Source organism: Sminthopsis crassicaudata, chromosome 1 (assembly GCF_048593235.1).
Source record: "Sminthopsis crassicaudata isolate SCR6 chromosome 1, ASM4859323v1, whole genome shotgun sequence".
Lineage (NCBI taxonomy): Eukaryota > Metazoa > Chordata > Mammalia > Dasyuromorphia > Dasyuridae > Sminthopsis > Sminthopsis crassicaudata.
This window is the reverse complement of record NC_133617.1, coordinates 349,418,340-349,562,518: the sequence shown is the minus strand read 5'-3', so window position 1 is coordinate 349,562,518 and position 144,179 is coordinate 349,418,340. Positions and strand designations below refer to the sequence as shown.

The 144,179-nt window shown below is 36.3% G+C and overlaps 1 protein-coding gene across 2 annotated transcripts; it reads left to right on the top strand.

The window, feature by feature from the left end:
• The first annotated feature begins 46,249 nt into the window (after positions 1 to 46,249).
• On the top strand, positions 46,250 to 140,807 carry NKD2 (NKD inhibitor of WNT signaling pathway 2). Of its 2 annotated transcripts, none has more exons than XM_074279173.1 (10): positions 46,250 to 47,108; positions 47,354 to 47,383; positions 48,177 to 48,274; positions 126,785 to 126,845; positions 128,583 to 128,710; positions 130,527 to 130,622; positions 131,814 to 131,952; positions 132,039 to 132,123; positions 134,806 to 134,933; positions 137,445 to 140,807. In XM_074279173.1, exons 1-10 carry the CDS (start codon positions 47,084 to 47,086, stop codon positions 138,008 to 138,010), a joined length of 1,356 nt encoding a protein of 451 aa, XP_074135274.1. In that variant the 5' UTR covers positions 46,250 to 47,083; the 3' UTR covers positions 138,011 to 140,807. The 2 variants fall into 2 exon arrangements, with proteins under 2 accessions (XP_074135274.1, XP_074135275.1); XM_074279174.1 differs by having other exon boundaries at positions 46,251 to 47,108; positions 47,357 to 47,383.
• The last annotated feature ends 3,372 nt before the right edge of the window (positions 140,808 to 144,179 follow it).

The following is a 144,179-nucleotide window of genomic DNA, read 5'->3' as shown; positions in this document are numbered from 1 at the left end:
TGTGTGTGTGTGTGTGTGTACTTTAAGTATGAATAGAGATTTGGAGTCAGAGAGATATCTTTCTGAATTCAAATCCAACCTCAGAAAATTAATTTGCCGTGTAATTTATTTAACTCTGGTTGTTTTAGTTGTCTCATTTGTGAATGATCTGGATAAGGAAAAAGCAAGCCATTTTGCAGAAAAAGAAGAAGGAGGAGGAGGAAGAAGAAGAGGAAGAAGAGGAGAAGAAGGAGAAGGAGGAGAAAGAAGAGGAGGAGGAAAAGGATGATGAAGAAAGAATGAAACAAGACTGGGAAGAAAGAATGAAAAGACTGAGAGAGGACCATAGATAAAGAGGGTGAAGATGTTGTTTAGAATTGGGAATAGACCTTTGAGACTCCAGCTTTTGGGTTTCAAAAAATTTTAATTTTTAATGCTATCTTTTATTTTTACATTGCTTTATTTTCTGAATCTTTTCTTTCTTTATCTTTCTCTTATGCAGTGAATCATCCTTTGAAATAAAGAAATTAAAAAACAAGTTCAGCAAAACCAGTCAATTTTTCAACTTAGTCTAATAATACATTTAATGTTCTACAACCATAGTGCCTCACTTCTGTAAAAAAAAAAAAAAAAAAAAAAAAAGGGAAGAAGGTACATATTCTCAAATTTCTATAGATCTGAACTTGATTGTTATATTATAATTATGCAGCATCTTAGTATTAAGGATTTTGTTCTTTCTATTTATATTGTTGTCATTAGACATGTTGTTTTCCAATTCTCCTTGAGTCACTCTGCATCAGTTCACATAAGTTTCTACTCTTCTCAGAATTCTTCATTCATTGTTTAGTGCAATACAGTAGAATATTCTATTGCAATCATGTACCACAATTTGTTTAGTCCTTTTCCAATCATGCCAACTCCTTCATCTGAAAGAAGAAGAGACTAAAGCCCAGAGAGGGGCAATTATTTTTACGTAGTAAACTAATGTTTAAAATGGGGCTTGAACCCAGTCCTATACACTTTCTACTACATTAAGCTCACTTGAAAAATTAAAAGCTGAAAATGGTGTGTCGATTAATAAGATAAATATTCTGTAGGCTTCTGCTAGTAAATAAAATGTCATAGAATTTATCATAGAATACTAAGTATTTGTTGTAGATTTAGAGTTTAAAATAATCACATTCCTGTTATCAAATTTCAAATCTAGTAATACTTATAGCAGTAGTCTCAGAATCTAAGTCTGTATTCTTGGAATTTATCAATATTTGGACTGAATTTTGAGGAATAACATTAAACATAAAAAGATCATAATTCCTCAAATCCCAGTTCTTTTGTCCTCATCAGTTACCTTAGACTGAAGATGAGTGATTGTAATATTTTCCTAGGAAAAATGGGTCAAGAGGACCTGAGTTCAAATCCAGCCTCAGATATTTAACACTTTAAGCTGTATGATCCCAAACAAGTCACTTAATCTCAATTGCTCCCATAGATAAATAAATAAATAAAGAGAATGGGTCAGCAAAAAGTCACCTCTGCATCCAAAGTCAACTGAAGTTCCTTAAACATATTGTGTGTGTGTGTGTGTGTGTGTGTCTATGTGTCTGCATCAGTGTGGGGTGTGGGGGGGTGGTAAGAGGAGAAAAGGAGAAGTAGAGGGAGTAGAAGGAGAGAAATATGACATGAAATAGTAAGTAATTCTTTTAGTTTATCTTTTATCTTTCATTAGTCAGGTACCTTGGTTATAATGCTTCATAAATAATGGGGAAAAGTTAAGTAATGAACAATTATATAAGTTAAAGTAATGAACATTTTATGTAGATGCTTTCCTCACAAAGATAGGCAGAACAAGTATGAACCCATTTCACAGAGAGAAAAAGTGAGGCCCAAAGGCATCATACACTTACTAAGTACTAGAGTCAGAATTGGAAACATGAAAGACTTATACATCATAAAAGAAATGACATCTATTATATAATATATACTTAGAGCCAACCTTACTCTAGTCAAAGCAATCTAGTTATTAAAAGGTATAATTTGAAAGATCAGAAAAGTCCTTTAGGCTTCAAACCTCCCTTCTATACTGTCTAAAATTTCATCTTCAGGGATTCATAAACTGTCAGAGTTATGTGAGACCTTAGATAAAATATTTAGTTTTATCCATTCCTCTTCTGGGCAAATTGAGTATACACTTTCCACTAAATTACATTGCCTCAATAAATGTCTTCTTTTTGAAATGTATTTAACCTCTGGGAGAGCTACTATATTCAGCTAGTCATCCTTACTTTAGTGTAAGTTAGTGTGTCAAATCACTTTCCTCTAAGACTTCTAGGAGAAAATGGAGCATTTTAATAATGGGAGTTTGGGTGGAAGTCTAATAGTGGTTAATAGTGGGGGTTATTTGGTTGAAGAGAAATACTAAATATCCCCCTCTTTCTGGCCCCATCCTTAAACAAACAGAACAACTCTTTCTAATTCCTTTAAAGTTTGATTTTCCCTAGTTTCCATCCTAGTAAAAAAGTATGAACTTCTTAGACTCTTAATGTCTCAAAGGGACTTTCTCCTGCTGTTTACCAAGCCTCTGCTCACCAAAACACTGATCGCTCATTTGTGTCTAAAGAATCCAGAATAATCTGGATTTAATTAATCTTTTGCCTGCTTTGGGGGAACTAATGATCATATGTATCAATAAAATCTCTTTAGTTTTCTTACGAAGCCCCTAGATGGTAACACCCGTGATTAAGAATTCTCTCCACATCCTTAAATAACCATAGCTCCACTCAGCCTCTCTTAATCCCCTGAAAGTGAATAATAAATATCTTAGAAATTTTCTGCTGAAAGTGCACTAGATATAATACAGAATATAAAGAAAGAAGAAATACAAATAAAGAAAAGAAGAAATACAAACCCACCAGATTCATCTCATTTTTGAAAGAAAGGGAGGAAAAGAAGGGAAACATGGGATCAGAAGAGAAATAATTAGCTATGTTCTCAGCAGCACAATAGTGCAGGTCTCTAATTCAATTATGTCCAACTTTCTTTAACACTGGATTTGAACTCAGGTCCTCTTGACCCATTTTTCCTTGGAAAATATTACAATCACTCATCTTCAGTCTAAGGTAACTGATGAGGACAAAAGAACTGGGATTTGAGGAACTATGACCTTTTTATGTTTAATGTTATTACTCAAAATTCAGTCCAAATATTGACCAATTTTGCTCTTATCAGCATAGTCTTCCTCTGTCACAGTCTTATAGCTCTTGGGTACTCGAGTAATGGAATACCAGAAGAGTATATACTGTGACTTGTTACAAATAAATAGAGAAGAGATACTTTTGTAAGATGGGATGGAACTTGGTGACATTGGATCTGCACTGAGGTATCTCTGGGAGCAGCATGATAGATAGCATGGAACAAATGCAAAGAGAATAAGGGAGAATGCACTAAATACAGACTTCATATGCTTCAAAATTTTGTTAAGGATTGGCCCTGGCTTCCAGAAAGCTTAATTGTTTTCTTCCAGCATGTAAATTGAGTCAGAATTAAGGTTGCTAGGGAAAATATCAACAATTTAAGACAATGCCAGACAATACCACTCTGGTAGCAGAAGGTGAAGAGAAATTAAGAAGCTTTTTATAAGGGTAAAAGAAGAAAGTGTAAAAGTTGGCTTGAAGTTTAACATCAAAAACAAAAACAAACCCTAAGATCTTGGCAACTGGTCCTGTCACTTCCTGGCAAATAAAAGAAAAGAAATAGAAGCTGTGTCAGATTCTATACTATTGGACTCAAAGATCACAGCAGGCAATGACTGCAGCCATGAAATTAAAACAACAACAACAACAACAACAACAACAACACTTGTTCTTTGGAAGGAAAGCTATAGCAAATCTAGGCAATGTAATAAAAAGCAGAGACATCATCTTGCCAGCAAAGGTCCATATAGTCAAAGTTATAGTTTTACTATAACACTATAAGCTAATGTATAGCTGTGAGAACTGAACTATAAGGAAAGCTGAACACCAGAGAATCGACATTGTTAAATTGTGGGGCTAGAGAAAACTTTTGAAAGTACCTTAGACAGCTGAGAAATCAAATCAGTCAATGATTTAAAAAAAAAAAAATTCAGATTCTTCATTGGAAGGTCAAATACTGACATTGAAGCTTAAATACTTTGGCCACATAATGAGAAGAGAGGATTCATTGGAAAAGATCCTGATGTTAAGAAATATTGAATGCAAAGGAAAAAGGGATAGCAGAAGAGGAGATAGATAGATAGTGTATTGGAAATAATAAAGATTTCTGGAGTTAGTGAGGGATAGAAGGGCCTGATTTATTATGATCCATGGAGTCACAAAAAATCAGACATAAATGAATGACTGAACAATGACAAATCCAGCTTGTGAAGATTTGGAAAGAGAGGGTTACTTCTTCTTGTTTTTTGAAATAATTATTTTCTTATTTTTTTGTTGTTGATTTTTGGTTGTGTTGCTTTTGCTTTTTAATGTTCAATTATTCAGTCATGTGCATGGGGTTTTCTTGGCAAAGATACTGGAATACTTTTCCACTTTCTTCTCTAACATGTCCCCATTTTACAGATGAGGACCCAAGGGAAATAAAGATTAAATGACTTGTTCAGAATCATACAACTAATAAGTGTGTGAGACCAAATTTGAAACTCAGATCTTCTTGACTCCAGGTACAATGCTCTATTTATTACACTACCCAGCAAACCTCATCATGTCTACAGGAAACCAAACATAATTGAACTTAAAATAAAACAGGAAAGATTGAAGTTGTACATAAGAAAGCCTTTCTTGATCATGAGGGTAAGAAAACAAAAATCATTTATTAAACACTTACTACATGCCAAGCACTGTGCTAAGTTCTGGGGGTACAAAAAAGGGCAAAAAATAGTCTATGTCCTCAAGATGCAGACGATGTAATGAAGGAGACAACATTTAAACAATTATGTACAAGATAAGTAGGAAATAATCAACAGAAAGAAAGTACTAGAACTGAGATGGATTGGGAAAGGCTTTCTGTAGAGGATGGGATTTTAGTTGGGACTTGAAGGAAGTTAGAGCAGCTAGAACATGAAGAGGGATAAGCTCCAAGAATGACTCTGAAAACTATATCCATAAACATAATTATCTTTCCTGAACAATTATTGTGACATTGAATAAAATTTATGTCACCTATCACTGACTCGATGGAGTATTGATGTTTCATGTAGATCAAGACAAAACGCATGATCCCTTTATCTACCACCTCTTGCCATAAATGAGAGTTGCCAACATCATCTGCTAGCATCAATTTGTGTGCCCAAATTTCATATCCTCTGAAGTAATAATTAAAAATTAATATGTGGCCTGGTACATGAAGAGCCAGCTTTGGAGTTAGGAAGTCTTCGATTCAAAACTTGTTCTTGCTGCTTACTAGCTGCCTGACCCTGGGTGAATTACATAACCCTCCAGCCTTTTTATGTCTTACTCCCTTCACATAGTCTTTTATCAGTGACAGCCTCCTGGATATTCTTACACTTCATCTCTTGATTTCAGGAATTTTCACTGGCTGTTTCTCATATTTGGAATTCTCTTGACTTATTTCTGCCTGCTAAATTCTTTGATTAAGTCTCATCTTCTAAAAGAAAACTTTCCTGTTGTTCCTTAATCTTACTTCCTGCCATGAGACAATTCCCTCAATTTATCCTTCATATACAAAAACTTTTTTGTACAGAGTTGCTCGAATGTTATCTTCCCTTTGGGTTCCAAGATCCTTGAAAGCAGCAACTGTTTCTCGCCTTTCTTCATTTTCCAAGTACTTATCACAGTACCTAGCAAAATAATAGGCACTTAATAAATGCTTATTGAGCTGATTTGATTGAGTTGACTTTAAGCAGTGAATCAAACACTGATCTGTTTTGGGAAAAAGAAGTTTCTCCTAAAAAGTTTCCAGTACTAATGAAATGTCAGATCCAGTTTGAAAGAACAAAACCAAGACTTATCAATGTGTCTTGTCAGTGGTCCAATACTTATAAATTTACCTGCCCAAATTTAGTGAATTGTTTCAAATTATTTCCTATGGTCCTGTCCTGCACAAAAATTCTATAATTTCATAGACCAGTTTAGCCTTCTCTTCTCAAAACTAACCCAGACTAAATACTTGGAAGCTCTATCTAGTAGCCTTATATCTTTATTTTCCATTTCTAATTTAGTTTTTTTCCAATTTTTTTTTCTGAGGCAATAGGGGTTAAGTGACTTGCCAGGGCCAGGTTAGAAAGTGTTAAGTGTCTGAGGTCAGATTTGAACTCAGGTCCTCCTGACTTCAGGGCTGGTGCTCTATCTACTGTACCATCTACCTGCCCCAATTTTTATTATTTTCAAAGAATGAAAATCTATTTTTCTCCCTCCTACTTCCCTTAGTCATTAAAAAAGAAAGAAAGAAAGAAAGTAAAAATTCTGATAACAAAAATGCATAGTGGAGTAAACAACTTCTCACATTGTCAATATCAAAAAATGTATGTTTCATTCTGGATCTTGAAAACGTATTCTATTTTTATTAGGAAGTGAGTAGCCTGAGTTTTCCTGATTTTGATGACTTCCTTCTGTATCACTTCATATAAATCTTCTCAGGTTTCTCTAAAACTGTCTCTTTCATCATTTCTTACAATACAATAATATTCTATTTCATTAATTTTTTTAGACTTTCTCCACTTGATCTCCACTTTTCTCCACTCCCTTTTAGTTTCCAGGTTTTTGCCACTATTGAAAGAACTACTAAACTAATCAATTATTCATAAAAAGTATCCACACCTGATCCAAGAGGTAACTAGAGCTTAAATAGACCTCTGACAAACCAGAATGTGGCTAGGAAAATAAACAACTGTTCTCCTGATTACAGTTTCAGCCACTGTGGCTTATTGCTTTTTCATTATTGTTCCTCAGCCTCTTTTTTACCCAAACACTTCATTAAGTTATTTGAGTTCCCCTTTGAGATCACCTTTATCAACTAAAATATAGTAAAATCCTATTATAATGGTGCTGTTTTGCAGTTGTCTTACAAGTTATATTCTTATAAGAGGCAGCCTAAAAAGAGCCCTACCCTGTCAGAGAAACTGGCTTCTAGTCAGATTTGGCCAGTAATTAGCTGTGATACCTTCATTGTCATTCAATATTTCTAGACTTTTGCTTTCTCATCTATAAATTGAAGTTGTTGGACTAAATATTCTCCATTCTGCTTCTAAAACTCAGATTCTGGGATGCTCTTGTCTCTTATTTACATAAAGCCCACCTCTCACTAAAACATGGATAACTTATCAAGTAGGTGGTTCTTCTTTGTTCCCCAATACTAGTTTTAGAATGAAATATTACTATGTTTCAGAAAACCAATGTTAGAGCTGGGATAGGGAGATAAAATCTGGATCTGAGTCCTCTGCCAACCCAAGAATATTTACATACGGTGATGCCATCAAATTTCTCCCTTTCCCTTGCCATGCTTCTTCCCCCCACCCACCCTTCCAACCTCCTATTTAGATTGTTTTCTGTAAAGCAAACTTTAAGGGACCACCAATAACCCAAAAATAAAGTGGTCTTTCAAATAAATGGCATGTAAATCCATGGAATTTACTGCTTCAGCAATCCCAGCTGTGCCTGGAGAATCCACAAAAGGAGAAAGCCACCTTTCTCTCCTTCATGCTACATGGTAAAGTAAAGGCATTCCTTGAAGGGTAGTGTGTTATGAGAAGAAAGAGAAGCAGGAATGTGGAATAGCCTCTAAGTCCTGTATCCTAGAATCCAAACTTACCACTTATTTTATGGCATGAGAGGCCATGTGTTACAATGGAAACATCCCTGAGAATCCAATTAACTTGGTCGGTCCTATTTCAGTTACTAAGTTAGCTATATGACCTCAGACAAGCCACTAGACTCTTTGGCGAGTCATTTAATTTCTCTGTTTCTTAACATGTAAAATAAAAGGGTTAGATGAGATGATATGGAAGGTCTCTTCCAAGTGCAAAGATCTCTGGCCTTCTGTCTCTCTGAGGCTCTATTTTTACATCTCCATAATGAAGATAATGATACCTCTCAGATTTACCTCCTGGGGTGGTTGTGAGAAGCTAATGAAAGAGTATATGTGAAAGTGTTTTGAACTGTTAAAAGTACTGTAAAAATATAGGGTTTTACATTTTATCTATCTTAAAATTTAGAACAAATATAAATTAATATTTGAATGCATGATATCAGCAAAATCTCCTCTTTCAATTCTCATAGCAAGAGTGGAAATCGTCTCCACCCTCGAGTTAGGAAGGAGTCAGGGAGCTCTATGGAAATCTAGTCATTAAAGAGTTATCTTAGTGGCTGCTTTGGTGCTTTTCGTGTATTAGGATTAGGTCACTGAAATCCTTTAGGCTAGATCATCACCCCAGTGGACTTTGAGTTCTTGTAAATCTAATGAATTTCCTAGTTGTCATCTCCAGCCATTATCTGAAGATGAAAATGAAATTAAATTCAACTATTATAAGTATTTATCATAGTCAGGCACTGTATTAGGTGTTAAGGATACACAGACAAAAAAATTATGAATCCTTGCCTTCAAAGAGCTTACATTCTACTTTGAAGAACTTAACATTATATTGGATGGGAGAAATCAATATTGTCTACAGTTTTAAGTCCAAATTACAGAATCACATACTTTCAATTCTGGAGGAGACCTCAAAGATTATTTAACCTAGCCTATCTCCTCTATAGTGTCTCTAAAAAGTGAAAATCCTGTCTTGGCTTGAATACCTATAGTTAGGGAGAACTCAATACTTCTCAAAAAAAAATCCATTGGATTTTTTTGAAACTTCTAATTATTATTAAGAATGTTTCCTTTGTATTGAATTGAAATTTGCTTCTCATTTTCAATCTAGGCTTCCAATCTCTGTTAAAGAGAAAAACTATCATGTGGTACTTGGGGACCCAGAGGGGAACCTGGAGACTCCACAAGATGTCTGCTACTGTGGTTTCCCACTTGCCCAAGAGATAACGGAGCATAAGTAATATTGAGATGCTCCCAATTCTGGCTAACAAGGAGAAAAAAAAGTATGTCTGAGCAGGTGTAAAGGACCAAGCAACACCTGTTGAGCTCTCTAAGGAACCTTGTACCTGCCTGTTGAAAAACACCTGAGCAATACAATTTCTTCCACCTTTATGAGCCCTATTAATATGCTGCCCATATAGGTAAATGGAAGCAAGGTGCGGCAATGGGAGGGGGTGGAGAGGTAAGAAGCCATATATCAAAAAAATCTCCTGTAATGAGAAAATGTCTGTTAGGAATTATATTGTGGAGGGTACAAAGAGAGAAAGGACTGTTTGTCAGAAACTTCTGAGAAAGCCAAACACCGATTATCTTAACAGTCAGTTACATCACAGTACCAATATCATAAATCTCACTACAAATAAAAACATTATGTCTACTAAACCAGTTAGACAACAAAGGGATCATGTCATCTCTTGAAGTGAGTAAATGTCTGTGACAAAGCAAACAAAAATCCTTTTGAATTAAAATTGAGCACAGGTTATAGTGGAGATTACATTAGGCTTGTATGCTTACATTCTCATGCAAATGTTCCTACAATGTGCTTCAAGACCTGGATATGGGTAGAGTAATGTCCACGATTTCTGCAGCTTTCTGGGGACAACTTTCATGGCTATACCACTATTTTATTGGGCATTGAAGTCTCTTTCTGCTCAGTTATTCAAGAGGTATTTATTACCTCTTGATGTGCCTACTAGATGTGCTTAATATATATGTAGGTGCAATGAAAACAAATATAAAAGTGACACAATCCTCATCCTCAAAGAGCATATGTCTTAAATTCTGCCACCTAATAAGAAAGGAAAGATTGGGAGAAATACAATGGAATAATATCTATTGAGTCATCCTAACCAAGGCTGGAGCTGGAGCTCTTTTAATATATTCAATTGAATCTGTGATTTTACCAATTTGGGAGTTCTCCCTAACAATGTAGATTGCAATCCTTCCCTACCTGGCCTTTTGGTGTGACTTCTTTTTGTCAATGTCATCCCAAAATTTTATCACACATGGGTTCCCCAATAGACCAAAACTCTTCCTTACTTTTTCTAGCCATCACAACTGTACCTGGAAATCATTCATATGAATCATATGAATAGCCCACCTTCCCCTCTTGTTATATAATTAATGATGATCCTCAAGGCTTTTTTTCATCAGAGTCACTAACAGGTTACTTAATACAGCCTGATTGTGCCCATTCTAAACTTATCCATTGTCCTCTCATTTCTAGATTTTGTGAAACAGTGGTGTTTTGGATCTTTCTGATATATAGCAACACCTGTAAAAATGTTTGTTTTGACAACTCTGAGGTACCACCTCACACCTATCATTTTGGCTAAGGTGACAGGAAAAGATCATGATGAATGTTGGAAAGGATGTGGGAAAACTGGGACCCTAATGCATTGTTCATGGAATTGTGAACTGATCCAGTCATTCAGGAGAGCAATTTGGAACTATGTCCAAAAACCTATAAAAGTGTGTATACCCTTTGATCTAGCAGTGTACTACTAGGTCTATCTCTCTCATATAAAAGGGAAAAGGACCTATATATACAAAAATGTTTGTAGCAGCTCTTTTTATGATAGCAAAGAATTGGAAAATGAGTGGATGCCCATCAATTGGGGAATGGCTGAATAAATTATATTTTGTGAATGTGATAAAGCATTATTATTCTATAAGAAATAATGAGCACTCTAATTTCAAAAAGACTACCTTTGCACTGATGCTAAATGAAGTAAGCAGAACCAAGAGAACATTGTGCACATATCAGCAAAGTGATGATCCAAACAATTCCAATAGACTTGGGATGGAAAGTGCTATCTGAGCCCAGAGAGAGAACTATGGAGATTGAATGTAGATTGAAACATACTATTTTCACCATTTTTTGTTGTTTGCTTTTTTTCTTTTGGTTTTTCCTTTTTTTGTTCTGATTTTTCTTTTATAACATGACTCATATGGAAATGTGTTTAAAATAATTATGTGTATGTAACCTATATCAGATTGCTTGCTCTCTTGGGAAGGGGAAAGTAAGGGAGAGTGGGAGAAAAAAATTAGAATTCAAAATCTTACAAAAATGAATGTTGAAAATTATCTTTACATGTATTTGGAAAAATGAAATACTATTGAAACAAAAAAAAAGTTTCTTTTGAAAAGATAGACCTTGCTCTTATTGGAAGCTTGGAGTTATTAAAAGAGATTTGCAATTTTCCAAAGGCATTCCAACCTGCTTTCTTTCTCCTCCTTTTCAATGCTAGGTTGTTGTCCATCTATTTTTTTTGTTGTTGTTGTTCTAGATATATGCAGGATGTTCCAAAAATCTTAGTGCAGTATTAAGCTTTAGTAAAAATTGCACAAAGTTTTACGTTCCATACATATGCACAAATACATATTTGTGTATATATTGTGTTTGTATATATGAATTCATAGAGTATGTACATGCATATATAGTATTCCACATATATATGTACATATATTCATAATATATACACAAGCATATATTTGAATATGTTAATACATATGCTCATTAGATGCTCACTTAGAAGCATATTAAAATATGATTAATAGACATTATTATGCACTCAAAACTGGACATTGAATTGAGTATTGAATATTGAATTAATTTTTAACATCATGAAAATAATTGCAACTTCAATAGGAATATTAATTGCCCAAGATAAAGAAGTGGAAGTAGAGAAATTCTACAAGGAATCTTGATAAGATCCTCTATATAAAATCAACATATGATTAGAAGAGGAGGAAGAAGAGTAGAAGGAAGAAAGGCAGACAGAGGAATTAGAGAAGGAGGAAGAGGGGGAGAAGGAGGAAGAGAAGGAAAAGAAGGAGGAGGAGAAACTATTGTTTGGGGTGGGGGGGTTTGATCTAGACTTGTGAATTCATCAAGGTAGGAACTTTTTCTACCAATGTAGATTAGATCAGCAATGATAATACAGTTTATATTCTTAAAGAATAGCCTTAAGGACTGAGATGTTAAATGGTTGCCAGATTCATGTAGCCAGTATATATCAGAATTGGGAATTGATCCCAGTTCTTCTTGGCTCTGGTCATGTTTCCTCTTGACTGACATTTTTATATTATTTTAAGATTTACAAAGGTTTTTGTTTTGTTTTGTTTTTACATACTCTTCATTTTCTATCAGCTGCTCTGCTTAGTTTGGACTCCAGGAAAATCATGCCTCCTCTGGGATATGTTCATCCCCTGAAATCTCATCATCATGGAAACTAAGACAGTTTCCATACTTAACACCTTCTTAATTGCCTAAATTGCCTTTCTCTTCTGATTGGAGGACTGGAGGTTGGATCAATAAATTCTTCTGAAGCCTTCCTTTACAGACATTCAAAGCTTTCCAGCTAACTTCTACCAGCAGCTCTGCTTTGTTTCAACTCTTACACCATGACCATCATACCCTCAACAAAGCCTTTTCTCCTACCCACTTTTTACCTTCCTTTTGTATGTTGTCTTCCCTCATTAGATTATAAACTCCTTGAGGAATGATATTTTATTTTTCTTACTTTTATCCTTATCCTTAGCACAATGCCTGGCACATAGTAAGCATTTAGTAAATGTTTAATAGCTATAACTATGACCTACATTATGTCGTTTGAACCTCTCAGCCATATACAGCAGAAATTACAGGAAATGTTATTCCTATTCTCTAGGTAAGGAAATAAATGTACAAAAGTTATATCACTTTCCTGGGGTTATAAGTTACAAAGTTTCAAAGATGAGATTTGAACCCTTTTCTGACTCTAGGTGAGGCACTCTGTTTTCAACTCCATTCTGCCTCTCAATGTCTTTGTACAAATATTATTAGGAATACTACCTGAAAAGAAACCAGAGGATAAAGTGGTTTCCATCTCAGTTATCTCCCAAGCTTGGCTCCTAAATGGCAGCCTCTCAGTGAGGACTCTGAGATAGTCTTCCCTAAATTGCCTTTTATTTCAAGGGCCCTGCCAGCCCTACCCTCCTGACCTTTCTTGCTTCTCTCCCTATCCCCCAATTCATTCTGTTCCTTTAGAGCTGTAATGAAATGACTGCTTTCTGGTCCAGAAAACTGGACAAAAGAGAAGAGATTTATATGCTGGCAGAGAGCTTCCATATCCCATTGGAATACAGGGGAAAACTCATAGCAAATGTATTGAAACTGCCTTTATCCCTAAATCAAACTATTCTTGATTTTTTTAATATAGCCAGGTCTTCAGTGTCTCTATTGAGAACACCACTCCTTAAGTGTCAAATAATTGCTTCTCTTCACCACTCACCTCTGGTTTTGATTTCTAGATGATAGCTTATCAGCAGAAACCACATCTTACCGTGTCCTGAAGCAGATATTTGTTGCAACTTCTTAGACAAAGCTAGAGAGTAATCATTGCTTTATGCTTAAAATTCTGACCACTGAGGAGACAGGTAGAGGTAGTATAAAGAGAAAATCACCAGTAGGCCTTTTGATTTTTTAATGTATTATTTTAATTCAAACTTGACAACAATCTTAAAAATGGCTATTTCCATATACATAATAGAATAGGAAAAAAAAGATTCCACATGAACTTACACATATCTATCATGTGTAGCTTGCTTTGCTTTTAAAATATGCAACAAATTTGACACAACTTTCATTGCTATCCTACTTGACTGATTTTTTCTGGCTTTCCTTCTGTTTTCTTTTGTGCATTTAAAAAAAAAAAAAGTTTCAGTGCCTGACTTTTCCTTCTTTTTTTTTCTCTTTTTGCTTACTCCATTCCTATACCCCCCCCATCCCTCCTACCCAACCCTTAAGTTGAAAAAAAATTAAGAAAAATAAAAACAAAACTCTTGTAATAAATGATGCATAGACAAGCAAAACAAATTATCTCAGTAGCTATGTCTGAAAATGTATGTCTTATTCTACAAAGATCTTCTGATATTACTGTTAGTGTATTTGAAAAACAATGCTATCTTTTTCTTAAGAAATTTCAAAACCTCATTTCACAAATACACTTTTCTTCACTGAGAACTCCTCTTGTAATAGTCTTTGATATTTTCTAAATTCAGTATTTGCTTAATGATGTCCCATTTAAAAGAAAAAAACAACAAAAACTTTCTGTCTCATAATTCTTTTTAAGTACAGATCATATAGCACATATAACACAGCAGAATCTCTTAATGACAGAAACATTGAGAACAAAACTAATACTTACATATTAGACCAATCTTGCCCAATCAGGGTTTTACTGTTGGAATTATTGTGTTTTGAGATAGGGGTGGGAGTGATTTCATCAGTGGAATATGTTAGATCTGAAAGGGGTCTTAGAGTCCATTCAACATTCATTAAACATTATCATAAGTTTATAAAGATGAAAAGCAACACACAGTACTTGTTCTCTGGAGGCTTATGATAAGGAGTGGGAGGTAGAGGGCAGATAACAATGAAAATAATTAACACAAAAGTTAGAATGGGATAAGTGCTCATCTAGTCCAAACTTTTCCTTTAAAAAAATGTTAAAGGGATAATATAGCAATCTATTTGTGTCCTCTTCTTCATTTCTTCTCCTACTCCTTGCCCTCCTCCTCCTCCTCTTCTTCCTCTCACCATCATCTTTCTCCTTTTCTTCCTCTTCTTTCTCCTTTCTTTTTCTCCTTCTCCTTTTTCTTCCTTCCCCAATTCATCTATTTTTCATTTTCCTTTTCTTCCTTCTCCTTTAATGTTTATGATAATTTTTTTCTGAATTTATCAAAGAAAAGAACATTTCCATTCACAGTCACACCAAAAACACAAAAAAGAAGATTCTATATGAAACCATGAATTTCCATTTCATGCAAAAAGTATGCAAGTTCTAGATGTTCTTTTCAAAATTGTCCTGTTTTGTCTCTGTTTCCTTCTGAACTTCCTTCCATTCTTTTTTAGAATGTTAAAAATGACCTTTCTTTTCTGGCATCATTATTGCTAAGCCTATGCTATCCTTCCTCCTCCTTTCTCTTGTCCCAGTTAAAAACCTAGATGTACAAAAAAGGGGGAAAAGAAACCAAGAAAAACCTTACAAAAGAACCACACACAATGGCCAGATTCAGCAATGTATGTCTCTAAACCTTGTGTCCATCACCTTTTTGTCAAGAGTGGTAATATATTTAATCATAGGTCTTCTGGAGATATGGCTAGTCATTGCTTTTATCAAAGTCAAAGTTGTTCAGTTTAAAATATTGTTCCCTTTATATAAATTGCTCTCAATTCTGCACACTTCACTGTGTTACATTATGCTTTCCAGGACTCCTTGAAATAATTTCTTGTGACATAATAATGTCACCACATTTGGGTAATGAAATAGTCTTCCTTCCCTCCCCCCCCTTTTTTTTTTTTTGCTGTAGCAATTGGGATTAAGTAACTTGCCCAGGGTCACACATCTAGGAAGTGATAAATGTCTGAAGTCAAATTTGAATTCAGGCCCTCCTGACTTCAGAGCTTGTGCTCTATCCACGGGGCCACCTAGCTACCCATTTAAGGCTCTTTGAGTTCTAAGGTACTCCCAGGTATAGTGGGATAGTTTCTATTGCCATTGAATTGAGCTTCCACTTGCTCTGTTATTTCTCTTCATGAAGGAAGAGGAATCAGTGACGAGTATCATAGTTTCACTTAATCACTTAACAATCAATCAATAAATATTAATTAAGCACCTCTTCTGTGCCAGTAATTAGTGCTGCGGATATAAAAAGAGACCAAAAATTCATAGTGCCAAGGATTTTATAATCTAGTGGGAAACATAATATGAAAATAAATATATGCAACAGAAGCTATGTAAAAAATAAATAAGAAATAACTAACAGAGAGAAGGTACTAGAATCAAGAGCCATTAGGAAAAGCTTTCAGCAAAAGATGCAATTTCAATTGGAACTTAAAGGAAATCAGGGGAGTAGTCAGACTAGAGGAGGGAGAGCATTTCAGATATGAGGGGGATAGTAAAAGAAAATACTTAGAGATGAGAGATGCAATATCCTGTTTGTGGAACAACCAGGAGGACAATATGACTATATTGAAGAGTATGTGTTAGGAAGTAAGGTATAAGATTTTAAAAGTAGCAGGAGACTAGGCTTTAAAGGGCTTTGAATGCCACTGTTTTGTAATTCCTCATGGGGGCAATAGGAAGCCAGGAGTTTATTTAGAAAAGGTATGATATATTCAGACCTGCATGTTGAAATGTCTTTACTCTCTTACCAAGGCTAACCCCTCTATTATTTCAAGTAATCCCATTTCACCCCATCTCCTTCAAGAAAATATCCCTGTGCCATTCCCATACTTTCAATTGCTTTCAATTTCTCCCTCTCTGCTGGTACATCTTTCCATCTCTGCTAAGTTTCAGTAAGAACTTCAGTAGACTTGAAGGAATTAGAGAAGAAAAGTTTCAAGATGAAGAAAAATATGTAACTATAGGGTGGAAGTGTCGAGGGGGATGAAGAATCAAGTGGTAGGAGGTGAAGAATAGGTTTTGAAGGACGATCTACAAGCTTGAGAATCTCCATCACTGAGTGGAAGGCACCCCTTCTCTACTCCATCGAGGTTGGAGATCATGCTGGGGGCAAGTGTACTATGAGATGGGAAGCACATGGTCAAATGGGAGGCCCCACTACATAACTCTTCTTACCTTCAAAAGCTGGAGATTAGGTAGAAAAGGGGTGTAGCTAGAGATAGAAGTCTATCCTACATGCAAGAAAAAGAAATCCCATTCCCCATCAACTTTCCACATTCTTTTCTCTCAAAGGACAGGCAGAGTAGAATATAAGAGGCCTGAAGTCAAAGGGAGGCTTGTTCTTCTTTCTACCAGTGGTTCTCCATATGCTAGCTAGGACTTTGGGCTGGCAGCAGGAAGTGGTAGCTGCCTGGTACTGGCACATATGGAAGTCGTTACTTTCAGGTAGATGGAAGATGTCTGGATGGGCCTTCTTGCAGCCTTCCCTGAGAAGACAAGCTGAATCCAGTAAGATATGGCAGACACAAGGCACTAGTATTCAACTGAGGTCTTCTCACCAGAGGAGGCTGACTATGAGGCAGCAGCAGAAAATATAAGATTTTGTGCACATGAAAGATGCCCAGAGTCTGACAATTAGGTAGCAACACAAAGAGACTTTTACAACAAAATATTGATTTCAAAGAAATAGCAAGAACAAAACCCCAAAATTTCCCCCCAACATTTCAGGGGCATACTTTTTTCTATATTACCTCTGTCTCTAGTGGAGGCAAGTTCAAAACTTATCCTAGTTTCTACATAGCATTGTTCACATTCAAACAATATCTCTTCCAGAATAGTCCCTGTCTCAGCTACCACTAGTCTGGAGTCCTCATAGTCATTCCCAACATCACTCCTGGTAGCACCAATGTTTTGGAAATCTAAAACACTAGAGAACTGATACACTGGTTCTAGAAGTGGATCCTAGAATCTTGGAATACTGAAGTACTCTCCTGACCTTTTGAACTCTCAAAGTCTTGAAGGCTTTAATGAATAAGAACAAAAAGAAGAGAGAGAAGAAGGAAAAAGAAGGAGGAGGAAAAATAAGAGGAAAAGAAGAGGGGAAAAGAAGAAGGAAAAAGAAGAAGAAGAAGAAGAAGAAGAAGAAGAAGAAGAAGAAGAAGAAGAAGAAGAAGAAGAAGAAGAAGAAGAAGAAGAAGAAGAAGAAGAAGAAGAAGAAGAAGAAGAAGAAGAAGAAGAAAAGAAGAAGAAGAAGAAGAAGAAGAAGAAGAAGAAGAAGAAGAAGAAGAAGAAGAAGAAGAAGAAGAAGAAGAAGAAGAAGAAGAAGAAGAAAGAAGAGCCAAAGAGCCAAAGAACTAAGTACCAAAGCTTTTCTTCACAAATCCTAATAGCCTCCAAAGGGAGAAAGAACATATAGTATCATCTCATAATATCATTTTACACTGGATATTGTGAGTTTAAAAAGTCACCAAATGAGATCAAGAAGAAACAGCTACAGTTAACAGGCATTTTTGAATGCTTCTATATCTAATAAATGAGCATCTTCATCAATATACAGTTAGCTGACTAGTTACAGAATTTCCACATATGTTACACTGTTTCTCCAAGCTCACATCATCACAATTTTCCCACAAGTTACCCTTCCATGTGGAGAGCCCTCCTCATCAGGACCTTCAGGTGGTGTTCATTATACTGGACCTGAAGTCTTTGCTTCTTTTGCATTTGTTCTATCTCACTTTTAGGTGAAGTAGTATTAGAGATAGCTATGACTTGTGACCTTTGAAAAGAGAATGTCAAGCTCCTAAAAGTCCAGAGTCTACTCTGAGGTTTACTAGAAACCAGAAGATAAGGAGCTTGACTCAATCCAGTAGTAGCAAAAACACAGATTTATCCACTAACTATGTCACTTTGGTTCATGAACTTTGTGGGAAATGCATTAGGTTTATGGTAACTTTTACTACAAGAGACTAAGAAATTATGGAGGAAAGCATCCTTCCAAGTATTGAGAGGAAGTATTTGTAACTTCTGTTCTTGCTATATTGTTTCAATGGATATATCTTTGTAAAAGCTATTTGATACTAATTGATTGAAATAAACTGGGGAACAAATCAATGGCACTTAGCACTGGGGAAAACATACCAGAATGGAGGCTTGAGCTGATAACATTAAAGATCAATACTTCCAGGCCCTCATGGAGTGTCCCTAAAATTCTGAGAGGAGATATAGCAAGTCTCCCTCTATAGCAGTCTTCCAAGAGAAAAGAAAAATAATTAAACTAAATAACTCTATGTGCCAAATCTGACAATAGTATATTCAGTATATTGCCCTAATAGTCCCCTTGCTTCACTGTCATGAAGTAGAAGAAGTAGGTTTCATGGGGCCATTGTTGATTTTTCCAGTTATTTCTTTTTTATTACCTTTTCACTTACATTATTGGAATAATTGTATATATCATTATTTTATTTCATTTATTTCATTTTACTTCTATCCATATACATTTTCCCATCTCTCTAAATTCCTCCTATTCATCATTTCTTATTTCACACAAAAATATTCCATTACATTCTAATTTTTGAAGTATCTTGGGTAGACTCTGAAGATCTAGAAAGATAAGGTATCAGAGACTGAGATCCTTTCTCAAGTTGAACTGCCACACTTTCAAATTCTATTGTAGAGAGTGCAACTCTGCTGGGCTGGCCCCATTGTTCAAATGCCAAATGTACATTTGCCTAAAAGACTATTTTATGTAGAACTCACACAAGGCAAGTGCTCACATGGAAACTAAAAGAAGTGATGCAAGGACACTCTCAAAGTTTCTCTGAAAACTTTAGAATCTATTTGAGATATGGGAGACACTGGCACAGGACTATAGCATGCCCACATCAAAGAAGGCACAGTGTTCTATGAGCAGTAACTCAAAAGAAATGTGAGATGTGCACATTTAGAGCAATCTCCACTCCAAATGTTTACATAAACTATTTTCACCTGACCTGTGGCAGAACCTTTCAAGTTGACATTGATCTGATCTGCCACAATTGGATGTGCTTTACCTACACCCCCCAACTTAGTGATGTCATTTTGGTCCTCTATGAGAACAAAGGACAACAACCTGAAGTTTTTTTTAGCCCTATCAGCTGGCACTTAATATATTTACATAGTACTTTGCTACTAGAAAGAATACCCTTCTATGCACTTGCTATTGTATATACTATAGAGAGATTGAAGTTTTTCTTCCACAAAACAGTACCAAAAACATCAAGACAAAAAATAAGTTGGAGAACTCTGACCTCCTTAGCTCACCTTTTGTTTTGACTCAGGTACTTTTGCACAGAAGCCAGAGAGAGGACCTTGGGAATCTGCTAGTTTCTAACCTTAAATTAGATAGTTATCTATAATACAAAGCTTTGATCTCCACCCAGTTGTGGGAGTGGAAAAGGAAAGATCCAAGCGTAGCCTGGAGACACTAAGCCCAACTTTAGTTACCTGGGTGTGGTGGCTGTTACCAAAGAGCTATGAGTCCTCTTAGAGAGTGCTTCTAGCCATCATATGATAGCCCGAAGATTCTTTGACTGGGATTGGTGAATTTACTATTTTTAAATAATTTATAATTCTATATGATTGGCTTACTTTGTAATCTATGAATTTTACTTTATTCATTAAAAAAAAACCTTTATTCTTGTTTTCACCAGCCTGGAGTCTCAGACTGAAGCTGACACAGCCTATATGGCCTTAAAGAGATAATTGATGGAAAGAGCCATCTGCATCCAAAGAGAGAACTATGGAGACTGAATGTGGATTTTGATCATAGCATAATATTTTCATCTTTTTTTGTTGTCATTTATTTGGTTTTTTTTCTTTCTCATATTTTTCCCTCTTCTTGATTTGATTTAGCTTGTACAGTATGACAGATATGGTAATATGTTTAGGAAAATTGCACATGTTTAACCTACTTTGTATTGCTTGCTGTCTATGGGGAGGGAAAGAAGGAGAGAGGCAGTGAGAAAAATTGGGAACATAAGGGTTTGCAAAGATAAAAACTGAAAACTATCTTTGCATGTATTTGGAAAAAAAAAAAGATGTTATAAAGAGACAGAGAGACAGAGAGACAGACAGAGAGACAGAGATAGAGACAGAGACAGAGACAGAGAGAATCCTAGAAGATGACAATTATCCAAGATTTATCCAGGAAAGCAACATTGAGACCAGGGTAACAGGAGGCATCAACATAGACTCTCTACATATCGAAAAGGATTGAAGAAGGGAAACAGGCCTAGAAGTAGATGGCATCACTATAAAACATGAGTGGTTCTGCAGCTTAGAAGGGCCTTCATCCACAGTTCCCATGTATGTGATTCCTATACATGCTCATGATGAAACAGAAGTGTCTGTTTCTGGATGAGTATGCAATAGGGAATGTTCTCTTGCATATCTTTTATCTCATCAAATACTTGTCTTATAAATTAATTATGTTCTATCCCTAACATTAGAATGTAAACCCTTTGAGAGAAGGCAATGTCTTTTGCTTTCCTTTTTATCTTCAGGGCTTAACAGTAAATAATAGTAATATTATTACTACTATAAGTAATAGTAAATAAATACTAGGTGCTTGACTAATATGATGCAGTTGTTTATAGGACCAAAGACAAAACAGGGTGATTTAAGTGAGGGAGAGTTGCACAAGGTTGTCAGTCTCTCTCATCCAGAGTTACTGAAGTTTAGTGCCAGGACAGAAGTCAAGCTGACTGATGATGCAATAGATGACCTTGGCATCTTCAGCTGTCTGACCAAGTTCTAATAACTCCACAGCACCAGCTTCAACCACCTTCAAGTCCTCTGGAACAAATTGTTCTCATTGCATATCCACAGTGGGAAGTCTTCACATGCTTGGGATACTTACTCACCAAAGGGCTTGTTGCCTGTCAATTACTCTCAATCTCATTTAGCCCATCTGCTTAGATGGTTCTACCAGGACGTGGCTGTTAGGCATGCTACAGCTTCTTGGAACCACAAATTAGATTTGGGTAAAGATGGATTAGCAGCTCTGAAAAAAAGACTATCATCAAGCCCTCACATTAGAACTGGTAGTTCTCTTTGAACACTGGTAAGAAAAAATAAACACATCGGTGTATATGTGTGAGTTCTCCTTTGAATACACATGGATCCATGGAAAACTTGAACCTATGCTGAGGGCCACATATGTGAGAGGAGAGTACCTCAATTGTCACCTACCTAGTAAAACTTCATTCTAAAATCTTTTAATTTCTTTTGAATCTGTGTTCAATTACATGTTACAATTTGATCCAGGTCTAGGAACCTGGATAGTGGAAAAACATGATAGAGTTTACATTTCAAGCCTGACACAGCCCAGTCCTCTTGGTCATCACAATGTTGAAGATAATATTGTATGAATGAGGATCTTCTTTAATCAATTTGACACTCCCTACATGTGAGTTTAGGGAACTAGGTAAAGCAGTGCATAGAAGAGCAGGAGGATGAGAGTTCAAATGTGACCTCATACACTTAATAACTATGACTGAGTAATTCACTAAACTGATTGCCCCCGTTTTTTCATATGTAAAATGAGCTGAAGAAGGAAATGGAAAACTACTCTAGTATCTTTGCCAAGAAAATCCTAAATGGGGCCACAGATACAACTCAACAATACCACATGCATCTATTTATTTAGTCTAGATCTTTGATTTTATTGCTATATGGAATTCCCGGTATGTAAACTCACCACTGATGCAAATTGGTAACTTATCTGGTAAGGATAGTCTTAAGGAGCTGGTATGTCAGAGGTAAAACTGGAACCCAGATTTTCTTTCCTCCAAGGACAGACTTTCATCCACCATGCCACAATGACTCTTTTAGGCTACATTATTTACACTAACCTACTTCTCCTATTGACTCCAATTAGAAGCAAGAGAGTATATGTACTAGGGAGGGGTGAGGGTCAGGGAAGAAAATGTGCAGAATCAAGTTAACTGTATTATTTGTGTGGGCTTTTGAAATCATTATTTTTATTCACATTTTCTTCATATTCCACATCTTAAAGCCCTATAAAAATGCATTGCAGGTCTGGAAAATCTGATTGAAAAAAGAGAAATAATGAGGGCAGCAGCTATACCAGACTGGCTTTTTTTCTCTCTTCTGTTGCCAAAAGGTAACTTACCCAGCTGACAGAGGATGTAAAGAAAAGGGCAACTTTTGTTCTTTCTTTTCTGAATTATTTATCCATTGCTTTGGTTCAGGGAAGAAACATCAGAGCCAAGGATGTGGATCTTCAGAGATAGTATTCCAATCAGCTCAGGATAATTCTAATCAGGTTGTTTTTTCAACAACAACAAAAAACAACAAATCCAGGGATGCACAATGAACACAATGCTTCAACCAAACCCCCCATCACTGGTGCTGAGATCTCAGATACACACTAAAAGCTATGTGGGGCCCTTTGGAAATCAATGCAAGTTTAGTTTGGGTCTCGGGAGCACAAGATTGGCTCATTTATGAAGCTTTTCTTTTGAAAAGCAACTAATACAGATTGACTGAAACCTTATTTCCCTTTCTAAGGAGGAAAAAGGAAAAGCTGTTTCTGATTTAGAAGGAAAGATAACTTCTGCATTTACCTCAAAAGCTCAAGTATAGCTTAGAAAGAGGATAAATGGTAGGGACCTACACTTGTAAGGGTCCCCTATCTAGACTTTGATGAGAATCTATGGTCTCTTTGTCCAGATATTTTCTCTGTTACTTCAATGATATTAATGCTTGATTGATAGTCTACAAAGTCAATCTATCTCCTAGTCCAATTTCTTCACCTCTAGCCATACATTTCCACCTATCACCTCACTCTCACCTGTAGCTTCAAGAAGTATAGCATGCATAGTGATCTCATGTTGGTAAAACCATATCAGCAGATGGCATAAACCAAGCTGAGAATAATTGACAGACCTCAAACCTATCAGTGATAGGGGATGTCTACCCCAAGCATGGAATGAATAGATGACAACAATTAGTTCCAATGTCCATGAAAAAGCTGAAACTGGTACTGTTGGGAAGTCTTAGAATTTGAAAATCCCAAGGTCATACACTCACCACTCATCTTGACTTTTGGCCTGGCGCTGGATTTTGATGACTCTGAAAGAGAGAGTGAGGCTGACAACTTTGTGCAGCTCTTTCTCACTTAAATCCATTTCAAGTGCAAGTGAAAACATCACCTCTTGATGACAAGAAGCAAACTAAAAGAAGAGCAGTAGCTGTTTCTTAAGAGAATTAGAGAAAATTCTTTCCTTTTGGAAACTCTCCACCTCTTTTCCCCTATCTATTATCAAAGGGATCTCAGATGCAAAATTAGTTAGGGTTCTTTGAAAGATACAAGATAATCCCACTGTTTCAGGGCTATCTGTGAAAGTCCAATTTTGCTTAGTAGAAAATTGAGTATTAAGAAAACATGATATGGGGTTTTAACAAAATAATAAATTGAGTCCTTTATGTTCAAATTCCACCTCTTTCCTCCTGGTATCAAAAAATAATAATAATAATAATCTCTGAATATCACCTCACATAGAGAAACTGTAGGTACACATTATAAAGCATCTGAAACCCCAACTCCTGCATTTTATAGGTGATAAGACTGAAGGCTAGAAGCTGTGACTAGCCCAAAATCATGGATCCTCTGACTCCATATCCAGTCCTATTTCCTCTACAAATAAATCAAAAGAATTTAATCAACTACAATGTGCTAGACAGCATGCTTGGAAATATAAAGAAAAAAAAATGAAAGCTTCTGTCTTCAAGGAGCTGGGGAAATGACAGATATAATATTTATAAAATAAGCAATATGGATAGCAAAAAATAATATTTATAAAATTATTTATAATATTTACATATTTTATAAATATTTACAATGTTTTACAAAATATTTACAATAGTTAAAAAATTTACAAGGTAATGGGGGGAGAAGGAGGGACAGCAAAAGAGAGGACTCAGAAAGTCTTTACTAAGGTAGCGCTTGGATTGAGTCTTGTTTGCTTGTTTTTAGTTTTTAATGCAGAAATATTTACTTCAGAAGATATAATCATAAATAAACAAATTTCCTCACTCAATCTGTGAGAAGAACAATCCTCTTTCCCCTGACTCCCTGTGTCACCTCAATCTTTCAGGATCAGAAGGGGATTAAGTTCATTTCTCAGCTTGATTCCTATAGAACACAGTGCTAGTTTCAAGTCCAAACTCCACCTTGGGTTCAAGTCCCAGGCACCTTGGCTTCTCAGGACTTCCATGTCAGGCTGGCTGCACTACCCACAATTTTGTTTCCACAGTCACCATGGCTCGATTCCTGATCCCCTGAGGATCACCTTCAGCACCAGAAACTGAGAAGATCAAACAACAGAGAACAGAAACAGATACCCACAGGCCCATTTCTCTAAGCTAGTATTAAAAAGAGGAAATTCTTCTCCTCCAACTAGTTCAATTCATGATGTCCTCAATGTGAGTAAACTAAAATCTTTACCCTCTGGATGCAGCTAATAAAATAGCAGCAGAAAGTCTTGTTCAGTTTAACCATGCAAGCAGCCAAAGGAAGCTACCCACCCATAAGGTCTGGAAAACCAGACATAATTCAAAGGTCCCTTGAGGATGTTTCCAAATTAGGGTGAACTAGGCACCAGGCTATACATTTCCCAAAATTTGAAATTTGCCTTCAATAGAATAGTTCTTTTCCAAAATTTGGAACGATTCTCTTCTTGTTTCCCCTTTACTGAAGAATCAAGTCTTAAATAGTATATGCAATCCCACATGGACAGATGAAAGTTACAATTATCTCTAAATACAAAATTTTAGAGATTCACAGAATAAGGAACATTTCAAAAACAAAAAAGAAGGAAGAGAAGGAGAAGAGAGAGGAGGAGGAGAAAAAAAGGAGGAGAAGAAGAAGAAGAAGAAGAAGAAGAAGAAGAAGAAGAAGAAGAAGAAGAAGAAGAAGAAGAAGAAGAAGAAGAAGAAGAAGAAGAAGAAGAAGAAGAAGAGGAGGAGGAGGAGGAGGATGGGGACACAAATTACAAGAAGTAGAACAAGAAGAACAAGAAGAAAAATTTTTAATAAAACCTATCAAATATTTCTTCTTGCTTAGCCTTAGCTTTAGCCTTATAGGTATTTTTTAACCCACAAGCAAAAGAGCAAAAACAAAAAAAAACTGGTTTTGATCCTAAACAGATACATGGTCTACACTGAGCTTTCCAAGCTACATGGAGTTTTTCCCCTCACAGGGATTTAGAACTTAGGGTCAATTGGCATTGCTCCCTTCTAGAATGAAAAAAACTATTCTGGATAGAAACTTTCCCAATAATTTCCTCAGTTCATAAGGCCATCCAACTGAGATTTGCATACATACATACATACACACACAAACACACACATACACACAAAATCTCCTTCTCTGTACAGGATATAGTAAAATTCTTTGGAGTCTCTCTGGGATAGGTAGGTGATCCCTAAAGAAATTTAAGCAATTTCCTCTGGGAAACTTATTCCAAAGAGCACCTGAAATTCCTACACTGAAAGGGTTAGCCAAATGAAGTCCATTTGAAACTCCCCCATCAGGATAAGAAGAAAAGTAGTCTACTTGTGGATTTACAACAAGCGTTAAAGGAGGGTGTGCATTCCAGCTATGGAAGACAAGCAGGGCAAAATGCACTAATAATAGAAATTGGAAGGTCTTATGTAATGAACAAGAAATCTGATTGAATTGAAGAGTACAGGAAAAGGAGTAATATCTACAAGAAAACTATAAAGATAATTTAAGATCAGGCTGTGAAGGCCTTTCAATAGAGAAGTTTAAATTTGATCCTAAAAGTAACAGGGAGCCATTGAATTTTATAGAGTAGCAAAGAAGTAGGCAGGTGGTCCAATGGATAGAATGTTGAATCTAGAATCAGGAAGATCTGAGTTCAAGTTGAGCAAGTCACTTAACATCTCTTTGCCTCAGTTTGTTCATCAGTAAAATGAACTAGAGAAGGAAATAGGAAATGCCAAACTACTCTAGTATCTTTGCCAAGAAAAGCCCATTTGGGATCAAAAAGAATCAAACATGATTGAACAATAAGAAAGGGTAGCATAATCATAACTGAATTTCAGGAAAATCATTTAAGCAAATATGTAGAAGAAATGTTGGATAAGGGAAAGATTTGAGGTAGGGATACCATGTTGAAGTCTATTGCAATCCTACATTAGACCAAATGCCTCTGAAAACACAGTGCTGTCTCTTTACATAAATCATATGCAAATATACAATATGAAATACGAGAAAAACAGTGTAAAAACATAATAATAATAAAAAGAAAAACAGTGAGGTGAAATGAACAGAAACAGGATCATCTGGGTCTAAGTCCCATCTCTAAGATGCTGGCTGAAACACCTTGGACAAGTCTTGACCTCTTAGTGTTCTTTCAAGACCAGTAGTCTTATACCAAGTATATATCACTGCTTCCCCACCATTAATGATTACAGAGAACTACATTCTCTCCCAAACCCTGTAAACACAATATAGCAACATAATTTGTTGGTCAGATGGCTGGCTAGTCTTGACATTTCTGTGGTGACCCATTGTCACTTTAGATCCTCTAGGTTTTGAATCCCTCAAGATAAATCAGTATCATTAGGCCCATTGATCTGTAGACCTAATTCAGAACCTCCAGAAGGCACAATTATGACTCATACTACTTATCCAAAGAGTTAAGCTTTCTACAGGAAATCATAATTCCCTTTGCTACTTTTACATTTGGAATATTTGGCAGGAAAGAAATCTTCCCTTCAGGTAAGGCAATCTTCCAAAGACCTCCTACAAATACCACCATACATAGTCAATTGTACCAGGGTATATGTTGCTATTTTTTCTTTGGAACCACAGCTGAGAGATAGATGAAAGGTGGACAACAAAGGTGGATAAGCAGCCCTGAAAAGCCCACCAGAGGTTCTAGTCTTTGCTGTCTTGGCAGATGAGCTAAACCAGATTGAGGTTAACCAACAGTCAGTGACTTAGTAGGGTGTCTACATAAAGCACATGAAGATGCCTCCCTGCAGAATGGATGGTTGACAACAATTTGTTCCAAAGGGCATGAAGACAGTTGAAACAGGCTCTGTAGCATTTAGAGTTTGGTCAGACATTGCAGATGGCAAGTTCATCCATCAGTAGTCTTGATTTTTTTCTTATTACTGAACTTCTCTAGAAGAGAGAGTGAGACTGATGACTTTGAGCAAATCTGCCTCACTTAAATCTAATTCATATGGAAGTGAAGTCATCACCTTATGATGTCATTGGTCCTTTACAAAAAGGAAGTACAAACAACAGAAACAACCACCACCATTCAGTTTCCTTTTTAAAAAAAAAATTCACAACTTAGGACAATTTTATTGTCTTCCTTGAATTTCCATCATTCCTATCCTCACAGTTGCCAAGGGAAACAGGTGATTATGAAGCATCATCTTCACAGGAGTTCAGCAATTCTCTAGGGATATTTTTAGATAAATGGCTTATTTGATATAGGGTTGCTTTTCAACATGATGATATCATGTATTTTCCCTGGATAATAAATTTTTTCACAGTATTCTATACTCTATCCCTTCACTAGAATTCTAGATGGTGAACATGAACATCATACTACTTGCTACCTATTTTTCTTTGAATTTTTCTGATGTGATGCTATAAGTGGGTAATCATTCTCTTTCAACTAACCTCTCAATCAAACAATATTCTGGTTATAAGTCTCCATACTTTTTCTATTCATAGATCAATAAGCAGTCATGTCTCCTATCCAAGCATCAACACATACTGTGCATCATTCTTGGTGGCATTACATACTTATCCATGAAAGGTCCCATGTTAATTATAGAAATGATTGCTTCTCTCTTATATTAATAACCAATTACTAAATTAGGGCTAAGGTTTTTCCTTTCCAGTTTTTTGTTCAGAAATCAGTCCCTATAGATTATTCAGCTAGCCTCTGAAGGACATTATTGATAGATGAGATTGCTCAAATCTTTGAGGTACATGTTTTTTTATCTTGGATGGGACTCAATCCACCTAGGAGATTTTATAAACAGAATTCATTCTCAGCAAGATCTTGCCCATAGGAAATAAGTCCTGTTTGTTCTTGGAAATTTCTATTACAATTTAAGGTGATCAGGCTTGTAAAGGAGAAAATCAACTAGTGAGATCTTAGTGGAGATGGATTTTTTTTTTTGTCCAGATTATTGGAGATGGCTGAGTTTCATGATTAGGTCACATTCTCTGTAAAAGGAACTGAAAATTTTTAATCCACTTCCTCATTGATGTGTATAATCCCTCATTTATTGTTAACCAATCATACATGATTTCCACCCTTGGGAATGCTTCTAAGCATTTGATATTCTCCATGGGGTATCTTTGTTTTATGAAAGAAAGCTAAATGATCATTTTATTTTAAGTATTCACTAGCCATAATTAATAAAAATCATTGTTAATTTCTCACAAATTTTCTCTTTTGAACTTTTCATCATCATACTAACCTTACTGGGCTTTCTGCTCAAAAGCCCATCACAATATCACTAACCTCTTTCTTCCTCTATGCAAGTTATACTCCAAACAAAAATTAAAAATAAAAACACAACCTTTCTTTAAAAATAAAATAAGATAGTCGAACAAAACAAGCCCATGTATTTGGGCAAAAAAAAAAAAAAAAAAAAAAAAGTACTTTTCATTGTGTACACTGGGTCCATCACCTCTCTGTCAGGAAATAGGAATAGCATATGCATCCCTTGAGCTATAGTTAGTTGCTGCATTGACCAGAATTCTTAAATGTTTCCATTTAAAAAATATATTATAAGAGAATAATGACTGCTGGTGATTCTTCTCCATCGTTCTTATCTTAATCTGATTCTTAATCTGAATATATTGGGACAGGGAAAAGCCACACAAGTATAGGATACCATTTCTCCCAAAAGACTTTGCCTATTATAAATCTATCTAGGCCATCTTGGGCCAGTAAAATTTGGTCCACACCAACTCCAGAGTTTTATCTTGGTCTAAGTATCCAGAAGCAACACCAAGAGCCTTAGTAGTCATGCATTAAGAGCCTTTGAGTAGCATCATTTGCCTTTTTATACATCTTCTAGGATCTATATCAGACTGATTTCAGCTCTGGTGAATCTCTCCACACAGTCTGAAGAACTAAGGTTAAGCCTCTTTTTCTTGGCTTTTTATCCTTTCTCATAGACATTATCATAGAGCTTCTGGTGTCTTCTTAGCTTTCCTTCCATCTACTTTAAATATATTTTATATGTAGCTAGTTATCTACATGCTATAGATTAGAATATGAGCTTCTTGAAAACAAGGACCATGCTTTTTAATTATTTATTTATTTATTTATTTATTTTAAAGATATATTCCCTAGTATTTATTACAATACCTGGAACACAGTAAGCACGCAATAAATGCTTGTTGACTAAATAGCTGATTGGCTTTCTTCTAATTATTGAAGGAGAAGAGAGAAGGTATAGGAAAGGAATAGATAGATAGATATAGATAGCACCTACTATGTGTAAGGACTGTGCTAAGCATTAAAGTCAACTGGGGCAAAGGAGATTGATTTAATACTAACCCATTCCCAACTAAAACACATTTTTCAAGAAAGTCCAAGATTCTAAAATATGCTTTATTTTGTGAGCCCTTCTTCCCCTAAGTCACAAATCATCTTCATCTTTTCCATGGAGATCCCCAAGGTCTTTAATAAACAGACCCTATGTGATATAGTATCTGCATTTTTGTTGTTGTTCCCTGCTAATAATGAATGCTGAACTTATAGCTGGCCACCCAACTCTTTCTAAGAATATCTGATTCAGACTTGTCAGAATATAAATTAGGAGATTATTGGGGATTTGGGAATACCCTACAGTTTCAGGAAGCTCAAAGCACATAGCAAACGTGCCAATTTCCTCCTTGCATGTTTTGCTCCATACTTTACAGCCCCCAAGGAGTGCATGGCTTTGAGTAAAATCCTTTCAATGTTCTCATCATTCCAGTCTGTCCTGTTGGTCTCCCTTCAAATCAGCAGTCATTGATGAAGGACTGGTCCTACTACAGAGCACCACTTCTCCAATACTTTAATAGTTAACATGCCTATTTCTTCTACAAGCATGTAAGGCCACTTATCACAATTATACAAGAATCAAATCTGCCTGGATTATTGGCAAAGTTTGTCTTGCAAAGAACACAATTAAAACTGGCAAACTTGACCTGCAAAATACTTCCCACAAAATAAACAAACTGCCTTGACCTACTAAATACATATATACAGACATACATGAATGCATATATAGACATAAACATATCATTATAGCCCACTAGCTCAAGGCTACTGAGTTATAAACAATGTAACTTCTAACTCACAATAAAAGCAGGAGAAGCCCATGCAATGTTACCTTTGGACCATCTAGTTCTCATTCTCTCATGAACTCAGCTTCTTTGTCCTGAGGAATTGTAGTGAGTGAACTTCACATTACTCAAACCCTTATCTGGGTATCAAAGTGGGGCTTTCTAAATTCAATTTGGGTCTAGATTATCAGTTATTATTTTTCTAATAAAAAAAACCACCGATAATAGAAGTAAAGTTATTATAAAGCTTTGACATAGGATTGAAAATGATATAAGAAAAATAGAGTAACCATTTCCCAAATGAGCATACTCCCATTCTTTTGTTTCTCACTACAATCCAGAGAAGAATCTCCCCTTCATCCATTTTACCTGTAAACTCAGGAAAACTTGACATTGTTGATTGGCACTTTGACCTTCCATATCAGCACTCACCACCAGAAGATCCTACATGTCTTTTTAACTTTGCTGCCTCACCTCTTAGCAGCCAGAAACCTACCACTCTTTTCTGATTCTCCCTCTTCCTTTTTGGCTTCTCCTCTGTCTATTTGCTGGCTCGCCCTCCATCTCCTGCTGGTTTTCTCTCTCTGGAAGCAGATAATATTTTTCATCATGAGTGCTTTGGAATTACCTTAGATTATTGTCTTGATCAATGTAGCCGAGTCTTTCACAGCTGATCATAATTACAACATTGTTGTTACTATGTACTACATTCTCCTGATTCTGCTCACTTCACTCTGCATCAATTTGAGTAAGTCTTGGTAGGTTTTTCTGAAATCATCCTGCTGATCATTTTTTATAGAACAATAACATTCCTTAACATTTATTTGCCAAATGAATTTGAATATGAATTCAGTCATTCTCCAATTGATGGGCATCCACTTCATAATATAGTATTAGGTCTGGTACAGTATGGCCACTTTCATTTGCATTTTGTTTCATTAATTCCCTTGAAATTCTTGACCTTTTGTTCTTCCGGATGAACTTTGTTATTATTTTTTCTAGATCTGTAAAATAATTTCTTGGGAGTTTGATTGGTACAGCACTGAATAAGTAGGTTAATTTAGGTAGTATTGTCATTTTTATCATATTAGCTCCGCCTACCCATGAGCACTTGCTATTTTTCCAGTTGACTACATCTGATTTTATTTGTGTGGAAAGTGTTTTTTAATCGTGTTCAGATTGGTTCTGACTTTGCCTTGGTAGATAGACTCCCAAATATCTTATATGTTCTACAGTTATTTTAAATGAAATTTCTCTTTGTATCTCTTTCTGCTGGACTTTGTGACTCCATGGATTTGTAGGTTCCCTCCAATTATGAATATTTATCTACCAATCATAGCCCATCTGTAATTGTTCATCCTCCATAATTTTTGTCCGTAGTCTTTCATAAGTATACCACATAAGGCATCTCTTCACAATACATGTCTTACCATAGGATTTAAAAAAAGTCTATCCCATTAGATCCCTCTCCTGGGGAAACTAGTCATTAAAAATAACATAATATCCTAGAGATGAAAGAAACATTAGAGGTTTTCTAGTAGTATAATTAAAACAAAATTTCTCTTTTTAAAATGCCTTACATATCTATTTATCTCATTTGACCATTAGAACAATTCTTCCAAGTAAATAGTTTAGGTATTATACCTATTTTACAGATGAGGAAAGGCAGCAAGCCCAGTGACTATAGGAACTTAAGTTAGGTGAACCTGACTGGTTCTCATCCACCTGAAGAGCCTTGGCAGTCATTTAAACCTCCTTGTCATCAGAAACCTTTTTTGTAGGACTAGGGAGTTTATGTGGCTGATCTGTAAGGATCCCTTTGATTCTATTATACTCCAAGGATTTCTTAATTTGCCCAAAGTAATACCACTGATAGGAATATAATTCAAAACTACATTTTATCAAAAGTATTTCTTTTTCTAATTTAGTTTATTTTATTCTGAACTTAAGAAATAAAACAACCATTTCCATCATAGTAGAATATTTAAAATTGATTATGCATAAAACTACAAATCTTTCATGTACAACTTGCTATTTCCCTTTAAATATATAATAAAGTTATCATGTAACTTCCCTCTCTCCCAACCCTGCCTGTCCTAAAGATGGCTACCATTAGGCACATATGTGTGTATGTATATGTATGCATATATAAATATATATGTATCTATATATAAATGTGTATAGATATTAAAGCCATTCCATATTTATCACTTTTTTTTCCTTTGGATGCAGATAGTATCTTACTTAATGTCCTTTGGGTATTTATAATAGCCAAAATTATATTCATTCAAAGTTGTTCTTAAAACATTATTACTATTACTATATACAACATTTTCTTAGTCCTGCTCATTTAGCTCTTAATTATTTTATGCAAGTCCATCCATATTTTTCTAAGATCATTGAGCTCATTATTTCTCATACCACAGTAATGTTCCATCACAATCATATACCACAATTCATTCGGTAATCAAACAGGATTACTTAACCTGGGGTCCATGGATAGATTTATGAATGTATGGGGGACAAAAACTAAGTCTTTATTTTAATATAATTTTCTTTATAAATCTATATGTTTTATTTTATGTATTTAAAACATTATTCTGAGAAGGAACATTCATCAGATTACCAAAGGAAACTCCTGTTTCTACATGATGATGGCAATTATTTCCAAGTTGACAGGGTCTATTAGAGAAAGGCAGCATAGCAAAGCAGAGGAGCTTCATCCCCCAGAAGGTCCCTATGGCAATGAAATTATTGGTCTATATCTCTATTATATTAGCTGATTTGAGAGAAATAGAATCTGCTCATGAGAAAATTAGTACTTCTGCCTATTCTTGCCTTTAAAAATCATTAGAGTAAGGTCCTAAAAGCCAGGAAGATCTGACAAATATCTTTTTAATGGATTCATGGTTTTGTTTATTTAGCTCACCCTGGCTGAAATAACTTAATCTTTTGTGCTACTGATATTCTTGGTTGAATAGACCTGCTGACACTTTAGGTAGTTTTCAGTGGCCACAAATGAAATGGTCCTATTTGGATGAACTAGATCAATAGCAGCCAGACAATTTTTAAAAGTAGATGCTTGGAATTTTGAAAGTGACATTTATTTCTGTTTTTGTCACTCATTACCAAAATTATTTCTAAGAAAAAAAAGTTTGGAAATAATATTTCCTTTATTTTTTTCGTGACATGAAAATTCTATTGTCAGTAGGCTTACACCTCCAAAGATATCAAAAAGAAAAAGCATCCAGCATTGATTTTTGCAGTAGCAGAAAAAACTGAAAACAAATGGAATAGAATGCAGGGGGTTCCCACTACTGGAAACAACTAAACATATATGGTTTATGAATTAATGGAATATTATTATATCATAAGAAATGAAGAATTGGATAGTTTCAGAGGAAATTGGTAATACCTCTATGAGCTGTAAAATAGGCAGAACTAGGAGAACAATGTATACAATGATAACAATATTACAAGGGCAGCTAGGTGGTGAGATGGTCCTGGAGTCAGAAGGACCTGAATTCAAATAAAAGAACATGAGAGAAGAACATGAAAGGAAGAGGAAAAATATATGTTAATTGGAACAAAGTAGTAAAATAAAATTCTTAGTAATTTCTTTTTAGAAATGCTACTGAATAGTTTTTAATCTCACCTAAAAGACCTCAGGGGACCCATGGGTAATGTTCAAGGATGCCAAAAGGGGGAAATGAGGACAGATTATAGGAAGGATGATGAGGAGATGGTCAGGAAATGGAATAAAATTAAGGTTCTGGACAAAATAAGGTGAGATATTACCTATTGGAGTCAGACAAATGGAAAGGGCTGATGAACTGGTTTGAGACCAGAGATGAATGTAGTACAACTCCTGAAGTCTTTTTAAAAAGCAGGAGATTAGCCTAAAGGCTGGAAGATGACTTCAAGAAGGATCCAGACGGACCTATGGATACATGGAACAAGCCTCAAAAGCAGAATCATCACTAAGAGATGGAGACAATGGGAGGACCTATTATTTCTGACCAAACATGTCAGATGATATAGGAAGAGCACCATTACTGGAAAATGTACTTCCAGAGAGTTCCAGCTTTCTATCAGTGTTAGAAGGTAGAAAGACTTTTTTTTGTCTTTCTTTGTATCTTAAGCACTTAGCACAGTACCTGGCACATGTATTCAGTCACTTTTTAGTCATGTCTAATTCTTTGTGACCCCATTCGGGATTTTCTTGGCAAAGACACTAAAATGATTTGCCAGCTCATTTTAAAGATGAAAAAACCGAGGCAAACAAGGTTCAATTATTTGCTCAGGATCATCTATCTATTAGGGATCCAAAGGCAGATTTGATTCAGGAAGATGAGTCTGACCCCAGAATCAGGCATTCTAGCCATTGTGCCACCTACTTGCATCACATGGAGCACCACAATTAATAAATGCTTGTTGGCTCACTGAGAATGAGAGAGGAAGAAGAATAGGATGAAGGATAGTCTGCCCGCCTAGGAACTGAGTCATAGAGGGCATAGTGGAAAGGGGCACAGAAGGACAGGTTCTGGCAAGAAGGTACAGCAGAACTAGATGTAGATAACAAAAGTTACAGAGAAAGGGGGTTTTCAAATCAGTAACTAATGATTGAATCTCATGTAAGAGCTATGTCTTACTAGTTCAATAGGCACATTCTAAAAAGTTTCATTTTGTAACATCTGCCAACCATTTGTTGACACTGGGGCACAGTTTCAGCACTCATTTGTTGTGAGATTAACCATCTAGGCTGGCAAAGCTCTCTTTCTATTACACAAAAGCAAGAAACATGAAGGCTAAGATACCAAGAGATAAGAAGGAAATGGAAATGGAGAGCAAAGGGAATAGTGATCACAGTATTAGAGAGAAGCACCTTTTCTACTCTATCCTATAGTACTGGGGTATTGGAGGCATTCTTATGTTCTTGTTCCAAAGAATGTTAGGTGTGAGGACTGATGGGATAGCACCATGGTACAATAGTTAGACTTTTTTCATTCCTGTCAATGCAGCCATGTAATACTTGAGACCTTATCTTTTATCTGGGAAGAAGGGGTCATAAAAAGCCTTCTGGAATGAGAGACAACAATATCTCAGACATCAAAAAGTAGCATCAGTAGTAGTCTTCTGCATCAGGGTGTTAAAGGAAAAATATTTCCCCAAACCTGGCCACATAAACTAGAGTGAGTTTTTTCTAAAGTCCCAACTCATGCATATTAGATGAACTTTTTCTTAAAAGAAAATGAACTCTTTCAAAGGGCTATAAAACTGCATAACCTTTGATCCAGAAATGTCTCTAGTGGGTCTGTACCCCCCAAAAACAGAGTTTTTTGTAGTGGCAAGGAACTGGAAACTGAGTGGATGCCCATCAGTTGAGAAATGGCTGGATAAATTATGGTATATGAATGTTATGGAATATTATTGTTCTGTAAGAAATGATCAGCAGGATGATTTTAGAGAGGCCTGGACTGACTTACATGAACTGATGTTAAGTGAAATGGGTAGAACCAGGTAATATTGTATACAACAGCAACAAGATAATATGATAATCAATTCTAATAGACTTGGCTTTTTTTTAGCAATGAGGTGATTCGGGTCAATTCCAATAGATTTGTAATAGAACTTGTTGTTGTTCTTTCTCATTTTTTTTATTTTTAATCTGGTTTTTCTTGTGCAGCATGATAAATGTGGAAATATGAATAGAAGAATTGCACAAGTTTAACATATATTGGATTACTTGCTGTCTAGGGGAGGAGGAAGGGAAGGAGAAAAATTTGAAACACAATGTTTTGCAAGGGTGCATGTTAAAAACTATCTTTGCATGTATTTTGAAAATAAGAAACTATTGTTAAAGAAAAAAGAAAGAAATTGAGCTTAATTGTTCCAGGGAACTAATATTTTGGCCATCAATGTAGCTTCCTAGTCTCTTGAATACAAAATGGACCAAGAAGCATGAGGAATTCTAGTTAATCTTTCAGATTTCTGACTTTGGACCACAGAGCCAAGGAAGCTTAATTTAACTGAACTAAGACCATATATTTGTATGTTTCCATGTTATGATGGTTAAGCAGAGCTCCTTTTGTTAACTGCTAAATGTTCCATAATTGTCTCATTTTATTATGCTCTTGAACATGACCCATCTGGCTGGCTCAAAGCAGACCTGGACAATTACATTGATGATAGTGGGCAGGATTAGAGTGGAAAACATTCCCTGAAGGAGAGGACAGCGATATGCAGAAGGTGAAAACAGGGTGGCATTGGCTGCTGATGAGAATTCTCCTCACAGTCTCTAGGAGATTAAAATAAATTCTCTGTGGACTTTTAGCAACTAGAGACAAATGCTCTCTGTTTCTTAAGAACTATGTCCTGAAGATGATAACTGCAGTAACAGTTGTTTGTGGAACAGGCATTATCTTTATATTTGGGAATGATAGTGATCTCCAGATCCACCAACTGCAAAGTCTGGGTGCCAGGCCAACCCCAGCCAGAGACTAGAATTCATTGATTGTCTTAAAACTTTGCTGAAGTAGCTGCTTTTGACTTTTTATATGGCATTTGGGAAGCCATTAGGAGCTGCATGACACGGACTTTATTGTTACTTTTGGTGAAGGGCATTGGTGAGGCACTGGAAAGGACCGTGCTTGATCCTCCTCAGGAGTCCAGAGGTCTTTCCAGAATGAAAAATATACAAATACATTCCTGGTAGGGAGGAGAGAGAGGAAGTGAAGCTTGTATGGTTTAAAATGTTTAAAAAGAGGGACAGCTTCCACTCTTACTCTGAAACAGTGAATTGTAATATTTTTTTATCTCTCTCTGTCTCTCCATCTCTGTCTTTGTCTATCCTGGCAGAAATGGTGACTGCTTGTACATGGCAAATAAAGCATGTTTATTGACCTAAAGGAACTCTTTTGCTTTGTGTCCCTTTCTGTGAGCAGGGATGATTAATCCTGAATAGATACCTTAGTCTTAGCAGCAGTTTGGTAAATTCAAGGTATCAAGAGTTTCTTGGTCCCTCAATTGGGGATGACTGACAACAGGAGGAATTTCCTGTGTTGGAAAAGATGACCACTGACAGGTGGAGAAATCCAAGCTCTGGACTAGCTAAACAGATATGGAATTTCATGGAATTTCTTTGGAATTTCCTGACTGATATTCCTGATTTCATCAATGTGACTGACCAGCCAGGATCCATGACCCTTTGGCTTGAGGTATTGGCAGACACAGGCATGGGGTGGGCCTTACATCTAATCTGGCACATATGGCATTGGCCCAGGATCTGGGCACGTGGCAGCAGGTGATGACACACTCCTTAGCAGCAGCAAGCAGTATCTTGAAACCCAGTGGCAGCCACAAGATTTAAGGTCCTGGTGATAGAAAGGTGGGCAGAAACACAGGCCCCAATGGAGTGGACACTGATATGAGCAGTAAGGAAGGCAAGTCAAATGTAAAACTTTATTCACTGTAACCTAGAAATAATCATGCCCTCCATGTTGCTACCACAAACTCACAGGTAATTACATGACTCTTCTCCAAGAAGAACTTGGAGGAACAAGAGGTTGTGTTGATGAGAGGCAGCATTACAGGAAAAGTAAAGTAGTTTCTCCCTTTTCCCCTCAAAAAAAAAAAAAAAAGAGGCAGAAGCAAAAATTTAATACTCGGAATTAAGTAACTTGCCCAGAGTTTCACAGCCAGTATGCATCAAAGCTGGAGACAAACTCTGTTCTTCCAGGCTTTTAAAGCCAGATCTTTAACCATTGAGACTATGCTGCCTTTTTGTTTTATGTTTTCTTTCTTTTCTTCTGTCCATGCTATCTATGACAGGCTTTTAATATTCTCATTGTTAAGGTTGTCTATAAAAATCATTTAGGTAGCAAAAGGCCTATAGAAGACATTTAGCACCTAGGCACAAGGTAGTAGATTGTAAGAGGAACAATAAATCTTTCCCAAGTCCTTGCCATAATGGGCTGAACAAGCTTTTCCTAAGGCCTCATTCCTTGAAGGTTAGACTAATTTTTTTCTTAAAAGTTATACAAGCTGTGATCAAGGGACAAAAGCTCAAACATTACCATGGCTTCCTGATCTCTGACTACAAAAATTACTAAGAGCAGGGGGCAGCTAGGTGGCGCAGTGGATAGAGCACCAGCCTTGAATTCAGGAGGACCTGAGTTCAAATTTGATCTCAGACACTTAACACTTCCTAGCTGTGTAACCCTGGGCAAGTCATTTAAACCCCAACTGCCTCAGTAAAAAAAAAAAAAAATGACCAGCAGGATGAATGCAGAGAGGCTTGGAGAGACTTACATGAACTGATGCTGAGTGAAATGAGCAGGACCAGGAGATCATTATATACTTCAATAACAATACTGTATGAGGATGTATTGTGATGCAAGTGGATATCTTTGACAAAAAGAAGATCTAATTCAGTTCCAATTAATCAATGATGGACAGAATCAACTACATTCAGAGATGGAACACTGGGAAATGAATGTGGACTACTTGCATTCTTGTTTTTCTTCCTGGGTTATTTTTACCTTCTGAATCCAATTCTTCTTGTGCAACAAGACAGCTGTACAGATATGCACACATATATTATATCTAGGATATACCTTAACATATTTAACATGTATAAGACTGCCTGCTATCTAGGGGAGGGGGTGGAGGGAGGGCAGGGAAAAGTCAAAACAAAAGTGAGTGCAAGGGACAAAAAATTACCCATGCAAATGTTCTGTCAATAAAAAACTATAATTAAACGAAGAAGAAGAAGAAGAAGAAGAAGAAGAAGAAGAAGAAGAAGAAGAAGAAGAAGAAGAAGAAGAAGAAGAAGAAGAAGAAGAAGAAGAAGAAGAAGAAGAAGAAGAAGAAGAAGAAGAAGAAGAAGAAGAAGAAGAAGAATGCAGGCCCTAGAATAAGAAAGAGTCACCTTCCTTAGTTTAAATTCTTACCAAAAGTATGATCCTGGTCAAGTCACTTCATCCTGTTTGCCTCAATTTCCTCATCTATAAAATAAACTGGAGAAAAAAAATGACAAATCATTCCAGGATCTCTGCCAAGAAAACTTCAAAGGGGGTAATGGAAAGTCAGACATAACTGAAAAAATGATTGAATGACAACTTATTTACTCTCCCACTCCACACAATAACTGTTACAAGCCATCTCTTTGCTCCTTCAGATTCACATGCCTTCTCAGCCACTCAATTTTGGACTTTTCCTCTTGCTTTACTAAGAAAATGAGACAGTTGGTTTTAAGTTACCTCTTTTTCCTTTCTCTGCATCTTAAAATCCTTGGCATCCCCCATTCTCACTCTCTGTTCATTTTCTATAGCTTCTAATAATGAGGTGGCCCTTCTCGCCTCAAGACCAACCCTTCTCCATGTACCCTTGATCCCATCCTCTCCCATCTTCTCCAATAAATTGCCCCTTTAATCAAACCTTTTCTCTAATATTCAGTGTTTCTGAAGTTACTCACACAAGTCATACAGTCTTGCACCTCTGAACTTTTGTACTGGTTGTCTCTTATTCTTGGAATAGTTTCCCTCAATCCCTCCATGTCAGAATCTTTTACTTACTTCCTCCTGGATGCAACTAAAGTACCACTTTCTGCATAAAGACTTTCCTTAAACTACTACTTCCCTCCCTAATTCTTTGGATTAATTTTATATTGGTTCTTTATATATTGATTCTTCTAATAGAATGTCAGCTCCCTGAAAACTCAAGATTTTTTTTTTTTGTGAGTTTGTATTTTATACTCATATCACAGTGCCTAGCACATAGAAAATCACCAATGTGATTTTCCTAAAGCACATATCCAACAACGTCACCCACTTTTTCAACAAGCTCCAGTGAGTGACTCCCCTGTTGCCTCCAGGATAAAATATAAAACCCTCTGCTTGGCATTCAAAGATCCATCCCACTTTTCCAGTCCTCTTACACCTAGAGGCAGGTAATCTTGCCCAGTCCTCCCTCACTTAAATCCAATTCACTTTACATGCCATGGCATCCCCTCCCCAATGTCATGGTATTCTTTGAAAATGAAGAAGGAACAACTCTTTAGTCCAGTGACACTGACCTCCCAACTGTTATATCCCTTGACACCAGACATGTCTCCCATGGTTGGAATGTTCTTCCTCCTGCTTCCTGACTTTTGGTTTCCTTTAAATCCCAATTAAAATCCCAATTTCTACAGGAAATCTTTCCTAACCCTTCTAAATTCTATTATCCTCCTTCTCTTAATCATTTCCTATTTATCCTATATGTAAGCTTAATTGTATCTTTTTTTTTTTCTTATTGTCTCCCCCTTTAGAATATAAGCTCTTTGAAGACAGACACTATCTTTTACCTCATAAGATCCCCAAGACTTAACACAATGTCTGGCATATAGTAAGCATTATTAAATGTTTACTGACTAATACTGTAGGCAATTAATAGATGCTTAATGATAGTTAGCATTTATACGGGACTTATTATGCCCCATAGTACAAAGCATTAAGCATTTTGGAGATAAAAAAGGCACCCTCCCAAACTTCTTAAACTTTCTCAGGATTGGGGGAGTGGGATGTGCTTGGGAAGACTTTAAAGGATTGAACCTCTCCCTCAACTCACCTAATTAACTGCTTATTCTGAACTCTTAGACCAGAAACTACTGCTACAGTAAGGCTATTGCTACTCTCAACCCACCTCCAACTCCCAGTCAAATTTCACAACTTAGCCAAACAGTCTCTGGCCTAAAAATTAAAAGAACTGAGTTCTAGTATCCACTCGGACACTAACCAGGGGCTCTGTTTCCTCTTCTATGAATTGAGGGGTTTTGTACAAGTAGGTTTCTTGAAGTTCTTTCCAGCTCTGACAGTCTGAGTTTTTGAGCCTTGGGCTCCACTAATTCAGCATAGATTCAGCTTCAAGAATAACTAAAGGAGCCTTCCTTAGTGACATTGGGCAAGACACTTCCCCTCTGGGGTTTTAATTTCCTCCTCTTGTAAAATGAACAAATTGTGTTAGATGATCTCTAAGATCTTTTCCAGAACATGATACTTTGAAAGTGTAAAGTTGGGGGCTGGGAAGAATTGGCTTCCAGTCCTTCTTTAGCCTTGCCCCTAAAAACCAGGATTTTGCAAGGTTACTACTACTCTATCCTTAAATCAAGCCTCTCTGATGCCCCAAGTGAAGAAACTACTCACCTGAGATGATCTCTAAGAGCTTTTCAAGAACATGATACTTTGAAAGCTTAGCGCTGAGGGCTGGGAGGTTGGTTTGGAGTCTTTCTTTAAAAGAATTGTCTCTAAAAGCAAGGGTTTTACAAGAGTTACCACTCAATCCTTCAAGTCCAATTATCAAGCTTCTCTGATACCCAAAATGAAGAAACTGCTGACCTTATTACCTAGATATTGAGAAGAATCATTAGGTTAAATAGGAAGCTACTTAGCAAATGGCCCAATTTCTTGGGGGGAAGCGTAGCCTCTTTATATGCAGCTGCCTTGTGGTTTCCTAAGGTCCCCTTTTCCCCAAAAGGAAGGGAATTCACCACTACCACCCCACCAAATGAGGGATTCTTTCATCTACTTCCCTTAGATGCTCATTCTACTTTGACATTCCTAATTATTATGACTTTTCACTCATCAAAACTAAATTTACTTATTTTCAACTTTTACCAGTTGTTCATAATTCTGACCTTCCAAGGCCAAAAAAAAGTCTAATTTTCATTCATCAGGCACCTTCAGCTCCTTGGTGTTGTCCCCTTGTCCCTCTCCTCCAGTCTTCTCTTCTCTAGGCTAATTGTCCTTGCTTTCAGTCAGTTCTCATTGGGCTTGGTCTCCCATTCCCTAAATATCCTGGTTATCTTCCTGTGGACATACTCTAGTTTAGCAAATGTGTTTCCTAAAATGTGGTAACCAGAACTGAACACAATACTTTCTATATAAGCTGACCTGGCATGAACACACACACACACACACACACACACACACACACACACACACACACACTTCCTTCTGCATGACCTAAGCCTAAAACATTAGCTTTGGGGGGTAGGGAAGGGAGCCTGTCATGTCACATTGTTGATTCACATTGGGCTTGCAGCCCACCAAATTCCCAGCTCCTTTTTCACATAAATTCCTCTGTAGTATATTTCAAAGTCCGATTCTTTTTGTACAGCAAAATAATTATTTGGACATGTATACATATATTGTATTTAACATATACTTTAACATATGTAACATGTATTGGTCAACCTGCCATCTGGGAGAGGGGGTGGAGGGAAGGAGGGGAAAAGTTGGAACAAAAGGTTTTACAACTGTCAATGCTGAAAAATTACCCATGCATATATCTTGTAAATAAAAAGCTATAATAAAAATTTTTTTAATTCCTCTGTAGCCATACTTCCCTGACTGTGCTTGTATATTCTCTTTTCCAAAACAAAGTGTTTGTCTTTTGCCTTTGTTTCTATTTCTTTTTATCTTATAAGATTCCTCCCAGTCTCTTTCAGTACCTCCTCTCCCAGTCCTGACTATCTCATACTCTAAGTCTCTGTCATTTACAAGATGATGAACTGGTATGCAAGGGTGCAGTCTTATTGCCATGGAAGACAGAAAAGTTAATTGACATATACAGGGATTGAACTCCTGACCTTGGCCTCATTAGCACTGTGCACTGATTAGCCATGGAGATGAACTTGCATTCTCTTGGCCCCTGAGGTTCTGTTTCAGAGTATGAAACATAATTGTAACACTGTTCCCTCAGAGTTCCCAGGGGCTGAAGTCAGTACCCTTCACTGGGTAGCTTTTTTCTTCAGTGTTTATCTCATAACATAATAGGCACTTAGCAAATTCTTCTCAATTGACTAATAGAACATATAAAATATCTTCTTTTTTATTACTTTCATCTGTTTGCATCTTTTGTCCTCCACTTAAGACTGTAAGCTCTTTGTGGACAGGGACTATTTCTATTACTTTTTTTCCCTTCCTACAATGTTTAAAAAGAGTTTTTAGCTAAAAAAAATTTCAATTTCAATGTGTTAAGCTTGGATGAGTTAGAAAATAATGTTGCTGATGAAAGGGAGTTGACATGGGGAATGAGGGATTTAGATACCGGGAATAAAAGAGCAGGTTTATAGCGAAAAAAACAACACATTTGTTTGGACCTAATGAATTTCAGATTGTAGCATGAAATATCCATTTAAATATTCTATAGACCGTTGGAATTACAAAACCGGAGCTTAATTAGGAAGCAATGAATGGAGGCACAGATTTAGGAATCAGCAAGAGAAACATGATTTGAGGTATGAGCAAGGATGATTTCTTAATGGATTGTACAAGGATCGAGGACTCAGCTTAATGGTGGGAGGGGGTGAAAGTTGTATCAGACTCTGGGGGGAAAAAGAATCTAGAGAGGCAAATAGGCATGGAAAGATCATAGAAGTTGGAAAATTAGGGTAATTTAACATTTAGAAGCCCAGAGAGAGTTTAAGGAGAGAGCGATCATCAGGACTGCTGAGAGATCAAGGAAAACTCAGGGACTGAAAAAAGTTAGAACCGTTTGCCCAGAAGGTTTACCAAAAAGAAAAGAATTTCAAACTAATGGTAGATACAAAAGATTGATTTAAGGGGTAAAAGAGAGGGGGTGACAAAATCAAGGTCACTTGGAGGAAGGCAAGGATAGGCAGCTTGAAGAGGGAGGAATAGTGAGCTCAATAGATTTTTTTTTCATATAAGATAGCACTGTATATGCTTTGAAAATAGAGAAGGAACTAGTACAGAGAAAAACAAGAGGTGATGGAGAAAAGAGAGAGATGGGAAAGGATCAGAGCTCTCCAAATGATTTACTCTAGCTGGTAGTTGGTCTTTAATCTTCACTTCAATGGTCATCAATGTAAATATTCTCCCAGGGAAAGCATACTGAGCTGTGCAGCAGAAAATCCCTTTATGGAGCTATTCTGAAAGGCTACAGAGGATCTCTTCCAAATCTTGCCTGTTTACTTAATGAGGTATGTGATGACCTCTACTGGTTCATGTGTGTGCATACAGAAAATGTCATTCATAGAATGTGGCTGTTTCTGACATCGAGATCCAGGTTACAGGGCTTAATTCCAGGAAAGCAAACGAAGGATTTGGAAGCATAATATTGTAACCAAATCCTAGGCAATTTCTCTGGTCTCCCCCTTTTATGTGGGAACATGAAGAGGATGAAGAAACAACCATAAAAGTGTGATGATCCCTTGAATCGGGTTACAGAGGAGTTGAATCGGAGGTTGCTTGGGTTAACTAGATTGTCAAGGGAATTTATCTCTTACCTACAAACTATTTACATCTTTTTTTTTCTTAGAGTAAAATTTTCAAGAGCTTATTACATACTTTCCTTCTTTCTCTTCTACAGGGGAGGCAAAATGGAAAGAGTAAGGAAATCTGGTTTTATTTAGCCACTAGCTGTTAGCTAATTGTAGGACTTCAGTTGTGGATTCTCTCTTCACTTTAGGGTCTTCACCTATAGGATGAAGCTATTGGACTCACTAAATGATTTCTAAGCTCTAATGTTCTGATTGCTTAAGACCTGAAATTGATTTGAACTACATTAAATATACTAACAGAAAGAATAATAATAATAGAATTCCTTTATGTAGGCAAAACGCTTTTACATTATCTCATTTGACAAAATCATAGGAGCATAAATTTAGGGACAGATGGTTCCTATTCCCTCTCTTCCGACTCCATTTTGCAGATAAGGGAAACTGAGTTACCGGAAGATCTTGATAAAAGCTGGTGAGATTAAAACATATGCATATGGTGATAAATGTGAGTAAATGTAAATAAATGCATATCTATATACAAAGTATATCTTATTTAAAGTATTTTTTAAAGCACAAAACAGAGAGCACCTCGTTAATTAAGTTAATTGGATCTGTGTGCACTGCAGATTGAATGATTTGCGTCATAAAGCCCATTTTTTGACTAAGATTTTTCGATTGGCCTGTTTAATGAATTCAGCAATCAATGTCAAATGTTAACCTGTTGTCTGCAGACTGCTTTAGCGCCTGTGGATTTCTCAGGACTCCGCAATACCATTTGGGGACAAAAATGAAAATGGTCTTGGAAGGACAGGATTGTCGTTCTGGTTGCCCCACAGACTGTGCATCTTTTCTAGTCCACTGGAGCTGAGAGAGAGAATTAGCTCCCTGGGTCTTCTGAGACCCCCTAGAGTGAACAGCCAGCCTCCTGGGCAGCCACCATGTTCGGCAAGCAGCTTTTTAAACGTCTGGAGAGACCGAGTCGGTCTCCGAACGCAGTACAGTCTGTGGCCACAAGGGGCGCTGGGAAGAGCTGCGATTAAACCCCCAAGCGCCCGGCGCGCGCTCTCAGAGTGCAGCTGGGGGCCCGCACACGCTGCCGCTGTTGCAGCTGGAGCTTCTTCCTCCTTTCCTCCTGCTCCTCTTATTCCTCCTCCTTTTCTTGCTCCTTCACCTTTTCTTGCATCTTTTCATTTTTTTCATTTTTTTTCTTTCCTGTGCCTCTCTGAGCTTCCCCACCCCCCAATCTTGTGGGGAGGCTCCGGTCGCTCCTGCCTTCCCCTGCTGCTCTCACATTTCTGCAATCGCTGCTGCTGCTGCTGCTGCTGCTGCTGCTGCTGCTGTTGCTGCTGCTGCTGCTGCTGCTGGCGCTGGCGTTGGAGCATCTGCATCCGCGCCACCCTAGCCGTGCTTGGCTGGAGGGGGGCTGCTTTCCGATCCCGCCTTGCCATCTCTGGGTGTATTCCGCATCCTTAATTGTGTATTGTCTCTAGGTGAAAGACCTTTACTCCTCCCCTCTTTCATTCGCTCCCACCTTCCCAAAGACCCAAGACCAGGGGCTGAGCGGAGCGTGGGGGGAACGAGAGAGCTAGAGAAAGACTGGCCACGGAAGAAGCTGCAGCGCACGGTCGCTTTCCTTGCACGGATTCCATGTGGATCTTTCGGGCTTCACCTCTGGTTTTTGGATTACAAATCAGCACCTGAATGATCGCCTTGTCCCGAGCCGGGAATCTGCGTCCGGGCCAGCGGTAGCGCCTGCAGACCCCAGAAGAAGAGCTGGGGGTGGGTGGGTGGGAAGGGTGGGAACGAACGCTGGGGGAAGAAGAGGCTCCCGCAAGAGTAGGACGGATTGAACGGGCTGCATTGACAAGAGAAGAGAGTGTGGAGAGCGGAATGGGGAAATTTCAGTCCAAACACGGTAAGAGCTGGAGTTCTTGCTGCTGTTGGGAAGTGGGAAGGGGAGACGGTTTCTGGGGTTGGGTTAAAGAGGGAGAGAGCAGGTTGTGGTGGACACTTTGCATCAGGATGTTGCATCCTTTTGCGTGTTGAAAAACAAATATCTCAACTGTATTTTCCCCCCTTTTCCCTTCTCTTCTTCTCCTCGGCTTCCCACCTCCCGTCTCTCTTCCTCTTTTCTATTCTGCCTTTGCCAACTGGCGACAGCAGCATGCAAGAGAAGAGAAAACCCAGAAGGTGAGAGGAAAGGGGGAACCCGGGGTTGGGGGTGAGTGGAGGGATAGCGATCCGATAGGGGTGCTTGCTGCGAAGTGCCTAAAGTGGGACTGCTGGGTGCTAGCCGGATCTGGGCTTCGTCCCGTCCCTTTACTTCCATCTGGGTGTGCGGGAGGAGGGATGAGGATGCTGCCTTCTTTCCTGGGGAGAAGATGCTGCTCTCCCTGCAGCCTGGTGGTTGGTGTCTGCTCAATTCACTGACCCGGGAGGGATTGGAGGAAGTTAATTAGTAACCCCGGGTATCTCCTTCTAAGCCCTCGGGGTAAGTCGTCTCAACTGATTGCAAAATTTACCTTTTCCTACCCCCCCTTTCCCCCCTGTAGGGACAAGCTTTGATCGCCCTTTGATATGGGAATCTAAAAGACTAGTGATTTTCCTCTCTTGGGAGAGATTAAATTCTGTCTCAGGGGGGGTTAAAGAGAAGTTTGGGAAATAGTTAAACTGGCGGGGAAAGACCGCTGGGACCTCACTTTAGACTAGGTGAGCCCCTCCTGGCTGCGTATCTCCCGCGGGCTCTCTTCTGTAAAAGGAATTCTCCGCCCATACGACCCCCCTCCGCACATGCCCCAATCCCGTGCAAGCCTGTAGTGTGAGAATCGGAGGTCGGGTTGCCTCCTGCCTCTGGCTTGTCCCTGGAAGCGCATCTTGTAACCACTAGGAAGTGTGTGGTTTTGCCTTCATTAATAGTTTGCTTTTTCCCCTTTCCTTTGGTTTGTCTTTTCCTCGTGTGTCCCGTGCTGACCGGGTGTTGCAGGGGACAGCTTTGTAGTGAACTCCTACGTGGGCAACCGTAAAGGCTTGGAAGAAGGAGAGAGGTTTGGAGTCGGGGAGCACAGGTCAAGAGACAAACAGGTGAGAGACGCTATCATGTATCCCGCCTAGTTTGAGCAGCTGCCTAATCCGACAGAGGAAAGACGTTTCATTCTATCCTTTCGGTGCATTTCTAGTGATAAATTCGTGCTGATGCTGTGGCTTCTTCCAGAGAAGAAGGATTATTCTTCTTTCATCCTTACTTGGAACCCCAGTATTTATTCAGAAATAATAGGAAGTGAGCTGGTTCCTAGTGTGAAATTATGCATCAGAAGTATATAGTACCTATATCCCATTTGTTTGGGTAAGAAGATATGTGGAAATATGGGGAGGTACAGCCTCTAGAGCAGACTGATTTTTATCTGTAAAGTGGAAATGGAAAGCCCTTTTTGTATTTAAACCAAAGTTAGAATACCATTATCTACCATTTACCAACCATGCTAAACGAGCAAATGCCATCAGTTGTTGCCCACTTTACCTCTTCTTTCTGACCAAAAGAAGTATGTTTCTTAGAAGAAAAAGGAAGAATCATGGGTCTAGGTTAATGGAGACTGAGAGGAGATTAAACTCTGATTGATGTGGCTAGACTTTGGAAAGAACCTTTGATTAAGCTCTAACAGGTATTGGAAATGCATTCACACTCATGGATCATTCTTTAGGAGTTTCCTTATTATACAAAGTGTAATTGAACTTCTTCTCATTGTTTCCCCACATTCCCTTTGAACTATACAATTTCAAGAGTTCCTAAGCTGTGACTGTGAACATACCTTTAAAAAATTTCTGGATGACTATATTTCAACATAATTTTAATTGACTTTGTAATCTTGTGGATTTTGCTTTATGTATTTGAAACATTATTCCAAGGAGTCCACAGACTTCACCAGGCTGAAAAAAAAGAACTCATGCCATAAAAAAGGTTTAGAAACCCTGATTTTGATGTAATGAAGCATATTGGTCTCTAGACAATGAGAGGTATTTTGAATATAGAACAGCATTTTCTAAAGTAGAGGGAATCTTGCCTTTAGGACTGGCATTATGGTCTTATAATAGAGTGTAAGCTACTTGAGGACAAGGATTGTTTCATTTTTGCCTCTGTGTCCCCTACCCATAACACTGACTCAAATATTTTAGACATTTAATAAATGCTGTTGATTGAGTCATAGAATATTCAAAAATTCAAATACTAAGTTCAAATTCTGCTGCTTCCAAACTGTGTGACCATGGACAAGATACTTACTTTCTGAGCCTCTATAAAATTATGATAATAAAGCCTTATACTTCATAGGATTGCTGTAAGGGTTAAATAAGATTACATACATACATATATATATATATATATATGTATGTATGTATATATATATATATATATATATGGAAAAATACTGGAAGTAGATAGGAAAATTCATTTATAGAAAATTGAAAGGAAGATGGTTCTTGGACATTTTCAGATGCCAGAGCCAGCTATCCAGCAGTACTTATTAAGCATAAAGATGTCTCATACAACTGTGACCAGATCAAACTCTACCAAAAAAAATAGTTGGCTTGGATTCATTCATGAGCTTGGATTATATGGCCAAAGTGGATGGTAGGCACATGGAGTCAGCAGATTTGTTCATGTGTGGAGATAACATCTGGTAAACAGGACCCACCAAATTTTTGTCCCCAGGCAGAATGAAATGACTGCTTGGCAGCCCTCCCATCAGTGTGATCAATGTAGACTGCCAAACCAAGTAACTCAGCCCACCCCCCCATACCACTCCCACCCCCACTATCACCATACCTCCCAAAACTTTCCAGTGGATTTTATGGCATGATACTGAATGGAATTGCAAGACTGTTCTAATGAAACTGCTCTCCAAAGCATTTAGTTCTGCTCTTTTCCCATATTAGTCTTACCCTCTTCACATAAATGAGTCTGAACTTAAATCTTTTAAGATAAGTTCTAGTCTATGTATATGTTTATATGTGGGGAAAATACTACTGTACTTCCCTGAAGCTGGGATTAGAATGTGATATATTGGGGGGGGGGTGTATGGTTAGACTAGGTAATGTATGCATATATGTGCATATGTGTGTATATGTGTGTATGTATACATGCACTCCTAATTTATCAAATCACATATCAAAAGTGGTAGAAAGTATTAAGCACAAATCTTAATCACATACATAGAATAAGAATTGTGTTTAATATTTTCTATCACTTTTAAATAGGAAACACAAACTCTTGACAAACTAAATATTTGCAAAGATGATAACATTTTAAAATATGCCAACTATGCAAATTTTTAGGAGGCATACCTATATATATATGATTTCTCAGCATTTTTTTTCCATCTACAAACTTAAGATGTTTACCCATTCTTCTTTCTGGCAGAATTAAAATATTGTCTATTTCTTTTTCTATGAATTCCATATTGTCCCAGGTGGATAGGGAGATTTGTGTATGTATGTGCGTGTGTGCGCACATGCGTGTATGAGTGCACACATGCATGAATGCGCACATGTGTTTATCTCTATCTGTCTTTATCTCTATGTCTCTGTTTCTCTTTCTAGTTCTCTCTGTCTCTATGTCTGTCTCTCTGTCTGTCTGTCCGCCCCCCATCCAATTGGCTCTTACACATCTTATCTAGCTCTCATTAATTTCCTTATAATTTTTTAAGATGAGGGAAGGAATAGTTGTAGATTACCCAGTTGTGGTAAAGACTTCCTAAACTTGCTTTTAAGTCTAGTTCTTTTATTACTTTAGGTGTTTTTCATTTTCCATACCTTCTCCCTTATCTGAAAACAAAGCACTTATTAACAGCTCCATAGGGTTTGATCAAATCAATAATAAACATTTCTAAAACCCTTTGAATTAGTCTAATTTGCATGCTTTGGAAACTGATCTATTAGATAATGGTAAGTTTGCCTACTTGTTCTGAATGGGGTGTGGAGGAAAAATAAAAGCATGTTTAAACAAGTAAGATTCAAGTATTTTCCTCAAGTGATCTGATATTATAAACCTCTACAAAATTTGAATTGATTATCCTTTGTGTGTTATTGTGCTGCATCTTATTGAATTAGGATTGCTTTTAAAAGGGTGAATGTTTTTTGAAGAAAAGTCTCCTCCACTATGGCAAATATGAAAAGCTTTTGTTCATATTCTTCTTGAACCCATAACTTCTTGGAATTGAAAAAGACCTTTGAATACAACCTTTTAGCTTGCTCAGGAATTCCCTTCCAACATCCCTGACAGCCTCATTGGTACTTCTCCAATTATAAGGAATTGTCTCCAAAAGCAATTCCATTTCTGACTAGCTTTAATTATAACAAGGTTCTTTCTTTTGTTCAGCTAAAAAATGCCTCCTCTAACTTTCATCAGTCAGGCACGGAGGCTACGGAAACAAAAATGAAAATAATTCCTCTTCCCAATGACCTTTTTATTGACTAACTTCCTGGTTTAGCCTACTTCTTTCTGCATAGAGTCCCTCTTCCATTTCACTGCCCTTCACAAGTATCATACTCTGCTTCTCTTTTTGAGGGTAGAAAAACCTCTTCAGTTGTTTTAATTGTTCCTCATACACCATGGTTTCCAAGTTTTTCAATATCCTTATGACGTATTCTAGTTCATCAGTATTTATCTTTAAAATGCTAGCACCCAGAACACATAAATTCCACCCTGTGTGTACTAACTAGTTTCAGAGTACAAAGATTGTCTCCTTTGAAAATATGAGTGTTTTACTTTTTTTTTTTTTTTTTTTTTGCAGTATGTTAGCAGTGGATCACAATGAGCTTGCTTTCAGTGAAGTTAAACCAGTTAGCCAGATTATTAGGACAAATCTTTATTCTGTACTTAGATCCATGACTTTTTGAACCTATGTTCAAGACTTTATATTTATCCTTGTTAAATTTCATCTTATTTTTTTCAGCTCATTGTTCCCAACTTGCTGATAGGCCTTAAGCTTCTCCTCACTCCAATCCATATACCTCTTTTTGGTGTTCAAAGCCCCTTCCTTCATAAACTAATCCACCCCTTCTCCATATTTTTCCAATCTTCCCACATCTTACTTCCTACCACATACTCTTCTGATCCACTGACAAAGGTCTCCTGGCTGTTCCAAGAACAACACTCCATCTCTCATCTCTGGGCACTTTCTCTGCTTGTTCCCCACACCTGGAATGCTCTTCCTCCTAATCTCCACCTCCTGGCATCTCTCACTTTCTTCAAGTTCCAACTAAAATCCAATCTTTAAAAGAAAAAGTTTTTCCCAATCCCCTCTTAATTTTAGTACCTTCCCTTTTTAAAGTATTCCTTTTTTATTTGCTTATTGTCTTCCCTATTAGGTTGTGAGCGCCTCGAGGGCAGGAACCATCTTTTGTCTCTTTTTGTATTCTCATATAGTACTGTGAATGGCATATAGCAGGCACTTAATAAGTTTCTATTGACTGGCCAAGAATTTTGATAAACTCTGCTTGATAAAAGCAGAGGAAAATGGTGCAATACAATTTCCTTTCCAGAAAATGACTCAGTTGAAAATTGTTTGGTTATTAGAATGGGGAGCTGTGAAGCCATTTTTAGTTACATCTGCTTTAATATAAAAGTCCTGGAAGAATCCTTAATAGAGTGACAGAATCACCAAATAGTAGAAGCAGAATGAGCCTCATTTAGACCAATCTATTTATTTCTTCAGGTTACAAGTGAGCTGTTCTAAGGTTAGATGGCATCCTGGCAACTTAAGAGTTCTTTGAAGACCTGAGATTTCATTCTCAATTTATTTCTTATGATTGAATTCCATAAGGTCATAGCATATTAAACCTGCAAGGGGAGAATGCTAGTGATATATCATCTAATCCAGTTTTTGTTACATTCCATTCCAAGAGAAGAAGAAACCCCTCTAAGTGTTATCTGGCTCAGCAAGGTCCCCCAAGACACCTTCTTCTAAGCTGATGATAGCTCTTCCAGAGAAATTTCCATTTTAAAAGATGAGGATGCTTTGAACATTTAGAAAATGTGGACTGAATCCTCCCTGATGGTCTACTGGGCACATGACAATATTTTGTTTTGTTTTGTTTTTGCTTTCCTTTTCTGTTTTTCTTTTTTTTTTCTATTTTGTTTTTTCTCATTTTGCAATTAGTTCAAATAAAAAGTAGAAAAAAAAAAAGAAAACATGGATTGTTGTATATAACAAGTAGCCTATGGAGAAAAGTAATGTTTGTATATTTATCACTGTCATTCAGACATAGTCACATTTATGTTTGACATACAGTTCTCTTAAAAAAAAAAAAAATGAACCTACCATTAAAAAGTGTGTTAGCTAGTGAAGAAATCTATATTCAGAGTGAATTTAGCTAGTTCTTGGTTAGGAAAGTTTATAGTCTTAGTTTGGGACTTTAAAGAAGTTTTTTTTTGTGTGTGTTTGTTTGTTTGTTTTGTTTTTTAATAAATGAGGGATAATTTAAGCATGAAATAGCAGTGGCATTCTATTTCACCATAGCATCATTGCTGAAACAAAGAAGTTATCCTAAATAACTTAAAAATGGTTTTTCAATTTCCCATGGAAATCAGATATGAAAAAACAAAGAGCTCTCTTCTGAAACAGATTGGACAAAAGAGCTGAAGTACAATGACAAGAACAAAGAATCTGTATTCAGAATAGTTGACTTCTCTGACTCTGCTGTGTGACCCTTCAAATCATCTAATCTTTCTTATCCCTAAAATTAGTGAGTTGAATCTAAAAAGTTTCTTTCAAAGTAAATTTTATGAACTATTTCCTGCTTTTGGAGGTTGCCTTTGTCTGTTTTACAAACTGATCAATTCTACTGTCCAGAAAGGAGAGAGAATTTAAAAACATGTCCTATGTTGCATATGAGTCAATGGGCTGAAATTCCAATTTTTGAAAGCAAATATTTCTTGAGCTGTAATATCAGCTCCCCTCCAGTTAGTCTGCATGATTTGCCATGGTTTTATTAGCTGATTTTTGGAAGTTTGTAAGAAAAAGAAATTCATAGGCAGGAAAAAAGGCCAATATACACAAAAATTTTGTGCCAACTGAGTAACAGTTTGTTTTCTTTCTCCATCACTTTTATATTTGTGGCATATTTACCTACAGAATTTTAGTTTTATTAGTTAAGAACTTACATATTGCTTTTCCTTAAAAGAACATAAGGCCTATTATAACTATCAGAAATTCAGGTCTTAAAAGAAAATCATTCCCTTCCATAAACTCATGAATAGATGTCTATATGTTGCCATCCATCTAAACAGAAACCTAATTTTCAAGAAAATATTACAAATGCAAATAGCAAATTATTACACTTAAGAGATTTGGATTCACTTAGTAAAATTGTTTAGTACGTGGTAGTAATGAAACTATGGTCAAAGGTTCAACAATCCCCATGTTTTCAGGCCACAGACTTCCACTCAGATGTGTCCAACATTCTTTGCAAAGTTTTCCTTGGGTCCTAGTAAGAACAACTGGGTGGGAGTGTGAATGGATTGGCATAAATTCATCTTTGCTACTGGAAAAATTATTCCAAGACCATGGTAGGCCATTTTGATCCAGAACAGAATAGTATGGTAAAATATGGGATTATAGTTTAACTAGAAGGTGGTAAACTTTAAGACACAATCAACTTTCAAACAACTTGACAGATTTTCCATAAAAGACTATATACTTTTTAGGGGGGAAAAAATCATCAAAGTTGAAAAATTAACATCTCATGAAAGGTTTAAATATAGATTTCAATAGACAAAATTTTGGCAATCATCAAGATTTGTAGTTCATATGAAAAGACAGTGTGGAATATTGGAAGGAAGAATGTGATTAGCATCAGGAGAGATCTCAGTTTAAATCCCATCCCTGATCCTTACAGGCTATGTGATCATAAGAAAATCAACTAGGTTTTTGAGTCCAGATTTCCTCAGCTATGGGATAGCTATGATTCCCATCACATGTTTTTTTTTGGAGAATTTATATAAAATCCTTTTAAAAGTCCATAAGGGTTAGAGCTATGATGAAAGTAAGCTATTAAGACATCTCTGTTCCCTTTTAGTGATTTATTCTTTATCAATGGAAATAGTGATTTTGTTGTTTATTATTTGTACCGTAATCTTTTGATAATGTGCTTTTGGGGATCAATCAAAAAAAAAAAAGCAACTATAGAATCCTGGACCAAGAGAAAGAGTCAGAAAGATGTGAATTCAAATTTGACCTCAAATACTTACTAATTCTGTGATTTGGGGCAAGTCACTTAATTTGCCTGCCTCAATTTCCTCACACACACAATAAGGATAATAGTTACCCATCATCCAAGGTTATTATGAGGATTAAATGAAATAATATTTATAAAACTTTTTTGTAAATCTAAAGCTCCATATAAATATCATTATCAATTAATATCTATTTAGGATAAGCCTGTTTATGACTGTTGTTAATAAGATTTAGTTTTAGTTCTAATTTGGAACAGCTATGCTAAATAATATAGTGAATATTATTGTAGAGATCTTGACTATCATCTCTTTAAAGTTATTTCTGGTGACTGAAAACATCTGGGCTCTCAAATAAACTTGGTGCAATATTAATATTTGAGAGAATTACTATTGTTTCTTTAGAAACTAGCCAACTCTAGCTTAAATCCTCATACATTTAGAAAAGTAGAAAAATGTGGGCATGGTAAATGACAGAATTTTAGCCTGTATGTCTCAATTATTCACATTTATCTGTATATGGGATACAGCAATAATGTAATGGAATCTGATAGAAGAGTATCTAGTAAGTGTTCAAGACAGTATTTTAACTTGGTATTCTATCCACTGTGCCATCTAGCTTCTCCTGATCAAACCCTTCTTTACTAAGTTAGTCTGATTATGATTTCTGTTGGTGGAAGAAATCTAGTGGTAGAATCTGATAACAGGAGTATTTCCCACCACTTAGCACATATAGAAACTTTATAAAAGTTTGTTAAATTTCTTAATTCTAAAATTCTCCAATGTTTGTGTGTAATAGATCCTTTTGGTAAAGCCTGGGGACCTTCTTAGAATGTTTTTAAATGTATAAAATACATAGGATTGCAAATATAAATCATTTCATCAAAATACGGTTATCAATTTTTTTAGTACATAGCCAGATTCAGAACTCTCAATTTAATCAAACTGATTTAAAGAATTTAACAGCCTTCCCTCTTCTGTAGGAAAGAAAAGAAAAGAAAGGCAGTGGAAAGATTCACGGAGGCTCCTTGGCATGGAAAAGTCTCCTTTTGGCTACAGTCTCTGTATCTCTTCCTTGCTCATTTGATTTAGTTTCATGTCCCTCAGTTACTATATTTGTTCTTGCTAGACATGCTGTAATGCTGTTTCTCCATTGATGAAAGGAAGCCATTTCTGTCTTTTTGGCTAGCTTCAGTGAGTTAGTGACTTCTTGTTGTTGTTGCCTTTTTAAATGGAAAAAAGTTTCTGAATCAGAGTCCGACACAGTTTATCTCTTGACATTTGGAGCTTTCCGAAATAACCTGGAAGTGTACAGAGAGTCATTCCAACAGGAACCAGGAGTTGATGAAAGCAAACCAGGTTGAGTCAGTGCTTACGTTTCAAAGGAAAATGACCCAAACTGGACAGAGCCGAATTACATCCTGCAGGTGTCTTACAAAAACCTCTCCCAGTTTGGGTTTGACTAAGGCTTGTGAGGAAACCATAAACTGACTTCAGAAAAATAACTAGGTTTAGAAGGAAAAGCCTTATATAATCTTATGAAGTTATTAAAGAAATATTATCCAGAACTCTATGGAAGTCCAGAATGAAATGCGGTCACGGCACCCTGCCAGTGTTAGTGTGTGGTTTGTTACCAAGTTGAACGAGACCTGACAGTTGTTTCTAAGAGAGGAAAGGTATTGCTGAGCACTCTCCTTGCTGGAGATCCTATGGGCATTGTGGTGAGGCAGGCAACTCAAAGGATTTATTCATAGAGCAGCCCCAACTTGAATCTCTTTCTACTTCTGAGGAACTTTTTAGAAAACATCATTGATGGCTGGAAGACGTCATGCTCCTCGCCTCACATGTTAATTTTAGATCAGACATGAATACAAGTAATCTAAGAACCCCTGTCTTCCTAGGGGAAGCCAGTGAAAAATGTGCTCAGTAAGTAGTACAGATCCAAATGGAGGAGTGACTTCAAATTCAAAACTGGATCTCCTGAGTCCTAAATGTCACCATCTCCTCCAACCATCTTAATTTATAGAAGGAGAAATGGGAGCCCACATGGATGAAGCGACGTGTGTAGGGTCACCCAGGGAATAAGCTACAAAGGTGGGATTTGCAGTCTTTGTTGAACCTTCCTCTTCATACAGCCCCTGATCATTTCTGATAACCTCTAGGATAACTATCCTGCCCGCCTTAGTCTTGTTTAGTTTCCCACAAGTTCCTTTCAATTTTGACTTCTCTTCCAGGCAGCCAGGTGCTCTCTGTCCACTGATGGTGAGAAAAAGGAAAAAGAATGTCAGCTCTCTGTTTTTATTACTTCTGGAGGACTGGTCAGCAGCTATTTTCATTCTACTCACAGTTAGTTACCTCTTAGACTGGAGGGAGTTCTGATTTTTCCCTTCCTTTTAAATCATTCCATTTGTAGTCTCTTCTGTTCTCTGTTTGAGCTTTCATCTGGCAGAAGTTCCTGCAGGTGAGGTACATATTGGAGAATGGATCAGTGCCCAGGGAAGCCACAGGCCTGCTCTTAAAAAGAATAATCAAAGATTGTATGTCAGGACATTTAGGGGGGATCTTTTTCTTCCTTTTTTCCTAAATTCTCATCTCTTTTCTACCAAATTCTAATTTCTCAGGGGTGCCACCTTTTGTTTATAATTATCTCTTTATTGGATAGGCCTGTTAAATGAATAGCATTCACCATATTTTCTAGTGAAGAACCAAGGAATTCTTATTGTCCTTTTTTCTTTTCTTTTTCTTTTTTTCTTTTTTTCCTGGCTTCTTTTCTCCTTTAGTTGCTCTTAGAAGCATGTAGAAAAGTCCCTGTAGTCAGGTTACAAAAGCCCTTTCATGTTGGAGTTTAAACTTTGTGTTGTTTGGAGTGAAGTTAGAATCCACAGGACAGAAAATAGCAAAAATTCTTCTAGGGAAAAGAGACCTCTTTCTCCCAGGATTTGGATTTTTTTTTCATTTTTTAAAGTATGGTACAGCCTAGAGTAATGTTGCCTTCTAACATTTGCTTACATCAGTTATGTGGACTATACTTTCTTCTCAATCCCTTTTAAGGAGTAAAGAAGTTGAAACAATTCTTAGCTTTCTCAAGGAAAAAAAAAACACAACCTATTTATTAAGCTGAGAAACTTTTCTTTCACTTCACATGGAAATAAAGAAGAGACTATTCTAGGTTTGCTTTGGTTAAGTTTCCAAAGTCATAAATGTGGAAGCATAAGGAACAAAACCCAGCTCATTATACCCTTTGGATATGGCTTTGTTCCACTAAGCAGAGGTTGGTTTGGTTCTCTTCCCTGAGATTTGTATGTGCCCCTCCCATCTCTATAAGGTCATCATCTTTTCCCACCATCATCCCCAGCCTCATCAATTCTATTAGTCTGGAGCAGCAGTTCTCAAAATGTGATCCAGGGATCCTAGGTGTCCCTGGAACTCTTTCAGGAAATCCATAAGGGCAAAATATTATTATAATAACACTAAGATATTTTAATTTGTAATATTATAAGACATCAATAGTTATAGCTTATATAAACAAAAACTTTTTTGAAAGGATCTTCCATAATTTTTAAGTATATAGGGGTCCTGAGAACCCCAGGTATAGAGCAGAGGAACCAAATCCATAGCTCTTTGGTCTGCAAAACTTCCAAGTTTGGCCCAAACTAGATTATAATGGAGAAATTTTTAACAAAATAAAATGCAATACAACATAGATAATACTAACTAGTGGTTTTCTCAGTCAATACGCATTTCTATTTGAGTCTGATAACACTAGTCTAGAGAATGAAAATTTTCAACATGATGCAGCTCACTGGGAATTTCTTGGTTATAACAGGCTCCTCCACACATAGAGGGAGCAGGAAACCTGTGGCACTGAGGACCATGATAGTCTGTGTGATAGAAGACATAGTGTTGTAATGGAGAAACCTACCATACAGCCTCCCAACAAGTCTTGGTCCTACAGCTTTGGGCTTTCTTGATCCTCTGTGGTCAATGGAACTTCTCTCTTGGGGAGGATTTCATTGCACTGAATTTCTTTACTTCCTCAGTGTAGATCTGATAATTTAAACTTTCTCTCTCAGTTCATAAATGTTCAACACAGACTTTTGAGATCAAGTAAGAGTTCTCCTGCCACATTATATTTTCTTCTAGAATGATCATGAACTTCTCAATGAAACTAATGTTATTGCTCTGCTTTGATTCCCCCTCCCCCTACATTTTAAAAAGCTTTCCAGCACCCAGCTGGGATGTGTCAGTGTCACCATATTGTTAACCCACATTTTTACATGGTGAACCTTTTTTCCCCCCTGGAAGGAGTTTTAAGTTGGAGGTAGGACTTGGGAGTTGGGGGGAAGAGGGTTGTGCCTTTTTTCTTTCATTTCCAAAGCCAATTACTATAATTCCTCCATGTTGTTTTAGTTGGAAAGGAGGGTGGGCTTTTTTTTTAACTGTGTCCCAAATATCCAATTTTAATAGACCTTGTAAACGTGTTTCCCCTGTATTCATCAGTAAAAGAAAATGTATTTAAATGCAATTCAAGCTTTGAGCACTAATTTCCTTTCACTCCAATGAAATAGTAAAAAGTTTTTACAAGGGCAAAGAGAAGGTTGGTGGATCAGTTATAGGCTAGAGAAGTGCTTGGTTGGGGGATGTTTTAAGGAATGGGGGAGGGAGAATGGTTGGGCGTTTTCTCAAACAGTTGGTTAATTGGATTTGCCATCTGCTCCAGAGAAACATCAAAGAGCTTGAAGGGGGAGAATTCAAGGCCCCTCTTTCGATCACTAGCAGTGATGATGATGTCCTGTCTCATGACCAGCTGCTCCATCTTCTATCTTCTCCCTGGACAGAATTTTTTTAAAGAAATTATTGGTTTGGCTGGGAAGCAGAGCTAACACCTGCCTGGAGTCCTTCTAGGCATAAAGATATGCAAACTCTGGCCAGTGAGGCAGTTGGCCAATAATCTGTAAGCTGCATCTGATTCTGCTGAAAGTTACTCCACTGATCTGTAATGGGCAGAGGCATCTTGGGGACCATGAAGGTGATAATAATGACTTATTCCTAGATGCTTTCTTTTCTCATAGCATCTCATTGACTTTTATATCAATCTTTGCATGCCCACACTCATCCACAGACCTTTTCCATCTTACAGACTTAATGTTCTCTCTAAAAAGAACTCAAGTTTTTATAGGTTTATCAGTCACCAGAATACTATATGTTGTATACCTAATCTATACCATTAATCAACCTCTTTATTTTTTTAACTAATACCAGATAGTTTTGACATATAAAGATTTATAGTGTAACTTTAGCTCTGATATCGAGAGGCCCCTTCCTTCACTTTTTTTTCACTATTTTCCTTGAAATTCTTGAACTTCTTGTTTCTCTGGATTAATTTTGGTTTTCTTTTTATTTTAACTCTGCAATGCAATCGGTATAATGCTGAATAAATAAGTTAACTTAGTTTTTAAAATTATATTGGTGCAATCCAACCATGAACAATTAATATCTCTCCAAATTATCTAGGATTAATCTTGTTTTTTCCTGTAAATGGTATATATAATATAATATACATATATATATGTACTTATTTATTTATTTATGAAGTTTCTCTGTAAATTTTAGTAGATAAATTTCCAAACATTTTATATATTCTGTAATTATTTTGAATGGAATTTCTTTTTCTATCTTTTCCTGCTAGAAAGACCATGTAGAGTAGTCAGTAAAGGCAACATCATGTTCCAGAAAGAGGATTAGATTTGAAGTTAGAAAAATTGGGCTTGGGTTAGCTAGTTGGTACAGTGGATAGAGCACTGACCCTGGAGTCAGGAGACCCTGAGTTCAAATCTAGCTTTAGGAACTTAACATTTACCAGCTATGTGACCTTGGACAGGTCAGTTAATCCCAATTGCCTTAACCAAAAAAGAAGAAAAGCTGGATTTAAGAACCAAAAAAGAAGAAGAGATGGGTTCCCATTTCTGTGTGAACTTCCTTGTGTTAATTTATGCCAGTCACTTCATTCTTCTGGAACTCAGTTACCTCATCTGATCTGTAAAGTGAAGATTTGAACAATAACTTCTAATGTCCATTCTAACTCTAAATCTATAAGGCAATTAAGAAAAGCTCTGGGCCTACCCTGGGATTAAGTATTTCAAAGGAAAATTATATTAAATGATGTTCACTTGTAAAACCTGAAATGAGGAGAAAAAATTAGATGTAGGCTTTTATACTTTGTGACACTTTATAGAACTCAAATATAGAACGGCTTCATCCAAGACTTTCATTTGAATTGTGAATTCTTACTTTGTAGTTCTCATAAATGAAGGAGAAATTAATTGCCCTTTAGAATTTTCACATCTGACAGAAAATGACTTTTGTGGTTTTCACTATGAATATTGCTTAATTTTTGAAACAATGGATATAATCTCAGCTATTCCAATGCTATTCAATGCCATTCTGTGCCTTATTCCTACTTTAGAGATGGCTCTGGGTTCTTCAAGGTCTAAACTAGAGGAATACAAGTTCTAACAGCTTCTAAGAAGATGGGATGGCTCCAAGCAGGGAGGAGCCCAACAACAGTTTACATGTGTCTGTCATCTGAAGACCAGCCTAACTAAATCCAGAGAGCCACATCACCGGGACAGGTGGTGACATTTTTGGCCCTAGTAACTTATATAGCTTGTTCAGTAAATTATGGAAGGATCATGATATGAATCAGTGGGGAGAGGAGAGAGGGATTATCTAAATAGTTGTTGATAAAAATCACAGAAAGTAGCATGATGTTATATGTTGAGCTGATTTTTGGAGTGAGGAAGGCCTGTTATATATTCTTATATAAAATATCACACATACATAAATATATTCTTATATAAATTCTGATTTTGATATCTATTGCCTATGTGAGTCTAGATAAGTCACTAGGTGGCACCATAATGCATAGAGTGCTGGACCTAGAGTCAGAAAGATCTGAATTCAAATTCAGAAATGACATTTACTAGCTGTTCCTGAGCAAGTCACTGCACTTATGTTTGCCTAAACTTTCCTTATCTAGAAAATAGGAATCTTAATAGCATCTACCTCCTAAGATTGTTGTGAAAATCAAATGAGACAATATTTCAAAATAGAGCATAATAGACCCTCTATATGTTATTTTTGTTAATATTATTTAATCCTACAGTCTCATTTCCTCCCCCCTCTCCCCCCAAAAAAATACCGAAGATTTTAAGGTTTCTCTACTACCATTTGATGCTAGTGCCTTTTGTCTGTGGATTATCTTCTATTTGTCATATATATCTTATATGTATATAGCTGTTTAAAGAAGTCTGCTTCATTAGACTGGAAGCTCTTTGAGAACAGGTACTATCTTTTGCCTTTCTTTGTATCCTCAGCACTTATCACAATGCCTGAGACATAACAGGTACTTAACAGATGATTACTAACTGACTAAATAGCTATAATTTGCAGATAAATTTCTAATCTGTATCATTGTAGAAGGAGGCTTCATACTGGGACTTCCCTGCACCATTGAAATCAAAAGTCTAGACTAAAAAAAATTCAAGAAATGTTTTCTTTTCCTTCACCTACTTTTTTTAACTAGCAAGTTATGTAAACTTCATTGATAGAAATTTTTAATGTAGTGATTTGATTTTTATTTAGCAGTATAGGTGAGAATGGTTGGATTTTGATCTAGGGATCTATATATTGAAGGAATATCCATATTGGAAGGGATTTATTGGCACACTGGAGTAGGGTGATCTGGCCAAAGAAGGTTGAGGATGAGATGGATAGATGTCATAGAAACAATGAACGTGAACCTGGACAGAATTGAAGAGAGAATGGAGGACTGAAGAGCCTGTTATGTAGTCAGTGATCCATAGGGTCATAAAGAGTCAGCCATGACTGACCAACAAATTCATATATTTCTTGGTGCTTCATCAATTAAGACTTTTGTGCTTCCTACCAAGTCACAGACCTAAAATGACAAACACCTCAAATCTGATGGTAGGCCAGCCTCCAATAGGTTGTGACTCTATACCTAATCAGGTAGTCCAGATTACCAAGTATTTTTAGCATCCTTGGATTTTTTATGAGTGGTACATACATTGTATGTACATTTATTTAACTCTGGAAATGTGGACTTTTCTCTACAGATTAATCGCAAAGATATCCTTTATATTTGCCTCCTAATTTCTTCCAAGTTGTCTTGGCTAACTGATAATCACAAAATAAATAGAGGAATAATTGCAGTCCCTTATAGCTGAGGAAGTGGCTAAATGGGAAAGCAAAACCTTCCTTTTCCTGAGTTCAAAACCAGACTCAGCTACTTACCAGGCATAGAGATTCTAGTCAAATCATTTAACCCTGTTTATCTCAGTTTCCTCATTTGTAAACCCAACTGGAGGAGGCAGCAGCAAACCCCTCCAGTCTCTTTGCCACAAAAACCAAATAGAGTCATAACAAGTCAGACATGACTAAAACAACTGAACAACATTTAAGACAGGTATTTGGAGACATCATATACATGGCGGTGTGGGAAGGAAGACCCCAAATTCTTTTGTAGCATACATTCTCCATGATAACTTCACTAGTCTAAAGCATCATTTTCTCTCATCTGTTGGTTTCCACTTCATATTCTATTAGATGCAATTTATGTATGTCATTTCAAAACTTGAGAAAAAAGTTGAAGAGGATAGAAAGTCAATTCGAGATGAAACTGATATTCCTCTTTTAGACTGACATGAAATGGTCTGACTCTGGATCTTGTCTGCCTTTTTTGAAGGCTTCTATGGCCTCCTTAGTTCACAGGAAGCTAGTAGGAAATTTTGTCATATATGAAACTAATGGAAAAAATTATATTTAACTGCCTGCCCATTTAAAAATAGATTTCATTACTTTTTCTTTAAATTTAGTGGTCTATTTCAAGTTGATATGAATAACCTTTATCTGCCTTATCCTATTGTAGCATTGAGCTAAGTGATTGATAAGATTGATTATTGCTTTTGATTGGTTGGATATGTAAGAGTACTTCAGATCATGAAGTAGGTCTTCCTCTTATTTAAGGTCTTTCATGTTAACATTTCTAAACATTAATGAAGCTTGGCTATACTTTATTACTGTTATTCATTCATTTCAGTTGTATCTGACTCTTCTTGACTCATTTGGGGTTTTCTTGGTAAAGACACTGGAGTGGTTTGCCATTTCCTTCACCAGTTGAGTTTACAGATGAAGAAAATGAGACAAAGTGGGTTAAGGGACTTGCCCAGGATCACACAGCTAGTGTCTGAGGCCAGATTTGATCTCAAGAAAGATGAATCTTCCTGACTTCAGCTATCTACTGTACTTTCTGTGATTCTTGAGTAAATTAGGAAAGTTTGGAGGAGTAGAATGATTTCTTTACTTGAAGTCAGAAGGACCTGTGCCCAAATTCCATTTGTGATATTAACTAGCTGTGGGATGTTGGGAAAGTCATTTATCCTCTCTTGAGCCTCAGTTTCCTCCTTTGTAAAATGGAGGTAATGATATCATTTACCTCACAGAGTTATTGTGAAGCTCAAATAGCTCAAGATCTGAAAAATACTTAAAAATTTTTAAAGTGTCATATAAAATCAGCTCTTATCTTGTGTACCCTTCTTTGTTTACAGATAAGGAAAGTGAGACCCAGAGAGGCTACTAGACTTGTATAAAGTCATTCTTCAACTAAGAAACTAACCTGTAAAATGGGAAAGATCAAAACCTCTGAGATAATATGTATAAAATAGCAAATTTCAAAGTTCTATATAAATATTAGCTAGTGTAATAAATTATTATTTTCATCTTACAGCTGGTCAATGTGACCAGCAAGCTTGAGTGACTTTCTTAAAGTTACTACTATCATTAGTGATAGAAATTAAAAGTTGCACATGTATCAGTTAAGTCATAGTTATTCCCTCCAATCATATTCCCAGTCTTTGTGAAGTTGCTAACAAAGGTACTTACTTCCCTTGAAGGTTCCTTCCATCAGAAAGTCCTGCATTCTATTCAGTTCTTCCTCCAGGTCCCTGTGGTCTTGGCTATTACACAAGAATGGGTGGTTTAAGAAAAGGAAGACATTATGAAAGAATGTAAGAAGAGTTAAGGAAGATGTTTGAATTACTTGGGAGAATAAAGAGAATTGCTGGTAGCAAATACAGACCTAAATTACAAATCTTATCTCTTCCCATTTTGTGAAGCATTAAGAAAAAAGCATTATTTTTTTCAGGTCCCAGGAAAAATGGAAACCATTAAATTTTTTGGAACTTAAACAAAAGCAAACAATTACCTAACCACTCTCTCAGATTAAAAGATTATAGTTAAGTGCAAAGAAATGTTTCAATTAAAGTTTTAGAGATAGAATGCAGTCTACTGGCTACCAGATAATCAATCAGCAGGTATTTAGGGAGAATGCACTATGACAGCAGTGTGTGTTTGTGTGTGTGTGTGTGTGTGTGTGTGTGTGTGTGTGTGTGTGTGTTTCTGAAATCATGCAGATCTTTGCAAGTGTGTCTAGTATCTAACTCAGTGCCTTATATATAGTGGGTGTCTAAACCACTTTTATTAAATTGACATGCAAATATTGCTGATTTAAATTTGCATTCAGCATTTTTGGAAAAGTCTGCAATGTTGAGGTTGAGAGTTTGTTTATTTTCCACAGATCCTTAACCTTTCTTTTATAATGACCCTTTTGGCATTCTGGTGAATTTTATGTTCCCCTCCTGAATATAACATTTTTAATGGACAAGAAAAACTTCATGGGATTACAAAGAGAACCAAATATATTGAAATACAAGCATTAAGTGGTTTTTAAAAACAAGTCTATGTACCCCACATCAAAAACCCCTGGGCATGCTATTCTCCATTTTACTGAGAAATGCTCAATAAGCTAGATCCTAAATCTAAGGATTCATATCCCTAAGAAAGGTTAATTAGTGATCCCTGGGATCTGCACATTTAGAATGCTGACTAGAATTTGAGCATGCATTAAAGCTGTACTCCTGGATTATCATATGATCCCTATGTTAATGCAATCAAATAAAAAAAAAGAAAGGAGATAAATGATTGTTTCCCACACACATACAGGTTCTTAGAGAATAATGCCTTTTACAATCTTTATCTTATTATACCTACACAACCTTGTAAAGGAAGCAGAGCAGATTATTATTATAACCTTTTACAGGTGAGGATACTGAGGCAGAGAGATTAAATGTGACTCTTTGGGGACAAACACAAGATTGAAATTCAGTCCTCCTTGTTTAGCATTCTCCACTATATTATAGTGCTTCCTATAGTTTTTCTATCTGTTGTCTATATATCTTCTGGCAATGGTTGTGGGTAACCCAAAGGGAAAAAGCAGCCCAAGAAGTGTCCTGTGGATGTAGGTAGGCAAAAGAGCTGACTTGAGGTCTGTCACTGAGGAAATGCATCCTTGAAAAAGGATGTAGACTGCCTTGTGTGGAGAGATCAAGAGATAGCAGGTACACAACCTGAACAAAGTACTATTACTGAGGTCCTTTCCAGATCTATAACTGACTTAGAGGAAGACTTCTAGTATTTGGAGGAATCCTCTGTGGAGGATTGTGGATAAGAACCAGGGCACTCAGGAAAGGTTTGGATGGGTCACAGTCTGCAAAAAGGAAAGGAATTTCTCATATTGACAAGATCACATCTATTTGAAGCAATGAACTGGGAGTAATAAATGCAGGGAAGCTAATTCTATCATATTTCCTCTGCCTCTCTGGACTCTATGTTACAAAAAGTGATCATGATGGGCTAGCATTTGGCAGATGGGTTTGACCCTGCATGATGAAGCTACCTTGCATTCCATATTATTTTTGGAAGCCAGGCATAGTCCTAAATGCTGAGTGCCTATTATTCATCTCTCCTGTTACATGAGAAGAGTTTCCTCTCTTCAGTTAATTATAATAATATGAACCATCCATCTCCTTTATACAGCTTTCATGACTTGGATGCATGTTTCAAAAGCATTTAGCAAGCACCTGGTTATAAAGTGGAATGGTGCTAGGCACTATTTCCCAAGTAGAAGGGCTGACTGGATAGCAAGTGCTTAGATCTGTCCCATTGATGCAAAGGGACTTCAGCATGAGCTTGGGGAGCTAAAGCTGTGTCTATGTCATGGAATCTGGTCTCTTCCTTCTTTTAAAGCTACATTCACTAATGACTTAATTTCTAACCTGAGTTGAGAGACATTCCATCAATGCACTAGAGACATTTTCCACTGCATAATAAATGATCTGTCTTTGGCTAAGTCCCACGGTGAGGTTCTAAAAATTTAAATGTAGCATTGGCTTTGGTTTGGGCCATCTCCTTGGGATGCTAATTCTTAGCATTAAGAACCTGAATGTAATTAGACATAATGCTTTTCAGAAACCCAGCTCTCCCCTCAAAGTGAATTACATCAACTGCTCTCGTTTATGTGAGCTCTCATCTTCTTTCATGTCTGGGGAGTATTTGGCAAGGCACCGAGCTGGCAGGCTTTTATGCCAACATTAAACAAATTGGGTCTGTTAGATCCTGTTTGTTATGCTGTAGCTAGAATTTATTTATAATGATAGCCAGCTCTTGGCAGTTTGAAGTAGGGGGATTTATTTTCCTTTTGTTCTACACAGTGTCTTCCCAAGGAAATTGCAACTAGTTGTGAGCTATGAAGTCAGGGGGAGCTAGCTCCTAGCAGAGAATATTTTAACATGAAACAATTCAAATTGGGGATTATGTTTATGTGATAGTTAAAATGTCAGGGCTGTTTTGAGTTTACTGCTGATGATGTGGTTGGGTTATATTTGTAGCTTACAATTGAGAGTTAAGAATACTAACTAATGGGAGCCATCATTCTCCTTCAGGACTCACAGGATAAGCACTAGATGAGGGAGAGCTTTCTACCTGAGAGATTCTGTTATTAATGGGTAGCCCCTTCCTCCATTTTTTGTTTTCTTATTAGCATTGGAACTCAAGTGTTAATTTACTTGTGTACCTCAGAATTATATGGTATGCAGTACCCCTAAGGGGGAGGAGATTTAGTTACTGAGCTTTTTCTCCTTTCAGTTCACTTTCATTTTAATTGGGAAAGCAATTGAAAATAATTTGAGTTGTTGATGCTCTTATTTGCCCTTTGACAAAATACTCTTATCTTAATAGAATCTATACCCCTGGAGGAGCTCTGCCTTTTGTGGGAGCACACAGACCCTTCCTGTCACTTTTCTCATGGGTTTTCAGCATTTTGTTCTTAGCTTTCAGGTTTAGTTTTCAGGCTAGGACTTGCCACGCTATCCAAGAGAAGAAGGGAGCTATGACGCTCCTGATTTATTTTCCAATGCAGAGCCCCAATGCTTCTCCAATAATCCCATGTGTGATTCATTATGTGCTTTTTGGTTCCTTTGTTGTACGCCTGCTCATTTCTAATCCTTAGTAGAGACTTCTGGGCACAGAGAAATGCCAGGCCCAAACTGGAGCCCTAGCAAATGGTGACTTCAAATGCTCCTCAAACAGTTCTTGTCTGACTTTGGGGAATGTGATCTGGTGGACAAAAGGGAGGGATACTCAAAAGGCACCAGGATTCTGTGGATCTGCTTTTGATCATTTGTTGGCTTTGGGAGACTAAAGCAAGCGAGACATGCAACTGTTCTGTGACTCCCTCTTCCCTACCCACCCACCAACTTGGAATAGAGGATTTCATCTATACCTTTTGCTCTGTGATGAGGAAAATACTTAGAGATTCTTATGCACTGAAAAGTTATGGATCTTAGAAACATGATGTTGAGAGCTTTTGAGGGACTTTAGAAGAGCCCAGTCTTTCTCATTTGACAAATGTGGAAATTGAGGCCCAGAGAAAGGTAGTGTCTGTTTCCTCCGAAGCCCACCTATTTCACAGCAGATGAAAGGAACAAAAAGAATTTTGCATTAAGTTGGCCTTAATCCAATTAAGTTGGAGTTATTTAATTATTCCTAAAATAACCCAGATGTGAAGAAAAGTGGGTCAGTCATTTCAATAGAAAAGAAGTTCCATGAGGACAAGAATGGTTTGGTCTTTTTCTTTATCTCTCTGTTTCTAGCCCATGATAATTAATTGCAAAATTTGCAGTCAGGTTCTGCAAATGGGCTGCCAGAATGCAGATGAAAGACTAAAACTATGACCCTTTTTTCTCAGGGCAACCACTGCATAAGCATATGAAAAATAGCTGAATCAAAGCAGCCTGATCACTAGTGGACACCATCTTCTATCAAATCAGGCTCAAATAATTGGAAATGCCAATGGGCAGAGAGCTTATTAATTGTCACAAAGAATGATGATACCTTGTAGAGTTGCCTGAATTCCAAGGGCTCTTTATTGTGTCTAGTAAGACACTTTTTTGTTATTGAAGTTATTGTGGGAGGGGATAAAATAATAGGAAAACAGAAAGATAGGTTATTTGTTAGATACAAATAACAACTCTTGTCTACTTCAGATTATTCTCTGGTCATGGGACTGAAACATATAAATTGTGATAGAAACAAGATAATTATTATGTATAGATGTATTCAGTATTGGCAACCTGGAAAAAAAATTTCCAAACTCTTCTTGAGTTAGAATTCCACATGTTTTATACACATGTATATACAGTCAATCTTCAGCATTCATGCATTTAACTTACATGACTTCAGGCATTCATGTGATTTTATAAGTAACCTCATTTTCATTTTTGTGTTGGCAACCACACACATTCTGGACTGTGCACAATAGAGAAAAAATGAGAGGCATGAAGCGCCAAGTTTTGTGTAGCAGCTGGTATCCTACTAAGTGTTTTGCTGGTCTTGTTCACTCTATCATAGTAAAGAGTTCACCATGTATTTACTGCAATTTTTCATTGCCTTTAAAATTAAAGTTTTATATTGCCCCCAAAGCATAGTCATGAAGAGGAGTCTTTCTGATTTCAAGCCCCTTTGTAATCTACTGTGCCACCTAAGACATACTTTACATTTTCATAAACTGATTTATTGTGCCCCCATTTTTGGAAGAAAATTTATACTGTCTTTTTTCATCTACAAAATGATTTCCTTTTTTCTTTCCTTCCTGGTCTATTCCCACCTCCTATCCTCTTCTTCTTCTTCCCCTTTTAGATGTTTTCTTCTCTCCAAATCCCTTCATAAAATATCAATGACATATATAAGCTGAACCATTTGTAATTGAAAAGGTGTAATTTGGGCCATCTAGTCCTAAATCTCAAATATCTGCAAGATGCCTTACAGCGGTGCTCTGATTTGGGTTTGGGTAATCTCCAACTTTAAAAATGCAAGTTGTAATGAAATTTCCAATTCATAAGGATTAATCAGATTTTACTTTAATCGAATTTTGAGTTGTTTAACCATATGACAGATTATTTAAAATAACCCACCAAATATAAATGCATCATGTCCTGAATTTCTTCAAGTAGTTGTTAATATTTAAACTGGGGGGCAGGGAAGAATTTCATTTATGTCCATTAGTAATCATATTACAGTTTTAAATGACATATTATAAAGTAGTAGCATTGAAGAAACATGTTAGGTAATGGAAATAGTTCTCATTTAGATTGAAAACCTATGTTCTAATCATTACTCAAATATTCTTATATGACTTGGGGCGGGTCATTTCCCAGTCCTGGCACTTAGCTTGTCTATCTGTAAATTAAGGAATTTAAAACAACTTCCCTTTCCAGACTCGGTCCATGTTATTCTTCCTTCAGAACTCTATTCCAGTCAAACTGGTCTGCCGGGAATTCCCTTTACATAGCACTCTGTATCTTGTCTCTGAGTTCCTTCCTGGCTATCCCTGATTTCTGGAATGTTTTGCTTCCTCATCTCCTCCTGACCTTCAAAGGTCAGCTCACAGGACACTCCCTACTTTGAAGACTTTCCTGATTTCCCAGGCTGCTAGTCCCCTCCATCTCCCCATTTGTATTGTTCAGTCATTTTCAGTCATGTCTGACTCTTCATGACCCCATTTCTGGTTTTCTTGGCAATGATTTTCCAGCTCATTTTACAGATGAGAAAATTGAGGTAAACATAATTAAGTGACTTACTCAGGGTCATGCAACTAGTGTCTGAGATAAAATTTGAAGTCAAGAAGATAAATCTTCCTTCTTCCAGGCCTAGGACTCTTATCCACTGAGCCACTTAGTTGCTTCTCATCAATTACATTGATTTAATTTTTATATCTTTTATATTTATCTATCAGTGTGCATATTACTTCCTGCTAAAAGAATATAAGATACTTATAGGCAGGACTGTTTTGTTTTTATCTTTGAACCTCTAGCACCTAGGGCAATGCACAACATTAATACATGTTGATTTTAATTTTGTTGAATTTGACTAAGTGACTTCTAGAATTTCATCTTTATATCCTATAATTATGATAAAGATAGCTGATAGCTGATATTTATATGATGATTCATTATTTATTACATTTATAATTTTGTCTCATTTAATATTACATCATTTTAGCCTTACATCAACCCTGTGAGGTAAGGACTATAGGCATTTCTTATAAATATGTCCACAATAAAATATTTCTTGCTATCATTTCTTCTTTTATTTTTCCCTTGTTACCACCCTGATTCAAGCCTTACAGCTGATCACTGAAGTACTATCATAACTTCCTAACTAACCATCTTTTCCTTCCTACAAAGTGCTGCCAGATTAAGCTTCCTAAAACATGCCTCTTTGTTTCATGAGTTCAGACAAGCCCATTCCTTTTCAGACATCTGTTTCTTCATCTTTTAAATTTAGACTAGATAATTTTAAAGGTTACTTTTTATCTTCAGAGCTCTGTGTCATTCCTCAGCTCAGAAATCATCAGTGACTCCCTACTGTCCATAGAACACAGTACTTAGCCTGGCATTCAAGGATCTCTAATTTTATTGCTTTCCTCCAGGTTTATCCCTTAATGAAAATAAAATAATTAGGGCATCAAGGTGACATAGAGATTAGAGTAGGAAGAACAAGGACTATGGGATTCTGGGCAAATCACTTGACTCCTATTTGCCTCAGGGTGCTCTGAGATCAAAGAAAATAATCATTGTAAAGTACTGAGCATAGTGTCTGGCACATGGAAAGCACTATATAAATGATAGGTATTATTATTAGTAATAATAATATTCTCAGAAACAGTCCTGAACTGACTGTTTCAGCCAAGCTGGTCTACTCATTGTCCCTCATTTCAATCTAGAATATCCTTCCCCTCATGCTGTTACTCACACCCTTCCTTCCTTTGGAATATTGCCCTCTCTCTTTATCCAAATCCAAACCATCTTTTGAAGTCCATTTTTCATTTCTCTTCCTCCCCTCAGGCTTCTCAGATCACAGTAGTCCACAGTGATTTTTTTACTTCCCCGAATTCCTAGCTTTCAATGGCCATTTGGCAGTTATTCCTTTCCTACCTGCAATATAACTTCCTGCCCTCAGTTTCCTCACATGACAAAATTAGGAGAATTGGACTAGATAATCTTGAAAGTCTCTTCTGGCTCTAAAGTCTTTTTTATGTTTTTTCACTGTTTGACTTTCCAAACATGTATTTCTTAAATTGAGTTTGAACTCTCTGAAGACAGGGTACACGTACCTTTGGCTTTTTAATGGCCCCAAAGGAATCTTGAACTAGTAGTTGCTTAATAAAATATACTTATTTTATTTTGATTTGATTGTAGGTTGGGCTTATCAGTTATAAATCCATTTTTGAAATATTTTCCTGTAAGGTTTGCAGATGGGCATCTGAACCTGAAAGAGAACATTATGTTCCTTTCAAGAAAAACCATAAGTCAAACAAGACAACACAAGTGAGATTTCAGTGTATTTCCTGGAAAATTGGCTCAGTCAAGAAGTAAAATTCCCCATATGTTAGAGATAAAAAACAGTCCTGTCCCATCTACCTTTTATTTGAATGAATTTAGAGCCATCATGTTTTGGTTTTGGTATGATATTTTGCCAGACTAAGACTAACTTTTCTAACCCATTTGAAAAAAAATAGTTGCAAATACATATACCATGTATAGTTTTTAAAAGGTTTTGAACTTTCTTTGGATATGAGAAGTTATAGAGTGATTGGTTGGGGAATAATTTAGCCAAGGAAAGAGTTTGGGTTTAAGTTCTATTAATAGTTTGGGGAGGACATGTGGAAGAAAGGAAGGAAAGAAAAGAGGAAGGGAGGGAAAAAGAAGGAAGAAAGAGAGGGAAGGAGGGAGGGAAGAAAGAAGAAAGGGAAAAAAGAAGAAAGGAAGGACGGAAGGAAGGAGGAAAAGGAATTATTAATCCTCTGCTATGTGCCAAACACTGTACTGTGTTTCATTTGATCATCAAGCCTGAGAGATACATACTACTATTGTTTCCTTGCACAGTTGAGGAAAATGAGGCAGTCAGAAGTGACTTGCCCAGAGTAATTCAGCTAGTAAATGAGGCTGTGGTTGAGCTTTACAGCTTCAAAACTGCCTATTGAGCACCGCATGCCAGCATATTTTTAAAAAGGCAAAAAAAAAAAAAAATCCCTCTACTTTGAAGGAGCTCACAATTTAATGGGGTAGGCAATGTGGAAAAAAAAAAAACTATGTTAAAAAAAAAAAGATATACATGGGATAAATTGAATTTAATCTTAGAAGGTAGATTTCTGCTTAACTAAATAAATAATGTTAAAATAAAAATACTCTAGCCTTTATAAATAGTATTAACAATTAATTTTTTTTTTAATTTGGGTTTTTGCTGTTGTTTTTTAAAGTGGACTCCACAATGTTTTCTTATCATTAGGATAATCTATGTCCAAAAAGGCCATCCAGATTGGTAATAGTATAAAGGAAAGAACAAGACTTTGGAGTCAGAGGACTTGGAACCAAATCCTTCTCTTAACACTTACTACCTGTCCAACCTTGAACAACTTGATTAATGTCTCCTGGCCTCTTTTTCCTCATTTGCAAAATGAGAAGACTGGGTAAAACAATTTCTAAAGTTCCTTCTGTCTTTAAATGATCATGCATTTGGGTGATACCCAAAATAAATTAAAACAGAAGAGAAAAAGGGCAAGGGAAGAAAGTGAAGAATTAAACAATCAGGTTTAATTCTGTGGTTCTGAATCACCTTCTTCTTCGTGACTTTCCCTGATGTCTTTCCTGTTAGCTTTGAACCCAGTTTTCACTCTATTGTGTATACATGCTTAATTTCATAATTTTAATAGCACACCATTGTAACACAGATCAAATAAACCTAAACAATTACCACCTACAAAAATTCTAATTGTGTTTAATTTGTGGTTCATGATACTCATTGACATTGCTGACACATTCCTGAATCACTCTCTGCACTTTTGTGACTATCACTTGCTTATATGCCATGCTCAACCTTGTCTTTTCTGACTAAAAGCTCCTTAAAAAGTAGGTATTTTGATTTCTACTTATTTTTTCCCTCTTTTTCAGCCTTTTCATCTCCCAGTGGTCCTATAGTAATTACTAAGTACATTGCTTCTCCTTTAATAAAAGAATATTGGCATTATTTTTCCCCAAAGAACCTGATGCTATACTTAGCTCATAATAGTTCCTGAGTATATTGTTTCTTGATTGAACGGATGAATATCAGCAATATGTATTTTTTTCTGGCTACCTAATATAGGCAACTCTCCTAAAATTAGATGGGTTAATCTTCTTTTCTCTGACTTCATAATTTTACAGGAAGAAAATTGAAACCATTCTGTTTGTTTGAAAACTAATCCCTCTCTCCAGTTTTTCTTTCATCCTCTGAATTTACAGCTGGCTTCCTTTATTTTCTGCTGATTTTTGGGAAGTCTTTCCTGCTCTCTCCCAGCATATGTTCTTAGCCCATAGGCCAGGCTAGAAAAAGTTGCATCATCAGGATTGAGCAGATTGAACAACAGGGCAGAGGAAAGATTAATTTTGAACCTTTGTTAGGGGATCTTTTTTGCTTTGATTCTTTATTGGTTTTGCTGAGGCATTCCTAGTGCTTAGCAGGAGTAATGAGGGCTCCTAACTCCTCTCCCAGGATTTGATAGGAAGCAATTAACTAGCTTCAGACTCTCCCTCTTCCTTTCACAAGAGAAGGCTTGATGCTCTCAGCCAGTCAACATAAAGATAATTCAGTGTAACCCTGTGCAATAGAAGTGCCCACTCCAAGTCTTTGATCAATATACAGTTTACAAATATATATACATATATATGTATGTATATCTATATATGGAGACGAAGAGAGAGAGAGAGAGGAGAGAGAGAGATGAGGAGAGAGAGAGAGATCGAGAGAGATGAGAGAGAGAGAAAAGTGTTTACTTTTGAGGGGACGTATGCTAATAAAACCAGATTAGTGAATTTGATTCCACATGGGCCTTTTAACTTATTTCCATGACCACAAAATGCATGCTATTCCGAGAATGGCCTTGGAGCCTATGTCCTACAATCTCAAAGTAAATGTCCTTCTAAGGATGGACTCATATCATCTTCATGCACTTCTACAGCATTTGAGGCCCTGACCCCAAAGCAAGGATCATGGATCTAGCAATGGAAAGGACCTTCAAGGACATTTGGTTTCATCCCTTCATTTTATGATTGAAGGTTTTAAGATGTAGAAATTCAGTGACTTATCTAGGATCACACAGTGAGTAATAGAGTCTGGATTTGAGTCCAGGTCCTCAGCTACTTATCTAGCCAGGATTCTTTCTGCTGGACCATTCTGTTTCCTAGTTTCAAGGGTAGCTCTTAAAATAGTTAACATCCAATATTGTCAATTTTTTTAAATCACTATATTAATTTACAATGTTCATTAGATGAGCTCTTGATTTACACCATGACCAACAAATATGCTTCACTTTTCATTTGTGAGACACTCATGCCTGAGATTATCTTTAACAAATCAAGTACTTCCAGAAGGTCAGACAAGCCTATCATAGAAAAAAAAGGAAAACTGGATAACTCAAAAGATTTTGTAATATGGCTATGTTTTCTTGAGCAACTCCAGAAAGTTTTGCACCAAATACTCTTGATAACCCTTTCTCTGATTACTTGGGCACTGGTGCTATCTATGGGTCATCTGCTCACATGGTCTCTTGGAAGAGAATAGAAAGCACTTCCCAAGTTAGGAACACTCAATTTGTCAATATTCATTCTATAAATAGCTAAACTAATTTAAGGCTGGGGAGGAATTTCCCTGACATCCACAAGGAGAAATAATTCTCAAATCACCAAATTCTCTTTTCCCTAAGAGGCCAGAAAGTCTCATAATAGTTAGAGGGAGGGGAGCTTGTATTCATAGTGCTAATGCATTCCTTCCTCAGATTGTCCCAGAGAACAGTACTATAAATTGCAGTTATGTTTCCACATCAGCCCTCAAAAACCTTTATTTAACTGTGAAATTGGTCAAAATAAGAAACAGATATGATTTTATCAGTGGAAATGATATTGAAGAAAAGGGATTGCCATCTGCTTTTCTTGCCACTATAACCAAAGGACTCTGGAACCTTTCTATTTGACTGGCAGCTGAAACCCAGATGTTGTCTTCCTCATTAGAATGTGAGCTCCATGAGAGCAAGAACCAATCTTGATTTTCTATCCCTAAGCTTAGAACAAGTGATCTTTGCATGTGATCTTATTTTTATTGTTCAGTAGTTTCATTCTTGTCTGACTCTGTAACAGCATTCTTAGCAAAGATAATGGAATGGTTTGCCATTTCCTTCTCCAGCTCAATTTACAGATGAGGAAACTGAGGTAAACAAGGTTAAATTACTTGTTTAAGATCACACAACGAGTGAATTCAGGTCTTCCTGATTCCAATCCTGACATTCTATTCATTGCACTATCTAGCTGCCTCCTTATACATGGCTGGTGCTTAATAAATGCTAAGGTTTTTCATTCATTCAAATATTTGAAAGACATGTCATGTGAAAATTTTAGCAGACTCATACTTTCTGGTTTCTGAAAGCAGAACAAGGAAAAATGAATGGAAGTTGCAAATAAGTCAATTTTAGAGCAATAATTTGAGTTGTCAAGGGTAGAAGGGACTTCCCCTCTCTTGAGGTGTTCAAGCAGAGGCTGGACAATCCCTAGTCCAACTTCTAGAGGGAAGATTCCTTTTGTGTGCAGGTTGGACAAAATGGCACCTGAGGTCCCTCTATTTCCAATTCTCAAATTCTGTGTTAATGAGGCTCCTCCACTTGTCCAAAGTTTTCTCTCCTCTCCATCTTCCCAGTTTTTGCTTTGGGTATCTTCTTCTATGATAATTGTTCCTTTGATCTGTTCTGTATTTCTGAGAAGAAGAAAAACAACAACTCATGAAATGGCTGAAAAACAGGAGGAAAGAACATCAGTGGAAGAATTAATAATAATAATAATAATAATAATAATAATAATAATAATAACAGGGTCATAGAATTTAGAACAGGAAGGGACTTTAGCATTCATTATTCAAATCCCATCAAGACGCAGGGCCCCAGAAGGTAAAATAGAGGCTGGAATAAACTTTCAGCTCTTTTCTCTGCTTCAGAAAGGGAAGGGAAAGAAACAAGCATTTATTAAAAGCCTTCTGTATGGTGGGCACTGAATTAAGGACTTTACAAATGTTCTTTTATGTGGTCCTCATCACAAATTATATGCTACTATTATCTCTGTTAACAATTGAGGAAACTGAGGCAGGCAGAAGTAACTTGCTCAGGGCTACTCCAGCTAGTTAACCAAAGCTGGATTTGAACCCAGACCTGGTACTCTATCCAGAGTGCCACTTGGCTGCCTCTAAAACTTATAAGATTGTTCTCCCATCTCGAAAATAACATAACAACTCACATTTTTATAACAGTTCCCATATAATGACCCTTTAAGGTAAGAAATTCAAATTTTATTCATCTCATTTCATGGTTAACTGAGATTTAATGATTTTATTCCTAATGACATACCTAATCACAGGAAGTATTTGAATCTGGCTAGCAATTATTCTTTCTACCATGCTATTTCTCTAATAATAAATCAAAAGTCAATAGCACTTCAGATTCCTTCATAACAACTTTGATAAGCCTTCCCCCCAGATGCCATTGTTCTCATCCTCCTTAAATCGTTATGTATTTGCTTTGCCATTTACCCATTGTTAGCCCAAAAGAGAATAAGATTCTTGAAGTCAAACACTTTTTCACACTTTGTTGGTAACACCAGAGCCAGTACATAATGAGTCCTTAAATGCTTTTTGGGTTGGATTGGAACAAAAGATAGAAAAGAAAGAACAGGAAGAAAAGAAGCTTGTGAGACAAAGATCAACTCATAGGAGAAGCATACATTAAGACAATTGCTACATTGTGGACCAGATAGGTTTTTGTAGAACCTTATAATCCTTCCCTAGGAGCAACCAAGGTAGTGCAGTGGATATTGCAGGACCCAGAGTCAGAAAGATCTCTCATCTTTTTTAGTTCAAATCTGGCCTCAGATACATACAAACTGTGCAAATCTATGAAAATCACTTAACTCTGTTTGCCTCAGTTTCCTCATCTGTAAAATGAGCCAGAGAAAGAAAAGACAAACAACTTCAATATCTTTACCAAGAAAATCCCAAATGTGGTCACAAAGAGAGTCAAATCCAAATAAAAACAGCTGAACAAAAATTAGTCTTTTTTTCACATAATTTCTGCGAGAAAAAAAGAACTTATTCTGCATTCCAAACAAACTCAGAGCATAACCTATAAATTGGGCTCATCACCTCTAGAATAGAATTTCCTATTAATTGCATTTTGAGGAGGAATTTTAACTCAATGTCATTACTTATTGTCCTTGGCTTTGCTCAGGACAACCCCACCTTACCTACATGTTTACAAGTCAGGGTCCATCCATGAGAGAACCAGAGAGTAGAAGCAAATGTTGTTGGAGTCCTCCCCTCACCCAGCCTTCTAGGTACCAGGACTTCCTCTACACCACATTAGATTTTATCTCAGGAGAGAGTGCCACCTGCTGAAGGACCAGCACCAATGCCAGAAGCATCCGATTTTTCTTGGATCTCTCCCATCTGCTGACCTAACCTAACCCTGCTTAACTCTGGAGAGTTCCTGGGCTTCTACTCCAGGATGTGGAGGCTACACGAGGAGATTGGCATCCCCCAGCAGACCAAAACCCACACAGTGGATTGCATTGCCATCTGCTTTCATTCCACTGATTTTTTCTTAATGACCCATTTTTTTTTAAATTTCAGAAGAGAGAAAAAAAAAGTACAACTAACTATTTTAGGACCAAAGATAAATATAGCTTCTGGATTATTTCATTCAATTATCTTAAAAAAGCCTGAAATATATTTTAAGATCCAACCAACTATGATTTTGTAAAAGCAAATCAGGCAGAGGGTATGGTAATGTCTCAATCATGTTTGGGCATCCTTTGGGAATGATATGTAAAGTGCCACTTTATTTCTTTAACACTCTCCTTTTTTATTTTTTTATTTTTTATTAAAGTTTTTTTTTTTCACAACATATGCATGGATAATTTTTCAACATTAACCCTTATAAAACCTTGTGTTCCAACTTTTTCCTCCTTCTCCCCATCCCTTCCCCTAGATGGCAAGTAATCCAATATATGTTTAACCCCCTCTTCTACAGCACAAACTGGCTAGCTCCGATTGACTATTGTATTAGTTGTATCTGTGAAATATATTAGTTATTGCCTCATAGATGGAAGAGTGGGACGTGGAGAGGAGGGAAGAATGTCAAAGTTGGGGCAAACGATGCAATCCCCAGGAGCTGTGCTAAACTGTTTTCAGCTACAAATCAAAGCATTTCCCACAAAAGAAGAGCCTCCCAGTCAAAACACTGCTGACTATATTTGCTGCTTCCAGCCTTCAATTAAGATAATAATGCTCTGTATTTACACAGTGCCTTTCATCCGAGGAACTCAAAGCACTGTACAAACATTTTCTCATTAGATCTCACAACACTCCTGTGAGATGAGCTGAAGGCAAATGCTATTTTCCTTGACTTCATAGATGAGAACACTCCCTGAGAGATTATCTCTAGGGGACTTTTTTTTCACCAGGTGGCTTCTATTTTTGTTTCTTCTCTCCTTTCTTTCCTTTTTCCCCCCTGAGGTCCAACATGAAGAGCCAGGAGAAAAAGTCAGTGTAGAGAATGAAGATGCTGAGCTGGCTCTCCCTATTCAGCTGAAGAGTAGGAATTCCCCCAGATCAGAGGGTGACAAAGGAATATGGGAAGGATCTATCATTACAGGATCAGAGTGCCTTCCCTCAGCAGAGGGCTCCCCATCACACACCTGGGCTCTGCTGGACTCAGAACTGACCAACTACCTAAAGCTCTTTCTCTTGAAACAACCAATCTCATTGCCCACTTAGTTTATAAAATGTGAAGTTTGATGAAATCACAGTTTAAATTGATGTGATTACTACTTATGTAAGGAGAGAGGTAGGGGCAGCACCTGAGATTTTACTAGTGTGGGAGTTTCCTGATAAGGAAACCCTCCCTATCCATGAAAGTGGGCCATTTATATTCTACCATTTATAAATGGTATAAATATCATTAAATTATACCATTTATAAAATTTCAGAGAGCTGTACAGAATGATAGCTTAAGTGACTTGCCTTGGATCATATGGCAGGACCTGAATCTATGTTTTCCTGGCTTTGAAGTCACTTGCCATCTACTACTGAGCTGGCCCTTTCCTTCTCCCCTCCCTCTCTCTTCCTTGCTGTTTCTGATCTCTTAGACAAAGAAAAGTATATTTATGTATATACTTATAATGATGTGTATATGTATATATCAGTGTTGCATGTATTATATTATATATTATATGTATATATGCCTCATATGTATATATCACTGGGAATTCCTTATATTCATGAGATCACAGAGCCAGGCAAATATATATACATATATACATATATATATATATATATATATATATATATATATATATATATACATATTACATATACCTTTACTTATATCTATAATACCTATAACTACACATATACCCATGCCTTATACCTGTATTCATACCTATACCTACAATATCTTTAACTGTATTTATACCTATACTTGTACCCATACCATAACTATATCCATACCTACATATCAGTGTCAAGATTTTGCCATTTGATTTTGGTGATGAAGGAACTTTCTCCATTAAAGTATCCATAACTTAAAGTTTCAGAAAGCTACTGTGACAAAGAAAAGTTAAACAACTTGTTCTTGATCATGCAGCAAAAAATTATCCCAGATAGGATTAATTCCCAATCCCTGTAACATCAATACCAGCCCTATGCCCTTATGTAATTCTGCCTCTTCTTAACCTAAATACAGACTATAAGTATCTGTCTCCTGAGTTTGTATTTGAATCATATGAAGTCTGAATCATAAGAGTTAAGCCGAGCTCTTTTCCAGCTCTCAAATTTTAAAATGTAAAACTGAGCTTCATCTTTATTAAAAAACAAAACAAAACAAAACAAAACAAACAAACAAAAAAAAAAACCTAGGGTTTTCCTTATGTCTCTTCTTTTATACTGGTCAAAACCACTGTGTGAGAAATGTTGTGAGCACTTTTCTATCATTTACAGTTTTTCCTTTTCAAATCATTTTGCTGTTTTTGAACTATTGCCTTCTCTGATACAAGATAATTTATTGTTCAGTAGAGATGTGTGTGTGTTTGTATACGTTCTTTTATAATATATATGTTATATCTGTGTAAGTTCTTTTATAATACATATGTATTATGTATATGTATCTGTGTGTTTAATCTTTATCATGTGAGGTCCTGACCAAATTCTTTTAATTTATTGGGGGATTTTGGTTCGTGTTTGCATGAATTACTTATAGTCTTCTGGCCCTTTAAAATTCATCTAAGTCCTTGTTGCCAGATATCAAAGCATAAAGAAAATACCATGACTTGAAGTTGAGGCTTACTGCAGACGTTTTTGGCTTAGTCTGCTGGATTTCATTCCCCTTTTGATCTCGTGTAGCTTCTAGCCAACAACAACAGAGCTGGGTTTAAAGGTTATTAAATTGTAGTGTGCAAGGTATGTTTCCACATAAACCTATGTAGGTTGCTTAAAAAAAAAGTTTTATTACTGTTTTTTCAAAAAAGCTTAATCCTCAGGGTCCTAATGCTGTAATCAAATATAACCAGTTCAACATTTTCAGTTTGTTTATCTTTGTTAAGTACATTCACATTGCACTTTAATATATGGTGCCTTCTAAATTTAAAAATATAAAATGTAGTAGGATCCTTTTCCAACTTTGGAATTAATCTTCCTTTGAAATAGGAAACATGAGGTTTCAACACCCAGGGAAGAAAGCAAAAAATTGTCCCAATGAATTTTTCCCTTGTACTGGGGAACAAAGATAGAGTGATTGTGGGCATTCAATTTAAAAAACACAGTTCAATTAAGCCAACTCTAAAAATAAAAGATTTGAAGTTGGACTTTTTTTTTTCAGATTTAGGGACAATTTTAGTGGGTCTTGTGGTTCTAATAAGCCATTGTTCAAAGGATAGGCTGTAAATTTGATTTTTGTGGATGCTTAAAAATGCAAAGAAAATTTTGTCCCTTAAACTTATAAGTGGTCTTAGAATATGTTTGATAGCAGTAGTATCTGTATCTTTATAATAACTTATTTAGACATTTTACCTTGTTTATTAGATTACAACTTGTCCGTTTAAGCATAGCCCAGTATGAAACAAAGGATCTCCATATTTAGAATCAAAGGACCCAGATTCGAATTTTGCTTTCTATTAATATGACTTCTGGCAAGTGGATTTATATTTCTGGGCTTTGATAGTGCCACTAATAAAATGAGGGGAATGGAATAAATGATATCTGAAGTTGCTTTCAGCTCTCAATATTATGATTTTTCTAGAAGATATGATGACTTGGAGGAAGAACTAATAAAAATTGTGAGTTTTTTTTAAAAAGGGTTAAATTCTAAAGTGATAAAAATCCATTTTATTTGTATTGTATTTTAAAGCTTTAAAATTTATTAAAAGCTTGTTTTAAAATTTGTTTTTCTGCATATTTTCCCTCTATTTTGTCCAAAAAGTTGTCCCTTTATTATTAAAAAAAAAATTTAAGGGGAGGGGGAAACAGTTAAGCTAAGCTAGCTAACTAATCAGCCAAGGACATCATTACATGTAGCATCCCACATCCAGAGTCCCTCAACTCTGAAAAGAAGTCAAACTTGTGCATTTTCATTGCTATTCTTTGTTAAACTTGATCATTGTAATTTCATGACATTCAGGGGGTTTTATTTTGTTTCTTTCAATTTCAAGGACTTTCTCATATTGAGAAAGTAAAGTATTGGTTCTAGAATCATAGGAATTGGATCTAAATTCTGCCTCTGATACAAGAGGTGCTCTGGAGCCAATTGAAACTGAGTATTGCCAATCAGAAATTGGCACAGTTACACATTGACTTGTTTTATCATTTTGTTGATTTCTGGACTTAAGAAAGTGATGGGATAAATCATACTAAGCTTAATAGGGATATTCTCCCCTCTTTTCCTCCCCACCTAGAGAACTTGTTGTAATATTTTACTAGCATAACCCTATTCTCACACTTCTTTGTTTCATTACCTTGGTCAAATTACTCACCTCCCTATCTACCTTCAGTTGTAAAATGAGGGTTTAAAATACATAACTTCTGAGAACTCTTTCAATTTTAGATCTAGGATTGTAGAGTGTCACTTGATTTTCACAACAACCCTTTGCTGAAGCCAGGGGAGTTGTTTGGAAAATGGAGAACAGCTAGGTGGTCCAGTGGATAGAGCACCAGCCCTAAAGTCAGGAGAACCTCAATTCAAATCTAGCCTCAGACAATACTTTCTAGCTGTGTGATGCAGGACAAGTCAACCCCAAAAAAGAAAGAAGGAAGGAAGGAAGGAAGGAAGGAAGGAAGGAAGGAAGGAAGGAAGGAAGGAAGGAAGGAAGGAAGGAAGGAAGGAAGGAAGGAAGGAAGGAAGGAAGGAGGAAGGAAAAAATAGATATTGGGTTAAATGTGGTTCCTTGATGTCCTTGGTAAATGGAACACCCTGGTCAGTCAATTAATTAATAAACTATTATTAAGTACCTACTATGTTCTGGATTGAGTTCTGGCATTAACCGTGAATCTTCTTATACACAGAGTACTATAAGTAAATGTAAATGTCTTGAGCACTTTTTCCAGTTGTAAGGATCTATCTTAAACTTCTGTTTTCCATCCCTGATATTTACAATAGCACAAATTTTCTAGTTGGCTTCCTAAGATTAGATTGTAGTAGACATGGCTATAAAACAAAGAAAAGCTGTCTGGTACTTAGGGAAATCAAACCCATAAGCTTATCTTTGTTCACTGACCAGTGAATTAGTTTCTAGCATATTGATGAGCAAATAGTAGTTGTTGAATTAATAACAAATATGAGTCTATGTGTGTGCATAATCCCAAGATCCCAGCATGGCATTTACTTTATGCATCATGATGTAATTCATACAGCATTGGATTGGAGATTGATACTTCAGGATTCAAGACCCCACTCTCAGCTCAGTCATTGATAGCTGTGTAAACTTGGGCAAGTCACATAATTCTCTGAGCTTCAATTTCCTCGTTTGTAAAATAAAGATGATACCCTTATAATAGAATTCATCACCAAACAAAGGATAACCACAGAGTAGCCTATATGGTCCTGTTATGTCAAATGAAGTCAAGGAATGTCCCCAGCCTGTTGGAGACTGAATTTATAGGAAGATTAGGTGTAACTCCCATCTGGCACTCAGTCCCTATATGACCCTGAGCTAGTGACAGCTTCCTAATTTCCTTGTCTGTAAAGTGATGAGGTTGGATTAGATGGTATCTCTAAGAGATCTATTCTAATTCTAAAGCTGTACTATGATGACATAGGCAAAGGTGGCAAATTTATTATTATGTGGCAAAGATACTGGAGCAATTTGTCATTTCCTTTGCCAGCTCAACTTACATATGGGTAAACTGAGGAAAACAGGATTAAGTGACTTAACTCACACAGCTATTAAGTATCCTAGGGCACTATGAAGCTACCTAGCAGCTCCATGACAAATTTTCAGGGGAACAAATTTACAAGGGTGGCACAAGACAGATGTGAATAGGTGGCAAACACCCTTGTTGGTAACATCCAAATCTATGAGATCACAGGAGAATCTTAGTGTTTGAGTACTTAATATCTGTCTAGCCTACCTTAGATTACTTTTATGAGTATCAAATGAAAAAGGTGGTTGTGAAACTGTTCTCTAAGCATTATGTCTGGGTACAATCTGAGCAAACAATACACTGCCTATTTCATGGGATTTTCAAGACAGCCTTTTGTAAATCATAAAGTGTCAGAGAAATGGGAACTATTTATAATGATTATGAGGTCACAATGATGGGGATGGAGGAGATGGTAATAATGTGTTTCACATCCTTGGTTGCTAAATGATCCTCAATCACAAAGTAGAACTGATAGGAATGAGAGTTAAAGGGCAGTGGTGGACAAAGAGGGTAAGAAGAGAAAAGAAGGAGGAAAAAATTTTTGATTTTTTTTCCTAGCCTATTATTTATGTTTCCCCGATAACCTTATGGAAAATGATAGAACTTAACAGTCATAGAGTGGGAAATTTATGTTTTTAATAGAAGACCAATTGATCCCAAAGTTTCTCAGCTTTTAAATTTAGCATCTGTTCTTTGGTTCATGCAAAAAACAAAAAACAAAAAACCCTCTGATTTAAGTAAGCATCCAAATAAGTAGAACGGAAAAAAAAATGAAGTGGAGCCTCTTTAAAAACACAGCCCTTCAATGTAATTTAAAAAGAAACATACCAAAAGACCTAGGAGTCTCTAGCCAGGAACTCTGTATCCCGACCCCTTTTCCCTCCCCCACCCCTTCAGGAAGAATGCCTGGGTTTTCATAGCCCTTTAAGCCTTTCGTTTTAAAATCAGAAGTTCAGAATAACATTTGAAAAGTAGGCCCCTTTTAGAATGGAAACCATCTTTCATTATTGTTGTAATCTACCCTCTGTGGACCTCAACTGCACATATGTAGGTATTATTAAGCCCATAAAACTACATTGTCACATCTGAAACTGTTTAGCTGTTGAAACGGAGACTTTGACTTCAAAGCTTGCCCTAGTGTTTCCAGACAGACCCGGCTTTCAGATCACCTTGAAATCAAATTCCACTCAGATGGTGAACATGTAGAAAATGTGCCTTTATTACCTTAACAGATTTTTTTTTCTTTCTCTTTATTTTTAAAGGAAAAAAAAAAACAACTTGATTTCTTTAGACGTTATAGAGGCAGATGTGCTCACTGTCACCATAGACACTGAGACTTGGTCATATTTTGGGAATTGTGATTGCCTCTGATTTTGTAGTACAATGATGTTTCAAAATACTGAGGTTTTTTTTAAGGGAATTTGAAACAGTCACTCTACTTTGATTCTCTTAGAAACCCCATATGTGTCTGAAGCAATGGTTTGTAATGGGATATATACCATTGTTAGTATATAGGTGGATAGGCCAAACTCAACCAGGGGAAGGATGATTGAAAGCCTGGATTAAGTTCAGTTGTTGATTTTAGTTCCCAGTGGACAAGTATCTTTAGGAAAATCCCACTCACTGGAATTCGGTAAATATTTATTATGCACCTACTATGTGTAAGGCATTTTTCTTAGCCCTGTGGGGGGTCCTTATTAAGCTTCCCACCAGAGGCTCCAGTCATTAGGTCTGGTCACTTAAATCCTCAAAAAAAAATGGTAACAGGAATAGATCATTTATCTTTGTCAGGATTGAGGTGCAGTGATAAGGAAAAGCTATTGAGTCAAATTGGGATATTTATTGAATGTTTGCTATCTGGTGAGTAATAATGCATAACCTCAGGAGAAGAAAAAACAGGGAGGGACTAATAAAAAAGTATGCTGGGGGAATAAAGAGGGATGGTGGATTGATTAGCCATTGGACCGCAATACAGGTCAAGAATTATAAAGAGCTAAGTACTAGCAAACACAAATACAAGCAAAAGACAACCTCTGCCCTCAAAGACATTATATTTTTTTAATGATGTTTTCTTTTTAATTTAATTATTTTTTTAGAAATTTTAAATCAAAAAAATTTGGAATAAAACAATCATTTCTATAACATAACAAAAAAAGATAATTGCCCATAAAAGTACAAATCTTATGTAAAGATTGTCCCTTTTCAAATAAGGGATAAGAAATAATGTAAGAAAATATGATATTTTAAATCATACATATATGATTTATATTTATATAATTTTATAACAAAATCATCATGTAGTCATATATATATATAAAATAAAGTTATCATGTATCTTTTTTTTCCCTTCCTCCTCCTACCCCCACCTTAGAGATAAGTACCATTAGATACAAAAGGATATATTTGTGTAATTTAGTACATGCATACATCTATATACTATATTTAGTATATGTATGCATCTTTCTCTAGCTGCAGATAGTACCTTTATTTTTATGTCCTTTATAGTTAATTTGGATATTTAAATTAGTCAAAATGACTTATTCCCCCAAAATCATTCAAAAGAATGCTAATCTCAGTTTGAGCTTTGCTTTGAAATTTTTTTCCTAGTAAGAACAATGACTTTTTGCTGAGCCTTCTACATTGTTTTACCTGATCTAATTAATCATGTTCCTTAAAGGTATGCTGGAAAGTCTCACTTGAATTTTTGAAATTTTTGACATTTACTCACCTGGCCTGAGAATCTTGTCCAGCTCTGATCAACAGAGTAATGTGTCTATCACTATGACAACTCTCACCAATATAATCCAAAAGTATGCTCATACTTCTCCTGCTATGTTTCCCATGAAGATCCATGTTAGGATGAATTTTCATGGCAATGCTGGACTTATTAACCTGTGGAATGGGTTGCAGCACGTGCAGCAAATCTATTCTAGAGTCCTGGACAATCCACTTATTTACTAGGAAACTAAGTGTTATGGTAGATAGAATGGGTAAAGTGGTATATTTTTTTAGAGTTTAACTAGCCTGGAATTGGAATCTTGTCTCAGTCACTTATTAGAACTAGTCACTTAATTTCTGCCTGCCTTGGTTTCCTCATCTATAAAATGGGGCTAATGTATATTATGTATTATGTATAAGCATAAATATGTATATACATATCTTTCACAGTCTTAAAACTCTGTAGAAATGTTAACTGTTACCAAGTTAGTTCTTGGGGGCCTCAGTTTTTTGTTTTTGGGGGGTTTTTTATCTGTTACATATGAAAGATAGACCAAATAACTCCTGAGGTCTTTTTTAGCTCTAAATCAAAGGATGTTATGCAGAATGTACTCTTCTTCTGCACATGGCTACAGAAGGTTCTGGGAAGCAGAATTGTTTGGGAAAGCTACACATCTCTTGGAGCTACTTTCACCAAGAGGTGGGGAGTTTTCCAAAGGGATCTGTGTCCTGGGATAGAGTGGTCCTAGTCCTGTAGAGAGGACATTTACCTACTTACCTTGATGCCCAAACTTCCTTTTGAGGACTAGAACAAGAAATATAATAAAGGAATTAGATAAACACAAGATAAAAATATCCTTTACAATGTAACATATATTCTACTGTGTTTAACATATATTGGACTACTTGCCATCTAGGGGAGGGGGGTGAGAGAAGAGGTGGGAAAACCAGATCACAAGGTTTTGTAAAGACTAATGTTGCAGAATTATTTATGGATATGTTTTGAAAAATAAAAAGCTTTAATTTTAAAAATGTAACATACAAATAAGTGCTAATATTATAGCAGCCTGAATGTGACTTCTTTTAGCAATGTGTTTGTACATACATGCATGACACTTTCCACCCAGCTCTAACAACTTAATAATTTAACCCTTTTTTTCTAAAAAAAAAAAAAATCTCACAATTTTTATTAGTTCTTCCTCCAAATCATCAGATCAATCTTCTAGAAAATTATAGTATTGAGAACTGAAAGCAACTTCAGATATCATTTGTTCCATTCCCTTCATTTTATTAGTGGCACTATCAAAGCCCAGAAATATGAATCCACTTGCCAGAAGTCATACTGATAGGAAGCAAAATTTGAATCTCAAAACCTAAGCAGACTGGTTAGTGTACAAGTAATACCAGTGACACTCTCCTATAAGATAAAAGGAAAGTCTTTAAATTAGATTTGGTGGTGGTGGTTGTCCTTCGATCTCAAATAGGACCAAAATGACATCATTTTGTTGGAGTTGAATTATAGTGTGACCGACTGTGGCTAATCAGACCAATATAAGCTTGAAATATTCTGTCACAGGTCGAACACAAATCGTCCCTATAAACAACTAGGGTAGCTTCTCTAATTTTGTGCATCTCACATTTCTTTTGGGCTAACTGAATTCTGCTTTGCCCATAGAGCACACCTTCTCTGATGAGGACATACCATGCAGTATGGTCCTGTGCCAGTGTCTGCCATGAAATATAATTGAAAACTTAAGAAGATGCAGGATTCTTAGATTTTAATAAACTATATCTTAAACTTCTTAAAAATGCCTTCAAGGCAGAAGGGAGGGTTAGTATTACTGATTAAAAAAAAAAAAAGAGGGTTGGAGAAATACACACACACACACACACACACACACACACACACACACACACACATGTACATATATATTTTAACCAACACTGAAGAGAACAGAAAAATAGTCATGCAAGACAATTTTAAAGCCAATTTGTAGAATTTATTATACAGAAGTGATGTTTGTATGTTAAGCAAGAAATGTAAAATGCAGATTCATGATTTCACAGAGAGTGCTTATTTTGTATTATGTTATATATAGAAATACTACCCTTTTTTTTTTGGTGTTTAAATTCAAAATTAAAAAATATTTTTAAAAACACCCCTAAGTTTCCTCTAACATCTCCACAAAATTTATAATATTTGTTTCATCCTCTTTTTAAATATGCTTTTCCTTAAGCATCAGCATTCAATTTTTTATTAAGAGATTACTCAGGATTTTTAAAATTGGTTCAGTTATTATCATCTCTTAACAGAATTGTTCTCCATTATTTTCCCTTGAAAACTAGAAGACCTTATACACCATCAGAGGGACTATAAAATTTAAGGTGACTTCAGGTATAAACTATATCAAACTGCTACAATCTTTGGAAGAGGGGAAGGGAAGAGGGAGAAAAATTGGGAACTCAGAACCTTATGAAAGTGAATTCTCAAAATTTTCTTGACATGTAACTGGGGGAAAAAAACTTTTTTTTTAATTAAGGAAGACTTTAAAGGTCTTTGGATGCCACAGATTTTTGACCAGGGGATACTTAAGTCAAAATCATGACTGGGGAGGAAATTTACTCTCCAAAGATCCTACTCAGGGGTACTCTACTTGCTACAGAATTCCCTTGGTCACTCTGAGAAAGCTCCAGAGGTAACTCAGGACTGCTCAGGATATACACTTGGGTGGTCCCAGTGAACCTTATCTAGCCCATAGCCACACCAGTAGACTATCTGCTGGTCATAGTTGACTCCGGGAATTTGGGAGATTTGTCCACTGGACAGTTTTATCAAAGGGAAGAAACCAGGGTCAAAGAAAATCTTAAGATGCAGATGTTATCCAGGGAAGAATTTGCACTTTGAAGGAAAATTGCATACCTAGATTAACTTGTATTATTAGGTAATTTTTTGATGAGTAATCAGGGCATTGCTTCATACCAGATCCCAATTAATGTGAACAATGGACCTCTGGAAATGCTCTTATATATATATATGAGTACACAATTCAGAGTTTAAGTTATAAAGTCAATGAAAATATACAGTGAGATTTCAAATAAAAGTAACATATCAGGGAAATTCATTATTCATTTTACCCACTTGTAATTGTCTTAATTATTAAAGTTATAGGGTGCCATGTTACACTGTTGATTTCAATCCACTAACACTTTTAGATCTTTTTAACAAAAATATTAATATTATATATGCTATATAATATAATATATTGTAATATTATATAAACACTATATTTTTATCCTATACTATATTTGTGAGATGGTTTTTTGAGCCTACAGGTAGAACTTTACATTTGAGATTTTTGGATCTGGACTCAATCCTGCAAAATGTTTGTTGTCCTCTCTAGTGGGAGTAAGGTGGGATGGTGGATAGAGCATTGAGCCTAGAGTCAGAAAAACCTGTGTTCAAATCCAGCTTCAATCACTTCAGGCAATCAGTCAGTAAACATTTATTAAGTGTCTACTGTGTACTAGGCATTGTGCTAAGCTGAGGATACACAGAAAAGGAAAGCAGCCCCTGCTTTCAAGGACCTCACAGACTGATGGAGAAGACAATATACAAACAATTAAGTACAAACAAGCTATATACAGAATAATCAACAAAGGGAAGGCACTAGAATTAAGGATTGGAAAAGACTTCCCACAGAAGATGGGATTTTAGCTGAAATGTTAAAGAAACCAAAAGGCAGAGATGAAGAGGGACAACCTTCCAGTATTACAAGATAGTCCATAAAAATGTCCATAACCAAGAGATGAGATGTCTTGTTCAAGGACAGAAAAAGATCAGTGTTAGTGGATTTCAAAGAATACATGCTGGGATAGGACGTGTAAGAAAACTAGAAAGGGCAGATCTACTTCCTAGCTTTGTGATCCTGTGCAGATCACTTAACTATTACCTCTCTCGGTTTTATCGACTGTGAAATGGGGTTAATAATAACACGTAAGTTTCTATGAAGATCAAATGAGATAATATTTTGAAAAACTTATTGCAGTACCTGGCAAATAATAGAAATTTAATAAATATTTATTCTTTTAGCCTAGTTTCATGTCATTTTCAGGTTTTCACAGGTATGTCATCAAAGCTTTCATTCAAGGAATTGATTTAAATGTTGAATAGTATAGGACTTGGGACTAGGCCAGCTCCCTAAGGGCATTTTACTGGAAACCTTCCTCCAATTTGGTATTAATTTTCTTGGTCTAACAAGGTGACATAATTATATCTTTGCTCATGTGTTTACTGTTAATTTTTGCTCTTGTTTTTATTGATGCTTCCATTTTTTTTTAATACCATAGCTTCCCAAGTTCTCCTTTTTTTCTGCTACTGTTTTTGTCTGCTCCTTTTTGGTTACTTTTATGGATATTTTGCTGTTTCTTTTTTCTGCTACTATTTTTTGTTGTTGTCATTGCCTTGTAGAACCCTTCCTTGTACCAATGAAAGCAGTTCATAATAACTTCGTTTCTATAGTGTTTCATAGTTCCTTCTTATTTTCACAAATATTCTCTTAAATCTTGTGAGAATCGTATAAGGGAAAAAAAGGCTTATCTCACTTGACAGAGGTGCCATTTAGATGACTTGACCAAGATTACATCACCAAGTAGTTCAGAGTCCACGTCTTCTGACTGCCACTTCACTACAACATCCATATCTTACTGTCCACTCTTTACTTGTGTCAGTCCCACTAAAAAGCCTTTTAAAATTACTATATGTAAGTCACTGCAATCCACAGATAAAAGAAAGAACAGGTGTGCCTATTGCTATTACCAGCAGCATCATTATTTCCGTGCTGTAATAACTGTCTAGTTCCTAATTATTTTAAACGTGTATTTGTGTTCATCTAGGAGAAATAAAGAGAAATTCTGCTCCATTCTTAGGAGCTATTAGTCTGGAATTTTGTACAAAAACAAACTTTTTGAAAAATAGCATTCTATTTCATCATAGTAATTCCTTTGAAATTATTTTTGGAGACATGATATTAATCGCATTTATTTCACTGTTTTTTTGGTACAGATTAAGTTATGTGTGAGGCAGACAGGCGCCATCCCCACACCTCTCCTCCTGGCCACCCAGGACTTGCTCTAATATCCCTCTCTTGCCTTCCTTCTTTTCAACCCCCTGAGGGGGCAGAGTTGGTTCTAAGTGATGGATGGCACCACTCCTCCCAAAAAGGGAATATCTTTTGTGCTCTTTTCACTTTTCTAGCCCACACTTAAGTTTTCCCTGATGGCAGTTATACTAAGCTATGGGCTTTAATGCGCATAGATTCTGGTGGGTGACTAACACAGGTCTGTGAATAATTGTAGTTGTTATTCAGTTGTTTTTCAGTTGTGTCCTGCTCTTTGTGAAGATTTCTTGGCAAAGATAATGGAGTGGCTTGTCATTTCCTTCTACAGCTCATTTTGACAAATAAGGAAACTGAGACACACAGGGTTAGGCTACCTGCCCAGCAGTAAGTGACCATATTTGAATTCAGGATGATGAGTTTTCCTGACTCCAGGCCTGGCACTCTAGAAATCTAATAGCTAGTCTTTCCCTAGAGGGCCCAAGCTATGAACTTTTCTAATTTTAACTCTGATTTTAAAAAATAACCACCAAAGTGGGCCAGACCATCACAAAATATTAAAGTAGAAACAAATAGCCAGATTCATATAAGGCGTTCAGGATACTTCTAGTTACCCCAAACCAGGCATTATTAAAACCAGTATGCCTCACTATACTATTAAGTTCTTAGAAGTTGTAACTCTGTGCAAAAATAAAGGTGAAGCCTATAAATTCCCCCCAACCTCATGTGTTCCCTAAAAGGAGTCATTTAAACAGACCATGAAAAATCGAATGGACTTATCTGAATGAATCCTGTATGATTTCACTGCATTTGTGTAGATGCAGCCTTAATGCCAGTGGTCTGATGGGCTCACCTTAAAGTCTATGAAGGAATGTCCATGTTTGCCAAAATTTAGTTATGGCTCTATGTAGGTGAAACTGGATTTTTATTAAAACAAAATGTTCTTGGATCCTTTCACACACACACACACACACACACACACACACACACACACACACACACACAACTATGATCTCGTTTCCTCTTGAATCCAGAGTATAAAGTTAATAATTGGCGTAGGAGTAAACATTTGCCCCCTGGAGAAAATGGAATTCTCAAATATACAGACTCTGGATAGGATTTTTTTTGGAATCTGCTGTGAGGAATTCACTTTTGGCACCAAGCATGTAGATGTTTCATCTAAGTATAGCTTTCTGTGAACTTTTCTAGTTAGAATTCTGCTTTAAGAAAAAGAATAATTCATAATTATAACTGTAATCTTTCAGAGCTCACATTTTATCCTTACTGTGGAGCATCATGACATAGTGAAAACAATCCCAGATATATAATCTTAGGCAAGTGATTTTTACGGTTCTGATTCTCAGTTTATTCATCAGTAAAAATGGGGATTTGACAGCTGAGGGGAAAGATGGATTAGAGTAGAGAGAGATGAAACTTTCACAAGAATTATTGTTTTGAGGTAAAATGCTTTGTCAGCTTGAGAATACTGTATTCTTACTGTGGCATAAAAATACCATTAATAACTACCTCTGTTTTTTTCTTTTAATTTGGGGCTCTTAACACTCTTAGCATTACAACCTTCAATGGGAATCAAATGTATTAATTATTACAAAGTTCAACTTTGCTGGGGGGGAGGGGGGAAGCCTCCAATGCTGCTGGCTTTGGTCTAGGCAAACTTTTACCATGTTATAAAATGTGGTTGTTTGCTGTGACTCATCTAGAGGATCCCAGAGTGATTGGTCCTGATGATCATATAGGATTAAGAACTTTTAGTAAATGATAGTAACTAATTTTTCCACCTAGGTATATCTTGATTATACTTTATATGTGCCTGTTCTGGAATCCATCAAACCCCATTTCTATGCTCTGATACCAAATTTCCAGTTATATCAAGACTAGCTACTTGAAACTCTACAAGAGCTTTAAATATGAAAAAAATGCAGGTGTTTAATTGGCCCCTTGGAAAAAGTCAGTATTCAGTTGAATTAAAATTCACAGGACCCTAGTTTATTCTGAATATTTTGTGATTATAAAAGGGACAGAAATTTTACATTAGAGAGATGCCTTCTAGAAAGCTGTGTGAAATCCAAAGGAAAAAGCCATTGCCCATGAGAAGGTTTTATTAAAATGTAGCATTTGAATTGGGGATAACTAAGTAGATCAGTGGATAGAGTGTCAGGAAGGACAAGAAATACTCACCTTCCTGAGTTCAAATCCAGCCTTAGACACTAGGCTAACTATGCGACCCTAGACAAGTCACTTAACCCTATTTGCCTCTTGTAAATAAGCTAGAGAAGGAAATGGCAAACCACTCTAAAATCTCTTCCCAGAAAACTCTAAATGAGGTCAAGAAGTCAAGGTCACAAAAATGGGGTCAAACTAAAAAAAATTAATTGGTCATTATACTTTCATAGCTTTAGGTTGTTGTGGTGATGCTTGTTGTGATTGTTATTGTTATTGGTAGAGCAGCAATCCTGAAACCAGTCAGGAAGACTTATCTTCCAGAGTTCAAATGTGGCTTCACATACTTATTAGCTGTGTGATTATGGACAGGTCACTTAATCCTATTTGACTCAGTGTCCTCATATACAAAATGACCTAGAGAAGGTAATGTCAAATATCTCTGCCTATAAAATCCCAAATGGGGTATCAGAGAGTTGAATACAATTGAAATGAATGAAAAATAACAGTGCCAGAATCCTTTTTTTACTCCTACTTAATGTTTATGCTGAGATTATCTCCAATTTATCCTGTACATATATTCTTTGTACACACTTGTTTATAGACTGTCTCCCCCAATGAACTATGAGATCCTTGAGAGCAGGAACTATTGTTTATCTTTCTCTGTATTCCCAATCAAATCTTCCTAATTCTGGACCCAGAAAGTGATCCATTTTCTATACTGTCTCTTAGATGAAGCTCAAGGTCCCTTTAAACTCAAAATCTGTGATCTTGTGACTTGAAATAAAAGGAAAGCAAGATATTTGGGCATAGCAACTAACATGAATGAAAGCATATGGATGGAAGAGGCAAGAGATTTAGGTTTACAGACCTTGCCCCAGAATGGAAATTTATCCCTATACTGCATACATGATATACTTGAGTTACCAACTCCCATCTTCTATCAGAAGACCACTTTCTAAGAATTTCCCATGCTGTCTAATGATAGTATCTTAGGTTTCTCTTAAGTTCAATATCAGGTGGATATTGGCACCAAATTATCACTAAACAGTGATATTGATAAGTAAGTTTTCCATGTCATTTTCCACTTCTGTGTTCACCAGGAATATGTATTATATAGGCTAATGGATTATAATTAAAAGTTTAGCCTTGGAGTCTTCTCATAATGATGAACCATAAATAGTTTAATGACTTAATATTTACATTTGTATATTTCTTTATATTTTGTAAAGCATTTTCACTTCCTGTGGCTTTTTTTGTTTTTGTTTTTGTTTTTTTGATCCTCACAACAGCTTCCTGAGATAGATAGGTCAGGTATTATCCTCTATTTTTTAAGGATGAAGAACATGGATCTTGGAGAAAATTGGTGGCTTACCCAAAATCATATAACTTCTGAGTATCAGAGTATTCTCTTCTCTTGGAAGAGAATATGGACTTTCCAATTCCCAGTCTTTTTTTCTATATCACATAGGGAAATATATCTTTTAGAAAATGGACATTCACCAGTGGCTGGATTGATGCTTATAATCTCTGACCTATTTTTAGCTCTTCCTCCTTCTTGAGTCCACACACCAGAATGCATTTTGTCCACATCCTTCTCCTTTACCCCTCATGATATCCTACTAGTTGTTCTTACTATTTATTACACCTCTAATTCAGACCTTCCTTACCTTTTGTTTGGATTGTGGAACACCTTAACCAAATATCCCCGACTCCAGTATTTTTATTTTTCCCCTTCAATCAGTTCCATATATCATTAATACATTGGTCCTTGGATATGATCTTGTCCCTCCATTTCTCAAAACCTTCAGTGATCTCCTATTGCATAACAAAGAAAGAGATAACTCCTTAACCTGGCTCCAGCCTTCTTCCAGCTTGTCCTTCACACACTTGGAACTTCAGTCAAACTAGTTTCCTCATTGTCTCCTCTAACATTCTTGTTGTGTCTCCATTTGTTCAGTTACTCAGTCATGTCCAACTCCTCATGAACAACAGCCTGCTAGTACTATTCAATCTTTCTTGGAAAAGATACTGGAGCAGTTTACCATTTCCTTCTTCAGTAGATTAAACCAAAAAGAAATGAAGTGGCTTATCCAGGTTACATAGCTAGTAAGTATTAGAGGTCAAATTAGAACTGAATTCAGGTTCAGCACTCAAGTCCCTGAATGGTCACCTCTCTGCCCTTTCATGTTTTAATTAGTATTTAATTTATCTGAGCATACTCCACTACTAGATTGGAAACTCTTTAAAGATAAAGACCATCGTCTGCTTCTTTGTTTTTCCTCTAACATCTAGCACAAGGCATTGTATGTTGATGGTCTTGGTATATATAGTAGACACTTTAAAAAGGTTGTTAAATCAATGAACAAACATACTTTGGATACAGCTACTCAGTCAGGCACAGATGTGGATGATAACACAACTCATTCAGTCCACAAACTACTACTTTACCCATGTGTCACATAAGCTTTGTTTCCTTTTATTAGGATCAGAGAATCATAAGATTTTAGAGTCAAAAGGAACATGAGAGATCATTTAGTCCAATCCCCCTGTTTTGGTCTGTGAGGTCTGAGACCCTAATCTCTCGCCTCTTCTATCCATATGCTTTTATTAAGGCTAGTTGCTCTGCCAGAATGACCTGCTTCCCTTTTCTTTTAAGTCACAGCAGTATAGATTTTGAGTTTAAAGGAACCTTGAAGTTAAGCTAGGAAACAGATGAAGGATTCAAGGTCCAGATTAGTGAAGCAATTTATTTCATAGGTTTCTAGGAACAAATCTGGGATTCAAAAGCCAAGAACTCCAAATCCAAGATTACATATTACAACTCAATTTCCTCCTGTGTGGAATGAAGTGGTTGGACTAAGTGGCCTTTGAGGGCCTTTCCAGCTCCCAACCTATGATCCTAAGAACTCTGTTCACATATATTCATTCTTTATATTCTGTCACTCATTTAGAATAGTACTTACACTTAGAAATGGGGAGAGGAATAGAGGAAACATTTAGCCTGGAATTAAAGCAAACTGGTCAGGCCTCTGGGCAGCCCTGGCAGGGGGCATTAAGCTGATTAGGTTACAAGAAAAGTGAATTCCTACTCTTTGTTTAATAAATGTGATTGCCAGTCAAGTAGACTTGTCCTCACTAGGGAAAATAGCTGCACCATCAGTCCTGTGGGCCCAGATCCTTAATTACTATTTTTTCATTATAAACTCAGCTGGAAACTAACTGCATTGGAAAGTCACCCAGGCAAGTAAACCAAGTAAACCACCACACCCTCATTTCTCTCATCTTCCTGAAATATCTTTCTTCCAGTGTTCTGTTGCCGTTGTTGTTTGTTGTTGTTGTTGTTGTTTTTGTTGAGTTGTTTCAGACATGTCCAACTCTTCATGATCATTTGGGGTTTTCTTAGCAAAGACACTGGAGCTATTTGCCATTTCCTTCTCCAACTCATTTTATAGATGAAAAATATGAAGCAAAGAGGATTAAATTATTTGTCCAGGGTCACATAGTTAGTGAATGTCAGAGGCTGAATTTGAACTCAATTCTTCTTAACTTCAGGGGTCAGGGCTCTATCCATTGAGCCACTTAGCTGCCTTCTCTAGCACACAGTATTTAATTAATAAGCATTTTTTCATTTATTCATTCCAAGTCAATACATATATACATTTAAGTATTCAGAGTGAGAGTATTGTCAATTAAAATTAAGACATTACTGAAAGGAAGGATTTTTCATTTTATTAACATCTTGTAAATGTCTCAAAACAAGTATATAAAAGGAATTCAACTGTTATGTTAATGATATAATCAAAGAAGGAAAAGGAAATGAAACTAGGGGAAACAGTTTCCCCAAAGAGCCTAGGGATAATGTTTTCATTGTCTACCTCAGTCAGAGTTCTCTGAAGAAAGCTCGCTTTGGGGAAGACGCAGACACTTGCAATGGAGCACGCCTCATTTGGAGCCATCAGATCAGCCCTAGGCACAGGAAGCTGTCCATAATTTTAGAATCATACATCACCATACTCTTGTCATCACCATCCAGTCAAAAAAGCCTCCAGTGAAGGTGAAGGAGAAAGTAGCCATTTTCCTCACTGGCTTTCTCACCTTTTTCAGAACTGATTAATGATTTATCTATTTGATAGGTTAAAAAAAAAATCTTCTAGCACCATTGCTAAAGGCTGATACAAAGACTCTTATGGGTCTTCTGCAGATTAGTCTCTTACTATAGAGAGGTTTAGACTAATATTTTATACTATAGACCATACTATGTATCAAATGATCACTTGACTTAAACATAAAAGGTTGTCATTTTTAAAAATAGAGACAAATATATGAATAATTATAATTATGTATATGAATATAAGCATAGATATACTCATTTCTCAATTCTTTTTTGACCGTCTTGGTTCAGAAGCAGTGGGATCTTAGTGTCTAGCCATTTTAGTTACTTTTTAGTGTAATTCCTGAATAGTTGGACCAACACAGCTCCATCATCATTTTATCAGTATGCCTATCATTCTATTACCTCTATTTGTTTGTTTTTGTATTTATTTATTTTTACTATCCCTCTTTAGCTAAGAATTTCTACCCTAGCCTTAGTTGTAAAAGAGACATCTATCCATTTTTCTCTATTCTTTTTAATTGTCATATAGTACGTGTAAATTATGACCATTTGACATTTCATGGAATATAGCATAAGGTGCTGAGATTTAAGCCTATTTTTGTTAAATTGCTCTCCAGTTTTCACAGTAGTTCTTGTCAAATAGGGAATTCTTACCCAAGAGTTCATTTCCTTGCATTAATCAAAAATTGGGGTATTGAATTTGTATATTTCTCATTCCTGTTTTTCTAGTTTGTTCTACTGCTCTACTTTTCTATTTTTAAACCAGTTTGTTGTTGTTCAGTCATTTTAGTCATGCCCTATTTTTCATTATTACATTTGGGGTTTTCTTGGCAAAGATACTGGAGGATTTGCCCTTTCATTTTCCATCTATATTATGAGGAAACTGAGGCAAACAATTAAATGACTTGCCTATAGTCACATAGCTAGTAAGTATCTGAGACCACATTTAAACTCAGGTCCTCCTGGCTCCAGGCCTGGCTCGCTATCTACTGCACCACCTGGTTATCAACTTTTTAAAATGCCTGTACTAATCATTTAATTAAAATAGAAAAGAGTTCATGTGAAAATATGAGTGAGCTGTGGGTTGAAAATGAAGTCAATAAAAGCAAATTTTCATGCAATTTTTAAATGGATTTTTTAAATGTTTTTTAATTCATTGTTTTTTAGGTGTAAAAAAATTCATCTAAATCAGGGCTTCTTAATCTTTTTCCACTTGTGACTCTTTTTAGCCCAGCTGATTTTTACAAGGCTTCTGGAATATGTAAAATAGGTATACATGTCAAACATTTACTGATAATAAATCATAATTTTGCAAACCCCTATATTCAATTATGTGACCCTATAAGGAGTCATGATCCATAATTTAAGAAGTTTTTATCTAAATGATTTATAGCTTTTTGTTTTATTTATAAGTTAACTGCATTAAGAAACAAATCAAGATTTTCTTGGGTTATACATAGCTATATCTCATCAATGTATTGGCAGATTAACAATTTTTCAACAGGTAGGCCTTGAATCAATCAAATATCTATGACAAGGCAGGTGTTTAATTAATTTGAAAGAAAATTTAGAATTTAAGTGCCTCTACTCCTAAGGCTGTACTAGTTAAGCTTCCTTTTCAATTTGGACTGTGAACAAATTCTGTGAAAAGAAATCTAGAGCCATTCCCTACCCATCAAACCAGGTGGTGCAGTAGATAGAGTGCCAGGCCTGGAGCCAGGAGGACCTGAGTTTAAATGTGGTCTCAGATACTTACTAGCTATGTGACTGTAGGCAAGTCATTTAATTGTTTGCCTCAGTTTCCTCATATAATTAAAGACCAAGGTAGCTAATTATACATTATTGAACTAAGTCCACAATTGGAAGATGCAAGACCAGAGTAGAAGAACCTTGAAAACCATACAGGATTTGATTGGGTAGAAAGAGAAAGGGAAATTCCAGGCTCAGAAAATAATGTAAATAAAAAGGAGAAGGGAAGAATGAAGATCTTCAGGGGATACTGAGGAAACCTATCTGGATAGAGTAGAGAGTGCTGTTGAGAAGTGGTAGAAGAAAACTTTAGAAATTTAAGTATGATGCAATTCCTTAAATTAATGAATTTGGATATGATATGATAAGCTATAAGAAGTCATTGTAACTTTTTAAGAAGGAAAATTGCATGAATAGAAAAGTATTTTTCTAGATTAACTTGGCAGTTTGGGAAAAGAAAGAGGCTAGACTTGAGTATTAGAATACCATGTAGGAGACTATTGAAATAAAATTAGGAGGCAATCAAAGTTGTGACTTGCCCAGGGTCACCCAGCCAGTAAGTATCTGAGAGGCTAGATTTTAACTCTGATCTTCCAATACCAGTGCTTTATTTGTTGTACTACCTATATGCCCCCAAAGACCCAAATTTTTAACAATATTCTTTCAATGATGCAATTTGGCTTTAAGATGTAGAGTACTATTGTCTCCAAAGAATTGAAGTTGAAGATCATCCAAAGGTCAGTAGAGAGATACATGATGAATATGAACATAAAGCAACATGACACAGATATGCAGTGATAGGAAAGATAATATAAATAAAATATACAAGTTAAAAAAAAAAAAAAACAAGTGCCCACAGAGATAACTGATATAAAGCCTGAATGGTTTAGAAGTTTCCTTCTAAAAAAAGATCAGGAAAATTCAAGGTAGACTTGCCGAATGTTGGGTAAGTCCCTCTCTACAGGCTTATGGGAAGACCTGCTACCCAAGGATGGCTGTGTTCTTTATTGTTAAAAGAAATGATTGTGTTCATGAGCTTACAGATGCATTAAGGTGAGGAAGACCTGGATTGGGGTAGTACTAAAGTGAAGGAGAAAAAAAAGTGATGAGAGACATTATGGGCATAAAAGAAATCAAAACCTGATACTTCTGTAAAAAGTCCATGATGAATCCCAAGCTTTCACAGAAAAGGAAAAATTAGAAAGCCTTATTGTATAAGATTTTATGGAACCATAAAAATAATCAGAAGAATTTTTTAATATCCATAGCAGAACTTCCTTACCAAAGCATAAACTGCTTGAGGGCAAATAACCATCTTTTATTTATCTTTATTCTTTCTTCAGCACTTTGCCCAGAGTAGGCATATAATCAGTAATCTTATAATTAAATGTATACTTCCTAATGAGTTTTCCTGGGGGGAATGATGTCCTTATTCCAATGAAGCTGTTACTACTAAAAGCATTTTTAAAACTTCCTCTTTGAGAATTGGCTTCCAAGCCAAAAGCAGTGCTATTTAGAATAGACTCACCAGTGCCAAATTCTCTCTCTTTTCTTTCTTTATGCGAGTGGTTTTGATTTTTGGAAACAACTAAAAGGCATTTAGATTCAGGTCTGCTGAGTGAAATGAGTGATGAATGTTGTTTAACATTCCTATTTTTGGTCAAAATGCAGAACCATAAGATAATGAGTTCTCTCAAATCAATTATAAATTCTTTTAGTATTTATTAAATTTATTAATAGTGTCTACTATGTGCCAGGCACTCTGCTAAATGCTGGACATACAAAGAAAAGCAAAAGATAGTCTCAGTTCTCAAGGAGTACATAGTTCAATGGGAGAGGAAACATGCAAAAAGCTATGTGGCTCACAATTTATCTTTTAATACAGTCCCCCAAGAGAACTTTCACAAACATTTGAGCACTGGCAGAGCCTCTTAAGGAGTTGTCGCAAGTAGGTGAAACAAGCATCATTCTTCTCATTTTACAAATGAGGAAATAGAGGCTCAGTGAGGTTAAATATGCTGAATCTAGTTTTCTTCCCACTACAAAATGCAATCTCCCTATTAAAGAGACAATATCCTTTTGTATGTGTAAATTCTCTTATGTTTGTTAACAAATTAGTCTCATTATTTTGTATTCATGCCTCATGTACCATAAATGGATTATCAATTTTCAGAGGATTAAAATACACCTAGCCAAAACCATACAGAACCTAATTCCTTTTCTTTCCTTTATGATTAAAGTGTTTCAGAATGCACAGCACCTCCAAATCATTGTAAATATCAATTATAATTATACCAGAGATATACATCAGTGCCTATTTATAAGAAACCAGATCCTAAGATTTAGAGTCAAAGGCACTTTATGATGAGCAATCATCTCATCAATCATCTTATTCTAGAAATGGGGCTGAAGGAGACAAAAAGATTAGTTCAAAGTAACATAGGTAATAAGTAGCAGACCTGGTGTGATTGAGGAATTACTGCACACTTTGGAAATGTTAATTTTAATTAATAATTTGCTTTGAAATTTTCTGGAGATTTATTTAGAAGGTGGTTCCTAGAGTGCTACAAAATTAGCTTTTCCAATATATGTCAACAAACATTTCTCCAGTATCTGCTGTATCTAAGGCACTGCTCTAGATTCCAGGGTTAAAATATGTACAGAAACAGAAGACAGATCCTGCCTTCAAGGAGTTTACATTCTAATGGGGGGTGAGGAGGAGAGAGAAAAGAAGTGATAGAAGTATAAATACACAGCACATAAATAAATCAAAGTAATTTCTGGGGATAGGAGGAGAAAGAAAAGAAGTACTAGCAGCCAGAGGTCTCTTTTGTAATTTTGAAGGAAATTAAAGATTTTAAGAGAACAGGGTGAGAAGAAAATAGTTAGGCATGGAGGGACCACCTGTGCAAATGCATAGAAGATAAAAGAAAAGATATCATGTGTGAAGCTCCAGGAAAAATACCCCCCAAAAGGAGGCAATTAGATGGTGCACTGGTCCTAAAGGCAGGAAGATTTGAGTTCCAGTCCTGCTCAAACATTTGCTAGCTGTGTGACCCTGGACAAGTCACTTAAACCCGATTGCCACACAAACAGGAAAAGAAAAGGAAAAAAAATACCAAAAAGGGTAGGTTGGCTAACTTTAGAGTACATAAAGGTTGGACAACTAGGTGGTAAGTAAGTTGTAAAGGTTCTTAAATGCCAAACAGAGAGATTTATAGTTTATCCTACAATTAATGGGAAGCTACAGGTGTTTATTATTGAAGAGGGTGATATGCTCAGAATTGGAATTTTAAAATATTATTTGGAAAGTTTTGTGGAGGATTGACTGGAAGGAAAAGAGACTTGAGATGGGGAATTTATCCCTATCTCAATTTATCACCAATTTATCCTACATTTATCTTTATTTATATGTAGTTTTCATGTAGTCTGTCTCAGTTTGTGAGCTTCAGAGCTTCTTATTTTGGGAGGGTTTTTTTTTTGGTCATTTCTTTATATACCCAGCTTTTAGTACTGGGTTTAGTAACTAGTAGGTGCTTAATAAATGCTTGTTGATTTGATAGTAAGTAGGGTACTATGTGTGGAAGAGGCAGTCAGTTGGGAGTGAGCAGTCCAGTTTGACTTAAATATAGACTTAGGAATACTGGCTGGGTTTTCTAAGTACAGGATAACCCTGTAGAGAAACATTGTATTGAACCAAATACTTAAATGGCCACAATTGTTGCTGTTCAGTTGAGGTTTTCTTGACAAAGACACTGTAGTGGTTTGTTCTTACCTTCTCCAGTTTATTTTCAAAATGGGGAAACTGAGGCAAACACGATTAAGAGATTTCAATAGCTAGTAAGCCTCTGAGAACAGATTTGAATTCAGGAACAAAACTCTTTCTGACAGACTTAGCCTGGCACTCTATGCACTGAGCCCCCTCACTACCAATGCGTATTGTAGTATACAAGAAGCTAAAATTTGATTCACATACCTACGACTATTTCAAAAGTTTCAAAGCAAAATTTAGCAAGTTCAAAGTACTTTCTAGGAAAATAACAGTTTACTAATATGTTCATTTTTAGGATCTAGTAGAAGTTTAATAAAAGAAAAAAGGGAAAGGAATAAAGGAAATAAAAGAAAAAGGATATTTGTAACTGCTTTTCTCCCTCATCTGATTGTTTAAATAAACCTTTACAAAATCATTTAGAATGAGAAAAATGAGAAATAATTACTGAATAAATGCCATGGTGCTTGGCTTTGAGAAAGCTTTATATTACAAAATCTTCTTTTGAAACTTTCATTGTAGTGAAGGAAACAGGACCATAATGATTAAGGGGTTAAGGTTTAGTTAGTGATAGGAGCAACATTAGAATGCAGATCTGAGGCCAGGAATCTTGACATACCTGTAAAGACTTAGCTTACAAAAATAAATCAATCAATCAAGTAATGTTTGTTTCTATTAGAAGAGAACTTTATACTTTATTTTTTAAAAAAATCACCCTGAGATACTTTTAAATGTCATACTCCCCCTGAAGTGCTAGAAATATGCTTTGATTTATACACAATTTTTCAAGGAGAGAACTAGTACATTTATTTATATACTCCTGTCCTCTCACCTTTCCCTGATATTTTATCCTAAAATATGATGGTAGATATCTGGGGTGATAAGACCATAAACCCTAATTGCTGCTGCAGCTGCAATCTTCTAGAATTCTCAATATTCTCTCTACCGGGAGCTTCGTTAGCAGCAGAAAACTCTTTTCAGTCTAAATCAATGAGAATTATTACAAAGGTGCAAACTGTGATTAATCTTTGTACTTTGCCCTCATAAATTTCATAACAAATGTATGTTTGTATATTTATGTGTATGTATCTGTTTATATATATAAATGTATATTTATATATCACCAGATTTATCACTCCTATTATTAAAAATAAACACTTATATAGGTCCAAGACCCATAGATATGGAGTTAGCAGAGACCGCAGAGGCCAATTTATCCAGCATTTTCATTTTACAGATGAAGAATATAAGGTAGACTAATTTAAGGTCACATAGCTAGTGGGTGTGAGAGGCAGGATTTGAACCCAAGTTTTCCATATTCCAATTCTAGCACTATATCTACCATGCTAGAGGCAGCCAGGTGGTACAGTGGATAGAGTATATTCCTAAGTTGCTAAGTTCAAACCTGATCTCAGACACTTAATAACTGTGTGACTCTGGGCAAGTCATTTAACCTTGTTTGTCTGTTTCCTCATCTGTAAAATGAAATGCAGAAGGAAATGGCAAACCATTCCAGTATCTTTGCCAAGAAAATCTCAAATAGGATCACAAAGAGTAGAACACAACTGAAAAATGACTGAACTGAATCCACTATGCCATGCTGTCTCTATGTTCACCCATTAATTTTATTACTCAATTATGGGATATATCATTCTATCTATTCATGCTGTTCAATGTTTTGTTTTCTTTTTATAATTAATATGCATTATCTTTATCAATACTCACTTAAGTGGAAGATGAAGAGGGCAAGGAAGAATTATATGTGTTAATTCCCAAAAGCATTTCACAGAAAATAGAAATTCTAATAACAACTATCAGATTATTGGATATGAAAATGAATACAAAAATCTCCAAAAATTCATACTGACAGACTGACAATCAAAATACAATAATATTTCTCAGGTATTTTGTGCAAACCAAATCACATAAGCTGGGTAGCTTTAACTTTTAAACAACAAAAGTCATACTATTGACAGATTTTTAAATATATAAATATAATATATATCATATCATAAAATATATAAAATAAATATATGTAAATCCTTTTCCATTGGATTTCCATTGGATTATCAGTATATAAGATGATGCTACTTGTTATCAGAGAAAAAATAACCAAAATACTAAAATTCCAAATCCTTTTATGTATAAGCAAAAACCTTAGAATTCCATGAGAAAACAAACTTTTATATTGAAATAAACTATGCACTATCAAGGTGAAACCAGAGATTTAAATGAGTTTCAAAATATTGAAAAATCAACTAGTTGCCAAATATGATAGCAAGTTATATGGGAATATAAAAGAAATATATAAAAAAAAACTTCCAAAGCTTTTATCAGCAGCAAATAGTGACAGGATCTAAAACTGATCAGCTCAGGCTTGGAATTCATTCACATGGAGTATCCTGTAAGTGCCTTCAGTAGAATTTTGGAAAATTTCTTTTCTTTTGTATTAAAAGGAAAAAAGATATCTTTAGGTATTTATCTTCACATAGGAAACATGGTTTGCTATACTAGTTGAGTCTTAGGAAAACCACAGAGAGTTTTATTAAAACTTAGCGTCTGCCAGAAATTGAACACACAAATCAGACATCAGCAAATAATGGATAGTGCCTGTTGATGCCAAAAAAGAACCTGCAGTAAGACTCATCTTCTTAAAATACCTAGGCTTTAGTCATTTAATTCTGTTACTCAGGAATCTTCCTTACTGAGTTCAGTATAAAGCCCAAGAGTTCTTTTTAGTCCGATCGTCAAAGTCTTTTACAATTTGGCCCAATTTTTGTTTTTCCAAATTCCCTTAAATGATGCTTACACTGTAACAAAACTGGTATACTAAGAATTGTACAGTATGAGAATTAGAAGTGGGTCCAAATAGGAATTCCCTAGACATAATGACTTTCCGTCCATCCCAACACCTGCCCTCATATTTATTTGGAGACTTTAATATCTATCCTTACATCTTTTATAACACTCCAGCCTCCAATCCCTACCAAAGAGGTAAACCTTAATCCCACTCCATCTGGTCTGCTATAGAAACATGCCTATTCTATCAATCCAATCTCACTCATCTTTAAACTTTATATACTGGCTCTTCCTCCATTGCCTAAAATACATGAGTAGGTCAGAACATCAGAGATTTAGAACTTGAAGGGACCTTAGAAGCCATTCAGGTTCCTACCCCTCATGTGACACAAGAGGAAACAGAAGACAAGGAAGGTTTAGGGATTTGCCCATGCTTTTTCATATATCTGTGATAATATAACTCACAAGAAATGACTGAGGTGAAATTTTAACCTCAGACACTGATACTTACTAGTTGTGTTCCCCTGCAGAAGTTATTTAACCTCAGATACTTTGCCCCCCCCAAAAAAAAAAATTCCACCCTGGTGGAATAGGCAGTGTGTTCTGTTCTGGCTTGGATAGGGCATAAATTGTTTGAATAGATTGCCCAAAGCTGATGGTGGTCTGGGTATAGAGATAGTCTCCTGTCCAAGAGTGACATGGTATCACTCCCAGTCCCTCTTTGAACACCTCTTTTAAAGGTATATAAACTGTGAGCCTGTCTTTGGTCTAAGAGAGAGATGGCCAAATAACCATCCTTTTATTAATAACATACTTACCTTATTAATAAAATGATTAAGTACTTAGAAACTATGTCTCTCTAACTTTTTTAATCATCATACTCTACTTGAAGGATCACTACTTTGTTCTGCCAGGTCTTCAAAGTTTACTCATATTTATCTTCTTCCTTTCACAGCCAAAGGGAGAAAAAGCCACTTATATTCATTGCCTTCACTTTCTCTTCTCACACCCATTTCTCATCCTCTTGTAGTCTGGTTTCCCCCTCATCACTTGAACTTATTCTAAGATTACCCAGGATTGGTATCCTCCATGGATGTCCAGTGACCTTTTCTCAATCTTCATCCTTTCAGTTCTTTTTTTTGCCCTTTTTGACATGGTTGACCAGCCCCAACCCCAAGATATCCTCTGCTGCCCAGGTTTCTCTAACTAAATTTTTTCTAGTCACGTTTATAAAATTATTATATGAGTTGAATAAGAGGAAGAACTGTTTAATTTTGACCCAACAATTCAAAAGCCTAGAATAATATCTTGCATGTAGTAGGTGTTCAGTATAAGATGTTAAATTAAATTTCCCACTAGCCATGCCATGTTCTCACCACCTTGAGTGCCCTTCTCTGCTCCCTCTACTTACTTTAATTCTTCCCAACCTTTAAAATCCAGCTCAAGTTTCACCTCCTTTGTGAACAGCCTCCCTCGAACATTTTCATCTTACAGACTATATTGATTTGAATATGAGCCATTTTGTTTTTATTGTTCAGTCATATTAGTTATATCCAAATCTTCATGACCCCATTTGGCAAAGATACTGGAGTGGTTTGCCATTTCCTTCTCCAGGTCATTTTTCAGATAAGGACACTAAGGCAAACAGGATTAAGTGACTTGCCCAGGGTCACATAGCTAATAAGTGTCTGAGGTCAGATTTGAACTCAGGAAGATGATTCCAGCCTAGACATCTATCCATCCCACTATCTAGAGGTCAAATATAGGCCATACCTTTCCCATAATCTAGTTTATATAAATCCTAAATCTGAGTATATATATTTATTTATATCTATCTATATACATATATGTGTATGTGTATATATTTGTATTGTGTATATATATATGTATGTATACTTTTTGTACATGTGTGTTTGTGTATCTTTATGCATGTATTCAAAGAGATTTCATTTTAAGAGAGAGGGTGGCTTGTGTTAAGAGCAATACAGCATAGGTACTATCCTCCCAAGAAGTACAAGAAGTTTGTCTTATGTTTCCTTGTGTCAAGTGGAATCTATCACAGAATATCTTGTGAGTGCTCCTGTAACGTTAACAATGAACTGTCAGCTTCTCAAAGTTTATGCCTTTTTTTGTCTTTGTGGTCCCAAAACTTAGCCCAATACCTGACATATAATATTCAGCCCTAGATACTTGTTAACTGATTTTCAAATTATTAGTAAAAAGTATATAATGAATTGCTGGTCTTGAGAAGTTTTATTCAACATAAAAGAAATTATGTTTGATTGATACCTTCTTTTTTCAGTATAAAGCTTTAACTTCTTGTTTTGTTTTTTATGGTTCTACCAAATTAGACGTCAATCTCCTTTTCCAAATCTCCTTAGGTGAATTCTCCTCCTCAGCCAAACTGATGTATTTATTGTCTTCTGACTATGCTATATATATTCTCCAGAACAAAAATACATGGATTAAGTTTTCTGAAAGAAAATGCTTAGACAGCATACATTTTTTAATACCTACTATGTGTTAAGTATTATGCTGAGCTTCAGAGATACAAAGAAAGGCAAGGCAATCTTCAAAAAAGCTTCCTAAGGGGACTATAGTCCAGTGGAGAAGGTAATATACTAACAAATATATAAAAATAAGCTATATACAGGATAAAGAGGAAATAATCAGCAGAGGTGCTAGAATTAGGAGGAGTTTAAAGATGGGTTCCCATAGAAGCTGGGGCTTGAAAGAAGGCATAGATGAGTAGGGAGAGCATTCAATACAAAGAGGAGAGCTTAAGAAAATGCCCACAGTCAAGCAATAAATGAATACATCTCTTGCTAAGAACTTTTACAACCTGTTGAAATTAAGATAGAGAAGGGTCAAACCAAGCAAGTGCAAGTGGACTGGACCCCCACTTTAAGTAGTAATCCTTCAAACAGGGCTTCTTAGTCAAAGTCTGAGAACTTGTTTTTTAAACTATTTTTGATAGCTGTATTTCAGTATATTTGGTTTGGTTTTTTTGTTGTTTTTGTTTTTGTTTTTGTAATTCTAAGTATTTTATTTTATGCATTTAACAACATTAAGGCATAAGTTTTTTCAAATTGTCGAATAGTCCAGAATACCCACAAAAAAAAGTGAATAATCCCTTCTTCAGAAGTCTGAAAAAATAAAATCTTATTTCAAGTGCCATGGGACAGTTCCTAATTAAAGGATCCTTAAAAGATAGAATCCTTTTTGTAATGCAAACAGTCATTTCCTAATTCCTTCATTCTGAAAAATATGTATATTCACATATATTAGATATCCTCAAGACTAGGCTCATCTGTAATCTTTGAACAAACACATTCCAATGTTTTAAGGGTGGTCTGTTTTCGTTGGAATCCACAAAACCCCTGTACCAAACAAAAAGAACTGTTTCCACAGATTTTTGTTTCAAGAAACTTCTTAAGAAGCATAGTACAGCCAAAAAATGATTCTTTTCTTGAGAGAACAACCTAAAAGAATGTAAACACTAAAGAGAAAGGAGGAAGGGCAAGAAGTCATCACCAACTGGAAGGCTGCCGATGCTTTTCTGAATTTTGCCAATGAAGTAAGACATGAGACAAAACTTTTTAGAAACTTGCTAACCCACCTGTTTGGCCTCCAAGGTGTTAACATGCAAATTTAGCCTCATTTCTATATTATCATCAGTAAAATAATATAAACAATGCTCAAATGAAGCAGATGTTCCCTAGTTGAAGCAACTCCAAGGGAAATTGTTCAACTGAATAAAATGAAAACTGAAAATGAGCATCCCCACTGGAAAACAGAGGGACCATTTCAGTCTGCTAACAGAGTTCATGTATGTAGGAACTTCCAAGCCAGATTTTCTTCTCTCTGTGGCTTTAAAGTGGGGCATAAAATCTCTGCACATTCAATCCAGACTCACATTGCCTATTAGGCAAAACCTACTGACCACAGGATAACGCAAAGAAAACAGAGCAAATCCATATCAAAGGCCGCCAAGAGTAGTGTGGGAAAGGAGTTTCACAGTTCAAACAGGATGTTCACCCTGTTTCTGGCGATCGCAGTGAATTCTTAACACTCCATTCCAAGATTCTGGCCCATCCAGCACGCTCATGGTGTGCACGCGAGAGCTGATAAAGCTGAAGGGATTTGTTCCACATTCCAGAGACCTTCTTCAGAGCACACAGTCCTGCTGTGAAAGAGATGGTCTCCCAGCTTGGGCCAAGTCCCCAGTGCTATGAGATACAGCCAGAAACACACACATAAAATAAAGAGCAGGACCTGGAAGCATCATAGTATGGGTGGCAATATAATCCTCATTTTGTTCACTCAAGGGACACATCAGGATTTTTTGCTTTTTTTTTTTCCATTTTTTAACAAAATGCAGTTAGAATCCCGCTGGTTTTGCCATAGTTCCATTAATTCAGCCTACATTTCTTTATTGTAGGATTGGGCAAAACAAGTCTCGGTGACATTAATACATGCAAATAGGATTTGTAAGAGCAAAGGGCTAGGAGTCTATAGACTAGAATTCCAGCTGTGGCTCAGTTGCTAACTGACTGTTTAACTTTAATCAGCTACAGTAGAGTAGCAAGAACACTGGTTATGGTCCTGTCACTCACTGCCTGGGAATGTTTTAGCCAGACACCACTTCTATGAACCTCAATTTCTTCATTTGTAAAGTAAGAAAATTAGACTAGATGATCCCTGAAGCTCTAAATCTTATAATCATAAGTCACAGAACCATTCTTCCTCATAGTCTTCACCCATTTTTAGATGCAGATTTATAGGTAGAATTATATCTAGCTATGTAGGTAATACACACACACATATATATGCACATGTATATATATATATATATATATATATATATATATATATATATGTGTGTGTGTGTGTGTGTGTGTGTATGTGTGTGTGTACATGAACATGTATATGCGACATAAGGCCAAAGAGAATGTCATAGTCAAGCAATGAATAATTGGATTACTTGGTAACAAACTTCACTCAAAAGATGTTCTGTTTCCAGAGCCTGTGTCAAACCAGATAAGTGTTAACTTGTGTGTGTGTGTGTGTGTGTGTGTGTGTGTGTGTGTGTGTGTGTGTGTGTACAGAGGCAGCATAGTATAGTAGAGGGAGCTGACTTCCAAACCAGGAAGGACCGAGTCCAGGTCTCATCTTTGACATTTATTGTTTGCACAGGGTGGTGGGCAAATGACTTGACTCATTGTTTTAGGCAACTTATTGAGATTCCTCCTACCACTCTAACTGCTTTTTCTCTGTCTCTTTTACTGGCTTTTCTTTCAGATCATGTCCCTAAGCTATCCCTTCGAGATTCAGTCCTGGACCTTCTTCTCTTCTCCCTCTATACTGCTTCACTTGGTGAGGTCATCAGCTCTTAGAGATTTAAGTACTATCTTAATACTTAAGTAGAGTAACTAGGTGGCACAGTATTAGACCTGACATCAGGAAGACTCATCTTCCTGTGGTCAAACTTGACCTCAAATTATTAGTTCTGTGACAAGTACCTTAAACCTGCTTGCCTCAGTTCCTCATCTGTAAAAATTAGCTGGAGAATGAAATGTCAGAGCTTCAGTATCTCCAGATCACAAAGAATTGGATACAATTGAAAACAAAAACAATGCTGAGATTACATATCTATCTATCTTTCCCCAGTCTTTCTGCTGACTTCCTATTTTCTATCTCTAGCTGTCTTAAAACTTCTGAAAATTAACGTTCATCTTAAACTCAATATGTCCAAAAGATAAATCATTATCTTTACCCCTAATCCCTCCTTTCTGTTATATTCCTGTTACTATAGAGCAGCAGCATTCTTCTAGTTCCTTGGCTCCCAACCTAGGAATCATCTTGCTTTTATTATTTCTCATCCTCTATATCTAAACTGTTGCCCAGGACTGTCAACCTCACCTTTACAACATCTCTTAAACATATCTCCTTCTCTCCTCTGACACTGCCATTGTTCTAATGCAGGTCCTCATCCTCTCATACCTAGATTATTGGAATATCCACTGGTGGGACCTTGGACCTCAGTCCATCTTCTATTCCAAAGGAATTTTCCTAAAGAGTTGGTACAACCATGTCATTACTCCTACTCACTAAATTCTACTGGCTCCTCTTGCTTCCAGGAGCAAATACAAAATGCTATGGCATTCAGAAGTCCTTCATAACCTAAGTCCCTCCTATCTTCCTGGGTTTTTTTTTTTTTATCTTATTGCCTAATACGAATTTTTCAATCAAGTGACACTGGCCTCCTGGCTATTCCACAAACACGACACTCCATTCTTCACTTCCAAGTAATTTTGTCTGGCTGTCATACATATCTGGGACACTCTCCCTTCTCTACTCAGACTATTAACCTTCCTGGCTTCCTTTAAATACCACCCAAAATCCTGCCTTTTAAAGGAAACCTATCCCAAACCCTCTTTATTCTCGTGCCTTCTCTCTCTTAATTATTTCCCATTTATCCTCTACATAACTTGTTTTGTATATTTGTTTGCATGTTGTCTCCCCATTAGATTGTAAGCTCCTTGGGGCAGCATCAGCTCTGAAATCAGGAGGAACTGAGTTCAAATCTGGTCTCAGACACTTAACACTTCTAGCTGTGTGACCCTGGACAAATCACTTAACCCCAATTGTATCTGGAAAAAAAAAAGAAGAAGAAAGAAAAAAAGAAAGAAAAGATTGTAATCTCCTTGAGGGCAGAGGCTCTTTTTTTGCCTCTTTTTGATTCCCAGAATTTACCATAGTGAATGGCACATTGAGGGGAAAAAAAGTGCTACCTAATAAAGTTCTTACAAAGAATTCCTCATCCCATCAAAATCATCAACTCAGTCCTCACTGTTGTCCTACAGTTATACCAACTTTCTTTTCTTCACAGATTTGTGACCAAAAGGGAGTAAAATTGTTATAGGCATTCTCATCTCTGCCTTTCGACAATTCAGTTCAGCACTTAAGAAACTATTGCGTGTGATAGAGTAGTATATCAGAAGGAGAAACAAAATTATAGGAACTATGGCCTCTATCTTTATTACAGTTTATAGTTTTATGATGGAATAAGAAACACAAGTAACTATATAATACACCATATCCTATAACAGATGCATTAAAATAAGGTTTGTAACAAAATACTATGTGGTAAACAAGACATGGAGATTGAACAGCCCAAAACATGTTAGATGTTAGTTCAGTGGGGCTAGGGCAGGAAAGGAGCAATGTTAAATAAGACAGGGAAGCTAGGAAGGAACTAGGTTTTAGAGAATTTTGAATGCTAGACAAAGGACTTTGACCTTAATCTGTAAGGCTGTAAAGAGAGATTTTTGAACAAAGGTGTATGCATGAAAGATTTTTGTGGTTTTTACCATGAAGGAAGGGTAGGAGGAGACTACAAACTAAGGCAGATGGATCTGTTAATTGATTATTTTAATGGTCTAGGCAAAAAGGGTCTATCCTAGTATGGCAGAAGTGATAACAGAGCAGAGAGGATAAGATAGACAGAACCATTGAGTGACGAAACACTGGAAAAAGCTAAAGAGAATGCCAAGCTTTTGAATGTGGAATAGGGTGAAGGGTAGGACCAATGAGAGAAATTGTGTAAAAAGGTATAAAAAAAAAAAAGAATGAACTCAATAATTGGTATTGAGTATGCAACACATGGGGAAGGATCCAAAAAAAAATATGACAAAGGCTCAGCCTTTAGCAAGCTTACAGTTTTGTTGGGAACCTGGGCCTAAGTGTTGTGTAAGGTTAACTATCAATTCAAAATAGAAGAAATGGCAACCAAGCCAAAAACAGTTGTACTTGCATTGTTGTGGGAGCCTCTTCTACCAATTCAGATCATAATCTGTTCCTATTCCCTAGTCTTAGAGCACTGCACAGCTAGGACATGCCTGAAGTGATTTTTGACCTAGGTTTTCCAAACTCTAGAACTCTAATCACTATGATCTTCTACTTCTCAAATTACTGTCCAATTAAAGCCAAAAAAAATCACTATAAAAATTGAATGGATGGGTGAGATCAATATAAAGACAAAATAAAGATTATGGAGTGAATGCAACAGAAGCTAATCAAGAGCTGGGGTTAGAGTTTGGAGGAGGGAGATGTTGGCTTCCTCTCAGTACAAAGACAAATCAAACTAAATTTCTAAACACAAAGTCTAATCTCAATTTCAGTACTTTTATTATTAATTTCCCTTTCCATCTAATTAGAATGAAAGCATTTTGAAAGACTGAAACTTTATTTCTTTTGGTTTATATTTATATTCATACCTCTTAACAGTCCTTTAGAAATGTTCTGTCTTTCAATTTATCTATCAGCTGTCAATTAATCTATCATCTATAAGACTGTCAACTGTTAGTCAATCAGTTTTTCAACCAATCTATCATTTAGCTAATCTGTCTACCTTACTATCAATATATCATCTATCTAATCTACCTCCCTACCTATCATTTATCTCTTTTGTATCAGTCATTGTCAGCTATCACCATTTCTTCTTGATAATTTTTCCTCCCTTGGGTTCCATAACACCATTTTCCCCCTGTTTTTTCTTATATCTCTCTGATCATTTCTTCCTCCTCCCTTCTCTTATGAAAGGCATTTTTATATTCCCCTCTCTCTGTCTAACACCTCACAATGTTCTCCCTACGCTGCATATGTAGGTGACTATGAGAAGCTAGCTGTACCTAGCAGTAACAGTAAGAAGGAATAAGAGATGGTTAACTAAGTCAGTTGTTGTTGCTAAAAGTAGTCAAGAGTTCCTGTGTTAAGCTTGAAACGTGAATGAAGAGATTGTGGATTTTGACCCCTATCATGGAAAGGAATCTCCATTTTAGACGCTTAGATCAATTCTTTTCATGTTAGGAGCTCCTCTAAGAGGAATGAGATAGGAATATAAAGCAGCAGAGGATTATCTCCTTCCAGCTTCAGCCTGCCTCTTTAGAGTTTGCCATTTCACAGAATTCAGTTTTAATTGTTTTTATGTTTGTTCATTTTGCTTTTGCTTATTTTCATTGTTGCAATTATTTTGGCATTTCATTTTCCTGATTCTGCTTACTTTATTTTGATACAGTTTCCATAAGTCTTCTTCTTAGTGTTTATATTGGCTGTTTATTACAGCACAATAATATTCTTTTTCATTTATATACTATAGCTTGTCTTTCCATTTCCCAATTATTTGGCATCTACTATGTTTCCATTTCTTTGCTTCTTCAAAAAGTTTTGCTATAAATATTTGCTGTATATGGGCCCTTTTTTCTTATCATTGATTTTATTGGGGTATATGCCCAGCACTGGAATCTTTGAGCCTAAGAGTATGGACATTTAGTCATTTTCTTAGCATAAATACAATGCTTTTTAGAATGTTTAAATCAATTCACAGATATACTAACAATACATCAATATGTCTTTTTTTCCCCACTACCCTTCCAAATGGTGACTGTTCTCATCTTTGGCAACTGGTCGGGTGTAAGGTGAAACCTTAGAGTTGTTTTGATTCACAAGCAATGTGATGAATTTGGTGCATTTTTATGTGATTGTTACCAGTTCGCAATTCTTATGACCCCTTATGTATGGGAGAATGACTTTTCAAGATCTTCATTATGACTTCTGGGTCTGACTTCTTGAATCACTAAGCTGCTTTTTTCCCTTTCTCCAGATTTCCCTTTTCCATATCTACTTTCCTTTCAAGACCTTGAGGAGTTAGCAATATTTTGGCATTAGTAGTTTGAGTCAAATGAGAGTGTGTGGTTGCCATACAAAATCCTATGCAAACTATGAAGGCATATCACTGTTCTCTGACTGTTACAGACAGCTGTGGCTGGATAGTTAGAGCCAGATGTTCATCAATTAAATCAAGTTAGTCTCTCTTTCATCATTAACTGTACCATTATTTGTTAAATGTCAACATTTGAATTGACCTTCAATTGATTATTCTTGGGTCTCACACCAGCAACAGAACAGTGGAAGAGCTGATCCTCTCAGGGGACAATGAGCTTGTGCCCAGAACCCTGCAGAATTAGAAATCTGCATCATTTGCACTTTTCCAAGGGGTGGGGGAGAAGTTGATTAGAGATTCTCAGTAACCTTAAGATCCAAAATAATCAGTGCCTGACATCCTGAGAATGCATTTGCTGTGTAAAGGTAATCCCAGCTTCTCTTGGAGAGTAGTCATTTAAAATAATAAATAATCATTTACTAAGTGCTATGTGCCAAGAACTGTGCTAAGGGATGGGTATACAGAGATAGGACTCAAAGAATTTACATTCTAATGAAGGAAACAATGTGTAAATAACTGAGTACATGTAAGATATATGAAGGATAGATAGAAAGTAACCTCATCTTCTTTATAAAAATAACAGAATGATGCTAAGGAAAACTAGACTGAAGAAAATGCGACTAGAAAAGAACCAAGCAGAATCTGGTAATTTGGCCACCTAGAAGCCTGCACATGATGAAAGCTGGCAATTATGAGTGGAAAATGAATTGTGGCCCCATGAGAGATTAAGCTACTCTCCAAACAATTGGAAAGTGTGCCCCAAAATCACTAGGATTAGCACAACATAAGTATTTAATAATAATTTGTACCTATTAATAGTTCAACCAATACTCACATGCTATGTGGGAGATTTGGGACTTCTCTAATCTTATTTAAAATGAGGTAAGGCATCCTAATGGCCCCTGCTCAGTAAAGCTCTTGGAAAATATTTACTTTGAAACTCTTTCAGAACCTCTCTTGTAAACAGGAGATCCTGTAGGGTCACACTTCAGTGTCAAAGGCCACTATTGTTTCAGTAATAGTAAACAGGCTTTACAAGGGAAGAGTCTGCTAGTGCCAAACAGTCAACTCTATATTACAAAGCCTTGAGCAAGATGCCTGAAAAAGAGAGGAAAATAAAGAACAGTCTCTCACTAACCTCTCCAGACTTGTAAGTACTCTCCTCCTCCCCTCTTAGAAGAAAATTTCCCAGTCAGGAAATAGCATCATCCCACCATTGTCCACTCCTTTACAATGACATGCATTAGATTGAATTTTTTGTTTAAATGTGATAGCCAAATTTGAGTCTCTGCTTGCCTAAAGCCCTGAAAAAGGCATGAATAAGATATTGGACTTTTATTTTCAATGTTTTAATTCATCAAATAGGATTTTTAATGATTGTTGATTTCCTACCATCAGTCTCCCACCCCGCCTTGACTACCCCAACTGATTCAAACATCAATGTAAAAATCCACAGAACTCCTCTGGGATGGTTTCCTGTTAAAAGGACTGGAACATTTTCATTCTGTGTGGAATATAGCTTTTATTATAAGAGTTTTTCCCCTAGTTATAAAGGCAGCAATTGTTAGCTGTTATTGGGAAATGTAATTTATATTCCAAACTTGAGTCAGAATATGTAAAGAATTAAGCCTTGGTACAAGGATCCAGGAAACAATGGTTTGTACTTAGCCCAAATCTGCTATAAATGAGAATTAGAGTAACACTGGACACAGTTTAAATCTCCTCATCCTTCCCCCACTCAAACCCTACCCCCACCTCCAATGTTCTTTTATTGGAAGCCTGAGGAGAAGATAGCTGAGTTCTTTGTGCTGTGGGAGGTGGTAAATATAGGAATGATAGCACTTTGCCTGTATGAGAACTGCTAACATGCTGAGAATAATGTGAAAGACTGAACTTTGATCATCCAAGCATTTTTTTTTAAAGAGGGACAGTTTCCAGAGTCAGTCTGGCTTTGATCATGAAAAGAGGAAAGTCAGCCAATGGGAAAAAATGGCTGTGTCTCTCAATAGTTACCGGTGCCTGGAGCCCTTGGAGACCCAGAGATCTTAGTACTTAGGAAATAACTGTTGAAGTTTGAGCCACTGCATCACATCTGTTTTAGTGTGGCCAACCCAGCCAGATGTAAATGATCTACAGACGATTTAATAAATTGTAATTAAAGTTCTTGGCCCCTTATATTGAACAAAAACAGCCTTCGATCAGGAGAAGGGCAGATTTATTGGAACTAGGTTGGGTTTCCTTTAAATCACAATTTAAATTGCTATTCAAGACTAGATTTAATTGTTTTCAACCAAAAAGGACTTTCTGGTCATTTGTCATATAACCTCAATACTTGTTCTTCACAACCTAGAGATAGATGCAGATGTAATTTTTAGAAGGAACAGACTGTACATTTTAAAAGCACTAATTCTTTCTGCCCCCTCCTTTTTCCTTAAGATTAATTTTGCATCTACAACATATTAGAAAACTAAACAATGGTTTGTTTATTTTATTTGCAAAAAACATTTGAAGCAGATTCTTTTGAAGTCACTGCTTCAAAATCTCCAATTCAATAACTGATTTATGAGTCTATTGATGATCTTTTGCCAATTTTGGGAGAACCATCACTCCCCTTCTAAAAAAATTATATTATTTAACTAAAACAATAAATGCATATTTTCTTATTTTTCTTAACAGCAAACATATTTTATATTTTACAAAGTAAATATATACAATGCAACATTAAACTTTTAATCACAAATGTAAATACTTTTTTTAATTTTTATTATTATTAGGAATAAAGAGAGGCCAGACGTGTTTTCATTGGTATAGGGTAACTCCAAGTAATGATACACTTACAACCAATGCAGATGGCTACTAATCTTAGTATTATATAGTTGCTTATAGTACAAAGAGGTTAAAATTTGCCCAAAAGTTACATGGATTGTATATGTCCTAGTTAGAAGTTGAAACCAGTTCTTTCTGGCTTCAAAACTGCTTCTATATCCTTGCTGCTAGCTTTTCTATCCCTACTACTATTATTAACAAAGACAATAAGCTCTCAGCTAACAGACCAGTATGAAAAGTCAACTCTAGAATATCATAGACAATAAGTGCTTGTCAATTGATTGACTGAAATCTATCTTTTACTTAATCTAGAAACCATCTTTCCTGCTTTTTTAATTCCCAAACTATTTATCAATTTATGATAACTTTTCAAACTATGAAAAACTTCTTTCTATATCTGAAGTTACCATTGTTAAAAGATGTTAAAATTTTAAGTGTTGTATTATCTCATGATAAAGTGATTTGTGCATACTCAATATAGTGACTATGTTGAACATTTCTTAAATGGTGTGACCTTAGAGTTGATATTTGTATTCTATTTGACATTACAGAGGAATAGACTGAAGAATTCCACATCTTGCCCAATTGATCCCTGATCATTAAAGATTGATCCTAGTTCTAGTGTTGAGAATATTGGCTCCCCAAAATCAGCTGAAAATAGAGCATGGCCTGTGGTGAACTGTTTATAAAATCCACATGGCTTAAATGAAAACTGTACATTTAAGCAACTTCTAGTTCACAAAAGACCTATACATTTCCAGAATATCTCCCCCTCAACTTATAGAATCCCCACAACTGAGCAGTTGGCAAAGTTCTGTTTCCTACTACTGGCATGGTTCCCACGAAAACTACCCTCCCAATGGAGCCGTGGGTCCCCAGCAAAGCCACTCTAGCAATTTGGAAAAGGTACTTCTTTAGAATTCTAGGTATATATTTATAATATCATCCCACTTTGAAACTACAAATTTTGTATCATTACACTGAGGGATGTGTGATTTCCTTGGTGCTAGGACAGCCTATGTGGAAACTCTTTCTCTACTAATGCAAATCACAAATGGCCTATAATTTATAGCCTTATAGAGTTGCCTGTAAAGTTAAATGGCTTGTTCATTGTCATAAGTTTGAGAGGAAGGACTTGAATTTGGGTCTTCCTAATTCTGGATCCAGAATACTATCCATTACACCACGCCATTAATAAGGTTCCGTCTTATTAAGATTACAATTCAGCCAAATGGAGCTTCCATAAGTGTGTTTTAGCTTACAAACTTTTTTTTTTTTTTTTTTATCATTGTTCAAGTGGAGAAAACTGAGTTCCAAAACCCAAGTCATCTACATGTAAGGAACTTTTTGAACAAAACTTTAATTTCTATACCATAATTCATTCACAGTATCCGATTTACCATCCTCGCCTAAGTGTAGGTAGTCACAGATGAAGAGTATAGTTGTTTCTTGCCACACATAGGTTAGATTTTTTATATAAAAACACACAAAAAAAGCTTTTCATAAAAACATCTTCAGGCTGTTTGAAAAAAAAAAAAGCTCACTTCTTTGAAAAGTTATTGCTTTTTTTTTTTTAATCCATTAGAATCTGAGCTTTTGATGAAATGCAGTCAGATAACCCAAAGAAACCCCTAACATCTTTCTGGTGCCTGTGTTCTGGGCAGTTGAGGTTGTTTGTTAAGTAAGAAACTTGTTTAGATATGACCCCAAGTTAAATTCATTAGATATGTAACTCTAGCCAAAATATTTTAAGTCTTTTGAGCTGGTGTGGTAAATCAGAGCCTTTTGAAGTTCAGTTGGCTACTTTGCTAGGTTGACAAGGCAGTGTTAATGGAAGAAAAGAAATAATACTTAAAAATAAGAAAAATGGATGACATTTCAAGTCCACGTAACTTTTATTGCCTGCGGAAATGAACTGATTCCAAAATTTATGTCAGCCTATACATGATGGTGTCATCCACTATCAGAAAAGGGACCTAGAATAATAACAATGGTGCAAGTTGGAGAGGAAATACTATGGATTATTTCAGAAAGCTTATCAGTAGATCTTATCCTATTTTTCATCCCAGTTGCTTTTTTGCCCTTATCAAAGTTAGCATGCTTAATTTCGTTGTACAATATGTTTATATAATGATAGATTCCTCACACTGGTGAGAAAGGATTGGATTTTTTTAAGCCTTCCAACTGCAAAAGTTGAGCTAATAAATAACTTCTTTCTAACTTTACATTGACATGGTACAATAGTGATATTCCAAAAATCTAATGAACCTCCAATCCAAGTAAGTTATGTGGATCATTCACAATAGGATGTCACATGAAATATCTCCCCTTTCACACTTTCCCTTTACTGATGATTACAGCCTGCTATATATTAAGAACATTTTTCATTTAAAAAATATTCATGTTTTTTTTTAATTGGACTATCTGCCAGGGAGAGGGTGGAGGGAAGGAGGGGAAAAGTTGGAACAGAAGGTTTTTGCAAGGCTACCCATGCATTTGTTTTGTAAATAAAAAGCTAAAATAAAAAATATATATATTCACATTTATTTCTCACACATTTAGGGAAAACTCCTTTTATTTTTCCTCATTTTCACTTGGAACAATGACACTTCCACAGTGGTAGAGTAGCTAGAATGTTGGTCTTGGAACCTGGGTTCCCATGCACTTTTGACATTAGCAGCCATGTCACTTTGAAAGTCTCAGTCTCCCTCCTTCTACCTAACTCTCCCCCGCTCCATTTTTTTCTCCCACTCTCTCCCTCTCTCCCCCCCCCAGAAATCATATATAAGGCTAAAAAATAGTTTTTTCACCTGCAGGAAATAATAATACTCATAGTACCTACCTATAGACACTCACATAGTGATGTGCTGGTAAATGTTTAATAACCAGCTTTCTGGGAGAAGGGGTAGGAATGATATACTTTTAGTTTTTTCCACAGTCAGGATTAAATGACTTGTCCAGTATAACATACTTAATAATCATCTAAAGTCAGATTTTAACCCAGGTCCTCCAGGACTGTTACTCTATCTACTTGGCTGTCTAGCTGCTGAAGAATGATATACTTTTAAGTTTATTCTGAATTATTAATATTTTCTCTATCACTTTCTTAAGTCTGTACAATCAATAGAACAATAAATCAAAGCTTAATTTGTAATGTTTGCCAACTTGAGAGGTGTAAATGCTCATGTTGAAAATTTAACAATTGGCTCTCACTAGCTGGTTTATGCTGGCTCCTGCACACCCCTGGGCTCACATGAGATGAAGCCTGTAATATGCTTTATAGTCATTTGAGTGCTAAATCAACGTCCAAAAAAAAAGAGCAATGGGGCCTCTTAGAATTTTTATGTAATGGTTGAAAATCTACCTCCAAACTTTTATAAAACCACAGTTTGCACACTTTGGAAGAGAAGAGGACAGGATAGGGGAAAGATTTTCTTTTTAGTTTAATTTTAGTTGTTGCATCATCCAGAGGAAAATGTTACTCCTGTAATTATTTTCTTCATTTATCACAAAGCTACCTAATTATTTTTTTAAGCAGCTTTGCATTTTCAACCTTTCTATGGAGTCTGCTGCCTTTCCTTTTAAGTCCTGCTGACTGACATGTGCAAGTCCCCAAAGGTGGAATTTCTGATAGTCTGATAAGTTTGCCTGGTTTTCTTTGAGGAAAAGGTTGAAACAAAGATCTGTAGTGTTCCCCCAACCAGCGGGGGTGGGTTGAGAGAGCTGGAGATTTGGCTGATGTCACTGGGTCCTTAGCAATGAAAACCTCAGAGTAATCCGATATCACTTAAAAGGCTGGTAAAAGGCCCGGCTGAAGGATGCTTGGCAGTGATGTTGCAAAAACAGGAACAAACAGCCAGCTGATTCTTTTGTTTGTTTTCCAAGTGCCTATCAGGCTGATCAGAGACCTCTCTCTGTCCTTGTGGAGCTGCCCCTGTGTGTAACTGTAGAATAAAGCCCTAACTGGCTTTCACTATAAACAAAGACTCAAACAGTCATTTACAAAGGTGATGGATTTCATTAGCGTTTCAGTGTCTTTTGGGGTTTGTGTGCCTTTAATGAGACATAAGGCGGGAGAGGAGAGAGTCAAGGTTTCCCTCATAAAGGCTGGATGGCTCGCCCTTCCATCCGGCCCAATTGGGCTGCCAAACCCTTGCAGATTGGCACTTCCTTTTATTAGAAGCCCTGGCTGCTTGCTGGGGAGATGGCCTCCCTCATTGAGTTAGGCAAACACAAATACTTGTCATTCCAAAACAGAATGCTGGCCCTGGCAAGGTGAGGGCCCAGAGCCGCCCCAACCATATGGTGAGGTAATACACTAGGCAATAGCTGGCCGGGAACCCACCAAGCGGGGCTTCCTTAAGGCAGCAGCTCTGTTTCTGGAATTTAACCTTTCAGTGGAAAAGGTTGCCCCTGAACACTCATTTTTTTTTTAAAGAGATGGATCAATACGGTAACTTCTAGTTAACTAAATAACAAGGCAAACTCAAAATTGACTGTGGGGGTGATTTTATTAAAGACCTCGATTTTGAAGCCTGACTGGGGGGGGCTGGGTGAGTGCTCCCAGCTCCGGTTTATTGGCCCTTTATAAACATCCATGTGGACTCAGCAGAGGGCAACTGGAAAGGGCCCTGTCTGGTTCTGGGGAACATTCCTGGCTGCTCTCCTGCTGGGGACCCTGATTAATGACAGCTGCTCACAGGAGGGACCCAGAGATCCCTGGCTATTTACCTCCATCTGTGGGCAGCATGCACTTTATGGGCATCTGGCTGGAGATAAAACCATTTTCATGATGCAATACTCCGACAGGGAGGCAGCTGGAGAGTTGAGAAGCCCTCGCTGGGGTAAATCCTTCTGGCCTCCTGCCCAAGACAGATTCTGCAGAGCGCCACTGATGCTTTGGGACTTAAGCCACACAGAAGATCGGAAAGGGAGATTATGAGGTTTCTCGAGTTACATAGGATAAAGCTCTTTGTCAGGAAGAAATAATAAAACTGTAGGAATTATGATAGCAATGTCTGAGGCAGTTAAGCAGGCACAGTAATTATTCACTTCGAAACAACCTGAGAGAGATGGTTCATTTTCAGAAGTCAATATTCATCCAGGGGAGATATTTTCAGCTAAGGCTTGGAACAAAAAGATCAGTTTCTCACCTACACAGCAACTTTCAGGAGTGTCCTTATTGGATTTGTCCTTATGGAACCCTATTACATGTCATGGGCTAGTCCTTTGAGCATTATTTTGCTATTATTGAGAATGTGGTGACAGTAGTTAGGGTCTGCATGAAAACAGAAAGATGGTGAAAAAAAATAATTCTAAGCTAAGGGTGGAGCAATATTCTTGCATTGTTTTGCATTATTTTGTAAGGATTTCTAAGAGTGCTTTCCAAATGACATTTTCCCATATTACTTTTTCCCATTTGGGAATTTATTAATTATTTGTCATTAAAAAAAACTTTGTTGTTTTTGGTTAACTTTATTCACCTGTGTTTGAAGTCTTCCCGCCCCCATATCTGATCCAGAGATCTGTTTTCAGAAGTGTTGCAGAGTTCTCTCTAAGGCAAGCATTCCCTCACTTTGGCCCTTAGAAACCCCAAGGAAATTATAATAGGGCTTATCTTTCATCTCCTCATACTCAGAAGTAATTTTGCCCAGAGAAATTCACTGACCCTGGATTGCACAAGGCAACTTCATCATGGAGTGGGGCAATTAAGTTTCTTACATTCCACTCCAGAAGAAAGTGTCATCAGCAAGGTCAGGGATGGAAGGGGCCAAAGTTTCTGCTAAAAATTGCTCTGTGTATGTGTGTCTGTCTGTCTGTCTCTATCTCTCTCCTCCTTAGTAATGGATCTTCAGGTATATCATATCATTGTCATAAGATAAGAGATAAATGTGTGACCAACATGGAGAATCTAGGGCTGATATAGGCAATATTCTTTATTTAAGATGCAAAGATGAGTGAAAGCCATTTGTGTCATTTTCACCAGCATTTTCTCTAATTGCCTCATTTGACATGTCAGCCATCATGTCCTGAGCAACCCTATTTTTGTCATAAAGACTGTCACAATGAAATCTGACGATATAATAGAGTATGTGTGGTATTTTGATTTCTGAAAATCTGAAACTTGAATGAGGCATAAAGGATTTGGCAGTTGTTAAATTTTTTGGACCCAGACAGTGTAACACAATAGCCTTGCAGATGTTCGGTTCATATGATGGGACTTGTTCCCAGATCTCACATCTCAGAACTCTAGATGTAGGAAATGCTTCTGCCTGTAACTGTTTGTTTTCACTGGGGCTGCAGCTGAAATCCTGCATATTCACTTACAGCTGGGCCTTGTTCTCCCTGCAGGAATTACTGAATGGAGAACTGAAAGAGGGACATTTTCGGGAGGACCAATGCCCCCTGGAGGGTAAGTACATAATCTTGCTCCCGCAGCTAGGGAGAAAACTCAAAAGTCCACTTACTTTCCTGTCCAGTAATTTAAAAACATCCGCATGTGTATTCAAAAGTCAGAGTCCTTTTGGAAATTTGGATTGAAACCCTCATCAGCTTTTCAAATAGCCAGTATACCTACATTTAAATCTAAGCAGAGTTAAGAGTGATGCCTTGGTTAAAAATATAGTGTTTGTAACATAAAGATGTTAAATTTAGTGTCAACTTTTTTCTACACAGATATTTATTGTTTTCATTTTAAGGAATTCATTCTTCAAAAGCAGCTTACAACATACTTTAGCAATATTACTTCCCTACATATTTTAGACACACCCCAAAACTCAATTTTTAGAGAATGAAAATTTTGCCTGAATTGTATAAGAATCATTTTCTTGATTTTTACAAATTTGGATGATGTATGATAACAATAAGAACAGTATACTCCTAAATGGAAGGAGTGAAGAATGGGGAGGTGGGGGGGAGTGGGGAATATACTGTTACAAAAACTTTGTGATAATTCATCTGGTATTGTAAGATGATAATACTGTCCTGCCCATATACCATTTTGTTTTCCTTTTCTATCTCTATTCCCTTAACTCCACCCTAGAGGAGGACTCTTGAGAGACAAAATCATATCTTTAGGTGCTGATAAAAAACAATTCTACTGATGGGTTAGGACCATTCTATCTGTATGCCATCCACATAGCAGTGAATGCTATTTGGTAGAGGAGGCTGAAGTTTCCTTTTTTTTAAGATAGTATTTTATTTTTTCAAATATATGTAAAGATAGTTTTCAACATTCATTTTTGTAAGACTTTGTGTTCTAAAATTTATTTTCTCCTTCCTATATCCGCCCCCTGCCCAAGACAGCAAGCAATCTAATATAGGTTAAATATGTGCAATCCTTTCCAATTATTTCCATATTTGTCATGTTGTGCAAGAAAAATCAGACCAAAAAGGGGGAGGAAAAAAAACAACAAGAAAGAAAAAAGCAAATAATTCTAACTCCACAGTTCTTTCTCTAGATAGGATTGGCATTTGATTGCCTTTATTCACAATATTGTTGAGAAAAATCAAGTCCATCCCAATTATCACATAGTCTTGTTGTTATTATGTATAATCTTCTCCTGGTTCTGCTCAGTTCACTCAGCATCAGTTCATATAGGGTTTCAGGCTTTTCTGAAATCAGCCTGCTCATCATTTCTTATAGAGCAATAAATATTCCATTGCCTTCAAATATCATAATTTATTCAGTCATTCACCAACTGATGGGCATTCACTCAATTTCCAATTCTTTGCTACTACAAAAAGAGCTAGTACAAACATTTTTGCACATATGTGTTCTTTTCCCTTTTTTAATATCTTTTTGGGATATAGATCTAGTAGTGAGACTGCTGGATCACAGGGAATATAGTTTCATAACCCTTTGGGCATAGTAAGGAAAACATTTCTTCTCCTTGCTCTTCCTTAGCCTAGCCTCTGGCTTTGAAGGACTAGAGTGAGAGAGATCAAGAAGGTAAGAACACAGATTCATATTTCTGACTCCTGATTTTAAATATGCTGGTCCAGCCAGTAGTTACACCCTTGGAATCTCTGGAAGAATGGTCCTTCCTTAGTCCCCCATGTCATTTATGAATTTTCAATGTAGTTGAATTAATAATTAAACTGGAGAGATTCTATACTCTTCTTACCAGTTTTTCTTTTGGCTTCACAGTGGCCCTTCCTCCTGAGAAAATAGAAGGATGTGAAGGTTACATACAGCCTTTTACTCTAGAAGATGGAGAAAAAGTTGCAAATAAAGACATAAACCGAGGAATGGGAAAGAAGCGGTTAAATATTGATGTATGTTGTGTCTTTATCTGTTTTACTTGTAGTATGTCTCTTTTTTCAGTTCATTAGGTCCTAAGTATATTTAAGATACCTACTAGTCCTCAAATTTGGGTTCCAATTTGACTTTTCAGGAAGGAAATTCTCTTTTATATTCTACCAAATTATAGTGTGTTAAAATATGTGGTGGAATTGACTTTAAATTTGGCAGGTTTGTAGGGGGTAAAGGATCTTGCCATGGAATTTTGCTAATAAGGCTAAAATTGTTTTGCATTACATTAAAATCTTTTTTTAAAAATTCACTATTTTGCTTGGCTTTGCACATTTTGCACTACAGAAGTGATATAAAGTAAACTTTAGCAAACAATTTAGAATTCCTTGGCATGTGCACAAGGTGCCCATTGTAAGGTATTTGGTATTATTGGAATAAAAAATTATTATTTTGCAAGGTAAGCTACAGTTGGGGATAGAAGGGAATGAAAGAATGTTGCTTTTCCTTCTTCCACTTCTATTTCTAAACTTTAAAAAAAAAATTCCATTCAATGATTAACTTTATAGTATGTGATAGATAACCCATTTTCCAGATATTATTAGCAATGTACAGAGTGGAGAATATTAAGTGTGGCACCATGAGACAGAAATTATAAGCCATAGTTCCCTTTCCCCATTTTTCTCCTCACTATGACTTAGTTCTTTAATCCTCTTGAGGCCTCAGTTTTCCATCTGCAAATTGGGAACAATAATCTCAGTGATAACATTGGGACATATGAATCTACATAGCCAAGGTAGAAACTTTTAGAGTAGGTCAGAAAGGGGATTTTCTGCATTCCATCCTGATAAGTTGAAATATTAGCTCCTACCCATAGTGAGAAGGGAGAAGAATTTAGCCCACTGTTTTCTCTGAAGTACTGAGCTTCTAAGGGTTTTCAAACAGCTTTGGCAAAATAAGGAAGGTTTTTCCATAGGAGTATTTAAAATTCTTACTTAAAGTAATGTAAAGCTTAAATTGTAAGCACTAGAAACTTTCCTTCAGACTTTGAAGCTTATTTCCTACAAATGATTAACGGCCTTGCCTTAACATAAAAGCATACAAGTATGCTTCACTACATGCAATAGACATTTTTTGAAAGTTCTGAAAAAACAAGGCTCAGAAGAAATCTTAGTGATCATTCAATCTAATACCCTCATCTTTAACAGATGAGAAAACTCAGGTTACTCAGCAAGTAAGTCAAAGGACATGACCCAAATTCTTTTAATCCACTCCAATGTTTTTGTTGTTGTCATTAAGTTGTTTCAGTCATGTCTTATTCTTTTTGATCCTGTTGGGGTTTTCTTTGAGTACTTTGCCATTTGCTTCTCCAACTCATTTTACAAATGAGCAAACTTTGCCCAAGCTAATAAGAATTTGAGACCAGATTTGAACTCATGAAAATGAATATAGCTTACCAGGTCTGGAATCACTAAGACTCATACAAAATTTTCATAAATGGAGTGATTTTATTAAAATTCTCTAAGGGAAGCAAATAATCTTTTAATCTGTTTTATAAATTTTTTTTTTTTATTTGGATTTTTATATACCATTTCTGCTTAAAGTTAAGTATTTGTTTATAATTAAACAAAATCAGAAAGATATACCAATAAAAAGCACATAAGCATATGCATATCAAAAAATAAATAGGATAAATTATTAAGATTCCTTCTCCCTCTGTCCCATTATGTTCTATAAAACTAGAACAGAAACATGCTTCCATCTTTTGCTACATATAGTAAAGATGTCACATAGTCTATTGAGGATTTTTCACTTTGGATAAAAAGAAATCCTTGTTTTCAGGAACTTCAGTGTGATGTTTCTGTGGAAGATGACAATCGTCAAGAATGGACATTTACCCTGTATGATTTTGACAACAGTGGAAAAGTAACCAAAGAGGTAATATTTATTTTTATCTAGAAAACAGACTGACCACTTGAAAGGACAGACTTTATAACCTTATATGCAGGAACTGGTCAGAATCAACCAAGATTTGGATATGCGGCAACAACAATAATAATAACAATTAATATTTAATGTGGTGCTTACTATGTGCCAGGCACTGCTAAGTGATTAAAATTACTATTTCATTTTATTTTTATAATAATCCTGAGGCACATAACATGCTATTGTTATCATCCCTATTTTACAGAAAAGGAAACTGAGGCAAACAGAGGTTAAGTGAGGTACCCACAGTCACATAGCTTCTAAGTTTCTGAAGCCAGTTTTGAAGTCGGGTCTCCCTGATTCTGGGCTCATCACTTTATCCACCAAGTCACCTATCTGCCCTTAGTATAGTCAAAAGACATCCCAAACATGCTCTAACATAACTGCTGACTTAGTAAACTTTCTTTTCTTTCTCTTCTGTATATACCATGCCCCTCCTCTCCTGATATGTTGCTCTACTTCTCCCTTAGAAAATAATAATTCCATTAGCAGAGCCCTGCCAATGCTTACAAGTCATTTCAGTGGCAAATGTTGAAAGTCCTTTGATTTCTTTTTTCCAGTTTCAGATGGATAAAGTGCTTTTAGGGGAACACCCCAGCATTCTAAATGAACCTGGCATCTATAACATGGGTTTGGTCTACATTTAAGTTAAAAACAAACCTGTGTTGATTTCAAATCTGTGTGAAATTTTAGACACTTAGAAATATGTCATTCCAAAAACAATAGGAATACTTCCCTTTTTTCCTCCCAGTTGTTGGAAATAAATTCAAAGATGAAATTCTATACCTGACTACTAGAGAGATGATGCTAGAGTTCTGTCAGAACTGTTTCAATGAACTGAAAATGAAAAATAAAATGAAAAGGGTGGACATAAGTTTATTGTTTGATTAACATTAAGTTTTTGGTAGTATTTGCTGTTGACTCATTTCACTGAAGTTCCATTTGGGATTTTCTTAGCAAAGATATGGAGTAGTTTGCTATTTCTTTCTCCAACTCATTTTACAGATGAGGAAACTGAGGCAAATAGATTTGATTTGAATTCACAGAGATGAATCTCATGATAAACTCAGCATTTATGTTTTAGAGATAAGATGTTCATTAATTCTGGATACTGATATTTTCTTGCTTTGATCCTTACACAAGGACATGTCCAGCTTGATGCATACTATTTATGAAGTTGTGGATGCTTCAGTTAACCATTCCTCTACCAATAGCAAGACACTTCGAGTGAAACTCACAGTGAGCCCCGAACCTTCCAGCAAGAGGAAGGAGGGCCATCCAGGTAAGTGTGCCTAATTAATGATTGTATTAGTGAACTACCAAAAGTAACTTTTCATTATAAAGCAGTTTTCATTATGTGTCATTTAGATAGAGAAGCTGTTCGATGTAAGACCGAAGGAGAGCACTTGGAAGAAATGAGGATGGCAGACAAGAGATTGTCTGCTCATGTGAGGTAAGACCTGAAAAGTTTGCAGTCTTTTGACCAGAAATTGCCTTGGTCTCATCTCATATGAGGAAAAGTTATAGAAATAGTAGCGAACAAGACTAAGCTTTCATTTTTGGTCATTTTTGGTTGCAAAAGAGTAAAAAATTCCAACACTGGAAAGGTGATGTCCACTAGAAATGGGAGATCAGGTCGTACTTGTTGGTTCATTATGCTTTATATGCAGGAACCAAGGGCTCCATTATTCTTATGAACATGTGGTATCTGACTTAAGCTCAGTCAAATAAACAAATCCCTTCTCTATTGGTTTTTCTCTACCTTTCAAAAAATATCAAAACAAGCTTTTGAGTTGGTTCATTGTTGTGTTCAAAGGGTGATGGCATATGTATTACTATCAGTCTTTTTCAAAGAGTAATACTGTTCTATTTTGAAGTTACACTAAATGAGCAAATATATATACCACTGAGCAAAACATATTTAGAAATACAAAACACTTCTCTTAAATTATTTACTTTCTCCTAGCTTTTCCTTTTATAAGTATTATTCATTTAAAATATCTAAATATAATATAGCATTCAACTATGATACTCCCAAAAATGTTTACAATTTTATCATGTGATTTGTTTCCTGTAAATTACTGATTTCTATTTTAGGCAGTATTGCATGTCTTCTTTATCAGATTGATCCCACTCTTACAACTTCTCTAATTTTCATTTTCTCTCTGACTATTGTTTTTTTTTTCCTACTATTTTTAAGCACACTGAAGTCTCCCCCATCTTGTGTCTCTAAGTCTCCTTTTCAAAGGAATTAACTTGAGAAAGCTGCTGAGTTTGGAGACTTCTAGCAACCTCATCATTCAACTGCAACTACTATCTCCAAAGTTTCCAGTGATCTTAATTTAATCTTTTTCTTCATCTTTCTTGACCTCTCTGCAGAATTTGACATTATTGATTTCCTTCTTCAATGAGTACTTTCTTCTGCCTGAGTTTTCATGATACTATTCTCTCTTGGCTCTTCTCCTATCTCTGATTATACCTTCTAAGTCATTTTTGCTGGATCTGCACCACATCATACTGACTTCTGGAGTCCTCCAATGACCCTCTTCTTATTTTTCTCTAAATTCTTTCAGTTCCAATGAAATTCAGTTATCAACTTGAATAAGTTGAGCCTGTATTTATGCAGCTACTTATTTATTTATTCTAAGACTTTATCTCTTAGGTCTCATTTCTCTCTTGAATTTCAATCCCACCTTAGGCCATATCCAAAATAAAGCATATTATCTTTGCCATCCCCCACCCCAATCTGCGTCTCTTCTGCACTACTTTATTACTATTGAGAATGCTACTATTCTTCCAGTCACCCAGGATCACAATCTCAGTATTATCCTTGATTCTTTGTACTATTCATCCACACAATATACCCAATTGCTTGTGAAATCCTTTTATTTCTAGCTCTATAACATCTCTTGTATTTCTCCCCTTCTTTCTATGACCACCCTAGTTTAAACCCTCATCACCTCTTGCCTGGATTATTACAGTAATTTCCTAATTGCGCTACCTACCTCAAGTCCTCTCCTATCCCATTCCATGCCCTTCCTAGTTGCCAAAGTTCTTTTCCTAAAGAGAATATCTAATAAAGTCATCTCTCTTCTCAATAAATTCATGAAGCTCATTATTCTAGGATCAAATATGAATTGCTCTATTTGTCATTTAAAGCTTTTCATAATTTGACCCCATTCGTGCCAGTGCAGTTTTCTGACACATTACCCCCTTTCATACACTCTATGATCTACTTGTACTGGCCTATTTGTTGTCCTCAGGTCTAACATTCTATCTGCTTTTGCCCTGGAAATCTCCCATGTCTGGAATGTCCTTCTTTCTCATTTCTATCTCTTGGCTTTCCCAACTTCCTCCAAAATTCAACTTATATCCTTTTCAACAAAAGATCTTCCTCATTCTCCCAAATGTTAGTCTTTTCCCCTATAAAGTTTCCTTATATTTACTTTGTATGTACCTTGTATATACTTCTATACATATATAGTTATCCCCATTCAAATATAAGCTTAAGAACAGGGTCCATTTCACTTATTTTGTATCTGTATCCACATCAGTGTATATAATAGTGTTTAATGAATGCTCGTGCACTGCCTATAGAGCACTGAACTTGGCTATAGTTCTTTGTTTCCAGTTCTACTCTTATTAATTAAATGTAGTAATTGACTGAAGATTACTTTCCCTCTCAAAATTAACCCAACTAAATGAAAGCTATTATTACTGTAATGCCTTAATACCTCAATCAGCCCTCTGCTATCCTTAAAGTATAAAGGAAATAATCATTATAATAAATCACATTTATACAACAATTTAAGTTTTTGAAAATCCTTCTTTACTCCTCACCAGTAGTTGTATGGTTGGTAATGGAAATACTATTATCTTTGTCTGACAGATAAAACTCAAAAAAAGGTTAAGAGAACTGAAAATTGTCACACAAATAATAAATATTGGAACTGGGATTCTGAAGCAGGCCTCTTGAGTTCAAGAATGACATCCCTTCCACTTTATCATACAGCCTCTTAAAGATATTTAAGTAGGGATTATGGATGCATGTATATTTTGGGGGTGTTTTTACCTCAATATGGTTTTTGTCTTATAACTAAAATATTCATATTCTATCTATTTTTTAACCCCATAGGAGGCCAAACAATGACCACCATCATTACACCGTGCGTGAACAATACTGTGTTGATGAAAATACTGAAAGAAGGAACCATTACCTTGATCTTGCTGGAATTGAGAACTACACTTCAAAGTTTGGGCCAGGTAGACATTCCAGACTAGACACAAGGAACCTTAAAATATAGATTAATCTTCTTTTGGGGGATCCAGAAGCTAAGCAGTAGAAGGATTTCTAGATCTCCTATAAAACAAAAATTTCATGCTATCATAACTCTTCCAATTTCAGGGAAACTCATGCCCTATTTACTTATTGAATGTGCAAGGTAATTTGAAGAGCTGTATCTTTCCAGCCTCTCTTCCCTATGATTTTGCTGTTGTTTTGGTTCAATCATTAATTCTTTGTGACACTGGAGTAGCTTGCCATTTTCTTTTCCATTGGATTAAGACAAAGGTGACTAACTCACACAGCCAGTGAGTGTCTGAGGTCAGATTTGACCTTATCATTCTATCCACTCAACTTAGTTATGTCCTATTCAAACAGAGTTAAAGTGGGTGACCCAGGCTCACAGAAATAGTAAATATCTGAGACTGGGTTTTGGCCTGAAATCAGACCTAGCATTAAATCTACTGAGCCATCTAACTGACTCCATATAAGTAACATAAAATTATCTACCTCTGATAAAGCATGAATTCATATTCCAACAATTCTCAGTAGAGCAGGACTCTCCATGGGCTACCTGTGGGAAATGGTCAATAGCATACTTCCATCTCAGCTTACAAGGCAACCTGTTGTTTTCTGTTTCAAATAATAATTTTAGCAAATAGGTAAAAGAAAGATCCCATGGAATTTCTATATTCTCCTAAATTTTTCTTTTCAATAAATTATCACAGAAACCCAAAGTCTAAAAGGGATCTCTAATGTATTTGGTACCTGAATAAAGATTTCTTGTACAGCAGATCTAAAAAAACTGTCAACTAGCCATCATCAAGATCATCTACAGTGATGGGTCACTAAGCACCAGCCAAGGCACAACTGATGCAGAGATTATACTGCTTAGTCATTCTTTTAAGGAGAAGTAAAGGATTCTGTTATTTATTTGGGTTCTATGCAATAGAATCCATGCAGCTGGTTGCAGCATGGGCCACTATGGTTGCAGCAGATAGCATGATAGACTTGGCTTTAGGAAGACCTATGTTTACATTCTGTTCAGTTCAATTTCTTTCTTAGACATTAACTGTGTGTCCCCACTTACTCTCCCTCAGCCTCAGTTCCCTCATCTGTAAAGTAAAGATAATAATTAATGCTCTATAAATTGCTAAGTATTGTTATTATTATAATATAATTCAAGTGAACATTTCGGGTAGGAAATAACTAAAACAAACAAATGTGGATGATCATTTGTTAATATGCAACCTGATTTTGAGTTCCAAAACATTTTCATCATGACCTGTTTCTTGAACCAATAAGTTCTATTCTGAAGGGAAATGTTGAAAGGGAACTTGCAGCAAAAGGCTTCCTGCTATGTTCTTATTGGCCTCTTTTCACTCTTTTCTGCTATATTTTGTTAGTCTCTAAAGATCTAAGAAAAGCAAAAGGGAAAAAGCAAAAGGAAATTGTTTTCCTCTAAATAGCATGGAGTGGAAATACTATTGTAGAAATGTTCTTGAAGTATCCTGACCCAGGGATTAGCAAAACAGTGAGGCATAACATCCAAAAAAACACCTAATGGCTTCTAAGTGGATTTTTTTCACCTACTAGAAGTACCAACAGTTTAACTGATCTATCCTGTTTTTCTAACAATGAGTCAGATGAGTGCATTACTTAAGGGGTATTTCCTATTGGATATCTCTTTCATTAATGGTAGAGTTTGTGCATAGATTGGGGGGAGGGCCAAATGAACACTTTAGAAAGAAATGATACCAAAACATTTTAAATTCCTTTAATTTAAGATGTTGGAAGGATATTCAAGAGGCAGTATAGGCAGTAAAGGAACAGCCTAAGAGTTCAGAGATCCTAGATGGAAAACCACCTCTGACACCATTACCTGTGTGATCCAGGGTCAATCACTTAACCTTTTATTACTGCCAAGAAAGTTTCTGAAGCTATAAATTATAGAGTAGGTATTGATCTGCATTGTTGACAGGGAATTCTCCACTCAGAATTTTCTATATTGATAAGCTCATACCAAGTTCAGACCAAAAGAACAAAATAAGAAGATTTGAAAGTAATTCTTTAAATGAAAAAACTTAATTTGCCCAATATTGAATTGTCTGATAAGATCCTTTCCTATATTACTCAAGATAGAATCTGTCTTTAAAAACTCTAATGGTAGTCACAGATGTTCAAAGCCATTTTCAGGCTCTATTTCTTGGCATTTCCATGCCTTAAATCACTTCATTGTTGAAAAGAGGCGTGTCCATCAGAATTTGATCATCCCATAATCTTCTTGTTGCTGTGTACAATATTCTCATGGTTCTGCTCACTTCATCAGTTCATGTAAGTCTTTCCAGGCTTTTCTAAAATCAGCATTTATATAAATAAACATTTATCAAGCACCTTCTATGTGCTAAGCACTGGTTACATGCATTTTCATGCTCCTCTACAGAGGAGACTTAAGAGAGAGACCTTAACCTTCTCTCCCTTTCTATTTGCAGGTTCCCCTCCAGCACAACCCAAACAAGAACACCATGGCAGACCCTCCCATTCCCAAAACAGGTCCCGTTCCCAGGAGTCCGAGGCCCACATAGTGCATCATCGGAGGTCACAGGTGCTTGCTGATTATTCTGTCCCGGCTGCTGACCCTACCCCGAGGGTCTTGGAGATGCAACAAAGATTGAAAGGTCAAGAAAAGCAGTTCTTGAAGTCACCAAAGGGTTCGGGCAAAATGCCAGCCATGGCAGGCGGGAGTGGGAGTGGGAAGCCAGGAAAAGCATTTAACTACTACATGCCTGCTGCACCCTCCCCAGCAGCTCAGGATGTGTACCATCTCCAACAACAGCCACATCCTCACAAGAAGTATCGGCAGAAGGCTAAGGACTCCCACTCCCCTCTGAAAGCCACTCACTCCCAGCCTGCTGTCTTGGAGCATGAGGTGATCAGGGATTTACCCCCTGTCCTAACCAATGAGGGCTACGTCATTCCTGTGATTCAGAGACACGAGCATCATCACCACCACGAACACCACCACCACCACCACTATCACCACTATCATCAGTCCTGAGGCAGGAGCTGAGTTTCACTCAGGAGGCAATCCCAGTGAACTGTGTCTCCAGGAATGGAGTTTAAGACTGGAGAAAGAGAAGGGGCAGCAGGGACTGGGTCAGAAGGGAAAGGAGTATATTCATCTGTTTACTAATTATAGCATTGGGGTCATCTTTCCTTCTGAAATGAAATGTTGGCAAATCCATGCAAAAACAAAAACAAAAATGCTGAATTTGTAATTGCTTTTCACTTAAAAAAAAAAGCCCACCTTACAGATTTGCATAAAAAAATATTCTTTTCTTTTCTATTAAATATTTAGCTCTAGATCTCAGGTGTGGGTACAGCTACAAAGTTGTACCATGATGCTCTACAGAGAGGTCTTTTTAAAAAAATATACTGTAGTCTCATAATGTTTTTAATGAATGCGTTTGAGGCCACTGCCACCTCTCAGTTAGAATGCTGTTTTATGTACTCCATAAAAACCGTATATATATTTGTAGAAAGATAAATTTATATCTGCTTATGTTTATAATTCCAAGATGAGGCCTTCTTTTTGGTAAAAAATAATAATAATAATAATAATCTCTGCTCAGATGATCTTAAGATATTTTCTCACAACTTTGTGGTTATTTTTATTGGTGCTTCCAACCATTTTCTGGGAAGTCGTCAGATGATTGGTAGCTAACCTGTGAGGCGTGTATGTCCAGAGTGAATGTAATGCATTGTAACCTTTAAAATAACTTATTCATTATGAGATCATGATGGTGGTTTGACTAACAGCTTTTTCATGGTCTGCAAAGTTGTGGGTGGTTCCTTTTGATATGTGGTGTCAAGCACTGAACATAGTGAGGGAAAGGCAGTAAGTAGCATGGTGTTGAGTGTTTGCCATTGGTCTGAGTGTTGTTGCTGTTCCTGGGAAAGGAAACTTAGGTGGTTTTCTACCTGAGATCCAGCTACATGAGTCATGTGTCTAGAGAAACGCCAGTAGGACATCATTTCTAATCCTAGCTCTTGCCACAAGCTGGGGGTGCTATCACAGACAACTCATGACTCTTCTGGACCTTGATTTCCTCATCTATAACAGGCTATTATTCTAAGTTACCTTTTGAGTCCCCTCCAGCTTCCTAACTCAGTGACTTAAAGAGATGTTAGATCTGAGTGAAAAAGGAAAAAATGGAGAAAGGTCAACATTATTAATTGCTACCGTTTTATTATGGCAACGATACAACTCTGGCAAACTAAGGAAAAGTAGTCCTCTTTATTTGGGGTATAGCCAACAACTAAGTAGATTCAATAGATGGAGAGTGGAATTGTAGTAGAGAAATGGGTGATTTTGGAAATGGAAGGAGCAGAAGGGGGTAGGATCAGTGGATTGGAGGAAGGATTCTGGTCCTAGTTTGAGGATCCTGAACTCTATTTATTTGTGCCTCAGTTTACTGATCTCTAAAATAGGCATCTCCCACATTGGAAGGATAGTGTATGGATTTTATTGTGAGTCAGTCACGTGAAGAGTAGAGAATAGCATGATATTAACTGGAAGTATTGTTGTAACTATGACAACTATTTTCTGAGTTGAGAAAATGAACATTTTTAACTCCTATATCCCCGCCAAACTACCTTCTTAACAGTTAAGTCACCTTTTTAAATTAAAAAAAGGCTGAAAGATTTGGGATGCACTACCCAAGAGTTAGGCAGGACCTTGAATAAATTTTAATGTTCTGCAGTGTAAGGTAAGCAATTGAGACTCATGGTTCTGGTGAAGGTGGGGAAGCGTACAGGATACACTAGTGGAAAGATCAGAGATATGTTGTTTGGGTTTGTTAGGGTTTGTTTTGGGGGATGGGTTACTTGTGAATTTGTATATCTGACAATGTATTTGCTTTCTTAACATTGTATTGGTATAATAATAAGCAACATTTCATTGGATTTTTTCAGATGTCATAATAAAGTGTGTGACTTTATAATATTATACACTACTTTAAAAGCAAGCTTTTCCTCATATATACAGTCCATATATATCTATGTCAATGTATGATTATAGATATATAGATATGCACACAGTATATATATGCACTTGCTATATAGAGAGCATATCTATCTGTATATATACATTTATATAAAAAAGAAAAATTAATATATATATATACATACACACATGACTCCATATTTATGGATAAAGTTATATCTTTTCCATTATGCTGCTCTCAAAGAAAAACTGAATTCTAAAGTAGATTAATGATAGAGGGAACAAGTTCTATACCATTGCCTCAAGTTAGAGAGACCAAGTTGTAAATGAGAATTTTGGATCTTTGTAAATAGAAGTTTGGTTGTTGGAGCAAAGCAAGCCCCTACTTTCTTCTAGGCACTTACTCCTATTGCTCTCCCATTTAATAGATTTTTGTAATTATGTTCAACATGAAAAGTAATTGGTTTCCCCTTCCACAATCTGAGGCCATAATTGACTCACACAGAAAGGGAAGTGGAGAACTGAGGGAATTATCTGGCTCACTCAATCCCCAAACATCTTTTTTTTGTCTTAGCTATCTAAATGTATCAAGGCAAAAAGCCACTAGGCAGGAAGAGGGAGACTACAGGAGCCCAGAGCTGCCCTTTTTCACATTCCGTTTGCATGGAATCTCTGTGAATGCGTGTGTGCCACTAAATGTTTTGGACAGTATTCTTCCAATAAAATCCTAGTGTAACAAAGTAGCTCACATCACTGTATGGATATTTTTTTGCAAAAAAAAAAAATGCTTTGTAATAGCTGTATTGGATTTCATTTGTACATGGACTTAAATAAATTCATTATTTATTTAGTTCCAGCAGATTTATTGAGTGTTGTATAAGGGTCTCCAGCATAGTATTACAGTCTTAAGACTGAGCTGTACTGTAATCAACCTGTCAACTCACTGACAAGGAGCGGGGAGTGTGGAGAGGAGATGATGTTTCTCCGTGGCCCCTCTGAGTTTGGACTTTGAATTATTTGAATTCAAATCCTTGTTTGAAATGGCTTTGAAACACTCCATTCTTCAATGATGAAAGAAATGAAATACCATCAGGTCAAAACCAAGAGCTGAGCAAGTACTGCCTTAGTGAAGGAGTCTGGGAAGCCAACAGCCAGATGGATGTCATTCCTGCATTCTCTTCTTTCCTCTCTCCCCCCACCCCTCTTTCTCTTTGAAAACTGGAAGCTTGGATCAGGCAGCAGGAAGAACATTCTCCTACATAGAATCTCCAGCAACGGTTTGCCCAGAGCAGAGCCACAGGTCAGCTAGAGTACCTATGAACTCCCAAGTGGAGATGCTGATGGACATATAGTGTATAAGAATGATTATATTGATTTAAGAGAAACAATCAGAAAAAAAGTCTGAGATAAGAGAGCTAGTAGGCAGAAATCATACAAAAAAAAAAAAACATTCCAGATAATATTGTGGAAGATAATTATACAGAGTCAGGATAAGATACTCACAGCTTCTTTGGATTTCAGCTCATTAAATACAACATGAAAGCTATGGTAGCTTAGTGAATTGAAGAAAGGCCTGGTTTCAAGTCCCATTTCTAAATTCTGGACAAACCATATAACTACTCAATGCCCTCAGCAACTCTTTAAGACTATAATTAGCAGAAGAGTTGACAATCTACATCAGTGAACTCCTTATCAAGAGTTCCTTGGAACAATGAAATCATAGATTTAATCCAAGACTATGTCGTCTTGGTACAACTTGTTCTGTACAAGCAACTTCATCTTCTTTATGAACCAAAGTCAAATTTTTATGAATGATTTGCTAAAGCAAAAGAAAACCTTTTAAAAATCAGTAATAGTAACCCCTCATTGAGTTGTTCTGTAAATTGAGATTTTCATATATTAGGTTCTTTTAGAGGGGAGCCCAACCATATTGTATTTTCTTCTAAGACTTCCCTCTTTGCCGTCATAGGCCTATGCATTTCACCAAAAATATGTTTGGTTTCACAACTAGAGTCCAATAGAACTCTCTTGCTGAGGTCTGCAATGATATCTTTCGGACAAGATGCAATATTCCAGGATCTGCCCATTGCTTCTGACAAGACTCTCTTCCTTAAAACCCCTTTCTAGTCTCAGTATGGAAATCATTATCATTTTCTTTTTTATTTTGTTTTTAACTATGGAATAAAATATTTCCATAAATAGTACAATAAAAAAGTTATTGTACATGAAAGGATATGAATGGGTAGTTTTCCAGTGAAGAAATCAAAACAATTCATAGTCATATTTTTTAAATGTTCTACATCACTATTCAATAGAAAAATGCAGATTAAAACAATCTTAATATTTCATTTTACACCTACCAGATTGGATACAATTATCATTTTCCAGCACCCCTCTGACTACATAAATTTGGATCTATTCTTTTTCTTTCTTTCTTATTCCCACTAATTGTCCCAATATCAGGGATTTCCTTGCCAATCCCACACCATCCCCTACAGAGAGCTCAGTTGCATGCTTGATTTCAGATAGGTAAAGGATTCTCACAATAATCTTTCTCAACTTCTCTCCAGCATTACATTCTGTCTTCTCTGTCTGCAATATATCTATCTAGGCTGTTACCATCTAAGATTACATTGAAGGAACAAAACTCATCTCCTATCTAACCTAGTCCTATTTTTAAGCCACCTTTCTGTCTAGAGCAATCTCCTTCTGTTTCCCTAGGTGCAAAAACTTACTGCCATCTTGAGCAATTCTCTCCCCTTGCCACACATTCACTATGTTACCAGAATTCTAAAGATTTTGTGCCATTACTTTAAATGTGACACTCATTTCCACATCCAGATCCCTAGACCAGGAACTTCACATTGTAAATTCCAGGATGCCAGTAGGGCCTGATTTTTGCCTTTTGTTCCCATGGTACTTAGTTATAGTACTCTGCATGTGGTGAACACTCAATAAATGTGATTGACTGGTGGCCAACAAATGCTTAGCTAGGCCATTGCAAAAGCCTTACTAGTCACTTTACCTTCAGACACTTCCTTTCACAGATTACTCAAACTCCTGAGGGTTTTCTGTGGTCCTATTTAAGACCACATGGATTATCTTAGTTAACTGTAATTTTGTTTGTACATAGACTCTCCTTTTGAGAACTTTGCAGTGGCTCCTAGTTGGGACCAAAGTTATGAAGACTTGAATTTAAATCCTGTCTATGACACTCACTATCTGTATGACCCCCAGACAAGGGACTTAACTTCTTTCAAGATCAGTTTCTTCACGTATAAAATGAGGATAATAATAGTTCCTACTTCCCACAGTTGATATAAGAATCAAATGAGATAACTTATGTACAAGTGCTTTGCAAAACCTAAAATGCTATATAATTACTGGCTTCATTATTATTATGTTGGGACCTGCTCCAATTCTCCCCTTCTTCAAGCTTCCCATATTAATAATAAGAATTTCTTTTGTACTTTCCATTCCAGTCAAGCAGCCCTATCTAACATTCTACACTAGATTGGCCCTACCCTATGATGTGAGTTACTCAGAGAAGCTCTTCTCTCAATGCTTTACTTTATTAGAGCATCTAGCTTTGGCTGTTACCTCTTGTCTCAGTGAATTCAGCTTTTTAAAAAAAGCATTCCCCACTTACATCCTCAAAAAAAACCTCCCTTTATTACTCCTATCTGGCCTCTATTTATTGAAAAAATAAAGTACCCATGCCTTGAGAAATGCAATAGTTAAAAGTTTAAGATTTAAAGTCAGTAAGATTCAGGTACAAAACTGGGGTAGCTGAGTATCATACTGGATAATTTCAGGCTTGGAGTCTGGAAAATATAAGTTAAAATCCAGTCTCAGAAGATGGCTATATAACTCAGGGCAAGTCACAACCTCTGTTTGCCTCAGTTTTCTTACTGTATTCAGTTTTCTATACTATATTTCCCCCACTTACCAGAGTTGTTGTGAATGGAGATCAAACAATATAATAATTACAAAGCACTTAGAATTGTGCCTGACACATAATAAGCACTATATAAATGTGAATAATTATTAAACCATGCTTCAAATACTTACAAATCATGTGACCCTGGGTGAGCAAGGTCTTAGTTTCCTGTAAACTAAGAGTGGCAGATTCAGAATTTGGACTCAGTTCCTCTTGACTCTAAGGCCAATCTGTCTTCAGGAATTTTTTTTTAAAGTAACTCAGTGTCCTTATCTGTAAAAT

Excerpts from the sequence above, each read along its gene's own strand:
- NKD2 (XM_074279173.1), top strand. The coding sequence starts at position 47,084 with ATGGGGAAATTTCAGTCCAAACACG. Across the intron at positions 48,275-126,784 it reads ACAGGTCAAGAGACAAACAG|GAATTACTGAATGGAGAACT; the intron begins GTGAGAGACGCT and ends TTCTCCCTGCAG. Across the intron at positions 132,124-134,805 it reads AGATTGTCTGCTCATGTGAG|GAGGCCAAACAATGACCACC; the intron begins GTAAGACCTGAA and ends TTAACCCCATAG.